Genomic DNA, 138,410 nt, shown 5'->3' with positions numbered 1-138,410 from the left:
AATGCCGAATTACTGTGCCTAGTGTGGCCGCATGAAATCGAAATTATAATATCAGTTTTATAAAACCGATTTTAGCAAATTCGATTTTATCCCGTAGTGTAGACATGGCCTTACTTACACCCACTTGTGACCTCACTGAAAACCAGAAGCTGTACCTGAGTTGAGCTTTCCTGAATAAACATTTTAAAAACAAGCTTTTACTTCATGGTCTTGCCACAGAGACATAAAAATAATGAGCCAGATCTTCAGCAGAGGTAAGGTGTAGTTTGACTGTAGTCAATAGATGAGGCTGTGGCTCCTGAAAGAATCCCAGTAATATCTAGCTCTCAGTAGATCTCAAAGTACTTTACAAACAAGATCAGTATCATTATTTTCATTTTAGAGATAGGGAAACAGGCATAAAGAGGTGAAGTGACTTGCCCAAAGGTCACACGGATCTTCTGAGTCCTAGTCCAGTGTCTTTCGACTAGGACACACTGCCACTCTATAGCATTAACTATTATATTCCCTTTTATATAAGGAACAAAAGCCAGTGAATTATTATTTGTATTAGATATTTGTTGTATGTCTGGTCAGTGATTTCACTGAAGTATATGTGACGAGCGAGCACATACTGAACAGAGGGCAATATCTCCCACGCTTGTGACTGAGGCAGAACAACATTTTTAATAAGTAATCACACATGAACTTGTTCACTGTCTCTTGACGTCCTTTTATATTACCCAACCTCCCCACTTACTTGGAAAGAAAGAATCCAGCTGCAGGCAACTGACAATTAAATGCTTCGGATTTCAACTGCAGCCTGTGTGCACCTGTGCACATCTGCTGTGCAATAAACATTGTTTTAAGTGCAATTGACATATTTTCCATGCTCCCGGACAGAATGTTCATGACATGAATACACAGAAGCCGCGTCTCTGCCTTCCATTAACTCAAAAGTAAAACTACAAAGCATTGTTCTAAATTAAAGGTAAACAGATTAAGGCTCTTCATTACTCAAGGCAACCTGAATTCTAGATTGCAAAAGTTTTACTCTAACATAACTTACCTTATTATAATTTATCTAGCCCCCAAAATGTCATAATGCCAACACCTTCACATTTGGGGGCATGTTTCGGCACAGAAGTAAATGGGTTGAATATGCTGGCTTATATTACAAGATCCCTGCCCTTAAGATTTCACAAGCTAAGGCCCAGATGAATCCCTGTGCCTCTGTGGAGTCCCACTTAAGTCAATGAGGCACTGGACAGAGTCAGCCCACACAGACTCAGTTGCAGGAGCTGGGGAGAGGAGAGAGCAGAGCTGCCTTGACCTGCTGTGATCTTTCTGCTCCCTTCTCTCTACTCCCCACTTGTGAAAACAGGGGAGGAGAGACAGCTTGTGACTGGCTGCTTGCACCCCAGGAGGCAGGGAAAGCTGCTAATGACCAGGGGTTAACCCCCCTAGGCAGGGCTGAAACTTGAGCCCCTCAACAACTCCTCTGGAGCTGTAGAAATGTTATTTGCCAGGTCTCAGACTCATTTCAACCTGGCACACTTTAAGCACTACATATAAGTGGCACCACTCTATAGCTATATCAGTCTAGTTAGATCAAAACAATGATTTCAGTGGAATGTGCACTTTGCAACATGTGTTCACACATGCACATGTAAGCATGGCCCAGTGTTCTCAGGTATCCCAGGATGCCTGCAGGTGCGCTGCCTTATGGGAAATTATCATGGTGTACTGCAGAATACCCACTAGCATCCAAGGGAAGTATGGGTCAAACCTTCATCCCTTCTGCTGTAGCCCAGAAAGCAGCTGTTTTTACAAGGAAGCATCAGAGAAGGAAGGATCTTTCCATTAAATGTCCTAGTCCTCTCTTCCTAATACAATAAACATTCTTCCTTTTAAATAGGAAACATGCTGTTTTTCTCTCAGCTTCACTCACCTGCCCCAACTGTTCACTTGTCAGTTGAAAGAAAATCACTGACTGCTCAATTTCTTGCTTAACTTTACTGGGTCAGAAGGCCTGCTGGCTTATGTGTCTGACTCATAGGAGAGTTTGCTTGTCATCTTCACAGTAAGCATATGAGGGGATCTTTTGACTCCAACCTCCACTAGAAAGCTACAAATAGAGGGTAAAATACTCTGTGGTAAGGGCATTAAACTTTACAAAAGCCTTTAAACATCATCCAATAGACAGTACTCAAACCTTCTACAAGCGAAGCCGCTCAAAGGGTGGCTGAATGGCTAGCAATAACGTCTCATTTGGGACTAAGCAATGGGATTTATCATCATATTACTTGTTTTTTTGTTATTTTATTATCGAAAAAGATTTACACCCAATGAAAAGGGCATTTCTAGAAGCAGCAGATGGGAATCCACCATAAATCCCTGTACATTAATCTTTGTGACAGGATTACTAGATACATTTTCTTTTCTTTTTTGCAATTTCTGGTGACATAAGGAGAAAAGGTGCTATATTGAAAGATAATTTTATTATTTTAAGATTTATGACCAGTCCCAAAGCTAACTGGGGTTACAAATCTGTATTTCAAAAGTTGTAACTTTTTTGGGAACATCTCACATGAAATGTGTTCAAACAGTGGGCTGCTATTTGGATCTTTTTATGATTTAATTATTTTTGTTGGTGAAATTAGTGTTGTTGAAAGGTACCAGATGGACAGTAGTCTACCCTGAAGTCCTATTTATCTCAGGAATGGGTACAGCATCAGAAGTTCCTTGTCCTTCAGCACTGACCTGGAAGGATCATGTCCACTCAGACCTTGTCCCTTTGCTGAGTGTGCCAACAACAGTGCGAAATCTGAGACTTTTAGCTTTGTAAGGGTCGCACTATAGAAGCAGGTGGGGAAAAAAACCAATCCTACTATTTCCACTAGTATTTACTGCTAACTGTAAGAGCACTGAGGAGGAGAGAGGGAGCATTATTGTCCACTCTCAGAGCTTCAGCCTTGGGCCCTAAACAAACAAGCAAGGTTTGTGTCCAGGCCTGAACTGTCCACTGCCTTCCCTAAGACTTTTGTTCCTTCCCCAGAGCTACAGTCTAGCCAACACAGCTTAGAACACATTAAACAGAGAAAATAAGGCTTTTTCCCCCTGAGTGTTCAAATATCCTTTCATAGTCATTGCAGAGGGTATGTCTTAGAGTACAGACATCTTCCCTCTGAGTATTTGTCTGACTCTGTACTAATTCCTCACTGCAAGGTACTTTCATGCACTCTGACTGGGACTGGTTGCGCAAACCCAGCAATTGTCTCCCTCTTCCTGATCTTTATATGTCTTTATATCTAAAGAGCTGTCCCTGAGAAGTGCAGCTGCCTCTCTTAACCCTTTCCTCAAGCACACACACCAGGTACTGAAACCAGTTAGACTGTTCTAATGCTAACTTAAAATGGGAATAATCAGCTCCCACACATCCCTGCCAAATCCTGTGCTTGGGCCCACAGCACTTTCTGTAATGACATCACAAAATGTTGCACTAGAAAATCTCACCCTCTCAGCAGAAACGGATCTTCAAAGACTTATGACTTACATTCACCTCACATTCTACAGTAGCTTCTGCCAGCATAAATCCTAGCTGAGGTCCCTCGGATTGGGAAATCTGCTGGGGGAGACTGAGATTGCAGTGGTAGAAAGTGACTATAGGTGAGATCACCAAGGGAACAGCATAACCCTGAAACAGTATTGTACTGGCTGGGAACAGGATGTCCCAGGAGCTGGGAATCTGCAGATCTGTTACATCCCCAGAATAGCCTCTCTTATCTGGGTCCTCTAAGGTACCTCAGCTGAAACTTAAAACTGCCCACATCCTGAAGGCAGGAAGATGGTGGACACAGCATCTGCCCTTCCTGGGATTGTCTCCTTCCAGGGCAGTGAAACTGTGGAAGCCATAAGAAAGATTCAACATTTACCTTGCAAAGAAGTTACATTTACAGCATTTTTCATTTAAATATAGGGAAATCCTATAATTAGAATACAATATCTATACTTGAGTGATCATAACAAAAAGTTTCCCAAGGCTTAAATTGCTTTTTTTGCTGGTGTTGCTGTTTAAAATTTTACTAGGGGACACCCACACACTTTCTGCTTTTTGCTTACCTTGAACAGTGAAAGCAGACTGGGCAGTTTCACTTTCTGGGTCTCAAGCGCTACTACAATGCTGGTGTGTTTGGGATTTTAATGCAGAATCTTAAAAAAAATAAAACGTTTGTTACATTTTATTCCTTGCATGAAACAATTTTTATTTCTAGCAGAGGTTTTATTACTTGTTACCTTTTTTATTCAAAACCAGAATTTTGGGCCTCAAATGCCTGGTAGTATTCCATTAATTGAAATTAAATCAGAAGTTATTCCTGAGGAGCCAATCCAAGAAAGCATACCTATTCAGGGCAGCAAGGAAGCACACACTCAGGTCACATAAAAGAACAGGAGTACTTGTGGCACCTTAGGCCATGTCTACACTAGGGGATAATATCGAATTAGCTAAAATCGGTCTCATAAAATTGATATTATAAAGTCGAATGTGAGCGTCCACACTAGGCACGTTACTTCGATAGTGTGCGTTTTTTTGTTGAATATTAGCAACTCTAGGTCCTGTAATCGAGTTGATAGGGAGGACTGAAATAGTTTCCCGACTGGTTTTTGATGTTTATGATTCTTGACGTCACGATTTGTTCCATTATTCTTTTACGTAGAACTTTGGTGTTGGCCAATGTACATGGCAGAGAGACATTGCTGGCACACGATGCATATATAACTTGGTAGATGTGCAGGTGGAATAAGCCCGATAGCTGGTCTACACTACGCGTTAAATCATTAAAGAGCGTAAATCGATTTAACGCTCGTACCGTCCACACTAAACGCCCTTATGTCGATATAAAGGCTCTTAAATCGATTTCTATACTCCCCCCGACGAGAGGAGTGCGCTAATCGCTATTAACATATCGGATTACGGTTAGTGTGACGGAAATCGACGTTATTGGCCTCTGGCTGGTATCCACAGTGCACCACTGACTGCTCCTGGACAGCAATCTAAACTCGAATGCGTGGGCAGGTAAGCAGGAAAAGCCACGCGAACTTTTGAATTACATTTCTGTTGCCCAGCGTGGAGCTCTGATCAGCACGGGTGGCGATTGCAGTCTCAAACCCAAAAGAGCTCCAGCATTGGACCGTACGGGAGAACTGGATCTGATGCTTATGGGAGACAAATCTGTGTACAGAGCTCCGTTACAGAACACGAAATGCCAAAGCGTTCGAAAAAAATCTCCAGGCTCACATTGCTGCGTGACAAGCGTAACGGGAAGCCAGAGCTCAAATGGACGCTCATGGAGGGAGGGAGAGGGGTACTGAGGACTCCAGCTATCCCACAGTCCAGCAGTCTCTGAAAAGTATTTATTTGGCTGAGCTCCCAATGTCTGTAGGTTCAAACACAGTGTCTGGCGTGTTCAGGGAATAGCTCCTCAGTTCCCCTCCCCCACCAACAATGTGAAAGAAAAGGGAAGAAATCGTTTCTTGACTTCTTTCAGTGTCACCCTGGTGTACTGAATGCTGCTGGTAGATGCGATGCTCACAGCAGTGAAGAGCACGATCGCTCTCCTCTCCCCCCCGTGGTAGACAGTGCAATAGGACGAGGTAAACCCTCATGACCCCATGCCTGATAATTGCTCAATTCATGAGGGAATGATTCCTGGTACTCCCAGTAGATATGGACAGAACGGCTAATAAGCATCTGTCAATCATAGCACTGGGGCTTCAGTCCCCCTCCTTTCCTAGAAAAGATCTGTACTGCCTGGACTGTCATAGCCCGGGAGGCTGCCTCCCCTCATTTATCTCACTAACAATCTCTGTTTCTATTCTGCTTCTTTAAACTTCATGACAGAAATGGGTGGGGGACCTGCCATGGTAGCCCAGGAAGTTGGGGAGGAGGGAAGCAACGGGTGGGGTTGTTGCAGGGGCACCCCTTGTGAATACTGACACGGAGCGCTGTCCTCTGATACACTGGTCCTCTAATACACTGCCCTTATTCTAGGCAGGACTGACTCTATTTTAGAAACCATAAGGAGATTGATTCAGTCCCAGATGAGTCAATCCCAATTTTGCTTTGCGTTGCGCCCGCGCCGATTTCAACCAGGGGCACTGCATATATGCAAGCGGACAGTACAGAGGGGAAGAGATAACCGTCATCTCATTGCCAGTTTCTCCGGCAGTAGACGTGTACAGAAGACCGGTAACCATCTCTGCTATCATTGCCAAAAGCAAGTGAATGCTGCTGTGTAGCGCTGGAGTATCGCCTCTTCTCTCCGCGCATCCAGTACACATACGGTGCCGGAAAAAAAAGCTGAACGGGCTCCACGGTTGCCGTGCTATGGCGTCTGCCAGGGCAATCCAGGGAAAATGGCGCGAAAGGATTGTCAGCTGATGTTTTCCGAGGAAGGAAGACTGATGACATTTACCAGACCCCCACGACAATAATGATTCAACCCAGAATTCCAGGGGCGGGGGAGACTGCGGAAACTATGCGATATGTACGAAGAGTCTACCTCACAATGCAACGCTTCAGAAATCAACGTTAGCCTTGGACCATGGACGCAAAATGCCGAATTACTTGTCCTAGTGTGGCCTCATGAAATCGAATTTATATCAGTTTTATAAAACCGATTTAGCTAATTCGATATTTATCGTATGTAGACGTGGCCATATGTGGCTGATGTGATTAGGTCTAGGAAGGTGTCCCCATAATAGATATGGACAGAGTTGCAATGGGCTTTGTTTAATGGACATATAAATAGGCTTGAATAAAGACTGGGGTGGTGGGTCATTACGCAAAGTAAAAACTATTTCCCGCATGTTACTTCTACCTCCCACCCCACCTGTTCTTCAACTTCTTGTTAACTAGCTGCAAATGGACCTTTGATTCCACTAAAAGTCTTTTTCCACTGCTGGTAAAGACTCACCTTAACTGATCACTCTCATTAGTGTGCATGGTACATCCATAGTTTCATGTTCTCTGTGTATATACTCCATGTATTTTCCACTGCATGCATCCAGATGGAAAGTGGGCTGATAGCCACGAAAGCTTATGCTCAAATAATTTGTTAGTCTCTAAGGCCTGGTCTACACTACGCGTTAAATCGATTTAAAGAGCGTTAAATCGATTTAACGCTGTACCCATCCACACTACAATGCCCTTTATATCGATATAAATGGCTCTTAAATCGATTTCTGTACCCTCCCTGACAAGAAGAGTAGCACTAAATTGGATATTAACATATCGGATACGGTTAGTGTGGACGGAAATCGACGTTATTGGCCTCGGGAGGTATCCCACAGTGCACCACTGACCGCTCTGGACAGCAATCAGAACTGAGGCACTGGCCAGGTAAACAGAGGAAGCCCGAAGCCCGCGAACTTTTGAATTCCACTGTTCTTGGCCACCGTGGAGCTCAGATCAGCTCACAGGTGACCACGCAGAGCTCATCCGACAGGTAACAATGCAGTCTCCTGGAGACTTGAAAAAGAGCACCAGCCTGGACCAACAAGAAAGTACCGATCTGATCGCAATATGGGGAGAGGGATTCAGTGCTAAGCAGAACTCCGTTCGAAGAAGATGAAATGAAACAATATTGAAAGAATTCAAAGTCTATGACGGGAAAAGGCCACAGGGGACTCCGTGCAGTGCAGAGAAAAGTTAAGGAGTCAGACAGGCATGACAAAACCAGACAAGCAAACGGAAGCTGGTCAGCGGCGAAAAACATACCACTTCTATGCGAGCTGCATGCAATCTTTTGGGGGCTGCGCGAACCAGTACCCCACCTCCTGGCCTTGGATTGCGATGTCGGGGTTTAAATCAACCGTGGCTGAGGATTCTTGGTGGGGGCAAGATGAGGAGGAAGAGAAGACGAGGAAGAGCTTGTGATAGCCACAGGACCCATTAGTCCCAACAGCCAGGAGCTTTTTGTGCACCCAGAATTACCCGTCAGCCCTCCAAGCCACAAGTCAGACAGTGAAGCCATGGAAAGCGACCTCTGGTGAGTGTACCTTGTAAATATGAAACGTGGTTTAAAACAAGCGGTTTTTAATGATTATTTGCATCAGGGCTTGTGATGCATTCGCAGCCAGTAAAGTTAAAAGTTACAGGAAAGTTCGTAACATGTCTGGGGATGGAGCGAAAATCTCCAAAGAAATCTCCATGAATCGATCTTGGAGTACTCAAAAAGCCTTATGAGAAGATTCGGGGCAAGGCGGCCTTATCCGGTCCACCATTGTAGGAAACTTTCACCCATGCATGTAGCAGTAATAGGAATCATTGCTCACAAAGCACGGCTGCGTATGCCGGGGACTGCTGGCATTCCAGAAACATACGTTCTGGCATCCTGCGGTGGTACTCTCAGGAGATGTTATCATATGCTTGTAACCTGGTTGAAATTCAGGAATTTAATTAGGGGCAGACATGGCGATTTTGCTACTGGCAGAGCGCGGGGAGGGGAGAAGGATAGCGCTGAGTTTTCAGCGTTGGCGAGCAGGATCTTCCCAGCTACCAGCCACGTGTGCGGGGCAAGGGGCAAGGAGGGTGATCATTAGCCAGCGATCTTAATATGATAGCAGCCATGCGGTGGGGGAGGGGGAAAGAGGGGGTTTGGCGGGTTTCTGGGTTCCTCTTAAAGGAAAAGGCATCATAAATCACATGTTGTATGCATGAACGCTGTGAGAAGTCAAACTTTTTAAACCTCCATCGTCCGGCATGGAAGTTGGAGTGCCGTGGACCTGCATTGATCTGCAAACACCAAGCCACAGGCACTCAATATTTTAACGATGCAAAATGCACTGTGTAGGTGAAATCACATGTGCTATGTAGGTGGATAGTTGTTATACTGTAGAAGAAGTACTAGCATTTGAAGAATCGTAAATGTATTGGTTTTTGACATATCATCCCTTCCCTGTTTTCCCTTCCCATGCAGCTGCACAGGTTGCCGCTCATTTCCCTACGCGATCCCGAAGGCTAGCTCAGATAAGCGGAAGGAGGATAAGAACACGAGATTGAAATGTTCACGAAATTAGAAGTAACACGCATGACAGAGCTCAATCAGATGAGTGGGAAGGCGTGTGCCTAGCAAACTCAGAAAGATGTCAGTGAAGGATTGAGGATAGAGAGACGCTCGATATAGAGAGGTGTTAGGCAGGGAATGATCAGCCGTGGCGAGATGCAACCGCTGATCTGCTGCTTGCTCAAACTGATGTCCTCCAACGCATGGTGGGATCTCAGGAAGAGCGCGGGGTCACAGAGTGCCGCTGCAAGCCCCCTGGTAACCACCCTCAACGCTCCCACGCCTCCCATATCTCCCTCACCCGACGTGTAAGAAACGTGTGGGGAAGGCTTCTGGCACCCGCCCACTCGCACCCCCTGGACAGTTCAAAGCAAACAGCTTATAATTTACCGTAATGTGCTTAAGGCTTTCCCTTCCCTCTATCTCCTCTCCACAAACCACGCAGGCAGGCTGATACCTTGAAATTCTCTGCTGTTTATTAAGTTACTTTTGTAATAAAGAATGTTAGGTGTGAGTGGTGTTGCTTACGGGAATGGACTTTTAATAAAGAATACAAATTGAATTTGGTTAAAACAATAGTGAATGACTTAGATAAAGAAATGATTTTTAATGATCATGATTTATTCCTTCCGCAAGCTGGTAAGTAAAGGGGAAGGTGGGTTGCTTAACCAGGGAATGAGTCAAATTCAAGTGGGGGGAAGGGTTATATCAAGGGGAACAAACACAGCAGTACACCGTACCCTGGGAATGATGAAACTCGTTTTTTCAGGCTTTCTCTGGATGCGCCACTTGTCCTCCTAGTGTGCTCTTTCCAATCGAACCTGGTCTCTGGTCTGCTCGTACTCAGCGGACCAACAACGGGTTGATTTTGTCCTCGCGCCTCCCACCCCGCCGCATAAAGCGTCTCCTCTTACTCTCACAGTAGATTGTGGAAGCAACGCAAGAGCAATAACAAACGGCGATCTTGGTTTTTGCTGAGGTTCAATGAGCGAGTAAGTAAGTGTTTGCCAGCACCCTTTTAAAATGGGCCAAAGCACATTCTACCCCCATCCTGCACTTGCTCAGCCTGTAGTTTGAACAGTCCTGACCACTGCCCAGGCTGTCCTGGTTGATATGGCTTCGATGAGCCATGGCATCTAAGGGTCGTAGGCTGAGTCACAGGATAACTACAGCATTTCAACATCCCCAACGGTTATTTTCTGGCTCTGGGAAGTAATGTCCCTTGCCTGCAGCCGTTTATAAACAGAGGTTGTGCTTTCTGAAAGACCGGAAGCGTGTCAGTGTTACCCTTCCTGCCATCCCACGTGGATGTTGTGAAACGTCCCTTGATGATCCACCATGCTTGCAGCACCATTGAAAAGTACCGCCTTGCGGTTATATTACTGGGTCCCTGTGCTCTGGCCAAGATAGGGATTTGGGTGTCCATCTATGGCCCCCCACAGGTTAGGAATCCATTGCAGCAAAGTCCAATTCCACTATCACTCTGCACGTTTCCAGAGTCACAACTTTTTAGCAGCAGCTTAACATTGCTTTTGGATACTTGCTCACAGCAGCCCCCACAGTAGATTTGCCACTCAAATTGATTCCGACTGACCGGTAGCTGTCTTGCCGTTGCAAGCTTCCAGAGAGCTATTGCACTCACTTCTCCACTGTGACGGCTGCTCTCATTGTTAGTATTTATGGCGTTTCAGGGCAGGGAAGCATGTCACAAGTTTCAAAGAAAGTGCTCTTACGCATGTGAAAGTTTCGCAGCCACTGCGAATCGGTCCACACCTGCGAAACTGTGCGGTCCCACCACTCTGTGCTTGTTTCCCAGGCCAAAATCGGCGTTCAATGGGGTAGAACCTGCCCCTTTACCAGCATAGCTCCAAAAGCTGGGGCCCGCGGTTAGGGAGATCAGCGTTCCATGTCCTCATTGCTCTCGTCGCCGCGCTCTGCATAGCTGCCTTCTCTCTCCTCTGCCTTTGCAGTTCATGGTTCACCATGGACAGCACGAGATGATGCGCGAGGTGTTGACAACGTTCAGGTAGCGTTTCGATCTCAGGTCCATGATTGCTGTGCTTTGGCGTTTGCTCAGTTAAGTTCACCAGGGAAAAGGCGCGAAACGGTTGTCTGCTGCTTTCACAAAGGGAGGGGTGAGGCTGTACCAGAACACCGTGTCATGATTTCGTGCCCCATCAGGCATGGCCTCTCACCCGGAATTCAGCAGGGGAAGGGGAGACTGGGAACTATGGGATAGCTACGGAACGGCTTACCCACAGTGCACGCTCCAGAAAATCAAACACGTGACCGCATGGACAATGGCTTCAAAAACAGACTCTAACGAGAGACTGCTGAATTGAAATTAATTTGCAAAATGGACACCATTAAATTAGGCTTGAATAAAGACTGGGAGTGGAGGTCATTACACAAAGTAAAACTATTTCCCCATGTTTAATCACACACACACACTGTTCCTCACAACTTCTTGTCAACTGCTGCAAATGGACTATTCTGATTACCACTACAAAAAGTTTCTCTCCCCCCTGCTGCTAATAGCTCACCTTAACTGATCACTCTCGTTAGAGTGTGCATGGTAACACCTATTGTTTCATGTTCTCTATGTAGATATCTTCCTACTGTATTTTCCACTGCATTCATCCGATGAAGTGGGCTGTAGCCCACGAAAGCTTATGCTCAAATAAATCTGTTAGTCTCTAAGGTGCCACAAGTACTCCTGTTCTTCTTGCAGATACAGACTAACACGGCTGCTACTCTGAAATCAGGTCACACAGAAGTCAATAGGACTTAATTGAGTCCAGCACTTAAGCACCTACTGAAGTCTCACTGACTTCAATGGTATTTGAGCATGTGCTTACCTGTTGTCATGAATAGGGGTGGATTTGAGAACAGGCTTAAATGATTTCCTGAACTGAGGCCTTGGTGATGGTATATTCTCCCATTAAAAAGTTTTGTTCACATTCAGCTACAACTCTGCCAGCCTTCTTTTTACAGACACATCTTGAAGGACATTCATTAACACCATATTATTATAATGTTTTAAACATCCTCCTGGATGCAATTGTGAAGCATTTCTATTGAACCTGCTAAAGGAACTTTTAGAAAGCCGAGTATTTTATATAATTAAAAGCATTTGCACACAGCACATAACAATAAGCATGCATGACTGGGCTATATTCTTCCATTCTTATGTTTTAGTACCCTACTGCATGAGTAACCGCTCTGAATTCCAAATGATTGCGTTACAGAGTAAGGTACTAAACATGAGTAAGGGTGGCAGACAATGGCCCAGGTAGTCAGTAAAAGATACAATCCCTATCCTAAAGATTTAAAAATTTAAACATGACAAGAACATTGGGAAAGATATCAGGCAGGTGAGAAGCAGGAGCAGGAGTGGTGGGGAAAAAACGGTTACTTATCTTTCGTAACTGTTGTTCTTCAAGATGTGTTGTTCACGTCCATTACACATTAAGTGTGTGTGTGTGCTGTGTGCATGGAGGTTGGAAACTTTTTCCCTTAGTGGCTCCTGTCAGGTCAGCAGGAGAGCCCCCAGGGTGGCACCTCTACGCTGGTGCATATATACCCCTGCCAACCCAACCCTGCTTCAGTTCCTTCTTGCCAGAGACTCCGACAGAGGGGAAGGAGGGTGGGAAGTGTAATGGACGTGAACAACACATCTCAAAGAACAACAGTTATGAAAGATAGGTAACCATTTTTTCTTCTTTGAGTGCTTGCTCATGTCCATTCCACATTAGGTAACTCACAAGCTTACCATAGGAGGAGAGTAGGAGTCATGGAGCAGTTGATTGAAGAACAGCTCTTCCAACAACCAAGTCATCTCTGGCTTGCTGGTTGACTGCGTAGTGGGCTGTGAATGTGTGCAACAATGACCAGGTGGCTACTTTACAGATCTCCTGGATTGGGACGTGTGCCAGGAAAGCTGCTGAGGATGCTTGTACCCTCGTCGAGTAAGCCGTGATCGCTGGGGCTGGAACCTTAGCAAGCTTGTAGCAAGCGCAAATGCAGTCTGCAATCCACAATGATATACATTGCTTCAAGACCAGAAGCCCTTTCATTCTATCAGCTATGGCAACAAACAACTGTGTTGACTTGAGGAAAGGTTTATTTCACTCCAAATAGAACGCTAGGGCCCTTCAGACATCCAGAGTGTGCAGACTACGGTGACTTGGGTCCGTGTATGGTTTAAGAAAGAACACTGGCAAATAAATGTCCTGTCCCATATGAAATTGTGAAACTATCTAGGGAGGAATTTTGGGTGTGGCCTGAGCTGCACTTTGTCCTTATAAAAAAACTGTATACAGAGGCTCCAAGGTGAGGACCCTCGCAGACATAATAGCCACCAGGAATGCCACCTTCCAGGAGAGGTGAAGGAGAGAGCAAGAGGCCAGGGGCTCGAACGGGGGCCCCAGGAGCTTGGAAAGGACCAGATTAAGGTTCCAGGGAGGGACCAGTGGACGTGAGTAGGGGAACACTCTCTACAGTCCCTTGAGGAACCGCACCACCGTGGAGTTAGAGAACACAGAGCATCTGGATTCCCCTGGGTGGAACGCTGAAATGGCAGCTAGGATGTACTCTGATTGAGGAAGGAGTGAGACCCTGATGCTTGAGGTGCAGGAGGTATTCGAAGATGACTGGAATAGTGGCCTGGAGTGGCTGTATCTGCTTAGGCTCACACCAGCAGGAAAATCTTTTCCACTTAGCTAGGTAGACCACCCTACTGGAAGGCTTCCTGCTGCCAAGGAGAATCTGCTTTACCGGAAGAGAGCACTGACTCTCCATAGCATTTAGCCAGAGAGCTTCTATGCCATAAGATGCAAAGACTGCAGATCCAGATGGATCAGGTGCCCGCGGTGCTGCATGATCAGGTCCCGGTGTAGGGGCAGGGCAATTGAGGTGGCTACTGACAGCTCTAGCAGGGTTGTAAACCAGTGCTGACGAGGCCAAGCTGGGGTGATCAAAATGATCATCACCATGTCCCTGGCGAACTTTGAGGAGGACTCTGTGGATGAGTGGGAGCGTAGGGAAGGTGTACTTCAGACTCCCATTCCAAGGGATCACGAATGCATCTGCAACCAAGCCCGGACTGTGGTTCTGGAATGAGCAAAACCGCAGACATTGGCTGTTGTCCTTGGTGGCAAAGAGCTCCATTTGGGGAAACCCCCACTTCTCGAAGACTGACTGCAAGATGTCCAATCTCATCGATCACTCGTGCATGTGGTACGACCTGCTGAGGCTGTCCGCTAGCTTGTTTTGTTCTCCTGGGAGATACGACACTAAGAGATGGATGGAGCAGGCTATACAGAAGTCCCACAGGAGAAGGGCCTCTCGGCAGAGAAGCAGGCTCCACCCTGCTTGTTTATATATAACATGGCAGTGGTGTTGTCTGTCAGAACTGTCATGCTGTGACCTTCCAAAGTAGCGTGAAAGGTTTGGCAGCTAGACGAACCTCCCTGAGCTCCTTGGGGTTGCTGTGGAGTGACATCTCGGCTTTGGATCGCAAACCCTTAGATCCCCTAAGTGAGCTCCCCAGCCAAGGTCTGACGTGTCTGTCACCAGCGTCAGAACAGGCTGCGGTGTGGCGAATGGGATACCCTCGCATACTACCAGCCAATTGAGCCACCAGTGCAGGGAGTCCAACACCTGAGACGGAACCATCACAACAAGGTTTAGGGGATCTTTGCCCGGGTGATACGACCAGGCAACCCATGCTTGTAAAGTCCTGAGCCATAGTCAAGCGTATTTGATTACATGGGTGCACACTGCCATATGCCCTAGGAGCTGCAGGCAGCATCTGGTCGTGGTAGTGGGGAACCTTAGCATCGAGTCTATGACCCACTGGATGGCCAGGAACCTGGATTCTGGAAGGCTCGCTCGCTCCTGCACCGAGTCCAGCACTGCCCCGATGAACTCTAGCATTTGGATTGGTATCTGGGAAGACTTGGGCACGTTGACAAGACGACCCAGCTTGCGGAATGCGTCTAGGGCCACCATCACATGAGAGCAGACCTCCTCTTCAGACCGACCCGCAAGGAGCCAATCATTGATGTACGGGTATACCCATATTCTCCTCTTTCGCAGGAAGGCTGCCACTACTGACATGCATTTTGTGGGGGCTGCTGCCAGACCGAACAGGAGGACCGTAAACTGGTAATGATGCTGGTTTATGGCGAACTGCAGGAACCTTTGGTGGGTGGGGTGAATAGCGATGTGAAAGTATGCATCTTTCATATCGAAGGCAGCGTATCAATCCCCCGGATCCAGGGACGGGATAATAGTGCCTAGGGAGGCCATGCAGAAGCAGACCTTGACTAAGAACTTGTTGAGCCCGCAAAGGTCTAAAATGGGCTGAAGGCCCCCCTTTGCCTTTGGGATGAGAAAAGAATGGGAGTAAAACCCCTTCCCCCTTAGTTCTTGAGGGACTTCCTCCACCGCCCCTGCCTCTAGGAGCAATTGTACCTCCTGCATAAGGAGTTGCTCGTGAGAAGGGTCCCTGAAGAGGGATGGGGAAGGGGGGTGCGTAGGAGGGAAAGAGAACTACAGCATGTAACCCACTTGTACTGTGTGGTCCAACGTTATACAGGACCACACCTGGTAGAAGTGGGACTAGTGGTCCAAGAAACATGGAGAAGGATCCGGGACTGGATTGATTACCTGTTCTAGAGCACACTTTCAAACCCCTTGCTTGTTGCCAGGCTGGGGCTTGCCCTGGCCCTGGCCTTCATTAGGTGTGTTAGTCCACCTGCGTCTGTTGTCTCTGCCTCTCCTGCAATAAGGCTTCTGCCTAGGGCGAGGCTGGTACTACCGTTGCTGCAATGGTTGTGGCTTGAATGGCTTCCTCTGAGTCGTCGGGGTGTGCATGTCTAACGACTTGAGGGTTGCCCAGGAGTCTTTAAGGCTATGAAGCCTGACATCCATCTGGTCAGAAAAGAGGCCAGACCCTTCGAAGGGGAGCTCCTGGATGGTGTTCTGGACCTCTGGCAGAAAGCCCGAAGCCCGAAGCCATACCGAATGCCTCATCACCACACCTGAGACGATTGTTCTGGCTGCTGTGAGTCCAGAGAGGCCTGTAAAGAGGTCCTGGCAACTGTCTTTCCCTCTTCCACGAGGGCCGTGAACTCAGACTGAGAGCCCTGGGGCAATGAGTCTTTAAATTTGGAAACTGCTGCCCAGGAATGAAAATTGGGCCTGTTTAGGATCGCCTGCTGGTTTGCAATCCATAACTGGAGATCCCCAGAGGAGTAGACTTTCCTTCCGAAGAGGTCCAAACGTTTAGCCTCCTTGGCCTTGGGGGTCAGGACTTGCTGGCCATGATGCTCCTGTTCATTCACAGCTGAGATGACCAGTGAACAGGGGGCCAGATGAGAAAAAAGGAAGTCATATCCCTTCGAAGGGGTGAAGTATTTTCTCTTCACCCCCCTGGCTGTCAGTGCGCTGGAGGCTGAGGTTTGCCAGACTGTGCTGTACTTAGACTGAATGGTCTTTATGAGCAGAAACACAATTCTGGAGGGGCCTTCAGGGCTTATTATGTCCACCATAGGATCCTCCTGCTCCATTGCTTCCCTCCGCCTGTAGGCCCAAGTTCTGGGCGACCCTGTGGAACAGCTTCTGATGTGCCCTGTGGTCAATCAAAAAAGGCCCCGACATTGCAGTGCCCCCCACAGCATCGTGTGGGGATAAGGAGGTGAAGGCCTGCTGTGCTTCCTCTGTCAGCTCTTCCTGCCCCTCATCATAGGCCAGGGCACATCTAAGCCCTCCCTGGTTGATTGTCCCTGGGACAGTCCCTGGCTCAGTGCTGCTTCCGCTCCTCGGTGTTCCAGAGAAGCGTCTGGCGGTCTGGATACCGTAGCCTCCTTGGGCGCGGAGGGGTGCCTGCGTGGGGAAGAGGACCAGTGCACCGAATAGCTAGACCCCGAAGCTCTAGAGGAGGTCCCTTGCTACTGATGATAGGCCCATGGTGTCCAAAAGCACCATTGTCCTGGCGGGCCCTATTGGGGATGCCATGTGGTCTGGGGCTCCCTGCTAGCTGGTACCCAGTGGATGTAGCTGGAGCGACCCGAGTTGACCTCGGATTCTGAGGATGCCGACCTCGAAGACCAAGGTGGTGCCGTGGTACAGTGCCATCGGGAGACTGGAGAGTGGCTTCTCACTGACCAAGACTGGGATCGATGCTGGCTTAGTGACGGAGCCAGTGCTGTGCGCTGGCTCGGTTCCATTGCCATTGAGTCCTGCTGAGTCGAAGCTAGCTGGGAGTCCATGGAGGCTGAGCTCGACCGGGACTGGCACCGGGGCAGTGACCTCGAATGGCACACCATTGCCGACTTGCCCCAGGATGGCACCCTTGGTGATGGCGCCGGAAGCTGCTCCTTGCAAGGGAGGGGGCTTGCTGCCGACAGCTTGATGAGGTCTTTTGTTGCCTCAAAAGGTGTCTGGCATGGAGGGCTGTTCTAGGATGTCCTCCAGTCCTTCTTCTGCACTCAAGCCACTTAGCCCAGGGCTCGACCGGCCCTGCGGCGCTGGAGCCGCCGGTATATGTACTGGGGCCACACTGCCCTTTGAAAGGCACCGTCTTCTTATGTGGGGAGCTCCCTCTATCGCCTTTTGGCTGCCCCTTCGACTATACTGGAGAGGTTGAGTGGTGCTGGGTCTTGTCCTGTTGCCTTGGTGCTGCATGCTTGCGGTGCCCCACCGGTGCCAGATCCCAGACTGATGCCAAGGCATTCCACACTGAGGACGCTGGCACCGAGGCTGGCTAGTCTGAGGCCGCAGGTTGCAGTGTGGCCTCGATGAGCAACTGCTTGAGGCAAAAGTCTCTTTCCTTCTTGGTTCTTGGCTTAAAGGCCTTACAGATCTTGCAGCGCTCAGTCTGGTGCGCTTCCCCCAACAACGGAGACACGAGTCTTGGGGATCACTGATCGACATAAGCTTGCGACACGTGGCACAAGTCTTAAACACTTGGGCCTGCAGCATGCCCTGCAGCCCAAGGCTGGTGCTGGAAACGACTTCCCGACACCTAAACAAAGGAAGCTTAACTATCTACTATTAAGAAGTGCTAATTACTGATAACTATTAACTACAGATAATTGCTAACTACTGATAACTGCTACAACTGTGCTAAGGGATAACTCACAAGCAAGAGAAGAGTTGTTACAATGTGGCCATGGACAGTAAGAAGGGGCTGCTAACAGGGAGTTTCGCAAGGGAGTTCTCCAGGTGAAGGAGGAGCAAATACAGCATCTGTGGGGTAAGTGACTGTCTGCAGTTTGTGTGTTTGTTTGTGTTTGGGGGTTACTTGCTGTGTGCTGAGCTTGTGTTTGTCAGTCTGTTTGTTTGTTGTGGTTGTTTGAAGGACCGTGTGCTGTAGCTGGCAGTTGGAGGCTGAGCTACCAAGAAGGTTTGAAAGCTAGAAGCCTCTGGTAATTGGCTGAGCCTTAATTAGTGGGTGGGGCATTCACTCAGGCCAAGGCTTTATAAAGCTGCACACAAGCGACCAGGGGCTGCTAACAGGGAGTTTCGCAAGGGAGTTTGGGAAGGGAGCGGGGGTCCCTTGTCGGTCCTATCCGTGACCAGTTAGTCCCTTGAAAACCTATAAACCAAACTACATCCAAAACCTCTCTTTTTAAAGCAGAGCGGACAGGGAGCTGCAGACAGGGGAGTTTGAGAGGGAGTTTGACAGAGGGAGGCTTACGATGGTTAGGAAGACCCGCAACACCTATGGCAGCACTGCTTCTGTCTCCTCCACCTGCGCCTGTAGCCAGACAGAGCACCGGAGCATGGATACTTTTACCCAGATTTTGGTGTGGTTTTGCAAAGACTGTAACTTGCAATTTCCACTTACTGGTATCCAGGCTGGGGGTGGCATCCAATGTGAAAGGTGCCTACTGGTGGAATCTCTCAGGCAGCAGGTGGGAGAGCTACAGAAGGAGGTGGCTAGGTTGAGGAACATCCATATCCACGAGCAATTCCTGGACAGTGTCCATGTGGAGACAGCTGACGTAGCTGTCCCAGTTCACAGGACTGCTGACACACCACTGGTATCTTTATCGATTAAGACTGAGGCACAAATATTACAATGTAGATGCTGATAAGGTGGGTGCATAACTCCGCTGGAAACTCGTACTCAGCACAGACGTGGCTTATTTCAACCGGCTCCCATCCTGCTGGAAACAGGGTATAGCAATGGGGTTCCGCAGTGGGTCCTGTTTTGGGAACGCAAGATGTTGCGGGCGTCTGTTCAATATCATTGCATCAATGACTTTAAGATGTTGGCATAGAAAGTAACGCCTTATTAAAGTTTACGGATGAGACCAACTGGAGGAGATTGCAAACTGCTTGGAGACAGGTCAAAATTAATCAAAATAATCTGACAATATTGGGGAATGGTCGAGTAAACAAGGATGAAGTCAATAAAGGGCAAGCCAAAGCCGCTCCACTTTAGGAAGGAAGCAAGTCAGTTTCAGACAGCATACAGACTGAACAGAAACTGTCTAGGAAGGAGTAATGGCAGAAAGAGACTAGGGTCAATAGCGACTCACTAAGCTAAATATGTAGTACAACAGTGTGATACTGTTGCGAAAAAAAGCAAGATGATTTCCTGGTCTGAATGCATTAACAATGTGTGGTGTAAACAAGACACACGAGAAGTCATTCCTTTTTCCGCCCTACTCTGCGCATCGTAGGCCCTCAACTGGATATTGGTCCAGTTCTGGGCACCAACATTCTCAAGAAAGAATTGGAGAAATTGGAGAGGGTCCAAGAAGAGCAACAAGAATGATTAAAGATCTTGGCGAACATGACCTATTAGGAAGGCTGAAAGAATTGGGTTTGTTTAGTTGGAAAAAGTAGACTGAGAGGGGACATGAAGCAGTTTTCAGTATCTAAAAGGTGTCACATAAGGAGGAGGGGAAAACTTGTTCACCTTAGCTCCAATGAATAGAACAAGAGCAATGGGGCTTAAACTGGCAGGCAAGAGATTTAGGTTGGACATTAGGAAAAAGTTCCTAACTGCCAGGTATAAAACAACATGGAATAAATTGCCTAGGGAGTGTGGGATCTCCATCTCTTGGAGGGATAGACAGGGAAAAAGGGAGGGTGTTGCCTTATATATTAAAAATGTACACACTTGGACTGAGGTGGAGATGGACATAGGAGACGGAAGTGTTGAGAGTCTCTGGGTTAGGATAAAAGGGTAAAAAAAAGGGTGATGTCGTGCTAGGAGTCTACTACAGGCCACCTAACCAGGTGGAAGAGGTGGATGAGGCTTTTTTTAAACAACTAACAAAATCATCCAAAGCCCAAGATTTGGTGGTGATGGGGGACTTCAACTATCCAGATATATGTTGGGAAAATAACACCGCGGGGCACAGACTATCCAATAAGTTCCTGGACTGCATTGCAGACAACTTTTTATTTCAGAAGGTTGAAAAAGCTACTGGGGGGAAGCTGTTCTAGACTTGATTTTAACAAATAGGGAGGAACTCGTTGAGAATTTGAAAGTAGAAGGAAGCTTGGGTGAAAGTGATCATGAAATCATAGAGTTTGCAATTCTAAGGAAGGGTAGAAGGGAGTACAGCAAAATAGAGACCATGGATTTCAGGAAGGCGGATTTTGGTAAGCTCAGAGAGCTGATAGGTAAGGTCCCATGGGAATCAAGACTGAGGGAAAAAACAACTGAGGAGAGTTGGCAGTTTTTCAAAGGGACACTATTAAGGGCCAAAAGCAAGCTATTCCGATGGGTAGGAAAGATAGAAAATGTGGCAAAAGACCACCTTGGCTTAACCACGAGATCTTGCATGACCTACAAAATAAAAAGGAGTCATATAAAAAATGGAAACTAGGTCAGATTACAAAGGATGAATATAGGCAAACAACACAGGAATGCAGGGGCAAGATTAGAAAGGCAAAGGCACAAAATGAGCTCAAACTAGCTATGGGAATAAAGGGAAACAAGAAGACTTTTTATCAATACATTAGAAGCAAGAGGAAGACCAAGGACAGGGTAGGCCCACTGCTCAGTGAGGAGGGAGAAACAGTAACAGGAAACTTGGAAATGGCAGAGATGCTTAATGACTTCTTTGTTTCGGTCTTCACTGAGAAGTCTGAAGGAATGTCTAACATAGTGAATGCTTATGGGAAGGGGGTAGGTTTAGAAGATAAAATAAAAAAAGAGCAAGTTAAAAATCACTTAGAAAAGTTAGATGCCTGCAAGTCACCAGGGCCTGATGAAATGCATCCTAGAATACTCAAGGAGTTAATAGAGGAGGTATCTGAGCCTCTAGCTATTATCTTTGGAAAGTCATGGGAGACGGGAGAGATTCCAGAAGACTGGAAAAGGGCAAAATATAGTGCCCATCTATAAAAAGGGAAATAAAAAACAACCCAGGAAACTACAGACCAGTTAGTTTAACTTCTGTGCCAGGGAAGATAATGGAGCAAGTAATTAAAGAAATCATCTGCAAACTTGGAAGGTGGTAAGGTGATAGGGAATAGCCAGCATGGATTTGTAAAGAACAAATCGTGTCAAACCAATCTGATAGCTTTCTTTGATAGGATAACGAGTCTTGTGGATAAGGGAGAAGCGGTGGATGTGGTATACCTAGACTTTAGTAAGGCATTTGATACGGTCTCGCATGATATCCTTATCGATAAACTAGGCAAATACAATTTAGATGGGGCTACTATAAGGTGGGTGCATAACTGGCTGGATAACCGTACTCAGAGAGTAGTTATTAATGGCTCCCAATCCTGCTGGAAAGGTATAACAAGTGGGGTTCCGCAGGGGTCTGTTTTGGGACCGGCTCTGTTCAATATCTTCATCAATGACTTAGATGTTGGCATAGAAAGTACGCTTATTAAGTTTGCGGATGATACCAAACTGGGAGGGATTGCAACTGCTTTGGAGGACAGGGTCAAAATTCAAAATGATCTGGACAAATTGGAGAAATGGTCTGAGGTAAACCGGATGAAGTTCAATAAAGACAAATGCAAAGTGCTCCACTTAGGAAGGAAACAATCAGTTCACACATACAGAATGGGAAGAGACTGTCTAGGAAGGAGTATGGCAGAAAGAGATCTAGGGGTCATAGTGGACCACAAGCTAAATATGAGTCAACAGTGATACTGTTGCAAAAAAAGCAAATGTGATTCTGGGATGCATTAACATATTTAAGAGTAGGTTAGATAAATGTCTATCAGGGATGGTCTAGACAGTATTTGGTCCTGCCATGAGGGCAGGGGACTGGACTCGATGACCTCTTGAGGTCCCTTCCAGTCCTAGAGTCTATGAGTCTATAAGGAATTGAAGGCGGGGGGGTCCGCAGGGGTATATATGCACCAGCGTGGAGGCGCCACTCTGGGGGCTGCCCTGCTGACCCAATAGCTGCTAAGGGAAAAAGTTTCCAACGTCCAATGCACACGGTGCGCACATACCTAATGTGGAATGGACGTGAACAAGCACACGAAGACGACAACTAGAAAAAGGTTAATTAATTGGCTAGCATGGTAATACATTGCCTCAGTTCTGGGAGGCTAATAGTGTTGCCTATTAAGGTTGTGCAACACTTCTCATTATAAAGATCCAGTTTTCCATTGCTTATAACTTTGCCAAACTTTAACTGTTGGAGCTGAAATTCTGCATGCAGAGTATCTGTCTCAGGCTTATTATTTTCGAGAATTTCAGACAGAATGAATCAGCCATTTCAGAGAAAATGGCTAGAAAAAAAATACAGTTTTGCCCAGGTTAAAGAATTCTGTTGACCTTTTCTTAGAACAGTCCAGAGACCCCATGCTTTGGAGAATGGATGAAACTCGCCTGTGGTGTGGCCTCTGTAGCCTTTTGCCATCATTATGAAAAACAGCCTACATTTAGCCAAGTTATAAGCATTTGAACACTTGCAGTGCACACACGTTCAGTAGAGACCTCAATTTTAGCTAAATTTTCCTAAGATTCCATCCTCACTGACCATGCTTGAGTCTCTCACTCCTCCTAAAGCTGACCAGACTGCATATCCACCATCCCCATAGAGTAACTGAGCATGCTCCAGCCAAGGGCTACAGGGACAAAGCTGGACTTTCCCTGATTGCTCCTCTAAGCCGCAGTGGGTCTGGGCACGGAAACCTAGTAGAGAGCCTGTCTCTCCTGAGTTCTCCATAACATCCCTGTGGCACCCAGGCAACCTAGAGGAGGAAGTGGTCTGATTAATATGCAGAAGGGACAAAAGCTGAACTAGGAAAGGGAGAGAAGTTGATTGGAACAAGAAGTCTGGTGAGACATACTGGATAAGTGGCTGGGACAGAAAGATTGGATGGGCAAGGAGACTGCCAACTCTATCAGGCACAGTATTCGCTACAATAAGGATTTTCTCAGTGGAACACTTCAGGACAGTAAGTACTATGTTCTGAGGATATGGTTTTTAAGTGGCATATCTGCAAACATTGATAGTCCTTGTGAAAGCACCCAGGGCCCTTTAAAAGTAATCTGGTAAAAGTATTTGACAGGCTGATTTTTTTTTTCCTCCCTGTTAGCTTCAATTCAGCTCATCTATTATTCATGAATATGGAAAATATTAGAAATGTGACCTTGCTGATTCAGATGAAATTTTCCAAACTCCAATGAAAATCCACCTTTGTTTTTAATACATCAGTTTCACAAGACTCAAGCGAAACACCCATCTCCTTGCTTTTCCAAACCTACACATCAGAATAAATTTATTCAGAATTTAAGCAGAATAATTTATCAATATATATCTTAAAAACAAACAATCCCCAAACTCTGCTTGCCTCAAGCAAGTACCAGGCTAATGTCATTAAGAGATAAAAGTGCATCTTTATGTGACTATAAAAGCCTATGTTATGTTTAGCCATCTTTCCCTTCTGGAATGTTGTTTAAAATACCATTTTCAGGGACCAAACTGTTTATTTTACTTGCAAAGCTGTGTGCATATGGGAGCCATTGGCAGAACAGATCTGTGAATGTTTACTTGAACAATTTATAGCGAACAGTTGAAAGGGACAGACTGTAGGTTCAACTATCTACTGTTTTAAAAGTAAACTCTGGAGAAGGAAAAATCCTATTTGTCACACATTTATAAGAAAAAGAAAGGAAATGTTTGTGGTTGTGTTCATGTCCATGTGTAAGACAATCAAGGTGTAATAGCAGTGGCAGAGCATGAAATGACAAGTTCAGCTTGAAATCCTGGATGAAGCCAATTTCAACCTAACTGGAATCATAAGCTCTGTGGGCAGTCACTGTCTTTTTGTTCTGGCTTTACACTTCCTAGCATAATGAAGTCCTGCACATGACTGAGGCTGCTAGATACTACCACAATACACAATCTCTCACCTCTTGCAGTGAAAAACAGCAAGGAATAAAGTCAGTGCTTGAGATTCTGATATCAGTTATACCAGTACAGAATCCTGAATAACTCCATTGTTTTCAAATGGACTTAGTCCAAATTTATATAATTTTGTAATTGAAAATCAGAATCTCACCGATTATTACTTTGTGTAAAGCAAAATTACATGGGCTTACATAGTGCAATAGGGACAGAGTCTCATCTTGGTTATACCACTAATTCATTTCAGAATCACTATTTACCTGACAACATAAACATTTAAGGAAGTATGGATGTGTTTTTATCTGTCTTTTAATGCAACGTAGTCTATGGAAACTGAGCCTTATATGAACTGCCAGTTCTCAGCAGATCACCTTGCTCCAAGGACAAGTTTGGTAACACAATTTCCATTGGCTCAGGTTCCCAATAGCCATTCTCCCTCATTCCCAGAAAAGTGCTGTTAACCACTCCTTATTCCAAATCTCTACCATCCACCTGAAACTTAGGCCAAGATATTCTAAAGTGCCTAGAAGATTTTGAATGCTTCAGTATTTGGGTGCTCAACATGACACTTTAAAAGGGCCTGCTTTTCAGAGAACAGGGTTTTCAGCACTTTTTAAAAATAGGGGTTCTTTAAAGTGTATTGTGCATGTAAAAATGTCCCCATATCAGTCATCATTGAAAATCCTTGCCTTAGTCAACTACCCAAAGGTTAACAAGCGTAGTAAGCAACCTGCTCTGTTTTCTGCTCCACAGAGTAACAGCAGCTAGGGAATTTGAACACAAAACCAGTTCGGAGTAAGACTAAGGTAGGGTGCGTTACTCATACACTGAAGGACTGAAATTGCAGGCTCTTCTGAGAAAAGATGGGCACTCGTTAATATTTTTTCTCCTGCTGCAATTATAGTGCAGATTGCTAACAGCAAAACCATTACAGTCTCTTCATATAAATTAGTGATGAGATGCATCCCTAATAAGATGTTATGCTCATAAGACTCACCTGTTATTGTATTTGGGTCAGTCATATCTCCCCATAGCACTGCCTGTTGCTACTGCCAAAACCACCCAGTCAATGCAAACCTTGGGCAACATTTTTAACTGTAATAGAAGAAAGATTTTGGACTTAAGGAACTGCTAAGTCAGCAGAAGGGAAATGACACCACGGACTTAGTCACAGATAAGGCCATCCAGGCACTGCAACATTTATTGAATCTTCATTTTTGTTGAATCAGACAACGAATGTTCTTGTATTCTCACAGCACTGGCATATTTTGCCCTAACAGTACTTAGCACATAATATAAATAAGTCTCTGCACAGTTAACATTACCCACTAACCAATTCTCAAAAGACAAGGTAGAAACATTTCAGAGATGGAACCTCAGAGGATACATATGAGCGTTGACATTTAGCACAGAAAATTAAAACTGATGCATTGTGTTACCTGACCCACCCAACAGCAGAGCGAGGGAGCACAGAGGTTTTCCCAAGCTTTATGGTTACTTTTTTCTTTCTCCTAAGGCACAATACTTCTGGAGAGATGTATTCTGCTGTGGACAACACTTCCAAATACAGACCTTGGATTAAACCAAGTTAGCCAATGAACCTTACAGACAATAACAAAGAGAGTATGTGTGTGTACACACAAGCTCTACATCTACACTAAGTTTTAAAACCTGTGGCCACGAGTCTCAGCGCTATAGCGCTCAAAACAGCTTTGTAGAGGTTTGGGTTCGAGCTGGAGTTCCAGCTCTGAAGCCCTGCGGGAAGGGCAGTTTCAGAGTCTGAGCTCCAACCTTTGCAACATCTGCACTGCTGTTTTTAGTGCTGTAGTGCGAGCCTGGGTCAGTAGACCTGGGATCTGAGACTTGCTATCATGGGTTTTAAAATGCAGTATAGACACACCTTCAGTGTTCCTAACCATCAAAAGGAAGAGCAGAAACCATCATCTGTCCCTCTTCTGCTCTTTGCCCCTCCAACTTCCACTATCACCAACAGCAGAATTGCCTCAGGACCCACAAGCCAACTGCTTAACTATTACTCCACTTGCACTAGATTGAGAAGATGTTCAATGTATGATCAACACAGGTTCTGCTGGGCTTCCCAGACTTGAAATCCTGGATAAGTCTGTGGGGTCCAGATATACATTTAGTAAGGTCAGATTTACGAAGAGGCACTTGTCCCAGCTTCTAGTCACTGTAACATCAATTTCATCTTTCACTTTAAAAAAAAAGTTTCTAACTAAAAGTTGAAAGAAGAGCTTGAAAATGTGATCCAAGTGTGACTGATACAGTAATGTCTGCAAGAATCTGCAGGCTGCCTCCAGCAGAGGGAAGAGCAGCAGTCTCTAGAGCCACAGGGGAAGGTGGCCATTGCAACAGACCTGGCCCTTGCAGAGCTAGATGGGGGGCTGTGACTGGTTTGGGGACTTAGATTCCCTGCTGGGCTCTGCAGAAGTTGCTTCTCCTGAGGGCTCAGATGTAATCTGAGGGCTCTACTCCTTCCTTCTGGCTTTTTGGCTTCATAAATCAGATTGCTCCACTCACAACACCAAAATTAAACAGGATTCCGTAGATTGTGCAGATCTGCAATTCTCCTATTTTTATATATACTTAGTTAATAGTGAACTGATTGAAATAGATCATTAAATTAAGTTGAATGGGGCAGTTTGACTGTTTGATAGCCCCCCCGCCTCCTCAAAAACAAGCACCAGGTTGCTGATCCAGTGAGACCTAGACCAATTCAAGTCCTCCATATAGTCCACTATCCTGCGTCTCTGACAAGAGACCAGAACTAGATGCTGCCAAAGATGAAGCAGGAAACACACAAGCGGACTATTTGGGGAAACCTGCCTATGGGGAAGTTTCTTCTAATCCTTTTAGGATACAGCTACACAGCAATGTGCACCTTGGGTTAGTGGGACTCGAGTCAGCTGATCAGCATTAGGGAACCCTGGGCTTGAGCATCTATACTGCATTATAACCTTAGATTAAGGATTTTCTGACCTGTGCTTTGAACTTTGGGCATTGGTGTCCATACTGCAATGCACAAACTCGAGTCAAAGTAACCCTATCCCAAAGTGGCTAGCAGCCTCTCTTTCCAGCCCGTGTCAATGCCCTAGCCCAATTCTATTGATGGGACTCAGGTGCTGATAAGGAGCACGAGTACATAAACTGCAAAATAAGCTCCTTTGGTAGCTCTCTCAGTAGAATGACTGCAGTTGATGTGGTTTTATACACTGAACTACCATCTAATCTGAGAACTGGGCTCTCCACCTCCAGGCTGAGTCACATTGACAGGAAAACACCCATGTGCCTCTGTTCTGAGGACAGTTAGGACAATCAGTCTCCAGGGCTGTCAATCTATTAAAATGAAATGGTGCAATTCTTCATTTTTAAAATGGGATGTTAGATGAAGGTGTTGTGTTTGGTTGGTTTTTTAAATGTATTTGTCTGTTTTGAAGTTTGACATAAAATGTAGGTTTCAGAGGAAACACACACGCCCCCCAGCCTGGCTGCTGCCAGCTGCGGAGTGGTGAAGTGCACGCCCATAGCTTGGAGTGCAGTGTGCTCCAGCCCGCCCCAGGGAACCCTTAATGCTGCCCCAACCACACTCCAAGAAACAGGGATGAGGGATCCTCAGAAGGCTGCGGGGAGGCCTGGGGTTGGCTTCCACTCACCACCCTTACAGTGCCCACTGCGTGGGCTCCCCCGCACACATAGCACTAGGGACAGCAGGGGGGCCCAGGCACAAAGGACAGAGAGCAGAGCAGGACCAAGCAGCTGCCCTGCAGGATGGGGAAGTGGCAGAGTTCCTGGCTCAGCACAGCCGGGGAACAGATGACCCCCAACGTCCTAGCAGCAGCGTGGAGGAACCAGTCACTGCTGAAAGAGGCTGCAGGGAGGTTTTGGGGCTGACTCCCACTTGCCACCCTGACAGCATACACTGCCCGGGCAGCCCTGCACATGTAGCCCCACGAAGGGCTGGGATGTTGGGGAGGGGGTTAATCCTCCAATCAGCCGCTTAGTCCCCATTCTGCTCTCTGGTCCTTGCATCAAAATCTGGCTGTGCTCTGATGAACTGGAAGCAAAAAGTTTCTTCTAATCAGTCTCCATGAAAACCCTGAAGGCTCTCTGATGGTGTGCTTGTAGACAATGGATTAACACTGACCTGAGCTGCTGCCATTTGCCAAGGGAGGTATGGCTTCTCTTTGCAATAAAATGCAATAGACTGCATCAGCCGTTCTTAACCAGGCGGCTGCAATCCCTAAGCCAGTTCCACAGAGTCCGCAAAGCAAGGCTGGCATTAGATTGGCTGGTTCCTCCTGCCCCGCCAGGTGGCAGAAGTCTGAAGCTCTTCCCCCACTTCCCTGCTGGGCCCTGGAGTTTTTATAGCATGTTGGGGGAAGGGGGGTCTCAGAAAGAAAACGGTTGAGAACCCTTGGACTACACCACAGATTGTTGGCATAAAAAGGACTAAGAAATTGCCCCAAGGAACTCTGGGATACACTCAGAAGTCTGCCAGGTCTCAAGTCAAGCTGTGGCAGAATGCACACAGGAAAGCAATAGAGCTCTGACCTTAGGTCCCAGCTTAACCTGGGCTCAGACCCTCCAGCCCTGCAGGGTCCTCGGACCCTAGGTTTGAGCCCTAGGTTAACACATTTGGCATGTGGATGCAATGTAGGTTAGGTCCAGATTTACACTGCTGTGTAGACATACCCTTAATGAGAGGCTGTTTTATGCCCTGAAGCTTAATCATTTCCAAACTTTTTTTAAAAAAACAACACATTAACTGGGGCAGCGAACTGCCTACTTCAACATTTTTTCAGCCATATACACAACAGGACCTCAGTTCTGATGAGGGCCTTTGGGCATTATGGTAAGTATTAAATTGTTTTGAGACATGTAATTGAAATGGTAATTAACCTGGATGGGTGATTTACTTCAGCTCATCATGATTAACCCCATTTTCCTCACCTTCAGCAGTTTGCAAAAAGAAGAAAAAAAAAGCCAAGTTTAAAAAAAGTCTGTTAAGAGCATAAATTTAGTGGTGAAATTTCTGTAGTTTCTATTGATTTAAATAATCTGTAAATAAAGTGCAAAGAAGGGAAAACTAACTACACATTTATTCTGATGTCATTGTGCCACTGCACCCTCATGTTCTTCATAGTGATATTATGGCACAACGCTGATGCATTCTGTACAAGGTAAGTCATGTGAGGTGCCATTGGAAAAGTTATGATTTGCTGAATATGATTATCTGATTTGTATGCATGTATTATTTTTGTATCTGACATTAAAGACACTATGTGTCTATACTTCAAATGTAGTTACACCTGGGTAACGTCCACTAAACAAGATGCTTTCAGTCTAGATAGCTGGTTGAGAAGGGCCAATGAGTCATTAGGGAAAACAATAGGTCCTGAGAGAAGCTTATCGCCTACCTAGTGAGCCTTCCTGTGAATGCTCCAGGCAGCCTGTAAGGTAGGGGTGGCCAAGCTGTGGCTCCAGAGCCACAAGCGGCTCTTCAGTAGTTAATATGTGGCTCCTTGTACAGGTGTCAATTTTCCAATGTGCTGGGGGAGGGTGCTCACTGCTCAACCTTTGGTTTTGCCCCCACTCCACCCCTTCCCCTGAGCCGGCTATGCCCTCGCTCCTCCCCCTCACTGCTTCCTGCAGCCACGAAACAGCTGATAGGGAGGTGCAGGGAGGGATGGGGAGGCACTGATCAGTGGGACTGCCGGTGGGCAGGAGGTTCTGGGAGCAGGGGGGAGCTGCTGACATATTACTTTGACTCTTTGGCAATGTACATTGGTAAATCCTGGCTCCTTCTCAGGCTCAGATTGGCCACCCTGCTGTAAGGGATGGCTATGACAACTAAGGATATGTGACCAGGCTACATGATTCTGGACTCCATCTTGGGATGTCAGTATTTTTCCACAAAACAGTCTGGGAACGAAGTTCTGAAACAAAGGGTTCCCAGTAGCGTTCCCCTTTTTATGTCCATGTGTGGAATGAATTTTGTTATGTGAATCAATATGGAGGTGGTGCGTGACTTCACCTCCATAGTGATTAACATGGGGTGGGACTGAGGGGTTCAGGGTGCAGGAGGGGGCTTGGGCAGAGGTTTGAGGTGTGGGGGCTGCAGGCTCTGGGGTAGAAATCAGGGATTTGGAGTGCAGGCTGCCCCGGGGCTGCAGTGGGGAGAGAGGACTCCCCCAGCCCTCCGTCACTGCAGCAGGTTGGGACCAGAGGAGAGATGCCCCTCTCCGGCAGCGCTGGACTGAGGGAAGGGCTTCTCTTCCCCCAGCCGCAGCAAGTCTGGGGCAGGTCTGTTAGGGCCCAGGGAGGGGAACCGCCCCTCTGGCTGCAGCAGGTCCATGCTGGGGGAGAGACATCTCTCCCCACTGAAGCCCTGAGAAAGGGCCTGGGGCTTAACAAGCACCTGCACAGCTTTGAAGGAATTCAGGTTCCCACTCTATGCTAAATCTATACAAGGCAGGGAGTAACATCATCTGTGGTTCTTTGCTCCCCACAAAAGACCACCCCTGAAAACACCTGAGGAACAAAGACTGATCTGAGGGAAGGACTAGACCCAGGCAAAAGGGATTTCTAGCCTGTGTATGAAACACCTGGGGATTCTAAGCTGTGAAGCAAGTGCAACTTGCCCATTAGGAATCTGCAGCCTGCTTGTATCACGAGATTCTGCTAATTCATATTCAATCTATTTAGTATATTAAGCTTAGTTTGTTTGTTTTTTAATTTGCTATGTAATCTGCTTTCATCTGTTTGCTATCACTTAAAATCTATCTTTTGTAGTTAATCCTATAACAGATCTCTGAACAGAAGAACGTAAAAGTTATATATCAGGGTGATACCAATAAAAAGAGAACAGACTGAATTACTCCAAACTGGAGAATTAATGTTATTCTTCAGAAATACTCTAAGTAACATTCAAAACGTCACTCAGACAGATGCGTGGAACTGCCATTGTGTGTGCCTGGTATACCTCTATCAAAGTTGGTATTTGTTTAGAGCAACAAATCAGTGGCACTTAATTCTTGCATCTGGAGCACAGACAAAAGAATTAGATACATTCAGAACATGGATATGTGTAAGCATAAATCATTCCAGAAACTTTCTTCAAGCTAAAACAAAGCTAAAAAATTCACTTACCTTTTTGTTACCAGTGCAAACTCAGATTTAACTCTGTGTCTGTCCCCCTGCATTTTGGTTTTAAATGGGCTCTTCCCCCATCATGCCCTTCCGCCCACCCCGGGCAACTGCTGTATCACTAGGACATCACAAAATGCTTTGTTCAAACGCAAGAACAATCACTGGTTGATTATTAATGGTTTACAGGTACAGTACAGGATTTATATCCAACAACTCTTGATTAAGTGTGCATTCCATCATTTACAGAGGAACTAAAAAGATATTTAATTTATATCTTCAGCTCTTTTAAAACCTTCATTGAATGGTTACAATTTGGAAGCTAAGGTGGTTATTTGCTCTGTTTTATTAGAAAAAATACTCAGGCAAGGTCTACAATCATCTGTCCATTATAGATGACTTACAAGGAACTCATGAAGCAATAAAATTAAAAAAATACAAATACAAACTATATCTGAAACACTTCTATTTGGCAATTTTATAACAAATTTTAAAAAAGAACCAAAGAGATTGTGGATTACTTTATAGGTACAGAATAAGCAGTAGATGAAGTGCTCAAGCAAAAAAATTAAACAAAACACTGTACTTTTTTAAAAAATAAAGTCAGGTTGCTACAAATCTTATGAATAATACCTTATTTATTAAACAACCAGTCCAGAACATCTTATATTAGTGGTGCTTTTAATCTGCACTTCATTTTGTTTGATAAGATTTTTCATGTATATAAGTAACATATTTAACCCGTTGGAGCCAAGCAAGTCTTGCGTCAGTACCAATGCAGAATGCATTCGTATTATATTAGGAAACACTTAACCCTGCAGCCAAAGGGTTAATTCTAGTTTTATTCTATTTAATAAAATTTTAGTGTAAAAACTGCTGGTTTTTCGTTTCACCGTAGTAACGTGAAAATTCCTCCCCAATAAGGAAGACTAATTCTGCAGTTTGACTGCATATATCCACATATATTTTACATTATTCCTTCCAACAGCAAGGAAATGACTCATTTCACGTTCACTATCAGAAAGGAGTTCTGTTCCTCCCTCTGTTCTGTTCCTCCCTCAAAGATTTCTGGGAAGGATGTTCAATGTATTTTTTTTCTTACAACAGATATTAACAGTAGTATACAGTCCCTTAGGTATGCAAACGACTTTTTTTTGTTGTTAGGAAGGTGCTTTTTTAAACATTTCTTCTGGCAGCGCTAGTGAATTACAATATCCTTCCATATTTTCTAACATAATATATACATTTTAACTTTCATGCCTCTAGAAAAACATCTACAGTACATTTCATAATATAAAAATATATTACAAATCTGCTGAATTATTTACAAGCAATGTCCTATTATCTATATGCAACATTTTTGTCTCCATACAAGACTAACAAGTTACACACATTTCTATTTCTGCAAGTTAAAAAAATCCATGATTTCTTGCTTATTAAGCAAGAAAGTGATTTTATTTTCCTTTTCAGAGCCAACTTTGGTGCATAAAGGTTGAATTTCTAGATGTTTTAAAAAAATATCTTTTTCTTTACATCTAGAAAATATTAGGCCAAATAAAAAACACATATACTGTACAAGTGACAGAGTCTTAAAAGTTCAAAAAATTAAAATCAAACACCAATTTTGCTAACTTAAGTAGAGGTTTTTCAAAAACTGTTCAGTAATAAAGATTACATAAAAGCAGACCTCATTAACATACAGTACTAGTCCTGAAAAAGGGTCAGACATACTGCAACACTCTTAACAACACCTTTCAGTCTTACTTGGATATATGAATTTATAGTTGATTGGGAAAAACAAGCATTCCATTAACATTTGTTTAAACATCATTTAATGTCTCTTAGTTTTTGTGAAAGGATGCACAAGTGTATAAATGATGATTGATCACTATCCACCATACTCAGAAGGTAATAGGATAAAGCCTGGGTAGTTTGTTCATTGTCTGGTGAGTGTTAAACTCTTAGCAGCTTGTTAAGAGTTCTCCTGGGAACTGTGTAAGCTGTGATGGTTAGTTACTTCCTCTTTTCAAACTACTGTATATACTAACAAAAGAAAAGCAGCTTAAAGAAGCAAGCATGCAAAGCCTTTTAGTTGTTCCACTAAGTTGCCAGAAGAGTGTTTGCTCAGTCTCCCACTGTACCATTCCATGACAATGTGGATATACAGTAATATATTAATATATTCCACAGAAGCATCTACTTCATTCACAGAATGTTTATACTAAGCATAAATATTATCTAAGGATTTGGGGGAAAAAAAAGGATGAGGGTGGGTTGGGGGGTTTTGACTAATGTGCAACTTTATTTCTAATTCCATTGTCAGTGACTAAGACTGCAGGTGTCCCCAGTTGCTTTTGTTTTTACCTCTTCAACCTCTTCTGTGGCATTGTTCTGCAAAAGAAGAAGATCCATTTATGGTTCAAGGTCATCTCAACAGCTGATTCAATACAGTTGTATATGGAGTACTTTGGAGTCATGATTATACACAATTTATTTTCATTAAATTTTATTCAAACTGAAATGTCATTTTAGAAAATCCCATACTAGGATCCATTGTAACAGCCTTTGTACCGAGACTAGTATCCCTTCAATAATTCTTCCCCCATGCAAGTTTTAGGCTCCAGTTTCAGTTCTTTGATCACGCAATACTGTGAGGTTTCCAAAAAAGCAGTATTTACCAAATCACAATTCCAAGAGTTAAAATTCTAAAGTACAATTTATATAGTTCATGGGGGTATTTTAGTAGTTTTACTGGGGTATCTCTTAGCCCAAAAGCATTACAGTTTCATTTGAAAAGATCATCATATCCATTTTCATGGAACTTGTAGAAAGTTGGCAAAAAATAAATTAACAAACAAACTGATCTGTAGGACATCAGTTAAATTCCATTTGGGCCATAAAATTACAAGTAACTAATACCTAAGACAGGGAATAAAAACAGTTTTGTATTAAACATTTTAAAACAAGATACAATCTAATTTTGCTCATCACCTTATGAATTATTAGTTCACGTCAGTAATTCATATTCAAGTAAGTATTTTAAATACTTACATTTAGAGAGACAGCACATATAGCAAAATTAATTCTCTCCATACTCAAAATCCATTAATTTGATTAGTGAAGTAAATTGGCTATGAAGGTGAACTGAAAGGCTTAATACACACCCAGGCTTAATATACATCCAGACCTCAGCTGAGTGTCCCGTGTATTGCTTTAAACCTTAGTGATGTCAAGAAACACAGGAACACTGAACTTTGATCATGGCAGGTAAATGAAAACAACCAGATTTTCAATTTTTTAAAGTTTTCATAATTAATCCTACACATGTATCATCCTGTTATTGATTTGGGATCTTAATTTATTTAAAAAGAATTGAAAGCATTTCAGATTACCTTTAAAATTTTTTACACAAGATACAATCGTGGGATAATACAGAGGAATAAAATAAGAAAAATTATTAGAAATGTGATGATTAGAAGCCAATCTGAAGTCCTAAAAAAACCCATACGTGTATGTTCCTTAAAGACATATACTATCCCTCACCCCACCCCAAAGGCTAAAGAGTCTTGTATTAAAAAAATAATAGTATTTGTATACAAGTACAGGTTTCTAAGGCTATGTCTACACTACTGCAGTAAGCTGACCTATGCTACGCAACTCCAATTACATGAATAATGCAGCTGGAGTCAATGTACCTTAGGTCAAGTTACCGAGGGGTCTACTCCGTGGGGGGTCGACAGGAGAAACTCTCCCATCACCTTACCTTACTCTTCTCGTTGGGGGTAGAATACAGGGGTCGACTGGAGAGCGATCTGCTGTCGATTTGGCAGGTCTTCACCAGACCTGCTAAATCGACCACCAGTGGATCGATCTCAGAGCATCGGTCCCAGCTGTAGTGTAGACATAGCCAAAGTAGTACTGCATGTATTACAGCTGAATGTAAAATATGAAAAGATAAATTTGGACTTTAAAAAAATTGGTATACAAACCAGTATGTGATCTTAACAGAAGTGATCTTTCAGGATTCCACTGTATGTACCTCCTTTACTAGAATTTCTGTACACCAAGCACAAAAAAGTAAAATACACTTGGTAAATACATACATTCCCTGTGTCTCAGTTAGCAGAGTTCAGTTCAAGAAGTTAAGCAATTCTGAAAAGCCTTAAAACCTCAGAACTTAACCCCTGTACACTGGCAGGATTGATGTCACCTGCACTGGTGCATCAAGCACTAGCAATCTTGGCTTCTGGCATCAAAAAGTTAAGTGAGGCTTAAGACTTTATTGAAATAAAGTAAGAGGTTTAAAATTAGGAAGTTACCTGTATATGTTTGGGTCCAGAAGCAAGGCAGTATCTTTTGGTAGTTTTGATAAATGAACTACTTTAGTTTTTAATTGATGTCGTTCACTTTCATTTACCCACACATCAGGCAGACTATGAATAAATAAAATAAAAATTTTCAAAAAAGATCAACCCTTCTTCTCACCACAAAAGTATGTGGCAAACTAGCACTTATGAAGTATTTTAATATAATCCGCAAATTTCATGTACTAAAATAGCATCATCACTGGGGTGGTAAAAAGACACCAGAATTTTCACACATTCCTTACCTTTACAGTGCAAAAGAGACGCTAAGAATGGCTGAAGTTATAGTTCCTTAGAAATACTGGATGAAAAAAATAAAACGATGGCCTTGCATTTTGAATATCAGACTTTTGGCATTTTAAATGTAAAACAAAAAAAAAAAGCACACTGACTTCTAACAAAAGAGAATAAATTCAACTTAAAGTCTCAAATCTAAAACAAAAATAGTATGTTTGATTTTTCAAGTATTAGATAATGATAATCTAGAATACTAAATGCCCTGCGCTTCACCCTGGACTAATGAACTTGCTATATCTGCTTAATTTTCATAAAACTAAAGCTTACTTGACATGCTCATCAAAATATGATTTTCCGAGTCAAAATAATGAAGTAAACTGTATTAATTCTCTTTTTTGGATATACAGACAGCTAATTTCAAGCATGTTCGGTATCTAGTATATAAACTGTTCGTAGAGTGAGATACAGTAGAACCTGGTTACTACATAAATTGAGAGATAGGAAAAACACTGGCCCAGTTCCTAGTACTCAACAATGCTCTAAAACAAGACTAATCTACTTAAAACTGGCTTTTTCTTTTGCTGTTTAGGAAGTTATGAGTGCTAAGGATTGTGACATGCATGGTATATGGAAGAATGCTGCATGGCCATATATAAATGCAATTTACAGAGAACATTGATGAAATGTAAAAAGAAGTGTCTATAAAATGTATTTTAGAAATAGGGACTATTAACTGTTCCAAAGGGAGCCTGTGGCACAGAAAATTTTGAAAAGAAATCAATGGATTTATCCAAGTCAGATGTTTGGAATGGAAATTAAATTAAAAACAAGAAATTACCAACTAAAGCTGAAAAGGATACAGAACCAAATAAAAAAAGTTCTTCACACAAAACCTATCTGGAATGTTGAACTATCATAAAAAGACAGTAAAGGGTTAAGAAGGTCACGTAGCCTAGCTGACACCTGAACAGAGGAATCAATTGGAGGAACAAGATGTTTCATGAGGAAGGAGGGAAGTTCTTCCTTTGTTCTGTTTATTAAGTTCTGTGCTGGAGTGAAAATATCCAGGAATCAACCAGGGTAGTGAGGATTAGAGAAGGAATGAATTAGCTTATGTTTATTTCCTTTTGTGATGTCTTTCTGCATTAGAGGCATAATCAAATTGGGTTTTCTTTTGTGTAACTAAGGTTTTTGCCCAGGGGAACATCCTCTGTGTTTTGAATCTGCTGTCTGTAAGAGTAGCTTGCATGCTAATCTCTCAGAGGTATTTCTTTTACCCCCTTTTTCCTTAATTAAAAGTCTTCTTTTTAAGAACCTGATTGATTTTTTCCTTGTTTTAAGATCCAAGGGGTTTGGATTGGTGTTCACCAGGAAAGTGGTGGAGAAGTCTCTCAAGGTTACCCAGGGAAGGGTTACAATACTTGGGAAGGAGACATTTTTTGGGGGGGAAGACAGCGTTTCCCAAATGACTCAAACAACTGTTTAACGGTTTGGGTGGTAGCAGCAACCAGATCTAAGCTGGTAATTAAGCTTAGGCGTTCCCATGCAGGTCCCCACATCTGTACCCTAAAGTTCAGAGTGGGGGTGAAACCTATGACAAGAACAAATTGCCAAAGATAGCAACTTATGAAAATTAGTCCTTTTGTAAGCCTAAGAGGCAATCTGAAACACTTAAGATGGAGAAAATACAGTAGAATAGATTCTTTTTCTGAATCCAAAAAATCAATTGTAGTTTTTATTATTCCCTGTGTTTATTGGGAAGACATGCCATCTGGCGCTCTGTCTTGGCTCTTACCTACACCAGATAGTACAGAATGTTTATAGATTTACAACTAATATATTAAGTTAGCTACAAAGGTGTAGTACAAGATTATTGTGTCAGAACATATAAATTACCTTACTTTTTCAAGAAAGCCAGTCAACAGTTCACTTCTGTTGAAACAGCAGAAGTATGCACATTACAGCATTCCTTTAAGTGGACCAGAACTTCCATTCTTTACATTTACTTTAAATATCGGATTGTCTAACATATCTGAGTAACTTCTCTTCTGCACTGTACAAAAGGTTCTAAAATGTTGTTCATTTCTTTAAACTGAAATATTGAAATTCAGTTAGACTTCTTAAAAGTAAAATATTGCACTCAAAATTTAAATCATACTTCTGTTGATATTAGAACATTTGTAGACCTGAAACTTTCAGGTATTAATTAATTAAGCAAATAAACTTTTATCTCCTACACTGTAATAGGAACAAGTATGTTACAGTACTGTTATAAATACTCAATTAAGAATTCTATTACAAGATATTAAGTTCTATTTTTAATACATAGAGACTCAATCTTGCCCAATGAACGGCAAGAACAGTAATTCTTAGTGGCAGCTGAAATATTTATAATACCCTTCCCATTCCTGGCTGAAAATTACTCAGTCATCCTGCACTTCTGTAGGTGGCAGCAGCACAAAAAAAGAAAAAGAAAAAAAAAAAAAAAAAAAAAGAATGACCCACAGGTAGTTACAACACCAAATCAAAATGCCAAGGACTCCAGGAAAGATAAAAAAATAACTTACCAGTAATCCTTGTTCTCTGAAGACAATAATTATAATAGAGCCACACTGCAGGGTTCATGCTCTTGCACACAACCAGTTGAGACACTGAAAATCTACGGTGTTAAAACCACCTCATCAGAACATGTGTTTGCCCACCTGCTTTTGAAGATCTAAGATATTTAGATTACACCTGCTCATCACAGTGGTATCTGCATCAATCTTCAGTTATTTGATCTCAAGTATCACAAACTAAAAATATTCCCTTGCTCCAAGAGATGTTGGTTGAGTGTTGGCAGAGCTATTATATGCAATTATTCTCTATAAATGGAAATTCACTTATGATAGTGTCATGCTTGAAACCTAAAGTCCATGCCTAATTTCAAATTATATGATTGCTACAAAACTAGAGCTTTTTAGATAGACAGTATCACAGGGATTTTATTTGAAAGTCTCCAAAGAAGGATGCGCACATGCCACCTTTCTGATGCAGCCATTTAACTTTTCTGAATTTTAGCTCTGAAGTATTCCAGATCCCGTTATATGCAAGAGCATGGATTCAAGAATGTGGACCTATTATAAATCTACTTACCTTTAGAAGAAAAAGTAGTAACTTCATTAAAAAAACTTGTGGAAAACCCAGGAATTGCGCAACACTGGCTAAACTACACTCCTAATGGGTTTCCTAATGATATTAGAACAAGGTGGAAATAAAAAGATTATTCCACTTTTCCATATAATTAGGATTATAATATTTGCATACAAAAGAACTTTTCTTATTTGAAAGAGAGAGCTCTCATCATTATTTAAAGTAGAGTATTTTAGAAAAGTAAATCAATGACGTATGAAATATTTGATACTTACAACTTTCTATTTGCCTTAAACCTATTTGAGGGTTGAAACTGTTATTTGAAATCTGGCAGAAGCAGAGACTACTTACCTTGTACAGTAACTCGAGTTTTTTGAGATGTGTCCTCCTCAGGACCTGTGCATGACTGTGCACTCTGGAACAAAGATCTTTCATCAGCAGTGGCCATAGGTCCGTGCATACTTGTTCCCTAGATACCCTCATGCACCAATAAAAGGGCATATAGGAAGGGGTGAACCCGCTGCCACTCTAGTTCCTTCTCAACCACACAAGTCCAACAAGAGACTCTCAAGGCAGAAAGGAAAGAGGGCCTGTAGTGGAGCACCTATAGGTACTCACAACTCAAAGAGCTCCAGTTACTGTACAAGGTAAGTAACCTCTCCTTTTTCAAGTAGTGTCCTTATGAGTGCTCCATGTCACAAAGACTCCTGAGCAGTACCTCTATCATAAAGGAGGGTGCTGAGGAGGTAGATTCATTACAGAATGTTGAACAGCCTCAGCTCTGGAAGCAATCACATGAGCGTAGTGCAGGGAGAACATGTGTATCAAAGACCAGATGTCTGTGATGTATATGTTTCTCAGCATGGCAACTGGCAGAGTCAGCCAGTGGGAAGGGGATGAAACTCTGAGGCTTTAAGATGGATCCTGCAATCCATTTGGGTAGTCTGAAGGGAAGTAACCTGTACTTTCCTGTTTTCTGCAATTGATAAAAAAAAAATACGGGTGAAGCCCTAAAGGGCCTAGTTCTAGCTAGATAAAAGGTAAGATCTCATCTTGCAAACAGTATATGAAGGCTCATTTCTTCTCTTCAAGAGTTAGGCTTGGGATAAAGCAAACAGTAGGCGATTTTCTTGGCTGAGATGGAATTCTGAGGAAACTTTAGGAAAGAAATGAAGGCATGGATACAGTCAACTTGTTGTGATAGAACCCCACATACGGTGGGTCAGCTATCAAGGCCCCAACCTCCGGTGTCCTCCTGACCAAGGTGATGGATATGAGGTTTAACAGACAGATGAAAGAGGAAATAGTTCACCATAGGTTCAAATGGAGGTTTCCTCAGTGCATTGAGGACTAAACTGAGTTCCTATGGTGGAGCTGGTTCTTTAATTGGAGGGAAGAAGTTTAAAGAGGTCTTTGAGAAACCTCACCATGGTTGGGTAGATGAAGACTGAAAACCTCTCAATGAGGGAAGGAAGGCTGTTATAACAACTAGGTGAACTTTAACTGAATTCAGGGGTAATCTTGTGACTTTTAAACTGAATAAGTAATTGAGAATGTGTGTCAGATGAAACTCAAGAGGAAGTATAGATCAGTGGCTGTACCAAGTCTGGAAGTGTATCCTCTTATGTAGGTTTTTTGCTATGTTTAGATGCTTGAGCAGAAGGGGAGTCGGGATTAAACATATAGCAGTATGTGAGGCCAAGGAACTCTTAGGGCATCTCCCACTTGAGTTCCACCTGTATCCTCCCCTCGAGCAGAATCATCTGCACTTCACATTGGATGGAGGGAAAGGGACAGGACCCTACTTGTCCTTGCCAGGGTTGGATGTACCCCCTGCTAAAAGTTTTGCCAAGGTGAACCCTAAATGAAGGAGGCTCAACTGGGAACCCTGAATAGACACTTCTGAATCTAACAAGGAGTCGTCTCCTGTGTCAACTGGAGGGGCAAACAGTGCCAGTTACCAGTGTTTGAGTGAGTACAGAGGCATGGAATGGGTTCTTTAATTGCATCAGTACCAGATGCTGTTAATATTAAGATATCAGATAGTGTCTAGTTGATAGAACTGGAAATGCATCTGTGTATCCACAACGAGTCTATGAGAGACTGAAGACAGTGATGGTACCAGGGGGCAAGACAATATTGAACACGGTAGTGGAGGTGAAGTAGGCTCCAGCGAGCGAGATGGTACCAGTGGGGAGCATCTCACAGTACCCCTCAGCAACAATGGCTCCTTCAAAATCTGAAGGTCCTCAAGGGTCAAAAGACTACAGTACCAGGGCCTCTGGTAGGAAACATCAGGAGTACCAGAGATGCCACTGAAGTACAACTGGTGCCTCCTTCATGTCTGACTACTGGAGGTAGTACTGACAATGATTTCGACTTGACTTGGGAGTCCTTATGTCAGAGTCACACAGTCCAGTGCCAACGTAGGTGCCACTTTAGATAGTTTACCTGATGGTTTCTCAGTACATGGCATGTTTTTTTTAGCCTGTGCTGTGGTCGTGGTGGGAGCCTCAATGGTTCCCATAACTAGTCACAAGGTCCCCTGAGACCCAGATTGAGGGTAACTTTTCTCTTTCTTTTCTCCCATTTGGGGGAAGGAAGCCTTCTCTTCTTCAATGGTTTAGGTCAGCGGTTGTCAAACTGTGGGTCGTGACCCCAAAGTGGCTCATGGCCCTGTTTTAATGGGGTTGCCAGGGCTGGTTTAGACTTTGCTGAGGCCTGAGGCCGAAGCCTGAGCCACACCACCCAGGGCCAAAGCTGAAGCCTGAGGGCTTGAGCAAGCTCAGGTTTTGGTCCCCACTCCTACGGTCGTGTAGTAATATCTGCTGTCAGAAGAGGTCACAGTGCAATGAAGTTTGAGAACCCCCAGTTTAGATGGTTTTGAAGGGCCTGCGGGGTCTTTGCTTACTGCCAGTAGAGACGATCACCAGAGCTCTCTGAGTATCTGATGTACAAAGGGGGTGACTCAAATCCCACAGGTCTCAGGCAGCACTCCACTGACGGGCGTTTGAGCCTGTCCTTCCTCAATTTATTAGATCTGCTCTTAAATCCTGAGCAGATCTTAGATTGGGAGGGGATGTGAGATTTCCTGACGCAATGGAGCAGCTTGAATTGTCTCTGTGGGGGAAAGACCCATGGCAGGTCAGGCAGGCTTTAAAGCCCAGGGTCTTGGGCATAACGTAAACTTGAGGCCATGACCCAAAGACCTGAGAAAAAGCAAAGGCCTGAATTAGGCAAAATAAGGGAAGGGGAAATGCCCCCTTTATAAAAGCACAAACTGTGCTAAACAAAAATGAGAAAAATAAAAAAACTTTAGCAACAGGATAGCAAACCAAGAGGCTAGCTATCAGATGCTGCAACACAGCCACAGGCGAATGAGAAGGAATTGGAGTAGCAGCTGGTCCATCCCTCCTGATATGACCTCATAAAAGAGCATGAGGGTATCTAGCGCATAGTTGCGGATCCAAGGACACTGATGAAAAATTTCATCACATATCCTGATGTGGAGTATGCACAAAAACACTCCTCAAAGAACATTCAAAATCAAAAGAAAAAGCAACCAAACACGTTGAGAAAGCTTCAAGTGCAGTGTAGCAGTTTGTTCTTCGGGTAGGTCTACACAGAAAAGAAAAACCTGCAGCTGACCCATGCCAGCCAACTCAGGCTCGCAAGGCTCAGGCTTTGGGGCTGTTTCATTGCTGTGTAGACTTCTGGGCTCAGCTGGAGCCCGAGCTCCACGACCTTGCAGGGTCAGAAGGTCCCAGAGCTCAGACTCCAGCCCAAGCCTGGAAGTCTACACAGCAATGAAACAGCCCTGCAGCCCACATCAGCTCACACGGGCCAGTTGCAGGTTTTTCTCAGTGTGTCTTCGTTAAACAGGAGAATCCAAAATGGCAGCATTACACAATTTACAATCGAAGCGACAAAATGTAATGTTCCCATGGTAAATTTATTGCGAGATTCCAGCATTTGCTTTATGTATCTTGAAGTCCTGCTGTGTATTACCAATTACAACACTATTATGTGGCCACTTTATGAAGGTCGTTGCTATTTCACTTTCCTAACACCTGCCATACTGAGAATCAGATAAACCATAGTTAGAGAACAATCACCATTTTATTATATATTCCTATACTGCAAAACCATCTGTAATTCTTAGGGTTGTCGATTAGTCGGTTAACTTATGTGATTAACTTAAAAAAATTAATCGCAATGAATCGCACTGTTAAACAATAGAATACCAACTGAAATTTATTAAATAATGTTGGATGTTTTTTTACATTTTCAAATATATAGATTTATATTACAAAACACCACGAAGTGTATAGTGCTCACTTTACATTTTAATTACAAATATTTGCACTGTAAAAATAAAAAAAGTATTTTTCAATTCACCTCATACAAGTACTATAGTGCAATCTCTTTATTGTGAAAGTGCTATGTACAAATGTAGATTTTTTTTTGTTACATAACTGCACTTAAAAAACACAACAACGTAAAACTTTAGAGCCTACAAGTCCACTCAGTCCTACTTCTCATTCAGCCAATCTCTAAGACAAACAAGTTTGTTCACATTTACAGGAGATACTGCTGCCTGGTTCATATTTACAATGTCACCTGAAAGCGAGAACAGGAGTTCGCATGGCACTTTTGTAGCTGGCATTGAAAGATATTTATGTGCCAGATATGCTAACATTTGTATGCCTCTTCATGCTTCAGCCACCATTCCAGAGGATATGCTTTCATGCTGATGATGCTCGTTAAAAAAAATAGTGCGTTAACTAAATCTGTGACTGAATTGTCTGAGGGAGAACTGTATGTCTCCTGTTCTGCTCTACCTGGATTCTGCCATATATTTCATGTTATAGCAGTCTCTGATGACTCAGCACATGTTCATTTTAAGAACATTTTCATAGCAGATTTGATGAAACACAAAGAAGGTACCAATGTGAGATTTCCAAAAATAGCTACAGCACTCAGCCCAAGGTTTAAGAATCTGAAGTGCCATCCAAAATCTGAGCAGGATGGGCTATGGAGAATGCTTTCTGAAGTCTTAACAGGGCAACACTCTGATGAAGAAACTACAGAACCCGAACCATCAAAAAAAAAGAAAATCAATCTTCTGCTGGTGGCATCTGACTCAGATGATGAAAATAAACATACATTGGTCCGCTATGCTTTGGATTGTTATCGCGCAAAACCCATCATCAGCACGTATGTGTCCCCTCTGGAATGGTGGTTGAAGCACAAAGGGACATATGATTCTTTAGCGCATCTGGCACATAATTATCTTGTGACGCTGGTTACAACAGTGCCATGTGAACAGCTCTTCTCACTTTAAACAAGACATGGGCAGCATTATCTCTTGCAAATTGTAACTAAACTTGTTTGTCTGAGCGACTGACTGAAGTCTAAAGTTTTACATTCTTTTATTTTTTAATAGAGTTATTTTTTTTGGTATACAATTCTACATTTGTAAGTTCAACTTTCATGATAAAGAAATTGCATTATAGTACTTATTAGATGAATTGAAAAATACTATTTCTTTTGTTTTTTATTGGGAAAATATTTGTAATAAAAATAAATATAAAGTGAGCACTGTACACTTTGTATTTTGTCTTGTAATTTAAATCAATATATTTGAAAATGTAGAAAACATCCAAAAATATTTAAAGAAATGGTATTCTATTTTTGTTTAATTGCTTGATAGCCCTAGTAATTCTACATTTCAATGATTAACAGCACTGGCTATTAACATTTAACACAGCACGTATACCTACTTATGGAAAAATAAAGTATTTTTTAAAAGGCCTTTACACAGAGATGGTAATAATGGATCATCTCAATGACTTGGCAACTGAAGAAAATCAACTAGACAAAAGAGAAAGTTAATGACTGTTTTGTTCCAAACACCCAGGTTACTTTAAAAAACCCAGTATTTTACACAGAAAATGTACTGTTAAATATTCAAAGAATAATAAAGGAGAGCACACTAACTGGATTGTAAACACCTCCACATGCAAATGGTATAACTGACAATGTATGTACTCACATGTCTTCTGGTGTCCAGTGAAGCAAAAGTTTTATTTTTCCAGATTCCTCTTTTCTTTTAGCTATTACCTGACATTAACAGTTAAAATAAACATTATTTAAAAATCACATTTGCAGAATATTTGCTCACATTTACATTCCCTTGCTAGGTTTTATCCCAATTGAAACAACTACTTAAGAAATAAAAATTGTTTAATCAAAGAGTGATAATTATATGCATAAGAAATCTATGTATAGAACTGCTCGAATAGTTCTTAGTAAGGTTGTAAACCTTCATTTAAATTTCCCATAATATTTTATACCTGACATATCCAACAATCACTGAATGAAAATTCAAATGTATCTTGAAATTTACATTTTTTTTTAAATTAAAGCTTTTTAAAAAAATCAGTCAAGATTTTGCAAAGTTACTTCAAAACTGAAATTACTGAATAAGATCCACAACTTTTACGTACAGTTACAAATATGCATGTGATGCTTTATGAAATACCTAAGGAAACAAAATTTCTGCCTGATGGAGCTTACAATCTCATTCTAACATTACATCCAAAACCTAATGTTCCCTTAATGTATTTAGATTGCAGAATAAATCACTCAAAAAGTTAAGAAATGCTACATTTATGGATGCCTGTGCAATCTTAATTCTCCCCCTTTGTACATACAAACTTACTCCCGGGGGAATTCTGAACCATTGTGTAATTCAGAATTTTGCAGAAAATGTTGTAAGTGCAGAATTTCCTTCCCCCCACAGAAATGGGCTGCAGTGCTGCTAGCCACCACTAGAGGCCACTGGACTCTGCAGAGCCCAGCCTGCACATGGAAGACAATGCTGGGGGAGAGGCAGCTAGAGCAGCTGTTCTCCAGCTTCTGCACTGGTGACCCCTCCTCACAGCAAGCCTCTGAGACCCCCCTGACAAATTAAAAACACTTCTTAATATATTTAACACCATTATAAAATGCTGGAGGCAAAGCAGGGTTTGGGGTGGAGGCTGACAGCTCGTGATCCCCCATGTAATAACTCTGCGATCCCCTGAGGGTCCCAACCACTTGTTTGAGAACCCTGAGCTAGAGGGTTCCTGGCAGCTGCAGTTCCCAGCATGCCCTGAGGGAAGGAGAGGGCAGCACACAGGAAACTCTGTGCAAGCCTGGGACAGAGCATCAGGCTGTTTATCCCTCTGGATCCCTGGGCTCTGAGGAACAGGTGTCTGGGCAAGGGAAGACCCCGCAGCTAGGCTCTGCAGAGGGTGAGGAGGTGTGGGTATCTGGGCTGTGGGGGAGCCATGGTTGGGGGTGAGGAGTAGGGGGTTTGGGTGTATTAGTTGGAGGGCGGTCCAGCCAGGTGAGCTTGGGAGGTGGAGGGATTGTGGGTATCTGACCCCTCCCGGCTGGACTCTGGGGTGGGGGGTAAGGGGCCAGAGAAATAGGAACTGGGTTGTCATAGGAGTTTCTTTCACTGTCTACTCTTGGGGGAATTTGTGTCTGTCTGTCTGTCTTGTTACAGACATACTTACTGACAGCTATTTTGAAATAAATTACCAAAATATTGAAACTAGCGTGATTATGCAGTACTTGACAAATAAAATTTGCAGAATTTTTAAATTTTGGGGCACAGAATGCCTCCAGGAGTAAAGTGTTCTCTGAATGAGGAAGGGGCCCTATAGGAAAAAAACAGTATATGATTCATGTGATTAAAGGATTATATATATTTTGTGTATATGCACTTTTTTGTGTGTGTATGTGTATATACAAACACACACACACACACAAGTGTATATACACAAATTAAGGTTGCACAAGGTGCCAGCTCCCCCCATAGTAACACCCAAGACATTTCAAATGTGGAAGACATGGACACAGGTGGTAATATTAAAACAGAAAACGTTTCTCCCCACAATGGGTTTTTAGGAGAAAATGAAACTGTGTTTTTACAATCCTGACTAACTTACAGTATGACAGCATATCACAAATTCTTGGAAGAAATTCAGTTGACTCACTGTTCTACAGAGGATCATAAAATTAATTATTTGCAAACAAACCATTCTCTATTCTGCTGGTACTGGAGAACACTTGCCAATCTATTCCCACAAAATAAATCCTTATAGTCAAGGACCAGATTTTCAAATATGGGATCCTATGCTTAGGCTTCAAGGTCTTGGCCAAGATTTAAATAAAACAAGGAAATCAAGCATTAAAAAAAAGCTACATTAAATACAAGTTAATACAGTTAGTTGACATATGTAGTGTATTTTCCTTAATATCAATGTGTTAATATTCACATTAAACTTTCCAATAACCTACAATATCCAGGGTGGGCTACTTGCTTTCCCATGTACTGGACTATTCTTTGGCTCTTCAATGCTGGACCTAACACTTATATATTGTGCGCGCACACACTGTCAAACTGCTGTACAAACATTAATCCTAACAACTCCTGAACATCTATGAATGCATGGCAGTCCATCAAATCTGTGATAGAGACTATAAAGCCTGTAACACTGCCAATTCAGAGTATGTCAGAGCCACAGATTACTGCTGAGCTTTTAAAGGTAAGTGCACTTGTTCTGCAAACGATCTTTGCAAAACGTGCAGGACTAAACTCTAATGTCAAGAAGTTATGTAGATGTTTGAGGATGATGTTCATAAACTGTGTGAGAACTGAAGCCACTCCCATGTTACTATATTCAAACTATGCTCCTCAGACTAGCCCTATCCATGACACATTTTCCAGGACTCAATAATAAAATAAGTTTGATGCCTGTAGGCCAAGATATCTGAAAAAATATGACCTGACCAAAACATTTTTTAAAAAAATGGAAACACTATTTTGGAAGGGTCATACTTCACATGACTCGTCAAATGCCCCTGGAATCTAATAAAAAAAGACCTGCCTTTGCTAAAAGACCTCAAATAATCTGAAGGACAAAAGAATTTCTTAAAAAATAATACAGAAGTGAGGAAATCGGGAGAAAAATCAGTTTCAGAACTGAGAGTTGATTGTGACAACTATAGAGAGAATGGCATCTTCGCTTAATGAGAGACTAAATCCTTTGTATTTTTGGATACAAAAATTGTGCAATTAAGCCAGTATTCACCACAGTGGAAGATGTTACTAATCACCCAGACACTGATGCTGAACTTCTTTTAATCACTTTGCAAGACAGGAAGAGTCACACAGAGTAACAAAATGAAACAGATCAAAGAAAAGATTGTTTTCATTGTGGCAGACAGCAGCAGTATATAAAAATGGCTGGTTGCAGATGCAAGCATACATGTCAGAATTCTGCAGCTACAAAATTGCGAAGGGACAACCATCCAGCAAAGGCTATTAAATTCCATTGACGCGATCCAGCTGTCCCAAATAAGCCCTGCTTGTTGAAATCAACTATTGATAGAAATTTGTTTACTTAATTGATACTGTTATGTAACAATTTTGAATGTGTTCAGACACTAAGGAAGGAGCAGGCACAAGAAAGGTTAATTTGCTACTTGAAAAATTCCACTTTCTTTGATACTGAACCTTTCAAATGACAACTATTTTTCACTTCATCCAAATCACCGGCAATACATTTGGAAGCGGAGACCCCGGCACTAGGATTCTGTTACAATCCTGCTGACACTATGAATTCAGAGAACTGACCTACCTTTTCAGTGGTCTATATGCAGCCATTCTAGAAAGTAATAGGATTGACTCATTCATCAATATCATGCCAGCAACAGAACAGGAAAAAAAAATTACAGAGTAATCAAGTCTCCAGATATGCCTATACTCCCAGGCACGTAAAGTCAGGTTCATAACAAAAGGCTGACTTGATTCAGTTTCATATCCCCTTTCCTTTAAGCTGATTTGACAGAAAGCATGCATGCTTTCAGAATAAGCTTCAACTGTTTTCTTCTAGCACACTGAGGCTGATGACATGGTGCTTATCTGTGGATAAGAACACTGACAGTTACCTGTCACTTTAATTGATTTAATTAGATTTCACCTTCACCACAAAACAGGAATTAGTCTTCTTGCCAGGCAAAGGTTTTCATATAATTTTGTTATATAAAGAATGTCTACTCTTTAATTATGCTTGCTTTTAAGTTACCAATGGACATTTAAAAGACAGAAGACAAACGAGGTGATTTAATTTTCCAAAAGAAAAGCCCATCATACAAATCATAGATAAAACTAAATGTAACTATACCAAGGCCTGATCTACATTACAGAACAAGGTCGATGCAAGGCAGCTTATATCAACCTTTGTAAGGTACCTACACCAATGGTTCTCAACCCACAGCCCATTTGTGGCCCAAATCAGCAACAATGGCAGTTCATGTGACATTCTCAGTGCCATAAAGGTAGGATATATATTGTGTGGATGTGGTCCATGTTACACAAACAGAGCTGCATATGCAGTGCACAATGGTAAATAGATTAGTGTAGACCAGTGGTTCTCAAAGTTTTGCTCCACTGACCTAACTGCCCTGCTGTGCTGACTTAATACTGTTGCTTATGTTGACTGTTACAGGCTTTAACAAGCCATCCCACAATGCCCCACACTGACAGTACAATCGGTACAAGCACTCCTGGCACACAGGAGCAAAGTGTAGACTTACACTAGCGATGTAATTCGTGTGGCAGCTGTATGCCAACGTAAGTTAGATTAAGTTAATTTTGTAGCATAGACATGCCCCGAGGTATCAAAATACAGAATTGAAGTCTACTAGAATGTTTGTGTATTTTTCTCTCCTTATTTTTACCTTCAAAAACTCATCTACAGCTGCTTTTAGTATCACACTAACTTCCACATTTTCAAATATGTATAATTGCCTAACATACTGTTAAGCTTTCCAAGCATTCTGCCTCTGAAGTAGTCTTTCCTCACCTGAGATTCCGGCGCTGGCATCTGCTTCACTAGTTTTTTAATTAAAGAGAGATATGAGGATTTTTAAAAAAACATGGGTTTATTATTCAATCAATTTACTTAAAGACAGAAAAACACTGCTGTTAGCTAGAAATCCACAAAAATGAACATGTGCGTTAGACACACGTGATATAAAGTCAAGGATACAGAAAATTATTAACCTCTGAGGACATTTTTAATGCAGTTTTTATTTCCATAGAAATAAAATTAATTAATTACACCATACATTTGGTGTCAGAGCAGTCTGGAGGCTATTCTAAATTATACCAGTGGGAGATTAGCATAGCAGAGCTCTGTCCTTCCTTTCTTCCCTGGCACACCTCCTGTTGGAACAGATACCATCTCTACTGGGTTTATGTCAATGAAGAGTTTCCTTTTTTTCAAATGAATTCTTCACTTGGCATTTACTTCCAGAATCTGTATACCACTTTGTGCCACTCAAGCAACGAAGAAAAGACAGTTATCTTTTTCCGTAACTGGTGTTCTTCGAGACATGTTGTTCATGTTCATTCAACTTAGGTGTGTGTGCACGCCACATGCACTGGTGCCGCAAGTTTTTTTCTTCAGCAGTATCTGTAGGGGACTGGCTCACCCCCTAGAATGGTGAACACATGCCACAGTATATAGGGCACCGCCAGCTCCCGCCACCCTCAGTTCCTTCTCGCCGGAAACTCCAACAGCGGGGAAGGAAGGTGGGTTGTGGAATGGACATGAGCAACACATCTTGAAGAATACTAGTTGCGGAAAAAGGTAACTGTCTTTTCTTCTTCGAGTGCTTGCTCATGTCCATTCAACTTAGGTGATTCCCAAGCAGTACCCTTTGGAGGTGGGCAGGAGTTCACAGATGTGTAGATTGCAAAACAGCTCTGCTGAACCTAGCATCATCCCAGGCCTGCTGAGTGATGGCTCAGGAGGGGGCATGAACATGTGCACCGAGGACCACGTTGCGGCTCACAGATGTCCTGGATCAGGAAGTGTGCCAGGAAGGCTGCCGAAGATGCCAGCGCTCTCGTCGAGTGAGTCTGACAATCGGTGGTGTAGGGACTCCCGCCAACTCATAGCAGGTATGAATGCAAGAGGTGATCCAGTTAGAAATCCTCAGCCCTTCATTCTATCAGTTGTAGAGATGAAAAGCTGAGTCAACTTATGGAAAGGCTTTGTCCCATCTAGATAGAAAGCCAGGGCCCTTCTTAAGTCCAAAGCATGAAGGTGCCTCTCTTCACCAGTCTCATGGGGTTTAAGGCAGAAGACTGGAAAAAAGATGTCCTGGATCATGTGGAAAATAGACACTACCTTGGAAGGAAGACAGGTGGGGTCAGAGCTGAACCTTGTCCTTATAGGAGACCGTGTACAGCAGTTCTGAAGTCAGGGCTCGCAGCTCAGAGACTCGCCTCGCCAATGTCACTGCCACCAGGAAAGCTACCTTCCAAGATAGGTGAGACAGGGAGCACTAGGCCAAAGGCTCGAAGGGCAGACCCGTGAGCCTGGACAGAACCAAACTGAGATCCCAATGAGGGACTGGGGATCGAATGTGTGGAAAAAGTTTCTTAAGACCTCTGAGGAACCTGATCGTCACGTCATGCGAGAACACTGTCTGCCCCTGGATTGGCGGATGAAAGGCTAAAATGGCCAGCAGATGCATCCTGATAGAGGAGTGCGCCAGGCCCTGGTTCCTCAAATGAAGCAGGGAGTCTAAGATCGACTGCACCGAAGAATACGAAGGGGAGATGCCCCATCTGGCCGCCCAGCAGGAGAACCTCATCCACTTTGCCAGGTAAATCTGTCTAGTCGAGGGCTTTCTACTCTCAAGGAGGACCTTCTGGACCACTTCTGAACAGGTCTGTTCCTCAGGGTTCAGCCACGCAACATCCAAGCCATGAGGTGGAGGGACGTGAGGTTGGGGTGCCAGAGGTGGCCGTGATCCTGTGACAGTAGGTCCGGTCAATTCACCAGGGACCACCGAGGGATTGCTGCCAGGCTCGACAGTGTCTCAAACCAGTGCTGGTGAGGCCACACCGGGGTGATATGATTACCTGAGCTTTGTCTCTTGATTTTCACTAGGACCTTGCCGATGAGTGGAATTGGAGGGAACACATATGTCAGGCTTCCTGCCCACGGCAGGAGGAAGTTGGTCCAATAAAAGATATTACCTCATCTACCTTGTCTGAAAAGAAACCACGCTGATTTAAAAATTGTTTGACAGTAGATGCTGTCATAAGATAAAAGTTTTGCTAAACTGTACGGTGGTGTGTAGCGAGGAGGTGTGGTCTCCCTCAGAGAGGGAGCAAGAAGGACCACAACCCACCCTTGGGCTGCAGAGCCAGGAAAACCATGCCTACCCCGCCAGAAGCTGAGAGGCAGGACAGGAAGAGAAAGTACAAAAGGCAGGCCCTGTAGCTCAGTTTGGCTGGAGCTGCCAAGAGAGACAGAGGCTTCTCCCCTGCCTCCGGAGTGGGACGTTGAGGAGGAGCTCCCAGGGCTGCCGCCTGAGGACTGGCCAGAGTTCCCAAGCCTGGCACCTGACAGACAACAAGGAGATGCTGGGGCTACACCGATGACTGGACAGAGCTCCCAGGGCTGCTGGCTGACCGAGGCATCGATGAGTGGCTCGGGCTACTGCTGATGACCAGTCTCAAGGAGATGGAGGACACCTACAGCATGGAGGTACCTATCTCCCCAGCATTTGGAAGTAGCCTGGGAAACTAGACAACAGTCTGGTTGGACCGTGGCGTAATACTAGGTGGGCATGTTGCGGGTGGATCCCCGTTGACCCAAGGGCGGACCACTCAGCCACCGTTAGGGCCCTGGGTTGGGACTGGTGGAGTAGGATGTGGAGGGGTCCCCCTGCAACCCCACTCCTGGGGTGGCAGCCTCCCCGCATTAGGCCAGGAGGCCTATGCTTGGTGCTCACTCTTGCCTGAGCCCCGAGACTGCCTTACCACTCTGTCGTGGTTGCAGGCCAAAGCCCCTAACTACTTGCTCCCCTGCCCCAGGGTTTGGGCTTACAGACTGTGTTACTATGTCCTGATTGCAGATTAGAGCCCCTAATTGTTGGTGCCATGCCCTGCCCGAGGGCCAGGGTTCACAGACTCGCCATTGCCCTGCCCAGATCAAGCAGACTGAGCTCTAAAGACTGCTAATACCCACTAATTAATTGCAGTGCAAAGGGCTTAACAGCTTCAGAGAAAGACCAGGAGGAACAGCCACGCAGGCTTACACAAGGTATGTTAGGGAACAAAGCAAAAAGTACACATGCCACTGGATGCACAGAAACAGAGGCTTTGACTTCTGGATAGAAGCTCCACACGGACAACTCATTCAGAACTTCAGAGGTTGAATTTGAAGGATCAGCAGTTAGCTCCTGGGAAAAGGAAGAAAGTTAGTCAGTCAGCTCCTGTGAGCAGTAGTACTGGTGGGCTTTTATAAGCTTAGGCTGCCCTCAGTGGAGTATGAAATAGAAAGGTTATTGAACGTTGTTATTTTGTTAGTATTATGTTTACTCTTGTTAAATAAGTTTTGTGTTTTGTCAAACCCAGGGATTGTAGGTGTAGTCTAATAACAGTGAGCTTTGAAGAGATCTGCAGGCTCCTCAAAAGAATTAAGAAAAGCAGCCATCAAGGCTCGATATTTACAAGCAAGTTCCTAAGATTACCTTAGACCATCCCATGCTTTGCTGCACACTGGTCTACCCACATTTGCCATCCTTTCCTGTCAACTGCTCTTCTCTCCAAATCGTCCCCAAGAAGATTAGAGGGGCAAAAAGGATGCACTGATGTTGCACAGGTGCTTAATAAAGTGTGCACCGAGGAAAGTGCAAGTCATGACAAAGAGCCTAATTGTTTGTCTATTTTTAAAGTGGAAGGCTTTAAGGAACAACTCTAGTCAGACCTGCATGTGAACAGAGGTGATCAACGCAAGAAACCAGGACCTCAAGAGAGGAAAGAAGTACCCCTCTAGCATTAACAGCAAATTCAACTGAATAGGCTCAAGGTCAAGTTGCTGATTATTTTATAATGGAGAAGTTAATAATGACTAACCGTTATAGGTTAAAGCAGCAGGGAATCCTGTGGCACCTTATAGACTAACAGACGTTTTGGAGCGTGAACGTGAACGCTCCAAAACGTCTGTTAGTCTATAAGGTGCCACAGGATTCTCTGCTGCTTTTACAAATCCAGACTAACACGGCTACCCCTCTGATACGTTATAGGTTAGTACATAGTTATAGCATGCAATTAGATATGTTACGAAAGGTATATTTTATGGTTTTTCCTAGACAGAAATTCTAAATCCAATTCACTCTAATTTTTTTTTCTTGTAACTTGTATCATTAGCTTCTCTACCCTTACAGAAATGGGACTGAAGTCTTAAGCTTAATGCACCCTTCCTATGGGGGATTCAACAGCTGGGCTGAGTCCTGTTCTTAGATATGGAGGGTTAGGCCAAGAATAGCCCTCCTTCCTTCCTAGCAGTTGTATGCCTTAAAATCAGTTAACCTTGCACTGAACCCAATTAAATGCTGGTAGTTCAGCGGACCACAATTCCCTTCCCTCCCAACAGTTTTGTTAAAGTTAATGAATTAGTGGCCTGTTGCTTAAAATTCATCACTATGATTATGTCTTCATTCTCTTGCATATCCACATCACCTGACCTAGGAAGGTAAATTGGGATGCAACACTTTTTGAAATTCCAATTCCCATATTTCATCACTGATGGAACACAATCTCACAATTTTTTTAAATGAACCACGCTGATCTCTGCATCAGTGTATATTAATATCAGTCCTACCCATTTACCTATTCTTAGTAGGAAATCTAAAATACAATACTAAAAATATTACAAGTAAAAGGGACTGAAATTGAGTTTATCAGCTGCTACTTGCCTAGTATTCTGGTGGTATGCTTATGGGAACTGGACAAGAGTGAATTTTGATTAAGATACTTATCTTGGTCATAACTTTTATAATGAAAAAAAGACCTTGATGTAGATCATGGTTGGACGTCCCCATCAGTCCACCAACAGAACCATACAAAAACAAGCATACGTACTTTATAGGACTTTGTTAATCTCTCTTGATAAGTATATTTTCAACTATTCTCATTCTGGTATCCTTTTTTGAATTTTTTTAATAGTAAGCCCTAAAAATTCCACATTTGATACTAAAACTCATACTACAAAGCCAATGAAATGAGTTTTAATTGAGAAGACACCCTGAAATTAAATTGTTCATCACTATGTATCTACTGTTAAGATATTGCCCAAACTTAGGCCACAAAACTGGATCTCAAACCTAGGGCACAAAACTGGGATAACTGGAAATAACTGCCAACATACCTTAAAAATTAAGTTCCTCGATTTCCTTGTTTTTAATATTAAGCAAAAATTCCCTATTAATATTTTTGCACGTGGAATATTATTAACAAGATCTTCACTCAGGTGAGAATTAGAATATCACTGTAGCCATTACACTTTCAGATATACAAATGCAAATATGAAGGAAGAAACAACATAATACTTACAGTACTATGAAATACAACACTATGGCCTTTTCCTAAACTTTCTATATGAGCTGAGAGGTTGAAGCAGATGGCTCGATGTCGTATGGCATCCAGTGTTTGTGCATCAAAGAAGTCATGTGGTCTTGCTGGAAAAAAAAAATCCTGACTGTTAAATTCCAAGACATCGCAAGCATTCAAATACCTGCGAGTACTTTATATTTACACCAAAAGGCTGTGAAGTGTAATTAACAAGTCAGTTATTTATACTGGTAGTTACATCGTATCTTGTCAATATGATCTAAAAATTAAATTTGCCTAAAAAGGGAGGTGGAGGGGAAGAGACCAACTCATAAAACTGGCTATCACCTGCCTGTCTTTCAAGTTTGCTCAGAAACATTTACTTTTAAAACTTTCACTTTCAAGTCCCAGCACAGCACCAATACGTGCACTAAACCACACCGTAAATCCTTTTGCTTTTACACTGTTGGAGTACATACTATTCTTTTTTACCTTCAGTATTAAGAGTAAGGATTTCATAATGGATTTACTGAAGAATGCAGCTTCCCCAGAAGTACTGCACTTTTCTAAAAAAAAAACGTAGTTCTACTGCTCAAACTCAAAACAGACCAACTCCTTTTTAACAACTGGGAATCCAAATGTATGGAAAAAGAAATATTGGAATGCTTCCCAGCACTACAATGAATATATTTGCAAACCTAATTCTCCAAACCACCCTGAAGTGCTATCCAACTAGTTTCACTACTGCTGCTATGACTTAATTCAAAGTAGTATTTAAAAAGGGAACTACTCATACTTATAACATACTAAAATAGCAATGGTAGACAAACTGCATGATACTCCAGCAGACCCAGGGAAATCCAGGAAACAGAATCTCACTAGAGGCCTAACTAAATTACAACTAAAGTTTATCCACTGTTACTCTGATTGTTTCAAAGACAGACTGACTACACTATTCTATATGGAGTGTTTTTCAGTCAATCTTTTTTAGGGCTGCAGAGGAACATACATCAAGTTTAAACAGCACTTCAACTATACTGACAGGATAAGAAAATCAGTAAATAAGAAATTCTGACCCCCAAAGCAGAGGGTTTATCTGTGGATCATTATATCTAAAAGTTGACTGAGGGTATATATTTTTTAAAAATCCACGTATTTATCACATGCTTTTAAATCAAAGCACAAAGGACTAAGGCAAAATTAATATTGGTGTACTGGCTATCAACTAAGTTTCTGGTTTTTTTAAAGCCAGTTTTAAACTCTAGTACTATCCTACCCTCTATGAATACACTGTGCAATACTTCATTTTCTATTGTTTGATAATAAACAAATTGTTGATATTAAAACAAAAATGAACACTTGCCAATTGTGCTCCAACCATTCCATCAGACCTTACGTTTTAACTTACAGTTTTAGGTGAAGTGGTATTAACATCCTTCTGGTACTGTACAGTCATTGGTTGGGTGAGCTGAAGGTTGGTGAACCAACAGAACTGATTTGTTTCACGTGTTGAAGACATTTGTTTGTTTTTTGGCTAAAGGTGGACCTTACTTGCAAACACTTCAAGAACTGTGAGTAAAAGGCTACTGTAGTATATGATTTGGGGGGGAGGGCGGGGGGTTAAAGGACATTTGTCAGATCTAAGCTATTTTTAAGAAAAGCAGAAAATTGCATCTAGTTACAAGGTAATTCCAATTAAAAATACATATTCTCATCTTACTCTGTTAAAAATACTTTAGGTTTTACCTAGCATACATGAATATCATATTAAAGTCCATAATGTTAAGTTTTGCTGTGACTAGTGACAATTTAAAATAATCCTTTAATTTCATGTGACAAAATTTAACAGTTATCCCTGCATTTAATTAATCTCTACTGAAAGATAAAGTAAAGGTTAGCTCATAAGAAAAGCAAATATTATATCATGGGCTATATCACCATAGAAACTGAAAATTATTTAAGTTTTTAAACAACTTTTACTCTTTCCCCCCCCCTCAAAAAAAAAAGATTAGTTATCAAACATTTAAGAATAATTCTCAAAATTCTACTGGAAAAAACTATTTTCTACACTCTTAAGACCAATTACCGCTTAGAAGTTGGTTTTTACATAATGTGCCTTATTCTCTCAGAAATCAACACTGCAAATTAGGCAATCATCTCAGTTGTAAGTGCTCTCCTGCTGAAATCAGATAACCTAAAATTGTAGGCCAGGTCACAAGAGGCTACTGAAGCTACAGTTTTTTTATACTGAGACTTTATTCTATCAAAGTTGTAATGGCTGCAAAATTTACCTTTGTTTTAACACAAAGCCATAGCCTTGTAGCCCAAATAGCCTTAATACTAATTTTCCTTGTTCATAATACAATCATAAAGACATTTTTGTACAAATAAAACATGTACAATTATACTCTAAGGCAAGTGTGGTATTCGTATTAGCACCATGAAGGCCTGATTTGGCATAATACTTGAAGCTTCCACAACTGCAGGGATTCTCAACCTTTTTCCACCCATAACCTCAAACCACCAGCTTCTTTCTTCTCTGATCCAATATATTGGATCCATTACTCAAATGATCCAAATGCAGTCACATATAGTTGTTTAAAGTTCATTGTGCCATATGACACTACTATTCAAATAGATATAAGCAATAATTCCATCACATTGAAAAAAAGTTATACTTCAGTACTTGACAAATCCACTCACCAGTGGTGAGCAAGACTCTCTCTGGCGAATGGGGTGATTTAACAGTCTACAGAATCTAAGCATTCATTCTTAAAATTTTAAATTTTGAGCTTTTGAGTTACAAAGACACCTCTTCCAACTGTGACACAAACATAAACCAATGCAGTCCCCTTCCTGAATCTGGAAGTAGCATGAAACAAGGTTTGTAAGCCACACTTGAAGCCTAAATCCTGGTCCCAGTGTATAGCCTGAGCAACCACGTTCTGTTTTAGGAATTTCCTCCAAGGCCTGTGCAGGACACTCTGGTCCCATAAAGCATCTCTATACCAATGGGACCAGTCCATAGCAACTACAGGATAATACCACTTGGATACAGGGAAAAACAAATTCTAATGATTTATCCAGTGTTTCTGAATCTTTTCTACTTCATATCAAAATGTTTTGTACATCTCTGAGGCTAGGTTTCTCAGGATCAGTTAGCCACTCAGCATCCAGGCCACAAGATGCAGAGATGCCAGGTCTGAATGAAGACTCTTTCAACTGTCCTGAAAAATCACGTTCATAGACATTGGCAATGTTTCTGGAGGATGTCTGGAAAGCTTTAACCAGTCTGTGTATCAGTATTGTCTGGGCCTCGCTGGTGCTAATAAAAACAGTACAGCATAGAGCTGGTGGGGAATATTTTAACAAAGCATTTTTTCCACTGGAAAATGTGGATTTGTCAAAACAAATTATTTGCAGGAAAAGGTTGGTTTCAACTATTTTTTCTACTTTTTTTTTTTTTTTTCAATCTGAAGCTGCCAAAATGTTTTGTTGCGACATTTTAAAATCATTTTCTAAACAAAAAATTCAAATAAGTCATTGTAAGCAGGTTCAAAATTTAAGCTAATTACAAACAAAAAATGGTGAAAAATCAAGAAAACATTTGATTAACCCAAAGCATTTTTCTATTTTATTTATTTTTGGTTCACGAAAACATCTGACATTGACTTTTTGTCCTATTTCAGGATGGGAATTAATTTTTTTAAAATCTCAATTATCATCATGGGAGGGGGAAACTGTTTCCTGCCCAGCACTATTACCAAGACTCTTGTTTGATTCTTCGTCAAAAACCTTGTTTAAAAAAAAAAAAAAAAAAAGAGTGTGCATGTATCACACCCCAGTCCACAGTATGAAAAATGTTTCTGCTTGTAATCCTAAATTCTGAGCCACTCAAATAGTAGGTTTGACGATGTGCTATTTTCTGTAGCGAACAAGTCTATGTATGGCTTATCCCAGCACTGGAATACTCTTTGAATGAGGGAATCCTTTACTGATCATGAGTGTTTGTAAGAAAAATACCTGCTCAGGCCATCTGCCAGCTTATTCTGTAATCCAAGCAGAGAGCAATGATTATAATTTGGTGTTCAGTGTACCAGTTCCACAGCCAAGCAGCTCCTCATTGTTTGTTTACATAAACCAGTGTCACGGTACTGACTATCATGAACTGTCTTGCCTTGAAAAAAAGAAATAAGTATCATGTGTGCCAAGCAGATCTCTCTGAGTTCTAATATGTGGATGTACAAGTGAATCTGTGCACATGACCACAGATCCTGTGATGGAAAAGATGAGCTCCCCATCACAAACTTGAAGCACCTACTATCATCATCTTTGGGGGAAGAAATGGAGAAAATGGAATGCCCTAGCAAACTTGATCTAGGTTCTTCCGCCAATTTAAATATAATAGCATTTCTTGTGGAATCTCAACTGCCACATCTCTGAGATGTCTGCTTGGGTGATAAGTGGACATGAACTAGACTTGCAAACAACAAAGGTGATGTGTGGGATACTGAGTCACAAATGAATACAATGCCATGTGGCCTAACATTCTTAGACCAACCCTTATAGTCATCTGTTCATTTGTCTGTAACTGATTTATGAAGTCTGACAGACATCAAACCTGCTTTGGGTTAAGTATGCTCTCACTGCTGTTGGGTCTAGAAATGCTCCTACAAATTCTGTTTTTTGAGTTGGCACTAACGAGGATTTATCTTTGTTGATCTTGAGCCCAGAGCAGTGAAAAGCTTAAGAACGTGATGTATGGTGTCTGTGACTTGCTGAGGAGAGTTTTCCTGAACTGGATAGTAGTCACGAATAAAGCTATAATATCCTGACTCTTTAAATGTGCTGTTCCTGTGACAGATGAAGACTCTTGAGGCTAATGATAGACAAAGGCAGTTCTCTAGTAGTAGTGTGATGTTGTAACTACAGATCTTAAGTATTTCTTGTAAGCTGGATAGATCAATATATGAAAACGCTGCCTGGAAATCAAGAGCTGCAGTACAATCCTGAGAATCTAACATAGGGATAATGGAAGCCAGATTGGCCACACTGAAGCTGAACCAACAAATGAAGATACTGAGCTCTCTCAAATGCATATATACCACCGCCACCCTACTCTCTTCTTAGGGACTAAATTAATGGGAATAAAAACCCTTCCCTCTAAACAGAAGATGAACTCCTTCTATTGTTCCCAGTATAAGAAGGAGTTTCACCTTCTGATTCAACAATCTCTGGTGAAAAGGGTCCCTGAAAAGGGAGAGGGAAGATTGGTAGGTTTTAGAACTGCTTGAAACTGAGTTGAGTAACCTTTTCCAATTGCAATTTCTAGGACTCACTGGATTGTGGTAACATTGTTCCAAGCTTCTTGAAAATAAAATCAACTGTTTTTGAACTGGAAATAGGGATGTTTTAAGATATATCTACATTCCACTCCTCTTTTGGTGACATGGACAATACATACACCACATGCTTCCTTAACAAGGATATAAATAGCAGTATGGACAGTAAAGCACTGCTTAGGAGAGTAGAGTACAGATATGCCTGAAACCTCTACTCTTTACTCACCTAAACAGTACCTCACCCCGCCCCCATCTACGCTGCTGTTTTCAACAGTGTAATGTCCTGCTGTCAGAGCCCTTCCCCATTGGATGGAGCTGCCAGAGTCTTTCCCCACCACAGTGAAAGTCTTCAGCAGCAGGGAAAGGCTCTGGCAGGGGGGAAGGCAGCAGAGAAAGGTTCTGGCAGATACCCACTGCTGAACCTTTCCCAGCTGCATCCACTCAGTCACCACCTTTCATTGACATATGTAGCTGCATACCGCAGTGTGGATGCAAATCTGCTTTTCTGCGAACTACACATATACCACATGCCGCCACAAGTGACGTGCAGTGTAAACAAAACTTCAGATGAGGTTCCCAACAGCTCTGGATGGAAAACTGTTTTTAAGCTGGCATGTGACTCAGTGAAGCCACAGTAGCAGCAGCAGAGGGTCTTCTATCAAACTTTTATTTCCTTCTGGGCAGTTCAGTGGTATAACTGACAGGAGGAAGCAGGAGCTTGTCTTGATGAGTAAGGTTTGTACCTAACTGCTTCCTCCTGGGCAGAAAGCTGTAAATGCCCAGGATCTGAGCACAGCCCTAAAATCATTTAGTGAAAGTAGACCATTATCAGTTTGGGTGCTGCAATTTAATTTCCATCAAAAAGAAAATCTATTACATTCTGAACTTCTCTGAGAATCCCAGAAGATTATAGCCATGGCATGCCTCATAGGAATAGCTATTGCCACTGACTTAGCTGCAGTATCTGAAGCATTGATTGCTGCTTATAAAGAGATACCCACAATGAACTGTCCTTCTGAAGTAAGATATTTTCATCCTTTTTTTGGAGTCTTGTGGTGATACCTTATCAAGGAAGTCAGACACTTTGTGCCCACTTTCATACTAATTATCAGACTCTCCTTTCTAAGACTAGCACATTAATAACTTTTTCTGCCAAAGAGCTGTGTGTTTCAGCTCTCTCTCTTTCGGTGTAGATTTTGAATGCTGCTGCCATATCTTTTCCTGAGCTGCAGCAACCATCCGTGATCCAGGTGTTGGGTGCATGCAGAAATATTAAAAGTCTGAAAAACTGACTTTGTATATTGCATCGGATTTTTTAGAAGATGGTGGAATAGAGGTCGACATATGATGACCTTCATTCACAGGCACAGCCAAGCTTCAGGCAAAGAGGAGTGCAATATGTCCTGAAACATGTGCCTTTTCTTGCACAACTTCTGTTGGTATTTCCAGCACCTCTGCCACCCTACAAAGAAGATTTAGAAAAAAATCTTATATACAACGGGGCAGAAAGTATAAGATATGTCAGCTTCACTTGGTGATGAAGATATGCCTGCAGGAGCAACTTTAATAGAATAATGCTGCTTTTCTTCATAAACATGTAAATTCTCAAGTTCTATACAGAAGAGCTAGGACGTGGCTGCTGTTGTACCTGGATTTCTGTCAAGAGGGATCTGGATTTGGATTGAAAAGAGGAGCAGGGCTTCCTGATATGACACATGCTCAAGGTGCCCAGTATGGCCAGGAATGAGAACCATATGTAGTAAGTGGGTAGCCAGAGTGAGGGATACCAAGAAGTTGGTCTCCCTACATTCCATTTGCCTACTAGGACTCCTAGCTCTGGAATCCCCATCTGAAAAGTAGGAGCCATAAGACTATTGCCTAGGTGAGCATGAGGTGACTCCCCACCATGATGTTCTAAGAAAGAAGCGGTATGAGTCCTCTACATGTAGCGGAAGAGCAGAGCTAGCAAAAGCCTGTGGGTCTAAGGAAAGGAGATTCTTTACTAGTGCTAAAGACGGCCCTGGTACCATAGCAGCTGGTACTGTGGCAGGTATTTTCACTATGTAAGACAATAAAGGTGACTCTGGCAGTGCTGATACAGTTAAATCCCCCATTACATAAGCTGTGGTACTGACAACAACAAATTAGAAGTTGTCACCACCACAGTGGATGGTGGTACTACAGACTCCATACTGAAGGCAGCTAGAGATGAACTCTTAAATGGTACTAGACAACAGATACTGAGATTTGTGTGTGTGCCCAAGGGACGTTGGTCAGGCCTCAACCAACCCTCATCTGAAAGGAAAGACGAGGAGATTTTCCCCTTTCTTTTGCTAGGTCCCTGGGACCACATCTGTGTTTCTTAGGGGTGTGGTGCTGTGTCCTACCCTTTTCAACTCCTGAGGAAGACGTGGCAGCTGGAACAGCCTAGGAATGCTTCAGTGAAGAAGCAGGAGCCTCGAAACTTCAAGAGCCAGTGCCTACTAAGGCACTTTCAGAAGAGGACTGCTCGGAGCCAGAAGATTCTTGTCTGCCCTTATCCAAGGAAGGTCTCATTTATTTATCTAAACGAATCATGATCAAGCACTCTGATGGTCTGTACCCCTGTATTCACCCCTTCCACACAACTATAATAATCTTGGTACAAAGTATGCTTTGGGAGTTCTTATCTGAAAACCCATAACTCGCTGGTCAATGCTGTCCTGGCAAAATATGTGTTGCTCCATTGAATTAAGTTATGAGATTCCACAGTATGATGTTACTGAAACATTCAAATTCTGGGAGTGGCCAAACTACTTTTTCAGAGACAATGGGCAAACTGACACCTCAGTCAGGTATAAACAAGGTCAAATAGGCCATCACCTGCTTGCATGGCCATTCATTAGCAGGAAAAGGGACATGGATGAAAATCTACATCTTAGCAAAGAAACAGATAGCGTTCCCGACAATGGGGACTGCCTGGCACCCTGCTGCCTGATGGAGAAGCCTCTCAAAGGTGGGAGAGGACCATAAAAGGAAAGATTTCCTCCCTTTTTCTCTGCCCACAGCATTCATGACACTTGAAGAACAAAGAAAACAACACTGGACTGCAGGAGGTATCTTGACTAAAAGAAGTTCAGCCAGTAGGACTGCTGAAACAGTGGTGAGAGACTTTGCATTGAATTTACTCAAGTTAGTCACTTATTTTTTTTTGTAAACAATTCTGACTGTCATGCCTCACTTCTTGTATTCATTTAAAATCTCTGTCTGTAGTTAATAAATTTGTTTTATTGTTTTATCCTTATCAGTGTGCTTGAAATGAAGTGTTTGGGAAACTCCATTTGGGGTAACAGGATTTGTACATATCATTTTCTATTAATAAAATAATGGACTTCATATGAGCCTGTATTGTCCAGGAGAAAGTCTGGGATTGGAAGCATGCTGTTGTCACCCTGCAGTGTGGTTCAAGAGTGGCTGGCTGCAGAACTCATACAATGTGACTGGGAGTGACTTACATGCTGGAGGTTGTGTGAGAGCAGACCGGGAGTGGTAGCTACAGCACAAAGCAGTGTAAAGAGCACCCAAGGTAAGAAGGCTCAGGTGACACAGCTGTTCATCAGCATAGATTGTACCTGGGGTATGTCACACATGCACCCCAGGCGATTAGGGTTCCTCTGGAGAACAACTGAAAAACAGCATGTCTCAGAGATATGCCCCTCACAAAGAAAAAATAATAATGCCAATCACTGAGTAGTATAGCTGTGCGACACAAACAGCAATATTTAAAACCAGGAGATTTTTGGTCAGCTATGAAGTTGACTATCTGGTACTGGTAAACATATAGCTAGAAATAGTTAAACCAAACAAAAATACTATCCTAACTACTAATGTATTGTTAGGGGATTGTCTAATATTAGTGGGATAACGCACTGTAGAGGTGTGATTTCTAAAGTGCATTAATGTGTGGCACATTAGTTGGTCCACGTAGTTCCTGCTGATGAGCATTAAAGATTTATTTGTGTGCTTTAGGACTTGTCTCCACTTGAAACACTACAGTGTAGACACTACCTATGCCAGTGGGAAGGGTTCTCCCATCAGCACAGATAATTAACCTCCCCCAGAGATGGTAGCTAGACTGATTGAATAATTCTTCTGTCAATATAGTGCTGTCTACACCAAAGGTTAGGTCATCTTACTTATGCCACCCAGAGGTATGGATTTTTCATTTCCCTGAGCCACGGGACTGGATAAAAACTAACTTTTTAATGTAGAGCAGGCCTTTACAAATTACTGTTTCAAACAGCACTATATTAAGGCATGCCAGCAGAGACTACACAGAATAATTAATGCACAACATGTTAGTGTGCTTTAGAAATCACACCTTTGTAGAATTCATTACACCACTGTGAAGACAAGACCTAAGATGATAACTATATATAAAAATTCTGGTTTAAGGACCACAAGTGGAAGAGATAGTGAAACTGCTCTCTCTGTCACAGGTGATAAGAAGGAACTGAGGGATGGCTGGCCCGACTTCACCCTTTATGCCTTTGGAAGGGGTGGGGCTCTCCCTGGTATAGGCACTGCTGGCCCAAATATTCCAATTATGTGCATAGAATGTAGGCACACCACGAGCAGAATACATATAGACAAGCAACTGAAGAAGCTTAGATTCTGTAGCAAATATGAAGACACACTTTAGGGTCACCATACAAAGTTGAGAATCACTTTCAATAAGTTTGGATGGATGTCTCCAAATGTATTAGGAACAGAGAATCTATCTGAGGCTACACAGAACAGAATTCAGTAGCAGAGATATTATGACTGTGAGCATGAGTGTCAATTTTGATAGCACTTATAGTAACAAGGTCAGCAAGTCGCCATCTGACTGCTTATGTAATCAGCTAGGAAGGTGTCTACAGCAAGAGAAAAAGAAAAAAATCACAGTCAAAAAATACTAGATTCATCTTCACACAATATCTAATCTTTCATTACCAATTGTTTTTAAACCCATATATGCCTATAACAAGGAACTGAAAAAAATATACACAGTGTTTATGAACAGGAAGACAAAACATAAACTAGTTTAAGACCAGCAAAATATCAACATGTAGAATAAACTGTTCATATTCTAGTAAATTAAGTAAAATCTTGCTTTTGTCACCTAAACATTCATGGTAACCTATTTTGCGTTAATACGCTCCACTGAGAACCTCGAGTTTGAGCAGAGAATCTGATCTCTTTACTTTGACTTCTATAGATGTAAATATGAGGCTATTTTCAGTGTAAACATGTATGAACAATCAATAGCTAGTATTTTCATTACGCACTTAATTCTAAACAACAAAAAATAATTGCCTGAGTTATAAACTGTAACCAGGTGCACAGAATTTCCTCCACAAAGGAGGACGGAAATAAGTACTTTCTTCAGTTAATGAAAAAGGAAGTTGGAAGGTTGATGGGGAGGTGACAAACTTTAGGAATTTATTTTTTCTGAATTATTTTAGCAAATTGTATGTTATGGTATTTCAGAATTTGTTTGATCAATAACTTATTCTAACCTGAGCTGCTCAGTACCTCTGAAAGTCAGGCCACTCGTTCAAGTACTTAAATACAGATCTGGGCTATGTCTACATTATGGGCACTACAGCAATATGACGACACTGCTGCAACTGTGCCACAGTAGCACCATAGTGTAGACACTTTCTCCAGTGATGAAAGGGGTTTTTCCTTTGATGTAGGAAAGGAAGCAGCCATAGCTAGTTCGATGAAGGAATTCTTTCATCCACCTACCGCATCTACACTGGGGGGTTAGATCAACGGACGGAACTCAAGAGGTGTGAAAAATCCAAACCCCGAGTGCGGTAGCTATGTCAACCTAACTTTTAAGTGGGACCAGACCTTAGATCAGCAATACTCAGACTGAGGCTCGGGAGCTGCACGTAGCTCTTTAATGCGTCTGCTGTGGCTCTTTGCAGCCCAGATTAAAACACTGATTTAAGTTCTTAACCAATCAGGATTCTTTTACTATGTTATTAACCAACTGCAGAATACCTGGTCAGTCATTTTGCTGTGACAATAATTATATAATCCACTTGCCTTTCTGTTTCTTCAAATGTAGTGTACCTAAAGTTAGGCATCTACTCAGACCTCAGTGGTTCAGGAGCCAAATTTTACTACATATAAAAATAGTAAATGAAACAATGAATTCACACTACTGTGGCTCTTTTGGGTCATGCTGATCACTAATTTGACTCCTAAACCACTGAGGTCTGAGTATCACTGCCTTAGATGCCTAACTTTAGGCCCACTACTTTTGAAGAAACAAAGACAAACAGAATTACGAGACCATTAAGGAGTCTGATTTCAGAGCCTAACAAAATTTGCAACCCATGGAGAAAGTTTTAAAACAAGCTACCTATACGTAGCATTTTAGGAAAGTGTGATCAGCTTCAGATAAATGTTCTGGTCACATGGCCTTTGGAGAAGTACTTTACAGGAGTCTACCCTCAACTCAGTTAGATGGGAATTTTGCCTTAAGGTAAAGTCATTCAAACAGCTTTGTTGCATGGGGCAAGAAAACTGTAAGTGCTAATGGCAACTGTCAGTTCTCTTTCTATATAGAACTTAATTCTTGAAGTAAAGTGAAGCAAATTACAACATAATGAGAGAGACAGGTATGTAACCAAAGAGTAGGAGCTGTGACTATCATTTGCTTTAAAAGAAAAAATTACTCATGAAGCCACATGTATAGAGATAAAAAGAGCTACAGGATGTCAGCATGCTGAAGAGAACTCCAACAGAACAATACCTTGCGTGAAGTCCTGTAAGGAAGAATTTCTCAAGCAATGTCAAGAGGGGAAAAAATTAGTTGTTCTACACATCTTCTATGAAACATTAGACAAAATGGCATATTAACTTAAATTATCTAAGCAATATATATACACAAGATAAAAGAAGGAAGAGAAAGATTTCGAATCACAGAATCTAGAAAAATTAGAAGAAGACCTATTGGGTCATCGAGTCCCTCTCCCAGCAAGTACTGTTCCTTACTGTCCATTCCTGGTTTCTCCTTCCTGATTAATTTGCATCAGATTCTTTTACTTCAGATTTATTATCTTGCATTTGTCCAAGATAATCTCATTTTATCATCTTCCACTCACATTAACCTCTCTAGGTCACTTTACATGATGTGTTTGTAACTCCTATCACCACCTACAACTTTTTACAGATTTTTCCATTTACTTCCCCATTACATACAGAGTATATATTCTTTACACAAGATCTGTAGAAAAATTCAATATATTCATATTATAGCTATGTAAATCTTGAAGGATGGAGATAACTTGATGCTGGCAAAGAGCTGTGTTACAGCTTTAACTGAGGAAGCCCTGACTTGACTCTTATGACTCAATCACATTCAATCAAATATAAATAAGAAGTGCATACTGCCAATTTCAAATAGTTTTTCTGGACACAAGACTCAATATTTTCTAATTTGGATACTTAAAGTCAGCCACCTAAATCATATTTTGACTTCAAATGAGCTGTCGGGCTCAGCATCTCTGAAAGTGCAGTCATTAATTTTGAGATGCCTAGCTTTAGTCATGCAAGTTTTGGCAAGCTCCAGAAGCTCCTGTTAAGTCTTCACTGGACAGAAGTGCTTCAAATGCAAATCAGACACACTAAATAGCAGAAAGAAAAGATCTGTTTTGATTTGCAGCTGATCAATTCTTTACACCACATTTTCATACTGGACCTTGGAGCCATCAGTATTTTCAGACCAAATGCTGAAAACATTATTATTCGTTTTAGTTTTGCGCTGAACTCGTTCTTCAAACCAGGAATAATGGAGATTCTGTTATTCAAAGTGATCTCCTTTGATTTTTCAGCCTTTATTTTTATGTGTAAAAAGTGATCAGTTGTCATCCCAATAAGTGAACTTAAACTTAGTAAGGTTTTCTAGATCACTTTATAAAAACTGTTCCCCCCCCCGCAATATTTACATATAACACGTTAATTTTTGTATCAGAAAAACCCTTCCCAACAGCAATAAGCATCTTTGTGCAGAGGGGCTGCCTCACTGCCTGGCAAATATATCCTAGGCTTCTCTGAATTTAATTGGAAAGGGATCTCAAATATGCAGCTGGAGGCAGAGAGAGATGGCATGGTGGAAGGAGAAGGGGAAAATAAGATAATACTGTCAATGGAGGTAAAAAAAAATCAGTACAACTCATACACTTACGTAATGAGCGTCGTCTTTTGTTCTTTAATTTCCTTCTTTTGTTCATTCCAGCTTTAGAAGGAGATTCCTCTTTGGCCTTTGGCTGGCTGGCAACTTTTGAAGAGTTCTGTTGGCTGAAGTGCGTGGGCACATGACGAGCCAGCCCTCCCTGAGATGCAAAACTGGCATTGCACCCACCAACCACACACTAAAGGGAAACAAAATGACAAGAGAATATTGGGGCAATCTGTAGCATTCATTCAAGTGGCAGATAGTCTGCAGAGAATTGATTTCTTATACTTTAGGTTTTTTCAGTTTACCTTTTCTTACTTGAATTCCAGCAAATTAGAAGCAATCAATTCAAGTTCTCAAAAGTGCATGAAATTCTATGCAAGAAAAGAAAAACTGTGATACAAATACCCATCCTAACTCCTGTCACGTATTTTTCCAGTGAAACAGATTACTGTACAGCACAAAAAAAAAAGCTCTCAAAGCTCAGAGAAAAACCTTAGACATTGTACCTACAGCTCTTGCTGCAAGAAGCAGATCCATTCACTCATCCTCAATGACATTTCCCCTTTCAATTCAAACTTACCCCTATTTCAAAATCTTCCATTCATGAACTAGCTCTACTCTGCAGTTACTTTACAACTTTATTTACTTATTAAATATAATGTTCTCTTACATCTACCTCGTCTGCCCTTCCTTGTGACAATTCACGGTTTGAGATTGTTCTATAAAAAGTACTTTTTGAGCTTAACGCTTACATGAAGTACTATACTATTAATAATGGTTGCTTATTTTTAAAAGATACTGTAATTCATTTTTTACAAATTTTAAGTACTTCAGTTATTTTGGCTTGGTACGGTAACCTTAGCAAATTTTTTGAGAAAATGTGTAATCAAAAGCTAATGACAGAAAACAAAACAGAAAAACAAGATGAGACCAAGAAATCTCCTGGTCAAACATAAGAAATATGGATATAGTCAGTGTTCTTATATCTGGTTATATGAAACAATTAGACAAATGGTAAATCATAAAACAATGGTTCAACAATGCACATAATTCAGTATTTATCTCAGTTTTAGTTGATAGACAAAATGTTTTAATTTCACTTTGATTAGGAGCTGGGGAGGGAAATCTTCCCTCCAGGGTCTCACACTTGAAAATGGAAGTAGGAGGGAAAAGATTCTGATGCTCATTTTGGGATAAGAATGGATGTGTGTGAATGTAATATTAATTTTTTCAGCTCCCTTTCCAAATAACAGTGATAGTTAACTGTACTAGTAGCTGAAAGGAACTAAATCATCACTGCCCAACAATGTGCTCTTATTTCTCTCTCTCCCTCCTACTATCACTTTGTTGTTTGAGTTTGGCCTGCATCCTCTTATTTCCCTTCTCACTTATGAAAACTCCCTGGATAGTCAGGCACTGCAGCAGCTGGAGGAGTGCGGGAGGCTGTAACTCTGCAGGTAATGACATCCATGAGCAGTCCAAGAAATAAAACCACAAACCTCTTCCTCACATATCCTGAGCTTGCAAATTGGGCTCATTCCCAACTGAGCCATTCTGAGCTCCATAACAGAGAACGTAGGCCATGATTACACAATGGGCAACTCTATCCTGGGAAGCAGTGACTCTGAAAAAGATTTGGGTAATCAGCTGAACATGAGCTCCCAATGTTATGCTATGGTCAAAAGAGCTAACATGAACCGGGGATGGATAAACAAGGGAATTTTGAATAGGAAAGGACATTTTATTTGTCTATTTGGTACTGCTATGACTGCTATTGGAATACTGTGTCCACTTCTGGTGCTCACAATTCAAGAAGGATGTTGGTAATTTGGAGAGGGCTCTCAGAAGAGCCACAAGAATATTTAGAGGATTAAAAACCATGCCTCCCACTGACAGACTCAACAAGCTCAATCTATCTATTTTAACAAAGAGAAGGTTGAGGGATGACTTGATTACAATCTGTAAGTATTTACATCAGGAACTAACACTGGGCTCTTCAAGCTAGCAGAGGTATAACGTGACCCAATAGCTACAAAATGAAGGCAGACAAATTCAGACTGGAAATCAGGCATAGATTTTTAACAGTGAGCAATCAGACACTGGAACAATTTACTAAGGGTCATGGTGGATTACCCATCACTAACAACTTTTAAATCAAGATTGGATATTTTTCTATAAAATATGCTTTAGGAATTATTTAGTGAAAGTTCTATAGACACTTGTTATATACAGGTCAGACTAGACGAGCACAATCATCCCTTTGGCTTTGGAATCTGTCAATCACATATTAGCAACTAATAAGTGCATCTGTGAACAAGTTAAACACAGTGGTCCAGGATCCTAGCATCATTTACACAACTGTATAGCTGGAATAAAACCAATGTGACTTCAACTACCCTGAATTCATAGTGATGTGAAATAAGAATCTGAGCTTAGTCATGTAAAAAAAATTAAAAAAAAAAAATCAAACTTGTGCCAGCAGAAGTAAAGATGAAAACAAATATCTGAAAACATAATTTCCAGCAAAAATTGTTTCTTCTGTAGTTCTGAAATCATTAAAAGCTGGTGATTTCTCCATGAACACAAGATGGTTTCATGAAAGGAAACTGAATGTCACTAAAATAAAACTTGAGGTTCTATACTATTTAGCCTTTATAAAAAAAAATAGGGCTCCCTACTGAAGCTGTATTGCACAGCCTTCTTAACTTTCACTTAGAAATCTTCCTAGCTCCATTAGCTCTGATAAGATTGGAACAAAGCAGAAAACCTGATCCTAAAAGTAGAACCACACTCCTTACAAAATTTAAAGCCATACTCTTAGCAATGTGTGCTAGAGCTCAGAAAATAGTCCCAGAAAAAAATATGGACTATTAAATGAAAGTGAAACAGTAATACATTCTACAAATATACCAGGTAAATGTGTACCAGACATGTTTCTGGAAGCCAGGTTCATAAGACACAGTGGTGTTTCTAGTCTGTTTGGGTGTATTACACAGCTGGTCAAAACTTCATTGTTCTCCAACCACACACAAGATATTCAAGGGATTCACCACAAAAATCAGTACTTGCTCTATCCAAAACTGAGCTTTATTCCAGGTCATTACTGACACAGCGTACTTAAATACACAAGTAGGTGCAGTTTACATCTAAAAAGCACCCAAAAATGGTTAGTTATAGAGTTAAGCAATTGAGTCTGCAATCAAGATACAAAAGTATTTATTTATAAGGACCATTTATTTTATTGTGTCTTCATGTGCAACATAGTTTGACAATAGTTGGTTATATTATTAAAGCTAATTAAAAGAAGTGTAGTATATCACAGATGCTACAGAATACTTTGTAGTCAAGAGGAAATAGAAGAGAAAAATGTCTTACCTGTTCTTTTCTTTTTTTCTCTAAAATAATATATCCAGCAATCCGTTACTAATGGGTTATGTCTCTTCCTCTCCAAAGATATAGGAGCAGTTCAGGCTGTCATTTCAGGATCTCTGGACTTTAAATCCCACCTAATCAGCTTCCCACCAAATACTTATACAGCTTTAGAAGACCTCTGATAAATCAAACTCAACTATTATGCATCACTTTAAACCTCTCTCTTTCAGAAACTCAGATCTAAGGTTTTTTCGGTTTTGTTTGTTAATACCATAGGGTGGGTCCGGATTGGTGGATATGTTACTTCAAGAGAAAATAAGTTAACATGTAAGAAGTTTAATTTCTCCAGTGTACCCATACCCACCATTACTAATGGGCAGTAATGAACATTGAATTTAATTTACAGAATAGGTAGGGAAAAGCACGAAATAGGTAGTAAAGAAGTAAAACAAAAGATCTGCTATAATCCCCTTTTAAATATAAATGCTATTTTGGAATTATAGCTTGTGCTATATAAGAAACTCAGTGCCAACTTACATTCTGAAAAGCTTTAACTAGACACATTACCATAGATTTCTCTTAAGAAATCTGACTCTTTCTGACCATACAGTTGTTCTCACTGATGTGTTAAACAAAGATTCTAACCATAGGTGACACTTGTAAATATTCCAGCACCTGATCCACTAAAATAGCAGCTTTAAAAGCTTTCATTATGATATTTGTTTCTAGTTAAAATATGCATTTTTTTATCCTTTATAATAATGCCAACTTAACAGATAAGATCAAACTTGTGAAGTTATTTTTATCTCAAACATTCAGTTCCGGTTCCTTCTTTCAGAACTTCCGAATTTACTGTGGACTAATGAGATGTGATCCCCTCTAATATCTAGCTGCACGTGGATGGGAGTATAACATTTAGCAGTTAACCATTCTAATTATACTGAAATCTGTAAAATAAACTTTTTAAATATTCCCCTACAGATTCACAGAATAGCCTATGCCAGGAATAAAAAGTTCTCTCTTTGCACACCAGAGCTTTTATTTTAGCCAGACATTACTTTCTATGGTCAGGTTTTAAAGACAAAACTTTTTTTTCTTGAAATTTAAAAATTCAAACTTAATTCAGTCACAGTATTTATTTTGAGAGGACACTGTTAAATCCTAAAACAATTCTAAGTGCCACAATGCCTATGCTGCTTTGGGTGGGGTTTCTAGAAGCATGGCCTAAATTCTGACTCCAAGGGTGCAGTTAGTCTAAAGCTAAGCACTTCTGAAAATCCAACCCTTGGGTATTGACACACTCAATTCAGGAAGATGAAAACATGGAACACTACATCTACAGGTTTTAGCAAGTAAAAAGCTGACATATTGGTTCAACATTTAAATTTGATGGGATTCTAACAAATAAAGAAGAGTCTCCTAATCATGGTCTGAAAAGAAGTTATGTTGCCTTTGTATTTCTATTGGATTCAAAGAAATTATGTCTCTGACAGTAACAAATGTGAAATTTTGCAAATAAATCCAATCTTGATGTTTCAAACAGCTGTCATCTGCATAAATCCTATAGATTTGAACACTATTATTGCTCAATTATCAGTCTGCTTAGGCAATCTGCCTTTTTATACATCCTTCATGTGTAGCGCTCTGATGAAGAGGATACTTTGCCAGAAGAATAACTGGCAGAATTCAAAATAAAGACTGGAATGTCTTGATCCTGTTTGCTGGGCTATACAACCGTCATTCCATTATCAAGCATATCAAAAATGCTCATCCTTTAATGAGTTTTGGAAGTGACTGGTGCTGGCAGGACCACTCAGTTATTTAATGCTCTCTCTTTTACTGCTGACCAGAGTTCTCATACCAGAGCCTCTGACAAGTGTTCATGTTGACATCAGTTACTACTTTAAATACTAACCACCGTAGAAGCAAAGCCTGCAAGAGAGATGTACAAAACACAGAGTACACCCACTGGAATAATTTTATCTGGGAAGAAACAGCTACAATGTCCTCAATATGGAGTTTTGCAGGCAGGGATATTTCTATTCAAGGTTATAATTGCCCAGATTAAGTCTCACTAAATTCTTTCTAGGTCAATAATTAATTGTTGCACGTTGCCTTGAACCTATCACTTCTCCCAAGCATATGAATCCTTTCAGCAAGTGTCAAATTCCTGTTGACTTTGTTGAGGAAACCGTTTTTGAAGAGTGTGTTTAGTACATCTAACAGCTTAATCAGGTCAACTTCCTTTCTCTGTTTGCTTTATCAGGATATGGCATAATAAGGGATACTGCAAGTCAGTCTCATAAGCACTACAATCCACTTTGGGGAACAACCAGGCCGGCTGAAATTATTAAAAGTTCAATATTAATCGTGTCTATGATAAGCAATTAACGAGCCAGTCCAAGGGAGCATAAGGAAGACACTCTCTCTTCTGGAAGAGGTAATCAGTTACGTGCAATTATAGTCCTCTGAAGAGAAGCACTGCAACAAATTACCATCCTTGGCTCCGTGCAAGTGTGGACTACCACAGCTCAAAAGATCTAAGTCACTTGACTCAAGGAAGCATCTCATGCTACTCATGATGTAGCTAGGCCGGCCATAGTCTTCCTTCAGTTCCTTCGTAAAAGGGGCAAAACCACTTTCATAACCATCATCAATTAAAAGAGAAATACCCATAATTTACATAACCCTCAACTCTGTGGGGAAAGTGGTGTACTAATAAGAATTCATTCAAACATACAGTGTATTTTTGGGGAACAACAACATGTAAGCTAGACACCCAATGACATACCAACAGTGCTGAGCAGGACTGTATTCAGGTGACTAGCCCATGCCATCATGGCTACATTGCTATTGTTAATAACTAGCTCCATCAAAGCTGGCTTGAGTATGCCTATTGGCACTAGTCATGCCACTCTATTGCAGTGCAGATAAACCTTCCGGGGTTGGCATGAGGGTTTACATGCTTCTTTAAAATATATATTTTAATCCTATTTAATGTAATGGTGCATGTTCTCATTAACCACATAAATGCTGAAGCCTTTTTTAATCCAACACATCTGAATGCCTCAGTGATATCTACTGCAATAAATTCCAGACTAGTTTTTTAAGAGTTTGATTCATTCACACACACACACTTTTAAGCTTATCTTTCAATTTAATGAACACATCTTTCTCTTGTACTAGAAGAAAAAGGTGCACAAGAGTACCCACTTTACCTTCTTTACACTTGAACAGTTGCCTCTCTAAACGGTCAGTCATTTCATCCTCCACATAAGAAATCTTTCTAATCAGCAGTACCTCTTCTCCCCTCTTTTTTACTCTACTCTTCTGGAAACTGACCGACCAGAGTTGAAGAGTTTTCCAGGTAAATCTGTACCACTGACATATATATTTACACTGTTATAATCCAATTATTTTCTTTCCCATTCTTTAAAATCCTAACACCATGTGTCCCCTACCTCCAACCCCCCCCCCTTTTTTTTTTTGAGCACTGCTTCACAAGAAACAGAGATTTTCATTGAGCTGTCCACAATGGATGTCTACACTACATTGTAAACACAGGTCTGTGGGGCCTAGAACTATAGACTCTGTTCCCAAGTCTGCACACTTTAGTGTGTGCACTGCATTGTAAACCTGAGTTTTCAATTGCTGGACCCAAGTCTCAGTTGTGCAAATGCATCCATACTGCACTACACAGAGCTTCTGACTTGAATCTGCAGCTGGACCTGAGTCTACGCTGCACAGTGACATGGGACATGAACCCAAGACACACTGGGACTTGGCTCTGACCTATCAGAAGCACTAGAAGGATTCTGAGTTCTTGCTTACCCCGAGTCATACCCACGTGTGTGGACAGATGAGGGTGGGGGTGGGCTCAAATCTGAGTCAGAGCCCTATCTTAGCATGCAGTGTACACGTACCCAATACATCCATTTCTTTTTCCTGACAAGTCTATAGCTAATTTAGAACCCAATAATATGTATGATCAGTTCAAACTATTCCTTCCAGTATGCATCATGTTACATTTGTCAACAAGACATATGGCTTAACTCTGATCTGCTCCTCTGAAGTTCCTCAATCTTCCATTTAATCTTTTGCCAATTTGAGATCTGCCCATTTTTTCAGTTTCTTGTTTTCTCCTAGCCAGTTTCTAATCCAAGATAAAATTTTGCCTCTTACTCCATATTAGTTTACAAAGCAACTAAGTTTAAGGATTTTTGAAAATCCAAACAATTGATATCCACCAGTTCTTTTTTAAGTGCTGTTTTATAGACACATTCAATTACTTTTAGTAGACTACAGGCACAATTTTCTTTTATAAAAGTCCTAGTAGTTGGTTCCTATCACACATTCAGATATATGTTTTATAATTCCCTGATTCTTTTCAACCAGTTTTCCTGGACTTGAAGAAAAGCTCCAAGGTCTAACTCCCAGGATCAATCCTATTGCCTTTTATAAAGATAGGCACAACCCTGACTATCCTTCCAGTCCTGCTACAGGAGCCCATGCGATTTTAATTAGACTACATTTTTGTGTGCAACTTAGCCATTACATTCTTGGATGCATACCATTAGGTCTTTTTAAAATGCAGTGTTTTATTTATTCCAGCAAGTCTGCTTGCCATCTCAGTCTGACAGTGCCTCATCTTTATTAGCTAAAAATGTGAAGGTCCTGAGTAAGACTCCTTCCACCCCATACAGTATCTTCTGTAGTGAAGACTGATACAAAAATCAGTTAGCATCTCCACAATGTCCTTAGCCTTATGAGAGGTGCCTTCAGAAAGCTAAAAGGATTTGAACCAGGACTCTCAGAGAGACATCATCTTACTTTCCACCATAATAGTACTTAGCTCTTGAACTGTAAGACCCATGCCAACAAGTAAGAGAGACTTTAAGCTGGGATCTACAGAGGTGCCCAAGTTCTATGTGATAAAATATGGCCAAATTCTCATGCTGATGGGATTAGCCACTACTATCATTAATGGGATTGAGACCCATGTGAAACCAAAGCAATGGGGGGGGGGGGGAGATTCATGGAATTCCTCAATCTCTTGAGTATGATCAGAACCTTTGCTATGACAAATATCTGTGGAAATGCATTTCTTCTCAGTGCCTTCTACAGAATATTGGTAGCTCACTCTTCTGGAGAGTTCCTAATAGAGCTCTCTGGTGTTCCCCACCCAAAAAAGCTCTCATCCACTAAGTATCCTTATCCCTTAATTTTGGTAGGTCCATTACCCATTTACTAAGCATGTCTGCAATCTTGTTTTCCTTTTATGCGAGGTAAATGGCAACTAGCAATATCCTGTGGGGGACAGCCCAATTTCACACGTGAAAGGCTTCCTAATAAAGGAAGTGAGATTTTTTTTTTCTGTTTTAGCATTTATACAAGACAGAGTGGCTCAAATGTCAGTTCTCTGAAAATCCATTGTGTTTTCAAGTAGCCCTCATCTCCATAACATTAATATGAAGCTGCTGCAATACCTGAAGAGACCAAGTACTTGAATTGTGCAGTCTCTGCATGGGTTCACAATCCCACTGGAGTAACTGGAGGTTAGGGGAAGTCCAAGCCTAATTGCAGTCCGACCCTTGATCTGCCACCAAGGCTAGGAAGTTGTCCATTTCCTCAGTGTCATACAAGGCTCTGTGGCCACATGAACAGTCCTGCAGTATACACATTTGTGTTGTGACTAATCCATACATTGTTTTGGCCTCCAGCACCGACATTAGCAGCATAGCTCGTGTTGATGACTACTCTGGCAAATCCTGCTTGCCAAATCCACAGTGTTCTGGATCCCATCATGGGGAAGGAAGGCTTTGAGATCATTCATGTCTGAATCACGTAGGATTTCTATGTACTTTAGTGATCTTTGTGGGGACAAGACAGAATGTTGGGTAATCAATGATGAACACCAGTGACTAGCACCCAGAGATGATATGAAATTTTCCTTAACCCGGTGAAGTCTGGCTTCTCAGGAATTCATGTTAGGATTGTGTTCTTCTGGCTTTCTGGGTATCAGGAAGCCCTCCTTGGGCTGGTCTACACTACGGGGTAAAATCGATTTTAGATACGCAATTTCAGCTACGTGAATAACGTAGCTGAAGTCGAATACCTAAAATCGATTTACTCACCCGTCCTCACCGCGCGGGATCGATGTCCGCGGCTCGCCATGTCGATTCCGGAACTCCGTTGGGGTTGGTGGAGTTCCTGAATTGATATAAGTGCGCTCAGGGATCGATATATCCCGTCTAGATTAGACGCGATATATCGATCCCCGGGCAATCGATTTTAACGCGCCGATACGGCGCGTAGTCTAAACGTGGCCCTCGAAATTACAACCCTTCCCAACTTTTGCCAGATATCTCAGGTTTGATGGGATCAGATTTCCTACAATGTTTCTTGCTGGTATGACTGAACTCAAATGCTTTCTCAAAGGGGATCATTTGGAGGGATTTCTCTGAAGTAGATTTTGTAGCTGGACATTGCTGAGGACCCTGTGTTTGAGTTGACTGGGGTCATCAGGAACAAAAAGTCCCAGTCAAACGGACAAGAAGTTTCTGAGAGGCAGATACTGACGAGGGTTAGCTATGTGCTAACTTGCAGCAAACACTGGGCTTCACTGAAAGTAGGAGTTGCTGCTGAGTGTGTAAATAAGACTCAGAATACTTTGGCTTCTGCTATGACACTGAGCAATTTGACTTTGGGAACTCCTGAATTCGAACCTAGAAGTCGGCCTCTTGAAAAAACTTTTTCCCGCTGTAGATGAAGGATGATGAATGGATAATATACTTGAAACCTGGGGGATGCACATTCTCTTTGGCCTTAATGAGACTAGATACTACCTTTTATCAAAGAAATTTTCGTGTGATATGGTAGATCTTTGAGCCTTTAATGAATACTATATGAAATCTAGACAATCCAAATGAAAGACAAGTGGTTACCAATGTAAGCCATTAGCACTGCGGCCCAGAAAACCTTAATAAAGAGCATCCAGTGCATTAGGTCAGAAGCGGACACCTACACTGTTAGTTCAACTAGTCTTGGCACTGGCCATAGCATATTCTCCATCCATTCAAGTACAGACAGTAAAGACTCTGTCCTCACATACATGTGGGAACAGTCTACTCCCCAATATCTGGAAATCAGGGCACATGGGTGCAGTCTGATTTCTGGTGCTAGATTCTCTGACAGGAACCAAAAAAAAAAAAAAGACAGCAGTAAGCTCCACTGGAGATGCAAACTTCCCACTGAGTCAAAGCTACCACAGGAGGTGTTTAAAAAAAAAAAAAAAAAAAAATCAAATCAGTAGAGTTTAAGGAAAATACACCAGACAAACAAAGAATTAGAGGATAATATGATGAAATGCTGAAATTACTCACAGCCCATGAGCAGCACTATTGACCAATAGTTGTAATCTTTAGAGTTTTTTCATCAACCTTAGCCAGAAAGTACTGAGAACAGATAAGCAATATCAGTACATCTAATATAAGATGCCTTCATCTAGGACAAACTGCTTGGAAGTTTAGATGTACGAGTTCTCACCAGGCCTATATGCAAATGCATTAACCTAAAAGTTGGTGTCCACTGGGGCTGGGATCTTTACAGAAGCTTCTGTCTTTTGCTAGGTAACTAACTATGGCAACTGTAACTCAAAATGAAGTAATTCATCATCCATTTTTGGGTGTACCCCCTAAAAACTCTACATTTTCAAAGGTAAAGGTCTCTAAAATTGGACTCTTTTACCTAATCTTTGATGGGTTAAGCTTCCCTGATTTATAGTGATGCCTTAGTTGAATGCCTATGGCTTTCGATTGCTTGTTTATACCATACTAAAACTTTGACAGGAATAATCTTACCGGTCTAGGCAGATTGATGATAAAAAAAAATACATCTGACATCTCTAACTAGTGCACAAGGACAATTAGGACAGACCTATCTAGTCAGGTTTAGGCCAAATACAAGTTTGCATGCTACCAGAAAGCTACAAGAAGAGATGATCTTTCAGAACAATCACCACCACTTGCCTCTACTTATAAAGCAGAAAATATCCATTTTAAATCTCAAAGTGCAGGGGAATTAAAGGAGAAGTTTCATCTGATCAATAACGTTCAAAATTGTTTCCGGACTAGCAGTTAGCGCTGGATCAGTTACTGGAATAATCATATCTGGAGGTATTAAGGATCTCTGACCCATCTGTTGAGCTTCTGAAAATAAGAGCCATCACCTTCATGCCAATTTAAATTCCCCTGAGCAAGCTTAAGGGCTGGTACTGAATTCCCGTTTGTCATTCATCCTCTCAGTCAGAAATCCTCCGATTATGTTATGTAGTTTGCGATGAAAAATGACATTTTAGTTTGCATACAAGGTTGGAGAGGTGGATTGCATTTTTTCATCTCAGGCTTTGACCATAGCTTCTCTTTTTCTGCCATGATGCAAATATGATCTCTGCAGAGAAATAACATCTGGCAGAGGTCATTAACAAAAAATTCTATCTGAGAAATATAAAAAAAGAAAATGGAATAGAGTAGCAAGGAAAAAAATAGTACTACTTTTTAGAGGGGAAAAAAAATACTACCTAGGTAAGTTATCACAGAGGAAGAAAAGCCCAAATTGATGTTTCATCAAAATGATGAACCCTGCATGGAGGGAGAACTTCAGATGGGAAATAGTGTGGGTGGGACTTACCATCAAGTGATCCAGGATTGACAGCTATGAACTGCCCCACTGTATCCATAAGAGGATGAAGCAACCCATTAATAACGGATAGGTGGATATGGGAATGATAAACATTACTATACCTAGAATCACAGGTACAGATTAGGGGGGGAGAAAGAGAGAGAGAAAGTTAGAAAATGCTATGCAAGAAATATAGTCAGCTATATGGACCTCTATTCCTGACTCACACTTCCTTACTACATTAAGAAGAAATATGTTGATCATAAATATCGCTCACTGGGTTTCAACTACATTTTGTTTGCAAAAATGGCTGTCATTTAGATGCAGGATTCACATGCTTTTTTATTCACCAAGAGTGGAAGTTTAAAACATAAGAGCCATGCTTCCACCTGTTTTCAGCTTAAACAGATAGGTTAAACTGGAAGCTGAGCTTCAGGAAAGACAGTTAAATTGAAGAGACTCCCATACCACTTCAGATAAAGGCACTGGGAATAAATGTACAATCTGTGTGGGGCAGGGACTGTGTCTTCATCTGTGTTTGTACAGTGATGGAACCTTCACGTGCTATAATATAAATGATTAATGAAGTGCAATTGGCCAACGTTTGTCTCTTTCGATACTTTTAGAAAATCCTCCTGTGTTAAAAATGTAGCCCAAACATAAAAAGTAAAATTATCGTTTTCAACATACAAAACATGATTTCTTATAAAAACAGCTTACCTTGAAAGGTTTGTCCCCACTGTGCGTCAGCATATGCCTCTGTAACCAACTTTGACTTGTTGAAGGTGTATTATATACTTTGCAACCTTTCCACAAGCAAACAAATACCTAATAAAGGAAAAATATGTCATTATTTCTTACAGAAGTCTAAAAACATTATTTGATTATGTTATGAATACAAAACATGTTGGTTCAAAGGATATACAAAAAGTGTTTAGACCCTGAATAAATAAATAAGAATTATTTGCTCTCTCATACTAGCTTGCCCAGAATTTTGGGAAAGAAATAAGGCCCACAGGCATTCATAATGGCAGTTCTCGGGAACAAAATTTTGGTGCCCAAGTGCTTACCCCCTATAAATAAGTTCAGGAGCTACACCATGAACCCTAGAGATAGCTTCCAAATCTTGAAATCCTCTAATGATTAATATCTATACAAAAAAATGAAAAGCAAGATCCAAACTGACTAATTACCTTTACAGTCTTCTCATAAGAGAAAAGGACAAAATGGTTTGTTCTCATATAAAAGCAACAGTCCATTTCTTCTATATGAGGGAATCAAGTTAAAACTTTGTTTCAAGATACTAAAAAGTATTTAAACTGTTCAACATTAGTGAATTTTTGGACGCTCCAAACTAAACCACATACTCACATTATTCCCATCACAGCATACATGCAGACATATTTACTGTAGGATGGAAAAGATATCCTTGCCTAGTATGATTTTTAACCCCCCACCTTAGGTAACCGGGTTTTTCTAAGGCATTTATCACCATGGAATCTAACTGCTTCTGGATGAAGGAAAAGGAATTTATTTTTAGATACATATATGGATTAACACTCCTTCTAAGGTGCCAATTATTTCTATGTCCATTCCTTTCCTTCCATAAAACTCAAACTTCTACTTTCCTGAGTTCTCTCTCCACATTCTCCCATGGTTTCAAAATGCTGATGACAAAAACAGCAGCAAAAAAATATCCTCCAACATAAACTTTAACTAGGCTTTTATTATTCGTCATATTCCAAAGATTAACTGACGCCATAAGCAGCTACAGTCAAGTAATTTTAAAAAGCACGTTTTAAATACACTTTCACTTTCAAAAGACAGAGCTGCTGAATTTGAGGTTATTGTCTTTAATCATTATGTACAGAGACTCTAAGTATGGCTTTCAAACATCATGCATATACCATCAACCTGAAATAATTATTTCTGTAATTTTTTGATCACTTCCCTCTGTATACAGTTCTATTTTGCTTAAAAAAAACTAAAATGATCCAAGTTCTCTGGACTTTGGAGCAAAAACCTAAGCAGATGAAAAAGTAGACGTGGTGCACTAAAGGGACACCTTCATATTTTGGCAATTTAAAAAGATTTAAAAGTCATTTTATATATACATCCACCCCCAATCTCCCAGGCCAATTTTTGTGATTTTACATGTTTTGTGCTATCCTATTCTATCCAAACATATTAATTGCAAAACGATGAAGTAAAAAAATATCATACAGAAGTGTCTTTAAATTGATAGCATCTCTTAACTAATTTTCCAAGGTACTTACTAATTTCATGTCTGTGGGTAAAAAGAAAATGATCACTTTGTTGGCAGCTTTGATGGGGCAGGGAGCTCTGACATGGGGGGTGGGGGTGGGGGAGGAGGAGAGATAGATCTCAACCAGGAGCAACTAGGGCTGTATTCCATGTGCTGCTGCTTTCTTCTCTCCTTTTCCTTTATAACTGGGGGAAGGCTGGCTGCTTTCTTTTCCCCTTCACCCTCACCTTGTGCTGGGGCGGGGGGGAAGAGGAAAAAGGGTATTGCATGCTGCATTCTAGCTCCAGAGCCTGTCCCACTCACCACTGCTACCAATGGCTGGTGCGGGTGGCAAAAGGACAGGGTGATTGGTTCCTGCCTGGAGGAGGAAGAAGGCTGCAATGGTTTGCTGCATAGGCAAACAGCCATTTTGGGCTCCCTGTTTCATCCCTACCCTTAAACTAGTATGTTGGATCTCCTCTGATGGCAGGGGCTAGACTGATTGTCATTTGGGGATCTGGAAGGAATTTTTACCCAGTGGCAAAACTGTCAAACTGCCATATGAGTTTTCACTTTTCATCTGGCATGCTGGACATCTGGTTTTGGGTGTTTCAATTACTTTGAAAGGTTCCAGTGTGGCTGGTGGGTTAGAAGTGTTTGACTGAGGTCCATATAACTCAATGGGCTGCATGCGGACTGGTCCTGGACACAGCAGCTCATGATGGGGGAGGGGGGTATGCCTCTGTCCCATGTACCTTGTAGCTTCCCTCACAGAATCATAGAATATCAGGGCTGGAAGGGGCCTCAGGAGGTCATCTAGTCCAACCCACTACTCAAAGCAGGACCAATTCCCAACTAAATCATCCCAGCTAGGGCTTTGTCGAGTCTGACCTTAAAAACCTCTAAGGAAGGAGATTCCACCACCTCCCTAGGTAACCCATTCCAGTGCTTCACCACCCTCCTAGTGAAAAAGTTTCTCAATATCCAACCTAAACCTCTCCCACTGCAACTTGAGACCATTACTCTCTCCTACCTCAGGAAAGGGAGTGGGATGGGATTCTGGCTTCCATCAAGGTCCTTTAACAGGCCTGAGGTATAGCAGTAGGATGGCCTTTACACTCACCCTCAGGTTTATATTACCCCCAGCCACATGTGCCATTTGGTGCCCACACTGGAAAAGTCCTACAGGCAGTTTGGGTATTAGTTCTTTATTTTATTTAACTTTTTTTTATTTTACAAGAGTAGGTATATGGGCACCACCTGCAGGTGAGGTGGTTGAACAGCTCATGGCTTTATTGTGGAGTTGTCAAGCCTATTTATGCACAATGACTGTAGTTTGTAAAGAACAAGAATTATAGGCAAGGGAACAATGAGAGACATTCAACATAGTGTGATTAAATGTACAGGCTGCACATATATATAATGTACAGGCTGCATATTTTTTATTTTATATATATATTATATATATATACACACATACACACACACACACGCAGCCTGTACATTTATTCATACTATCTCTCATTGTTCCCTTGCCTATAATTCTTGTTCTTTACAAGCTACAGTCATTGTGCATAAATAGGCTTGAAAACTCCACAATAAAGCCATGAGCTATTCAACCACCTCACCTGCAGGTGGTGCACATACATCTACTCTTGTAAAACAAACCTGACAGTAACTGTCAGTCTCTTTCTTGCAAAATCAAATAATTTTTAACAAAAATTTCCAGACTACAGCAGGGCACACAAATGGACAAGTGTAGTCAGATTGCAATTCAGACACTCAGAGCTTCAGGCAAACTTCTCGTTTCTGAAAACAAAGCATAGTCTATCACAGAGCACATTTTGTAAACTAAAAACTTCAAGAATATCAAAATACAGAGAAATATGCCAACATTAAAGAACTATGAAAGCTTCAAAAAAACAAATCCAACTCTAAAAAAGCCTGAAAGAGGGGAGTGTGTGAAAGCTGGCAGAATACTGATGCGGACTAGCAGTTTTATTGTTGCAATACACATTCCATGCTTAACGGTTGGTGAACATATGCAGAGATCTTCACATGGCAACTCTGCGTATTTTGCGCATGGTAAAATGTCTGAGACTGGCTAACTGCACTGCAATGTCTGCAGCTGAATATTACCTAACATCTAACAGGAAGATTAAGTCCTGCTAAGGAATAACATTAACAAGATATACTCATACCATCAAGTCTCCCTTAATAATAGGCTGAGTTATTAAATCCAAAACTTGATCATTCTAAATTCTACTCCAGATACGGCATTAGAAATCATTAACTTCTATTTGCAGGGAAGATCCTTGTCAAAACAGGCATGAAGAAACTGAGAAATACTGATCACAGACTAGTTTAAGTAATGATATTACCTGTCCAATGAATTTAGGATGAGTGATTGACACCACTCAATCTGATGCATTTTACATGATATAGAAATTGGATGGGTCTTTAGTATTTATACCTAATCCAAAGCCAGTTTACTCTGAAATGACATCACTGACACCAAGTTAATTCTATGGCTTTCAATTTATTTTTTTAAACTACATCGTAAGAAACTCAGACAGATTTCTATGAGAACAATGAAGACTTCATATGTTGATAAGGGACCAGATTAATGCTCTATAACATAGTGGGCTTCTTAATACTTAGCTCAGGATGTAGCTTCAAATTAACACTGACATAAAGAAGCCGGAAGCTTTCAGAGCATTTCCTCATGCATTAACAAGGCCTAAGACTATGCACAGCCTGAAAATACAAAAGCACATCTTTTGAGGGTGCATCTTATAGACAACTGTCAAACTACAAATACTGTTGTAACTATGAGATCCTGCATTCTCAGGATGAACTGGACCAATGCCAGCCAACACTTACATATTCAATGCCAAGCCAAAGACATTTTACACTCTTAAAATGGTCAAATGTAGCTTTTATCTGAGCTGTATGCAGTAATATGTACTCTAGAAACCATTACAAAACAAGCTCCAACTATGGGTAATTAAGAGCGATACTAACAGCTTCAGCACCCAAATAACCAGCATCGCTATGGACAAATTCTTTCAGGACTTTTCTTGAAGAGCACTATGTAAGCTTGTCTCTTGCACCAACAGAAGTTGGTCCTATAGAAGATACTACTACTGCACCTACCTGGTCTCCAATATCCTAGGACCAACACTGCAAACGACAAATCCTTTCCTCACTTACAAAAAAAATGTATCAAAGGAAGCATAACAACAATCAAGAACTTATGAGGAAGCACAGGGTTCCAAAACTTGACTATTCAGTTTTAAAACCATGTAATTGCAACTCAAATGATAACACTTGGAACCAGAAACGGCACAGGAAAAAAAACCTTATACAAAAGCTTTTAAAGGATTTTTTTTTTAAATTAGTGGCAAGAAAGGGTTGAATGCTAAGGTACCCACAATAATCTAAATCAAAACACAACATACGTACTTTATCTTCCATTGTACCTGTGACGACTGCCGTTATGGCCAAACTGCTGCGGAAAAAAAACCCCATCACATATACAAATCAACTTAAAATATTGGTTTTCCTGAATTTGATTTAAAATTTGCAGCTTAGAACTTCTGAATATCAGGTCAGATTTACAAATGAGTCTAATTTTAGGAATCCATTTTTTTTAAAAAAGTCCTAAGCAGAATGACTAGTATAAATCATCCAGCCCCCATTTCCTTCAGATAACTGCACTTCCTAACATGAGCTATTTTATCTACTCAAAGAAATTTGTGATGACGTATGCCAACCTGCAACAGTTCCAAATAAAGCTGCAATAGCTGGTATCTAATTTTATCATTCAACAAACATACGCAGGTAAAGATAGTTATCTGAAAATGCAAAACTGCTGACATAACTTCATGAAAGTGCTACAAAATATTAACGCATGGAGATAGGACAGCAAAGAATAAAACAAAACCAACCCCTCCTCGCTGACCATCTACATGTATGGAGCGAATGTGATCTGCCAGATCCGGGCTGGAGTTGAAGCAAGCATGGCACTGGTCCCAACAACAGTTATAAGCAATACTTTTTGTTGATGAAGCTGTAACTCCTTGGCCATTCATCATAACTGGAGTCGAACGCCCACTGGAAATTGTGCTGTCTACGTCCATTATAGTGCTGCTTATGCTATAAAGAAAAAAAGAGAATGTTACTCCTGGGTGTATGTTAACATGGCAAACACTTGATAATGAACATCTGACTTTTGGTGTGACTTCTTGTATGTGTAGACTTTATTAGAAATAAAATGTTCTATTGAGTTGTCAAAAAGACGATGTATATTCTACTGAAGCTTGTGAAATATGAACTGTGTGCCAGATACTATTAGCGTAGATCTCTCATTCCTAATATTATCTGTCCTCTATGGTCTACAAGCATCCAGAATGGTACTGTATGAAACTAGATAAGAAAGAGGGAGCAAGGTGTATTAATTTTCTATGTTTTGTAAACCAGTACAATATAAATATAAGTCAAGTTGGGCTAATTTTGGAACAGACACAGATGAAAGATGTAAGCTGTGACTGTGGCAAGCCTGCTCCCCAGAGTTGATAAAGTATAAACTTCTCTATCTGTGTTGATTTGTCTATGTTTAATAAATTGATTGAGCTGAGTTATCTTTCATCTTGTTAATCTATAATCAAAACTGAACCCTAACAAGCTGAAGTGCTGTCATATTACCTCTTTAACAGTCAACTAGTAAAATCCAGTCCCCAATATAATCAATAACACCCCCCCCTTTTTTTTTTTTTTTTTTTTTAAAGAGAGGTTACCGATATACTCTTCAAGAATGCCACTCATATATTCACACTTGAGGAATAAGGTTCCCCTGATGCTCAGCTGCAGAAATGCCTTGAAAATGCCATATCCTTAGGTCAGAAGAGTAATGTCATCACCCTACTCTATATTAGAAGTGTGCACACAAACCCCCACCATTATCCTCAGTTCCTTCTCTGAAACTGCAGGTTTGATATTATACAGAACTGAGGTAGACGGGAAGGTGGGTGGGTAGCATGGACAACAGTCACTGGAAACTAATCTCGCTTCTTCAAGGGCCTTCGTACACTTGCTACCTGTGGGAGATTAGCAAACAACATTCCACCAAGATGATGATGGACAAGTTCTTAGCTAAACCTGAATAGCAGCACTGTTCTGCCAAACTGGGCACTGAAGCACAAAGCCAAGTCCAAAAGTAGCACTCTTAGTGAATGTCTGTACTGAACTGCAAGTTGTTGATTTGCACATCACCACAACAGGAACTTGTCTAAGACACGTCACTGAAGCTGTGGTAACTCTCACGGACTGGGTCTTTAAACCAGGGGATACTGGCTTCCTGGCTAAAATGTGGCAATATTCTATACATCTATCAATCCAGAGCGAAAGTCTGTTTGGCAACAGGTTTTCTTGCCACTCTCCCAACAGGCTACAAATAACCTATTAGACTGTCTAAATGACTTGGTCTTTTGCAAGTAGTGACCTTTTTACACCTAGGGCATGGAGAGGCTGTTCCCTTGGATGGGAGTGAGGATCTGGAAAAGACACAGAGTGGTGAAATGCACTGAAGTAGATGGAAATATGACACCATCTTGGGCACAAAGGTAGAATGCACCCTCATGGTGATTCCCTCATTGTAGACCACAGTGTAATGTGGAATGGTCATCTAAGCACTGAGCTCCCTCACCCTTTCAGCAGATGTGATAGCTACCAGGAAAGCTGTTTTCAGTGATAAATGACAGAGGAAGTAAGAGGCTTGTAAGGAGAACCCATCAGCTTAATCAGGAAAAGGTTTAGATCTCAAAGGCAGGGCTTCCTATTAGGTGGACCATTTATTATGCCCTTAAAAACCCAGAGACTGTAGTGTAAGAAAAGATCAGTGCAAGTCCAGTAGTCAAACACTCGTGTCTTAAGAGTCATGTTCTGTCCTCAAAGTGCCTAATGAGCATATGACACGTAGTGACCTGCATTTTGGCCACTTTCTTCTGTTCCTCTTGCAAGGAGTCCAAGATAGGACTCATGGCATCCCACAGACCTTAACTGCAGGGAGACACAGCAGCCTGATAACTGGCTGTCTGGAGGTCTAGTAAACCAACTTTCAGCCCTCTGTGCCAGAAAGGATAGAATGAGATTTTTGTTGATAACTCTCCTTTCTGCAGACAGAAGGCACTGAATGTGGGCGTCTGGCTCTGGTCTGATCTGCAAACAAGGGGCGCACCCTTCTTTGAAGCCCTTACAGACTCAGGGCCAGACAACTATATAACAAGATTCCAGGATTATCACTATCTGTGTGTCACTCTGATGCCTAGAATGACTGTTGATTCAGTGTGAAGCAAAGGAAACAACTACAAGCATGACTGAGTGCGTGCTTTGATTAGAATATCACTCTGCACACAAACTTTGAGGAACATGTATAAACAGCAACACAGTGCATGGAAACAAGAGCCCCTATTATTGAATTTTTTTTACATACTGTACATGACTATGAATTACACCTGTGCAAGAGCACAGGCTTTCAGTTATTAGAAGCCAAGAGCTCCCAGAATATTACTATAAAATACTCTAAACTATTTACAATAAGGTCTCAAGTTGGACAAAAAGCAAGTCTAGTCCTGAAGGCCAAAAGTAAGTTCCATTTCCTCTCTGTGATGCCAGCAAAGGAACGCAGGCTCTTGGGAGAGTACACTGCCTTAGCAGGACAATGATACCACCCTCAAACGAGAATTCTCACGCACTTCCAAATGGTCTGGCTTTTCAAGGATATATCCACACACGGAAATGCAGAGACCTTCACAGAAGAAGGTTATATTAAGCAAACTTTACCATTTCCAAATATACCTCAGGCCCTTTTTTTGGTTGCTATATAAGAACTCTGACAGGCAACAAGTCATTCCATGCGCAGTACAAAAATCTCTGGAATGGTGAATCTCTTACAGAAATCAGGGAAATTGCTACTGGTCCACCATTAAAAAAAAAATCATCAAGAATGCCTGCCTCTCTGGCTGGAAAGCTCAAATGGCTTTGGACTGTGTGTGTTTGGAGACAAACTCAAAACATAGGCTTTTTGAAGTTGCAGGTGGTTGAGACTATCATCAGATCCCTTCTTCCTACAATCCTAGAGACCTCCAACCTGTACAAAGATGACAACCACTACACCTACATTGATTGTACAGGGCAACCAGCAGGGTGTCAGCCGAGAGCAAAAAGTTAAATTGGAAGTCTTTGTTTGCACTCACTCATCTGGGGTGGAACAAACATGTGGACTGGCTAAGCTGATTACAAAGAATTCTCCCTAGGACACTTACAATTGGCTGTCTTACCAGGGGGTTTCTGGATTTTTTTAAATCTGGCACAGGCACCTGCAAGCATGAAAAAATTGTGTATTTCATTCAGGAGCAGAGGTACAAAATACATCCTTTTCCACTAGTTGTAAAAGTAGCCCACAAAAATAAGAAAATGCATCAATGATTTTTAATGACACCAGAGTGGCTCAGAAGCTATATTTCCCTCACCAGGAAAGAATTTGTCTCAGAACCTTGGACTACTCTAACTATGGACAGGCCCATTCAAAGCACTACTGCACCAGACTCTCTTCAGATACATGACAGCTTAGAACCTGAAACTCTAAGCTTACTGTCATACCATTACTGGCAGTATTTAGCAGAATTCTTGATGAATTCCAAAGATGCCTCTACTTTAAAAAAACATCACTGGACCTGGACAATATGGTTTGGCTTGTGAGAAAAATCAAGATTCATTACCAAGATTCACCAAGAGCTCAAGTTCCCTATCTCAAAGTAAATGTTTTCGTTTTGGGAAGTATTAACTTAAGTTTATTTCAAGTATCCTCTCCCATCCATATAGCACAAGATTGATCAGATACATTATCCAGAGACCTTGTAGATTACATCTAGTGGGTTAAAGGAATTTTATCTTAATATTTCTAGCACTGACTATATCCTTAGCCACTGATAAAGCATCTGCTGTTTTTCCTACAGCAGACATTCCTTATAGCCATCACATCAGATAATCTATCAAGGCACCCAGGTGAAGGGGGGGGGGGGGAGCTTTGCTTCATCCCAAAGAGTTATTTCCTTGAATACTAACACACAAAGAATGGAATGCTGGTCTTTCCCTGTAGATTACACTGTTTGTTTTCTGAAAAGATATAGCTCTCAAGTTATTTATGTGAGCCAGACATCACATAAGTAACTCTTATGGTCAGCAACTGCCACCACTACCATGACTTTGTGAAAGGGCGATAAGAAGGTTGTTACAAAAAAGTGGTAGGTTTAGGCCTATGCAAATTAAGGCCTTATTTCCTTGCTTTGAAGTCCACATAGAATGTACCCCATAAGCCAAACAACCAGGTGTGCGTGGCGGAAGGAGAGAGAAGGTTGCTATAGCCAGACCACAGTGGATTACAGGCAGGCATGGGGGCATCAAAAAACTATCACAAGTACAATAGGTAGAGAAGGTGGGAGCAGGAATGGTTACTTCATCCAGGTTCCATACATATTATTTGTATTACCATAGCACCTAGGAACCCTGGTTATGGATAAGGACCCTACTGTGCTAGGCACTGTACAAAAAGATGGTGTTAAAAGGCAACCCTACTGTCAGACCAAAATAGTAGGACAGCAGTATTGGATATTATAAATAGAGTATACAATTTAGGAATTATTGCTGATTTACGGTTACTGGGATTTATACGTATGCAATCTTCAAGTCTACAGAAGTTGAAAAATCTCTCTAGACAATGGGGAATAGAATGGATATCTACATTTATCTCTTGGAATGTGCACCAGTTTACTTCTTTTGGATACAAAGTCACAAATCTCAGTGACTTTTTGAAGCCTCGGGACTCCGCAAATAGCTTGAACTTCTGTAGACACTGGACTGCTTTCAGAAAATTCTTTCCTCTTCGGAAAAATATGGGAAAGGCTGAAACCAGTAACATTAAGGCTGTGGGAAGATGCTAAGAATCCTTTTGTTATGATGGCCAGGCCTATTAATAAAATGGGAGAACAATAACCCCTAGAATTTGGACTGGTTATAACTGCTGGAAGAAGTGTTTGATAAGGACCTACAGTGTGTTTAAACTGAAGTTCAGCACTCCAGAAATTGGAACCCTGGGAACCCAAGGTAGGTAGTTCATAACTGGACCACCTGTGCTCCACATCTGCTTTAATTTTTTGATGGATAAGAATCAGTCCAGTCTGCAATTGAATAGACACTGCATAAACGCCATTTCATCTGTGAAGTCCCCATTCCATTGCTCAAGCTATAGGACTCCCATCGCTAGTACAACAAGCCTGTGGCAGTTCCTACTCTTTCAACAGAATCCTAGGAAATGTCACTTAATAGCCAACTTGCTCTTGAAATGAGTTTTGGGGATTCCTGGGATATTTTGGATAAAGTGCTTTATCTGCCTGGATTTCTGCAATCCATTTGATATATGCCCTAGAGATAAAGAATACATAAACTGTCATTCCCAGCTGAGCTGTTGCCAGCACATTTTTTCATTTCCGTCCCCATTTTCCTATCTAGCATATCTTTATGTAAGACATTAAAATATTGAGAATACCACTAACTATATCTAGCTCTCATATAGCACTTTTCATCAGTAGATCTCAAAATGATTTACAGGGAGAGGTAAGATGAACATTTCACAAGTAATGTTACATCTTCCTATTCTGGAAATAGCTAAATTTTGCTTATTAGCATGACTGATAATCAGCAGGAGCTACCCAACAGGAGTCCATTACTTTCAGAATAAATAGGTGCATGCCTCTCCTTATTTGTGGGTTAGTCCCCCAAGTAGCCCACTGTCATCTCACTTTTTGTTTCAGTCTCACTGAAACATATTTGATTTGGTAACTTCTCTAGTGATACTACAGAAAGAAATATGTTATTTCAGAGGCACAGGAGATAAGAGAATATACATTTCAGGTAATCAGAGTTCTTGTTGCCCTCAAAGAGGCTGGAGTGATTGTTGATTTTCTTATTCAAGGGCCTCTTTTAGGTCTCAAGGGCTGAGTTTTGTGAATGGACTGTCCAGAAATACAATGGCTCCCTCCAGCCCTGCCCCACCACACGCTGTCCACATGGTCTGCATCTTCTGTCCCTACCCAGACCTGGGGATATCAGTAAGGGACCCTTGTGAAGTGTGTTACAGAGGTGGCAGCAGGAGGAAGGTGCTTGGCTCCAAGGTCCTTTGCCAGTGCTGGAGCATTTAGTAGTGTCTGTGCTGTGTCCAGTACAGTAACTCCTTGCTTAAAGTTGTAGTTATGTTCCTGAAAAATGCGACTAAGTGAAATAATGTTAAGCAAATCCAATTTCCCCATAAGAATTAACGTAAATGGGGGGATTAAGTTTCAGGAAAATTTTTTTCACCAGACAAAAAACTATACATTATATAGATATACACACAGTATACGTTTTAAACAAACAATTTAATATTGTTCACAGCTATGATGATTGTGAAGCTTGATTGAGGTGGTGAAGTCAGAGGGTGGAGGAGGGAGGGATATTTCCCAGGGAATGCCTTGCTGCTAAATGATGAACATTTGGCTGAGCCCTCAAGGGTTAAACATGTTGTTAATGTAGCCTCACACACAAGGCAGCACAAACACGAGGGAGGAGAGACAGCATAGCAGACAGAGAGACACACATCTCGTGTGTGTGGGAGAGAGAGAGAGATGCACACTGCCCCTTTAAGTAAGCTGACCCACTCTTAAGTGCACTGTCTTTTTAAGTGGATCAGGAAGTTGAGACAGCAGCTACTGCCCCAAGCACTCTCTGTCTCCCTCTGTCCATGTCCCCTCCCTGCTCTACATGGAGAAGGAGTAAGCGGGGTGTAGGAGCAGGGGGGAAGGGAACACCCTGACATTAGCCCCCGTTTGCCCTCTGCACAGCAAGCAGGAGTCTCTGGGAGCAGCTCCAAGGCAGAGGGCAGGAGCAGCACATGGCAGTGTGGGGAGGGACAGCTGAACTGCCGGCAATTGATAGCCTTCAACTGCAGCACAGGGAACTTAGGGGAGCGGAGAGCTGATATGGGGACTGCCAGTCCACCTTGGTTACAAGCCCCCATCAGCTAGCCACAATGGGCTGCTCTTCCTGCAAGCAGCGGACAAAGCAGGCAGCTGCCAAACACGTTAGAAGGGAGCATTGTACAACTTTAAACAAGTATGTTCACTAATTGATCAGCAACATAACAACGAAACAACGTTAACCGGGACAACTTTCAGTGGGGAGTTACTGTATTCTCAAATCACATCTCAATTACTGAAGCAGAGATAAGACAAAATTAGTTGTCACCATCAAAAAAATCTTGTTTAGGTGACTTACCCAATAGCAAAGAAGAATTGTGGCAGAGAGATAACTCAGTTCTCTTGAGTTCAAGTCCATTATATTAAGCACATGGACATTCTCTCTCTTCCTGTAGTTTCCTGCCTGTTCATTTGACAGAAACTCCATCATATGCAACTATTTGCTAAGCAAATTTTCCTGTCTCTCTTGAGGGCTTTGTATGCTTAAGGAAGTCCAAATGTATAGACAACAGAGTAAAGCACATCAATCTGGCTAAATTATTCTCAGTTTATAGTACATTGCACTGTGATATTTTTAATCAAAAAATGCTTGTAGATGCGCTTGCTAACCAATTCATGATTCGGGCCTAACCATATTAAGGTCAGGAGGGAGATTTTTTCCTTGCAGTCTTGCACACTGCATGGTGGGATTTCCAAACATACCTCTAAAGCATCCATGTATTGGTAATTTCTGGAAGCATGATACCTGACTCAAAAGACTAATGGTGCAATCAAGTATAGCAATCTGATGTTCAAATTATCTCTGTTCCCCGTATTATCTCCCACTGATATCAACAGTAGATTTAATGAAAGATTGAAGGTAGACAATAGCTTCTATATAGTAAATAAACTTACTGGTAATTATTTGTTCAATATCTTAAGGCTTAGCAAAGGCTTTTACTTTTATAACTGATGGATAATATTGGTTATTTTTAAGCATTTTTAATTACTGATTTAAATTCACAGTTGCGCAGAATTATGAGGTTTAAGCATTTTTTCAATATGTATCTATTTAAATTTTCAACATTGCAGGAAATTAGAGGAGCCGTAGATAATTATTTATGACTGTAGATGCTGAGATTCAAAAAGCTAAAGGTTTGTAACAGTTAAAACACAACTGGTCAACACCACATGTCAAAATACAAAGTAAATACCCTTAAATCAAACTCTAGTAGAAAAATGCTGTTTGAGAACTTTCTCTAGCTGCAAATTTCAGTCACCATCAATAAAAATATTTTCTCATCAGTTTGCGTGTACAATACAAAGTTTTCCAATAGTTACCAATAAAAATCTAATCCTTCCAAACCTAAATACCTTACTATTACACTCAACAGTGGGAAAAAGTTATCACTTTTAAAACCACTGCCATCTTTACCCTTTGTTTCTCTTCCTTCCTTCCTTATCCTCCTGCATTTGCCTCTCTTTGTTTTTGGGCATCTCCTTTCATCCCACTCCATTTCCTTCTCGGTACTATCTCCCAAATCCAAACCTCACAGACTTTATTCTCACCCATTTCATTCACTAAAATGATCACCAATTAAATAGTTAACGCTGACATTTGGAGAGACTTAATGAGGCAAAAAATGAACACAGGCCTAGATAGGGGAGTTCACACTTCAGAGCCATTGTTTCAGGATGACAATGCTCAATTGGTCTATATTTGATTCAGGGTTGGAAAGTTATCTTCACAATCTTTATGAGGGCTAGGAAGTTATTTTTTAAAATTACAGCTTACCCTCTGTAGACGCTGCACGTGCATATGAGCCATATAATCCATCAAGAAGGTTGGATCTGGCCTATGGGGCTCAATTTAATATCGGTCAAAGTGAAAAAAAACATTCATAATATAAAGGCTGAAAAGATCATTCAGTTTTAAATAATTAATTTCAGTTTTAAAATGCAAACGTTTTTCTTCTGGACTGAAGTTCCTCAAGTATCATCTGATCTATAGATTATACTTTTCCTTTTAATTGGACAATTATAGAAAAACTGTAAAATGCTTTTTTTTTTTTGACATTTTAAACTGATTACATACATTCTTAAGACCTAACGGCTGTGCAAGTTTGAAAAATGCATTATAAAATAAAGATAAATATGAATGAAAATATAGTGAACATATATTTTATTTCATTAAAGAAAATGATGTAAGCACACACCACTCTTGACACACAGTTCAGTTCTCCAAGGAGGCTGATTTCATCACTATTGCAAGTAATCCCTTCTGGCCAATTTAATGAAGGCACTGTTATCTCAAAATTCATCTTTGTCAGTCTTTCATAACTGAAGACAGCATAAGGGCTTAGAATGAATATTAAAAAAACAAACAAGAACAGCATAATTCTGTTCTATCTTTCTATAAACACATCATTACTTGCCACAGTCAACTTATATAAAAGCTACTTAAGAGCCAGTCACTGAATAAAAACGTACATACCAAACCCTGTAAAATTTACAATCGTGTTTTCTAGCTCTAACTGTTCTCCCCTCAGGAGCTTAACTGGTGCAATCTTCCACCGGGCAAAATTCAAACCTAACAGATGGGCCTTATGAGAGCTCTTGAAGATCAACAAACTTTAGTTCAGCTTGATCAAAAGGAGAGCATTTCAGAGTTACTGTCCCTCCACTAAGAACACCAGCCTTCAGATGCTCAAATCTAGGGCCTTGTCTACATTACAGAGTTTTGTTGACAAAAATTATGCCGCTTTAATTAAACCACTCTTGCATGTCCACACTATGCTCCTTCTGTTGGCAGAGCACATCTACACTAGCAGCTCTTGCACTGACACAGAGAGCAGTGCACTGCAGGTAGCTATCCCACTGTGCAACTGGCTGCAGGGTGCTCTGGGAAGGGTTTGCAACATCTCACATGAGTCACATGATGCAAGTTTCTCAATCCCACCGTTCCAGGGGCATCCTATTACATTGCCAGCTGCCTTTTAACTGAAGTGCAGAGGGAGGAAATGGAGATTCTTTAACAGGGAATAGGGGGAGAGGGGAGAGTGAGTGAGTGTGTATGTGTTGGGGGAATGTGTGTCGGCATGCTGTCTCTAAGTTCAGACAGCAGCCTAAGCAACCAACCTTGGGGGAAGGGGGACACCCCCCACATCAGCCCCCAACTCTGCAGAGCTCAGCAGTTCCCCCTCCCCACACCCCCACCCACAGCAGCAGCCTGCTCTGCCTGCCTGCCGATTTCTGTAATTCTGTAAGGATTCTGTAATTCTCTGACTTCTCCCATACCTTGAGAATCATTCTCAGCAGCTCTGTGCACTCTCCATGATGAGGAATAATGAAAGCTTCTGGGAGCTTTGAAAGGGGAGGGGTGAATGCCTGCAGGGCAGCCAAGTTCAAAACAGTGAGCAGGGTGGTCACGGCCGGCATTGTGGGTTGCCGGGGGAGGCCAGTTATGTCAAAACAACAAATGGCAGCGTCTACGCCAATGCTTTGTCACTCTAATTTTACAGAAAAAAGCTTTGCCCCTCATGAAGGTGGCTTTGTTTTGCTGCCAAAAAGTAGCTTTGTAGTGTGTACACCTCCACTGGTTTGTCCACAACTTGATGCCAGTACAGATTTCAGGTAACATGACTGCTGCAGTCAACACTGCTAAATAAGCAGGAAGCCTCATTCTATACTAGATATAACTTCTGAGAGATCCTTAAGAATAGCTTCTGAAGGTGACAAATACATGGATAACCGGTGAAAGCAAGTATCTAACCAAACAATACGAAGGCAGCACTACTACTGATCACTGTCTAGAGCAGGGGTTCTCAACCTGGGGGTCAGGATCCCTCAAGGAGTCACGAGGTTATTACATGGGGTTTGCGAGCTGTCAGCCTCTACCCCAAGCTCTGCTTTGCCTCTAGCATTTATAATGGTTTTAAATATATAAAAAGTGTTTTTAATTTATGGGGGGGGGGTCACACAGAGGCTTGCTATATGAAAGGGGTCACAAGTACAAGAGTTTGAGAACCACTGGTCTAGAGACCAAAAGCCTGTGAACAGAGGGGGAAGATACCCCTTCCATCCTCTCTAGAGACTTCCAAAGGCTTACACATCTTGTTTATCTGGTCTGAGCTTTAACCACATCACTCCTATCTAATCTCTCTCTGCCAGACAACAGAAAAAAGAGACTATCATCGAGATCAGACATAAGGGAGACTTAAAACTGCATGTCGTCCACATTTCTTTCACTACCTCCCCCAATGGCCCCTCATATCCATCAAGGCAGTTGAGCAATTGTCCAAAACCAGCAGTGGGGGAATCTAAGAGAATGTTGGGAATCATCAGGAAAGGCACAGATAAAAAGACAGAAAATATCCTCTATGTAAATCCATGGTACACCCACATCTTGAATACTGCATACAGAAGTGGTCACCCCATCTCAAAAAAAGATATACTGGAATTGGAAAAGATACAGAAAAGGGCAAGAAAATTAATAAGGAGTATGGAACAGCTTCCATAAGAGGAGAGATTAGTAAGACTGGAACTTTTCAGCTTGGAAAATACATGAATAAGGTGGGATATGATAGAGATCTATAAAATCATGACTGGTGCGGAGAAAGTAAATAACGAACTGTTATTTACTCCTTCCCATAACACAAGGGCTAGAGGTCACCACATGAAATTAATAGGCATCAGGTTTAAAACAAACAAAAGGAAATATTTCTTCACATAATACACTGTCAACCCGGGGCACTCTGCCAGAGGATGTTGCGAAGGCTAAGACTATAACAGGGTTCAAAAAAGAACTGGATACATTCATGGAAGATAGGTCCATCAATGGCTATTAGCCAGGATGGGCAGGGACGCAAAACATACTCTGAAGCATCCCTAGCCTTTGTTTGCAAGACCTGGGAACGGGCGACACGGGACGAATCATTTGATGATTACCTGTTCTGTTTATTCCTTATGAAGCACCTGGCATTGGTCACTGTCAGAAGACAGGATACTGGGCTAGATGGACCTTTGGTCTGACCCAGTATGGCCGTTCTGATGTTCTTATTCTCCCCTCACCTTCCCCCACCCCCCAAAAAAAAAAAGAGAAAGGAAGGAAGGAACTGAAGAGAAATTCCAACCACTCAGCTCAGGTTGGGAGTTAAAACAAACATAACCCAGTGAATTCTGTGAGAAGGTAATTATCTGGCCACTTCACTAATTTACATCAAAGTGAAAACTAATGCACTTGAAAGGTTAGTTTAAGGTTTTCCTATGCATTACACTCCTTTTCAAGAGGAAAACAGACAGAATGCTAAAAGAATAGGAGTACCTGTGGCACCTTAGAGAGAAACAAATTTATTTCAGCACAAGCTTTCGTGGGCTACAGCTCACTTCTTCAGATGCATACAGTGGAACACACAGACAGAAGATATTTATACATACAGAGAACATGAAAAGGTGGAAGTACCCATACCAATTGTAAGAGTCCAATCAATTGAGATGAGCTATCATCAGCAGGAGAGAAAAAAACCTTTGAAGTGATAATCGAGATGACCCATAAAAGGTCTGAGGAGAACTCATCATGGGGAAATAGATTCAATTAGTGTAATGACCCAACCATTCCCAGTCTCTGTTTAAACTTAAGTTAACTGTATCTAATTTGCATATTAATTCGAGTTCAGCAGTCTCTTTTTGGAGTCTGTTTTTGAAGTTTTTTTGTTGCAAAACTGCCATCTTCAAGTCTGTCACTGAGTGGCCAGAGAGGTTGAAGTGTTCTCCCATTGGTTTTTGTATGTTATGATTCCTGATGTCAGATGTGTGTCCATTTATTCTTTTGAGTAGAGACTGTCCAGTTTGGCTAGAATGCTAGATTCAATTTGAGTCAAAGTTCTCTGTTTTATTTAGACTTTTTTTTTTTTTTTTACTACAAATTAATTAAATAAAATTTTGAAACAAAGTTGTTTTGAACCAGAAAAAAAAGTTTTTCCATTATAAAAACATCAAAAGGAACCAAAAGAATGTCAAGTAAAAAACCTGTCAAAACTGATCCGTACCTGCAAGAAGTTTTTGTTTGACGTATCAGCATTTTCCAACAAAAATACTGCTGAAAAATTCCTGACCATCTCTAATTGGGACTCCGCACAAATATAACAGTTTGTCAGACTAGATACGTACAAAGCCTGAAAATGACACAATCAGATGAACTCTGTGAGCACTTGCTTTTGCAGTAAGCTTTTTCCATCTGAAGGATGTGTTCTGAGTAGCATGTAAGGTTATGATCCTTTCTGCTTTGATGCAGCATTCATTGGTTGTAAACTATGGCTCAGATACCAGAAAACACTCTAAGGGTATGACTATACAGAAAAAAACAACCCAGAGCTGGCCCATGCCAGAACCCAGGCTCCAGCCTGAGCCCAGATGTCTACGAAGCAATGAAACAGCCCCACAAACCGAGCCCCAGTCGGCTGGCACAGACAGGTCAGCTGTGGGTGTCTAGTTGCTATATAGTAATAATGAGAATCTGACTCATTGCTTGCTCTCTCACTTAGGAACAGAAATTGCAAACCAAACTTGTTCTGAACTGAAACATACAGTCATGCTCCTACGAGTGACACACTGTTCCTTCCATTGCCTGGCTCTTTCAAGTTTCAAAGACAGAGGAATTAGACCACAGGATTGCTGCTCAGTTAAATACTTGTAACAGACAAAGACAGAATTGAAGTATATAGTTAAATATGTTACTATAAAAATATTGCATGGTTATCTTGATCATCTGTGAATATGAAGCTCATTTTAATACTGATTTCTTACAATGTTAGTATTTGGTAGTTTTAAGACCAACATTCTGTGTACTGAAGTAGGATAAAATGCACAGTTAATGGCAGCAATTACCACTTGCCCAAGTATAGATTTAATGGAATCTAAATCAATGCTCTTCAAGTACTAGTTATATCAATGTAAAGACAGGGTAATGTAGACCTGTGGAAAGATTAAGTACACATTCTGAAAAATATGAAGCATTAAATAAGATTCCCCAGGAGACAGACACATGGCCAGCAACAGAAGCTGAAAAGATAAAATTTACTTACCTACACATTTTTTCTTCTCTGAAGTGGTCAGCTGGTGCTCTGTGATCCTTTAACTCCATACTGGTGATGCATCTCTACTCTACAAGTTTTCCCAATTATCATGCAATATCCAGTATCAAAAATATTCCTGTTCCAGGAACAAAAGAATTTCCCTTGCTTAATTTTGGATTTTTAACTTGTTCTTTCTTGTTCCAACCTGCAAGTGCCAATATGCCACAGAAGTCCTACTTGTCATGTGAATGGCAACTAACCCAAAGGGAATCTTAAGAGCAGAGAGAAAACAAACTTCTTTCTACTCTGGGAAGTTGTTCTGATGAGCTTCCTGGGACAGCCGTTTGCCCTGAATTACATGGGACCTATCTGAGTTCCTTCAGTAGTGCAGAAAATAATCTGGTACCTGAATGAGGAAATTCCACTGATAATCAGGAAAATGTATAGAGTAGGGAGCTTCACCACCATAGAATAATGGATCATACAACACCCAATGCCCATCAGGGAGAAAAGGGAATAGGCCAGAACGTCAGGATTCAAGGAGTAACACAGAAATCATGGGGAGCAGAGGCAGAAACTCCTATCTAGCAGCAGCAAGAGCAGAAATATCCAAAAAAACGCAACTGCTGACTTATACAGAAGAAGGGTCTTCCAAAAAGGAAAGAAAAATTATAAAAATGGAAAGGGAGGTACAGAGAGAAACCTGGGATGATAAATCAGTATGTGAAAGTGATGGAAAGGATAAAAGAGTGAGTAAATATCCTATATTTAGGTTATAGGAGTTAAAAATAGGTAAATGATTAAATTAAGAATCAATACAAACTGACTTTCACTACAACCTTTTCCCACTCTTGTGTGCGTTGCCTACTTACATTTAAAGTTCTTTAGAGGACAGAACCCTTACACATCTGAAGAGCCCAGGACATTTTTAGGTGCTCAACAATGACCACCCTACTAAGTATTGCCATTTAGGTATAAAGTCCTAAATGATGATAAAACTTTACCATAAACAATACAGGGTGTGACTTTCAAATCATCTAAATGACTTAGGTGCACAAGTCTAACTGAAAGTGTTTGTGGTCCTAGATCACGCAGGCATTTTTGAAAATCACAGCTAAACCATACCCAGATTAAGCCATGATAACTAAAACCATGTGAAATAAACAAGAAAGGCTTTACAATTACAAACTATCAAAAATAAATACAAGAACCAACTATTTTTATAATGTAATTTGAACGCTGAGAAATCAACAGTGGAAAATGGAAAAATCAATGAGAGATAATTTTAAAAGTGAGTTGCTATGCCAGCACTTAATCTTGCTTTAAAAAATACTTTTTAGAAGTAGATAATTGTGAAGCTGTATCTAGATGGGGTATGCCACACATTTTTTAATCCCTAGAAATGGAGGGAAACATTACTAAAGTTTGTTGACATTACATTGGAAGGATTTACAAAAACCAGTGAGAACAAGAGAAATAATATAAAGGGACCTAGAGAGATCAGAAACATGGACAGAAAACAAAATAAGATATTCTGAATCACCATGTCTCTGTGCCTTTATGCTTTGTCTACCCTAACAGTGTACATAGTAAGATCTTCAATGCAAGAACTCTTATTATGAGTTTGTAGAGCAGATAACACAATGGGACCCTGATCTTGGTTGAGGTCCCTAGATGTTACTGTAATGCAAATAATAAATTAACAGGAAAGAGAAACCAGGAAAGCAGTTATAGCGAAACAGATACAGCAGCAAGAATGCAGAGCAAGTTAGACAAGCATGCAATGTGACACGACCCCCAAAGGGAGGAGGGGGAGAAGAGAGAGAGATAATGGAGTCAGAGTGGCTCGATTTAAATCACCAATTTTAATCATGATTTAAATTAGCAAGTAGGAAACCTTGACTTAGATCATCTATTTTTATTGTGTTTTGCATTAAACTTTTTAGACACTTCCCTTTAAAAAAAGGTTGATCCACTTTTATTATTAAAACACACTGAAAACTAAAAACAGCTTTCACACTAAATTTGGTGCTTCTTTTTCTTTATTAGACTATGCTTCAACACATTTAATCAGTTATATAGCTTAACTTACATTTATTCAGATTTTTACTTATTTTATGTTAGAAAATGGTGAATGATGCATTTCTTATTTACTAGATGATAAATCACAAGTAAAAATTTAAGTAAGTCAAGCTCATTTGCATGGAAATTCAATTAAAAAAGACAAAGCATTTTAATATTTTTATTGAATAAAACTACTTAAATGTGTTAGATGCATAAGAAAAAAGTTTATCAAAGCATGTTTCGCATTTAAAACTTACTGATTTATTAAACAAAGGAAGTAAGGGGGGGAGGGATAGCTCAGTGGTTTGAGCATTGGCGTGCTAAAACCAGGGTTGTGAGTTCAATCCTTGACAGAGCCATTTAGGAAACTGGGGTAAAAATCTTGGGATTGGCTCTGCTTTGAGCAGGGGGTTGGACTAGACCTCCTGAGGTCCCTTCCAACCCTGATAGTCTATGATTCTATTACCTGTAGTTATGAAGAGAACTAATTTTTTCTGGACACAATGTCCTACAAGATTTTAGAACCAGTAGATCTAATTCTCTCATACATAAATTTTATTTATAAATTGGAAGAGGAAAACAAGCTTTCCTGCCTTCTCAACCTCAAACTTGTTTCTTATGCACCAGTCATTGAGCTTAACTAGTTGAATACTAATATGGAGAAAACATTCTCCCTGCACCTGCACAAGAAATTACTGCTGTCAAAACTGATTTAGCACCTCAGCAGACTTAGGTTCCAGGTGTTCAGGCAGTAACTTCGACCAGTTATGTGGGAGGATATTCTTTAAACTTAGCAGAAAATATACACTACTTAATGTTTTTTGTAATTGGTTTAAATGATTTCAGTATATTATAATAAATTTAGGCCTTAACAAAGACTGTGGGTTTCAATTTAATTTTAAATAGTTTTCTTTCCTAAATAAACCTGTATTCACTTTAAATATAACACCCAATTTAAATAAAAAAATCCTTTATATATATTTTTTTCAAATAATCAATTTTTACCATTCTGACCACGGTTTTGGCCAACATATGCAAAATTATCACATGGAGCAAGAAAAGCGTCCTGTAGATGGCTCTGGAGCAAAGCACCATGAATTTGAGGTTTACTTCCAGGGACCACATTACCTTCAACTTGTCTATTTTCCTGGGAGTTCAGGAAACAGAAACAAATGGTCGGGGGGGTTGGAGGAGATTGAATTTATGAGGAAAGATTAAATGTGCATAGCTTTATTAAGACAATTAACATGTTGTGGAAAAAACAAATTATTCTAAATTTGAACAGTATTTCTAGAACACCAATCAAATATTTAAGAAACCATTATTTGTATTTAAAGGGACACCATCAACATGAAGAACAGTCAATACAAGAAAAATTTAAAATAGTTTCAGGTACTATACCTACTTAAGTATTCCTGCCAATTTCTGTGGTTTCACAATCCCATTTTTTGTATTCTTCGAAAATATTTTTCCCTGTTGCTGTATGTAAGACCCACAAAACTGAGGAAACACACTAAAGAGGAAAAGCCATTAAACTGACTATACACAAAGTACTGCCAAATGCACAAAGAAAAACAATATTCTCTCTAACCTTTCAGCTATAGTCATCTTAAGTGTCATTTAAAAGTAGGTTAAAAAAAAAAAACCAAGGACAGGAGTTGATGGTACAGCAGAAACTCAAAGTTACGAACACCAGAGTTTACAAACTGACCAGTTTACTACACGCTTCCCGTGGAAACGGAAGTACATAATCAGGGAGCGAGACAGTGAAATGCGGGGGGAGCAAATACAGTACCATACTGTGTTAAACGTAAACTACTAAAAATATAAAGCTGTACTAACTCAATGTTCAGTTACAAACGTTTGAAAAAATGACCACATTTTGTTCAGAATTACGAACATATCAGGGTTATGAACAACCTCCATTCCTGAAAAAAGAACAAGAGTACTTGTGGCACCTTAGAGACTAACAAATTTATTTCAGCATGAGCTTTAGTGAGCTACAGCTCACTTCTTCAGATGAGGTATCTGTAGCTCTGAGGTTCTACTGTATCCTTTTAATAGGAAACTACTGTTTGTGCCTATTCCAATGGAAGGTATGTAATTGCTATTCCTAAAGTACCAATCTGATTTAAAAAAAGGAAACTACTGATAAACTTTAAACTATTGCACTGTGTGGATTATTAATTATTTGTAATACAGTGCCATCAAGGGGCCACAATTGAAGTCAGATCCCCATTGCACTAGCACTGCACACAGTTAAGTACAATTCTTCGAGGTGGATAAAAGGCGATTTTATTTTTTAAATTTTGATTTAAATTGGTTTTTCCCTCAAAAAGCATTTTATCAAAAAAATCCTATCTAAAGATAGTTTTAATTAAGACACAGTATAGGTCAAAGATATCTCATCATGGAATAGGGATTATAAATTCTACTTCTACAGTATGAGACAATATATTCATGTACTGTTTAAGAAAAGTTTTGTAAGTGAGTTCCAAGCGTTCATGGATTCAAGACCCAATCTTATGAGGTTCCAGGGACTTCTGTATAGATTTAGGTTAATCTTTCTATTTACCCAATAGTGCTCAGTCTAGACCAGGGACTGGCAACCTTTGGCATGCAGTCAGTCAGGGAAATCCGCTGGCAGGCCGGGACAATTTGTTTACCTGCGGCGTCCGCAGGTTTGGCCGATCGCAGCTCCCACTGGCTGCGGTTCGCCACTCCAGGCCAATGGGGGCTGCAGGAAGCGGCGTGGGACGAGGGATGTGCTGGCCACCGCTTGCCACAACCCCCATTGGCCAGTGGGAGCTCCGATTGGGCAAACCTGCAGACACTGCAGGTAAACAAATTGTCCGAGCCCACCAATGGATTCCCCTGATGAGCCACGGGTCAAAGGTTGCTGATCCCTGGTTTAGAAGATACCATCAGACAGGCTTAGTTTTGCAGTTCTCAACTGTGGATTTGTGTCTCCAGGGATAACATACTTGTTAACATCAAAAATGTTTTAAAATAAATAAATAAATATCTAGAAGTGAGAAATAACAGATCTCAACCTTGTTGTCCCTCCGCAAATTTTTGTACACAGAGTCAATCCCTTACCTCTCTCTAAAAGTATAACGTTTCAGTGAATAGACTATTGTTGGGGAGGAATAGATCTGGACAAGGACAAGTAGTCTGGTGGTAAATGTGAGACAAGAGGGACAGGCAGTAGAAACAGAAGTGAAACTGTTTGAGCAGCACATTCCACAAGTCTTGAGGTCTTTCTCAGTGTAGCCTTCATTGATTTGAGATCTCCCATACCATTCTCTCACTAGAAGGGAAAACCTATAATGGCAGCACGTCGTAAGAGAGACCCAGTTTGGGAATAAGAACCATTCAAGAAATATATGTTTGCTGATGATGTTTTCAAGAAAGTCACACCAGTGAACCAGTGGTAAGCACTTAAGCACTTGGATTCAGAGACTGTTGAAGTGATAATTTCACTTTTAACAGCAGTAGCTTCTTCTGCCAGCGTAGAAAGAATATTTTCTTCCTTTGGACTAATTCATTCCAATTAAGAAATAGTCTGGGACCTGAAAAAGCAGGAAAGCTTGGTTTTCTTTTCCAGATTACAAACAAACAGGAAAATGAAGGTGAAGACAACTGAGTTACCTGCAGAAGCCAGTATTTTAAGTTTCTCATGTTGACCTGGCTGACACAGTCCATTTAATTTTTTTTTTAATATTTCATTTAACTATTTTAGTTAAAAAACAAACAAAAACAAACCTGATTTTAAAACACTTGAATGTTTAAATTCAAAAATTCATATGCTTGTTTTTTTAAAATATTCTGTGTGTGCTGTTGAACAAAAAAAAATCCAGAATATATGACATTGTCGTTTTAGTTAAATGAAACAATTTAAATGTCTGTCTGGAGATGTCCTCCTCCTAATACAGCATGGCAAGAAAATCCTCCAAATATTAATGATTAACATGTTGAATTAGAGATAGTTCACCTCCCAATGACTTCATAAATATCTGCTTCAATTACCTTTGGTAAATGAAATAATCAATCATTCATTTTCTGATATAGCTGTAAAACTAATCTGAAAAGTTTTCAAAATTAATCACTTTAAAAATGTATAGTGTGTACCTTCTAAAAATGAAACCTACATCTATCTCTGAGTTGTGAAAAATATGTATGAAGGTTATAACCAACAAGAATGCACTTTTATGTAGAAATCCATGATTAAATTGAGTCTTCCTGACTAGTGATTGAAGTCATTAAATCAAATCCACCCTGCAACTCTTTACACAAATCTTTCAGGCCATAACTTGACATACAAAGTAACAAAGAAATATGCTAATACTTTACAAAAGTAAGTAATTTCAACAGAAAAATGGTTATCTTTGTGCACTATGAGAGCAGAAAAGTTAAGCAAAGTTTTAAGTTTTTCAGGCCTTAAGCTACTAGATTTTTTTGAATTTACAGTTCTTGAATACCAATCACTAATAGTTAAAGAATAATTATTGCTCAGTACCTATTTTTATACATGAGAGTGTATCTAGATTTCAATTTTAATTTTCTGAAAATTTCTTACTCTGCATTTCTGACAAATAATTATCTGATCAATTTCTAGAACCAAGAGACTGACTAGATTACTATATCTAAATTAATCTGAAAGTCAGAAAATCTTCAAATGTTTATTACAAGTGTCCACTCCAGCCCAATTACCATATCACACTTTTTTGTGTACAATTGCTCATAGATTTTGATACTTTCTTTCCTTGTTACCTTTTAAAAGAGTCAAAAATTGTATAAAACAATAGGCACATCTTAAAGAAAATCAAGAAAATTAATTAATGAATTAAATATATTCTGTGGGCTGTGTGAAGCACAGAATAACTAGTGTCTAGTGCACTTTGATCCCACCTCTTCTTTTCTCTTGGAATGCTCCCTCCTTTCAACACACACAGGGCACTGGCCTCTGTGTCCAGGTGACCAGTGCAGATACAGTCCAGCAACTCCACAATGGAGAGAAAATCCACTTCAATGGTCCCTATGACAATTTACACCAGCTAAGGATCTCCCCACTGTGTTTAAGTCCCCTTTACACCACAGGAGCAGACTTAAAAGAGCAACAGATAACCAAGCTCTCTGTCTTTTGCATCCTGTAAAATGCTGAGCAGTGTTGGGACTGTAACATTAATCACAGATCCATTACCTCATGTCCTTATTTGGCTAAATATATCCACATTATAAAGGAAATTCATGGTAACTGCCCATAATTCAGATTTTTAAAAATGGCTAATAACCAAACAAACTTCCTAAATTGTCTTGGTCTCCTTTATATCAACCACAGTATTTAGACAGCCAAGTGTTGGACAACATTTAATAGGTTAACAACACGCTTGGCAGCCAAACTCAGTCAGCATGGATTCAATTTCATTACCAATACATAGGGTATTTTTACATATGCCTTTCAGAATTTACAGTTGGAGAAGCTGCCCAGTGAAACTAAGCAAATGATAACATTTAGAAAAAGATTTAGGGTACGGCTACATGTGCCATGGGATAAATGACCCATGACACAGCTGCAGACAGCCTATGTTAGCTGAATCTGGCTCGCAGGGCTCAGGCTCATGAGGCTAAAAATCACTGTGTAGATGTTCAGGCTCGGGTTGGACCCTATGCTTTGGGACCTTCCACCCTCCCAGGGTCCCAGAGTTTAGGCTCCAGCCCAAGCCCAAAGGTCTACACCTTGACTTATTAGCCCTGGAGCCTGAGCCCCGCAAGCCCACATACCCAGCCAGTCACAGGTGTTTTATCCCTGCGGAAACGTACCCGTAGGATCTTAGATGTTAGCACAAAGAAAGTCCTACATAAAAAATTAAAATTTGAAATCACAAGTCTCAGGATACATCTTTTTGCATCCTACTGGCATGAAAGAAAAGCTAAGCAAGAACTGGCCGTCGAAGTCTTGCGTAGTCTTGAGTAGGAAATGGCAAGATGCTTTATACCAATTTCATGAAATAGGATGTATTTCCCAGTTTTGTAAAGTCCTAACTTGCTGCTGAGACTTTAGAATACTACATCTCTGTGCATCGTAAACTAATATGTGAAATACAGAATGTTTTTATAATATTCTTTCAAAACAATTTCTTTGAACATGCTGCTTACACGCTAGGTATACACAACAAAACACTTGACAACAACTAAGCCCACTGAAAGTTCAAAAGGAAGCAGTCTGAGGTATCTGAAAACTCAAAAATATCATTTAAAAATCCTCAACCCCCCAGAGTAGCTAACAAATTTACATATGCTCCCCGGGTTACGCAAACTCAATTTACACAAATCTGCAATTATGGAAAAAGTTCCATAAGTCTGAGGGGGTTTTGACACGCGTGTAATTGTTGGGTATATGCTCCTGACTTATGCAAACTTCGACTTACGCAAGTCGGGGAGCATCTGTAGTTTGTAGATGTGTGATTAAAATCTGGAAATAAAGGTCAGTATTTTTATCATGAATCTCAACTATGTTTGTGTGAATTATAGAACTTACGTAAAATTAATGATATCACTGATTTGCTTCATTGTACTAAGAGTACTAAGCTTGGATTCTAGATAATTTTTAGACATCACCGCAATATTCCCATATTAACCTTCAGTACAGGTGATCAAGTTCTTTCAACTAGTCCACAAAAAGCCTTTACGTTATCCATGCTTAATTAAAACTAGCAGCAGATTTTATAGCGAGAGATGTTACTACCCTTCCTATAAAACATCTGGGCAGTTTGGTCTTCCAACAAACTTTTTTTTTTTTTTTTTTACCAGTGCTATAAAGACTTGAACATAATGTTACGGGAACAAGAATTATTTTTCCCGTTCCGTGTATTACTTCTGAATCTGAAAGCAATTGCAAACAGGTGTCAGGAACACCTTTTAAAGAACCACTGATAAAGTTATTTTCAGCAGAATCCCTGAACTATAAATAACAGCCTGTATAGCCATTTGTCAACCAAGGTTTGTCAGTATTATATAAGAACTAGAACAAATTATATTAAATTCCATCTGCTTAAGCACCCTGTTGTAGGTACAAAATGGATGATCTTCACTTCCTGGCTAGGATGTGCAGCCTTCACAAATGAGAATGCATACCTAAAAGAGGCCTGAAGCATTTTGCAATTTGGTCACATGAACACATCACAGAAATGAAGCATCTGCAATAGCACCTCTTGCCTTTTTATTGTCTTTTAGATTGCTGTTCTGCTTTCATAAATGTCACTCTTATCATTCATAATACAGTCACAAATGTCACTCCAAAGTGGTCAATTTAGAAGACAACTAAGCTTTACAACTCTCAGTTTAAAAAAAGTAGTCAAATATGGGCAACCCTGACACTAAGCCTTTAGGAGATCTAATAAGCTAACCAAAAAAAGCAGCACACACAACAATTAAGAAGACCCCCATTTCAAATCACACAAAAAAAGGAAATCAGAATTTTCATTCCCAGTGCTGCCACAGTCTCATTTTGAGAGTAAAAATTTAGGAAGGAACAATTTAATCGAAGGTTTAAAAGTAAACCCTCGAAAAATAATTTCTGAAATGAATTCACCTAAAAATGTCCTTCACTAATACTTTACAATATTCTGAGGGTATGTCTTTGCCCCAGAGTTAACCTGGGTAATCAGCACTCCAGTGTAAGCACCTGGGTATGAGTAGCCACACTCCACAATCATATCCAAGTTACTGGGAACACACTGGTGCTGTCCTCACCCATGAGTGTCTCTTGTACTTCTGCAGGCACATCCCATGGTTCTTTGTACTGCAGTAAGGTGAGCCACTTTGAATCTTTTGAAGTGAATTGTGGGAGAACTTGTCTGTCCGCCTGTGTACACAGGGAAATTGTGGGAGGCATTGGAGGACAATCAGCTCCTGAATGGTTTGTCCTGTATCTTCACTGAAATGAAATATCAGTCTAACTGAAAGCAGCATCAGGCTTTAGCCTATGGCCCCAGACAAGCCAACTAGCCCAAGCTGACAGAACCAAACTAAAGGTCAGAAGTTTGTGTGTGGGGATGGGAGGAAGGTTAGGGACAACACCTAGTAAAAGCCCAACTTAACTCTGCAGTGAAGACATATCCAGGATGACGCATTTACTAGCTGTCTGTATCTATTTCATCCTTTGAGGAGAATCAGCTTAAGATGTTTTTTCAAGATTGATATCAGCAAGTTAGTCCTGTACAACTTCTCAAATGTTAGTGGCACTGAAAGTAAACCACTAGAAATACTTTAAAGCTGAAAAAAGTTCTCATACATGGCAATTTATTAACTAGATGCATAGGTGCATATGAGTTGCTTTCAGGATGTTATTTCAAACTTGGGAGTAAATGGGTAAAATCCTATGAGTCAAATTCAGCCTCAATGTCACGTGTCTATCTTCCACACAGTACTTCTAAAATTTAAAATTTCCTGGCTTCTGCTGCAGGAAATACTTTTTGACTCTCAGTGTTTTATCAAGATCCACTCAAAATCAGTAACAATAGATTAATAATCTTTATTTGTGATGACCTGCAGCTTTGCTGCTCCAGTTTATGGTAAGCATGAGCCAGGGCAGGCTAGAGTGTGTGTTTTATGCTGGGAGATTTTGTGCTGATTTGTGCAGGTGGCAAATGAGGGATGCTTGTTGTGGTAAGGGTCTGCATTTGGGCTTACCGTGAGTTACTGTACCAGGAGAGTTGTGCAGGAGGCACTGTGTGTGTTTGGAGTATTTTGTGCTCCATGGATGGGGCAGTTGGGCCAAATAATCCACCATGCAATTGCTCTCATACAGCCAATGAAATTGCTGCATGCAAATTAGCTCTAGAATGAGGGTGGTGATTGGCTGAGTTACCACAGCTATCACAACAGTTTTGGGCTCAGAGATGCATGCTTTGCTGTCGCACAGGTGTAATTCATAAAGTCAAAAGAGCTGAAAACTTAGAAACTGGATGGTAACATACAGTGAGTCCCAGTGGTAACTGAATGTGGTGATATTCTTTTTTTTTTTTTTTTTCTTCCAGAGTCCCAAACCAGGCATGTAGGTGTTTCCATTGCTTCACACTGCCTCAGATATTCCAGGCTTCAGCATGATATACAGACAGGTGACAATCCTGGAATCATATCCTATAAATAAACTATGTACCTGCTGCTTCTTAGAAGGAGAAAGATTTCAATTAAATACGAAAATCTTACATAAGACCATCCATATATTAGAGATTATTTTAGAATACTTTCAAACTAGCACATACAATTATTCTCTGTCAAAAGGTATGCAAATTAACTATTTTGGCATTTTTCTATTATTGTAGACAACAGTAATAAAATCCAAACACACTGAACTAATCAGAATGTGAACACTCACCTGAAATTCTGACCCTCTCACAACTCCCTCCCACCCACTCAAACCTTCAGAGAAAAAGTTTGGAAAAACAAGCCTTGAATGGTAATCTTAATGTTATCAGACCTAGGCTGTGGCAGATCTTAGCAAAGGATCCCTCACCAACAATGCCCTTCCACTAAACCCTTCCTCCTTTAAACAAGAGAGCTATTAATTCAAGCCTCTTCAGAGCATCTTAGGTGAAAACCAGCAGCTTAGCCTTCACTCAGAAATCAACAGATAGTCAGATCACAAAGCACGGGGGTAACATTCTCTACGCGATACACCAGTCAATAAGCAGGATGCTATCGTTGCACTTTCCAAATGATTTTAAGGTGTATCCCCATGTAGACATAACTAAGACTACAATCTAGAGGCAAACACTGTAACAAGGCATGGATCCAAAAAAAAAAAAAAAAAGAAAAAGTTGTCAAACTTGCTTGCGAAGCATGAACACACCTAAAGGAAGGGTAGAGAAAAATTATGAATTCTATTGTACAGTAAATAAATCACAAGAGAGAAACACCACCACTTCTTTCCACTGCTCCCCTAACTCAGCTACTTATCTGGGTTGAGTCTCACTCTCAATGTGCTAGCTAGCTCTCACATGTGTTCCAGTATCTATAAGGCCCTGAGACAGTCACTCAAACACATGCAGTGGTTTATATTAGAATAAAATATGAAAAAAAAAAATCAGTATTGCCAAGCCTCTCAATTTTACTGCAATATCTAGCAATATTTGGTGTTCTTTTTAAAGCTCCAACTCCCAGATTTCATGTCATTTCATGAGAATTCCAACTTTCATTTCAAACAAATTTCTAGCACTCAACAGTGGAGAAAGGTATGAAAACATGATCCCAGTGCATGCTAAAGGCACATGACACAGATGGCAAATATAAAGCACTCAGAATGTATAGTTTTTTAAATCATCATGATTTTCAAGTCAATTCTGTGATTTGAAGTGAGGGGGAAGGGTGACTGATTCAGAGTTTTTGAACACTTGGGGTTGTCAATACTCAAACACATGGACATCAATCTCATCTGCTACATTTCTGCAATATTTGAATAGACTATTTTAAAACTTTTTGTCCATCTAGACTTTAACAAAAAAAATTTCTTCCCACACTATCATGTACTGTTAGGAGTGATAAAAACACCCCCCACTGTATTTGAAAAATACCATTTGGAAATGTAAATAAGTAATTTTTCAAAAGCTACTAAGAACCTGGCTGTTTTGGCATTTGTTCCTCTACATGAACAAATACATTAACTAGATTTCTGCGTTTATGGAAGTAAAACTAGAAACACATATTTATGTAAAAATCATAATGGGCCATGATCTATTAGATTTGTCAAGGACACAAAGCATCATTTATGATCAAAGTTACAGAATTTCTTAAGCCATTTTAAGATTCAATATTAACTAGATCTAGAATAGAGCTGAACTAGTAAAGTGACAAGTAAATAATTTAATAATTTCTTATTCTATTTATTTGTCCTATTATTTAGTTTGATTGTTAATTAAATGCTAACACACAAAAACAAGTCACTCAGTACATCACATGTTTTTGAACAGCTTAAATCACAGCAAAAACAATACTTTATAAGTATATTCAAGTACTGCACATGAAGTTCACTGCTCATTTACAAGAAGGAAATAACTAAAAACTTAGTGCAAAAGTTAAATATATTATATATAGAAATCATATGTTTATCTTTTATTGGATTCAATTACATAAATATTCCATTCAGTTTTAATCCTTAAAAAAATCCTAAAGATGAAAACTACACCAACAGAAGTTGGCCCAATAAACAATATTACCTCACCTACCTTGTCTGTCAACCACACTGATTCATAGAATCATAGAATATCAGGGATGGAAGGGACCTCAGAAGGTCATCTAGTCCAACTCCCTGCTCAAAGCAAGACCAATCCCCAGACAGATTTTTGCCCCAGATCCCTACATGATCCCTTCAAGGATTGAACTCACAACCCTGGGTTTAGCATGCCAATCCTCAAACCACTGAGCTATCCCTCCCCTGCCCCAAATTATTAATCTGTGTTTGTTTTAAACAAAGAAAACTGTTTTATGGCCAGGGAAAAGGCTGGTACATGACCAGGCCTTTCCACATACCAGACAGTAACCTATGCTGATCAAGTAAACTTAAATTCCCCCCTATAGTTACAGACAGGTTGTTTCTCTGTGTAATACACAAACACCTGCACTGGTATAGGTAGAATACACCAACCAACACCTCTGACACTTCATCTCTGAACTTTAGATATGCTGATTGCATTTTAACACAAAATACAACTACAAAGGCACTTGACACTGTTTTATAAAAGAGGCATTGGCATCCCAAGAAAACAGTCGTTAAACTTTACTATTTAAACAGGGACTATCTGCACATCAAACAAGAAGGAACCAAACCGAGTGGCTATCAAAACAGCCAGTTAATGATTTCTATACTTCAAGAACTCCACTCTCACCTGACATTTTTTTAGGAAAAAAAAACGGTCAGGAAGAAAATGAAGACCTAAGGACAAAGTACATTTCTGAAAGTACAGAAGTCGGCGATTTTTCTTTTATCATTAAGCCTGGTAAGAGTAGAATCATTCTAGGAGAGAGCACTAACCCATGCAAAAGCTCAATATGCAAATAAAAATATCGAGGCCTCTCTTCCTTCTGCTGGGTAAGTACAAGAGGAAAACACAACCCACCTGGTGGCTCCTAGCCCTTGTTCTCGGTTCTAGGAACGACAATCCCCGCACATCCCTTCTTCCTGCACTGGCTGCCCTCTGCCCCTGGCTGGGAGATGGCCGGGGGCAGGAGGAGTGTTGGTGGCGGTGGTTGGGGCTGCTCCGTGTGCGGGCTGTGTGCGCCTCTGTTCTGGGGGGGAGTTGATTCCCAGGGGCCGCTGTGCGCAGGAGGCCCAGGAGATGGCGTCTCAGGCCCCCATCTCGTGAGAGATTTCAAGGCTAAACCAGCCCCCGCCTCCCTGGCGGCCTCTCCCGGCTGAGGGAAGAGCTGCAGGGCCGACGTCCCGTCCCCCTCCTCCCCCATCCCCGACCGGGGCAGCGACCGCAAGGCTGCGGCCGGCTCCAGCCTGCCGAGGCGCGGGGGCTGCACTGACCTGTCCTCCGAGTCCATCCGGCTCAGCGGCTCCCCGTCCGAGGACATTTCCAGGCTGCCCCGCCGGCCCCCCGACGTGGCGCTACAGCAGCTGCTGCTGCCACTACTGCCGCCCCCTCCGCCGGTGCCGTAGCCTTCGTCTCCGCCGCTGGACACGCTGCTGCTGCTGCCGCCGCGGCCCAGCCCGTCCTCCTGGCTGCCCCGGGGCCCCTTGGGCTCCTCCTTAGCGTCCGCCTCGCTGCTGCCGCCGGGGCTGAGCGAGCGGGTCTCGTCGCTGCAGCAGCCGCTGCTGGTGCTGCTGCTCCCCACCAGGCTGCTCTCCTCGCCGCCCTCCTCTTCCTCCTCCTCGTCCTCCCCGTCCCCGGCCTGGCTGGCGCTCTCCGGGCTCGGCTCCGACATGCTCTCGGCCTCGCCGCTCAGCAGCAGCAGCGCCTCGGACTCCGCCGCCGCCGCCGCCGCCCCGGCCTCTTCCTCCTCCTCGGCCGCCACCGCCGCCGCCTCGCCGGGAAGCAGCCCCTCCGGCTCCGCCATGTCGCTGAAAGCGGCCGCCATGGCGCCGCCGAGATGCTGCCTCCTGTGTCTGTAGCTCCCTCCGCCGCCGCCGCCTCTCGCCCGCACAATCGCGCCGCAGAGGGGAGGGGCGGCTGCACGCGCTACGGAACGCGCCCGGGGACAAAACACCGAGCTGGGAGAGTAGCGCCCGCGGCGCCGGGAGGGGAAAGGAATCGAGGACACGAGGCTGCTTGGGAGCGGGCAGAACTAAGTGCGGGCGGGGGGGAGACAATGGGCAGAACCAAGTGCGGCGGGGCGGGTCTGAGACGGGGAGGGAAGGCAGAGGGAAGTGCCAGCTGTGAGGGGGATGCGTGGTTGGGCGGCTCTAAGTGGTTGGGGCAGGAGTCAGGGCTCCAGGCTTCGCACTGTTGAGTCCCCCAGTCAGGCCTCTTCAGAGAAAAGGGGGACCCTCATTGCCTTTGCCCCTGCCCCCCTCCAGGCACTGGCAGGGAGGTGGCATTGGGGGTGGGTCGTGCCACGGAGAGGGGTAATGAATCGTCCCAAACTCCGGCTCAGAGAAGTAACTTTTCTTAGTTCTTTGAGTGCTTGTGCAAATCCATCTCACTCTTAGCACTGCACTCACTGTGCCCCACCGTGTGCATGGGGGGGTGCCCCACGGTGTCAGAAAGATGGCAGCACAGCTCCACCAAAAGATGTATCGGCTGAAGAACTCCAAGTGGGTGTGAGCCCTATTCTGAGCCAGAGGGGTTTAAACTAGCTAACGCATAACAGACCCAAATGCATCCCGACACCCACTTGGGAGAACATACTGCTTGACCTTCCTCTCTGTCAGCAAACGGTACAAATCATCTTGCAGAAACTCTGAAAGGTTAGGCTCTTAGTGTATAAAAGAATGAGGCCCTGTGAACTTGAAATGTACACCCTAGCTCCCTTGATTAGTGTTTTGGGGAAAACACCAATAAGAGAGTCATTGGGTTCAAATGGAAACCCATAGAAACTCAGAGTTGGATCTGAGTGATGCCTCACCCATATGAAATATTGTACGGGAAGGGCCAGCCATGAGAACTTGCATTTCTCCAAATCTTCTGGCTGATGTAATTGCCACTTCTAAGGATGTTTTTTGTAGATAAATGCAATGGGGAGCAGTTTGCTAGGTGCTTAAATGGATGGAGTGGATGTGGCTTACCTGCCAGCACAACATTAAAGTCCAACAGAGAAGGAGTTTCCCTTACTAGTGGGAAAAAAACATCTATAAGGCCTTTAAGAAATTTAATCATAGAAGGTGGAAAAAACACTGTAGCGTTGAAAGGGGGGAGAAATAGCGGGGATGTGGCAATATGGCTGCCAGGAACACTCTAAGGGCTTGTCTCCACTACCGCATGGGTTCCATCTAAGATACACAATTTCAGCTATGTGAATAGCATAGCTAAAGTCAATGTACTTAGATCTACTTACCGTGGTGTCTTCAATGCAGTAAGTCAATAGCTGACGCTCTCCTGTCGACTCCGCTTGCGCTCCTCATTCTGTTGGAGTAGATGGGAGAGCGCTCAGCAGTCGATTTATCGCGTCTATACAAGGCACAATAAATTGACCCCAACTGGATCGATCGCTACCCACTGATCCAGCAGGTAGCGTAGACAAGTCCAGAGAGTGCAAGCAGTTCAAGAATTAGGGATCTGGGAATCAACAGGTTCTTACTGACGTTGTTCACATTAAATCCTGAATATTTTCCACTTAAAAGCCTATGTTAGTCAGGAATCTTTTCTACTTTGGAATCTGGATCAAAGTGTTCCAGACATTCAGTAAGTAGCCAAGCTGTGAGATGAAGGGAGACTGGATTTAGAAGTAAGATGTTCCCATTGTTTTACATATTACATCTGGTAGAATTAATAAGGTTTTCAGGGGACGAAATGATAACAGCATCAGCTCCATATACTAAAACTACCTCAGCCAGGCAGCTGCTATCATAATGACTGTGGCAGCATCTTGTCTGATCTTTTTGAGCATCGTGGGAATCAGAGGGATGTGAGAGTAAGCATACATCATCCCTGGCAACCACTGAGTGAGGAATGTATCAGACAGGAATTCTAGGCTTATACCACCTTTGGAGCAGAAATTGATACATTTAATGTTCTTGGACAGTTGCAAATAGGTCTACAGAAGGATGACCCCACACGTGGAAAATGTGATGGATAACAGAATCCTTGATCATCCACACATGGCTTGACATAAATATCTTCTAGAGCATTCTGCAGATCTAGGATATGTATTGTTATGAGAGATTACTTAGTACTGAAACGTCAGTTCCATAGTTAACCTCCTTACAGACATCAAAGGGTCCCTCCCTGCCTGTTCATGTAAAATGTGGTTGTCGTGTTGTCAGTCATAACTTGAACTGTCAGTCCATGGATAATTGGTAGGAATGCAACACAGGTTCTACGAACCACTTTAGGCCCTAATACATTTATGTGTAGTCAAGTATCCTCATGGGTCTATAGGCCTGAAGCCTGATGATGGTCCAGATATGCTCCCCATTTCGGAAGGGACATGTCCTGCCATGAGTGCCGGGGACTGGACTATGATTCTATGTCTATCACTAAGGTCTTGGGTGGGAGAAGTGGATAAAAAGGGGTGTGGGGGGGAAATCTTTCATCATCAACTGCACCTCCCATTGGATGCCAGAACCAGGGTGTCCTCCTCTTAATGATAGACAGTGTCATTGAATGAGAGGCTGTATTCAGAGGCATCCATTGCTGCCTGGAGGGACATCCTGGCTATTAGCTGTTCAGGACTGGTCCTGTTTTGAGCAGCGAGTTGGACTAGTTGACCTTCTGAGGTCCCTTCCAACCCTAATCGTCTATGATTCTATGATCAGCAGTCAAAGATTGAAACTCTGTTCTCCAGGGGGACATTGTTTGTAAAATCTGAAAAAGTAATGTAATTTAAAAAGTCATCACCAGTAAAATCTGATAATTAGCAATCCAGAATTGCTGGCGGGCAGATGAATAACTCTTACATCTGAATAAATCTCTGGAAGTTATCTTTGTCTGGTGCTGTGTGCTTTTTTCATTAGCTACCATAACCACTAAGGTATAGGTGAGTATAGATACTTAGACCTGATGGATGGTACCTGTACCACTTACCTGCCTTTTTAAAGGTTAGAGGTTCTGAAGCAGTTGTTTGCCAGATGTGCTGCTGGGCTTTGTTGATGAGCAACCGAGTATGGAAGAACAAAGAATGTCCAAGAACTTATGTGAGCTTTCTTGTGCTGTCTCCACCAGTATCGCAAAAGAATCAGTGATATGTCTGAGCAGATCCTGAAAGCTCTTGTAGTTGTCTGGGTGAGACAATACAGATGGGACCACTGCCTTATCAAAGGATGAAGTTAATACAGCAGCTGGCTTTGACTCATTTTCTGTCTGGGGGTGTTCCTTTGCAGATCATTCCTCAAGGGGCTCAGATTCATGGACTGCAAGCTGAGACATCCTAGCTCCCTCGGAAGGAGAAGGAGAAGAGGTTCTTAGCCTGGAAGATGGTGCAGAAACATAGTACCTTGTTTGTGAAGACCGCAGAGTAAGGCCATGATGAAATGTTATATACAACAGCGCCTGAAGCTCAGGGAGAAAAGTACCACAAGCAGGACGCATGTCTATTTTTATATCCCTGTACAATCTAGGAAGTATGACGCTTTTGACTGTTTGAGACACATAAGGATGAAATGAGGGGACCATTACTGAATAAATAGGGGATCCTTCCCTACTTTTTTGGGCATCTGATGAAGAAAGATAGCACTCTCCATCTAAGAGGTATGGCCTGCTAATGGAAAATTGAAACTATGCATGTTATATGTTTGTGGAAGATACAATGTATTCTTTATACCAAACAGAGACATAGATTCCTGCTGTAAGTGAGAAACTGAACCTGTTCTTAATTATGGAGCTGCTACTGACACCTCCATTAGTTCTCCTTGCAGGCCTGTCAGGAGAGTTATAAAATAAAAAGAGTAGACCATCCAGCAGATGAGGCAATTTTGCACATGCAAACTAGCCAGTAAATCTCCATAGTTTAAGAAATTATACTTCAAATTTAACTGCCTATGAGGGAGTCTTCCTCTGCCTTTACTAGATTTAAAGGATTACCTTTTCAAAGACAAAGAGAAAACTAATCAAGATGTCGCATGCTGCAAAACCAGCATGAAAACATTAAAGTTCATCTGAAATAAACAATGATACTAATGAAATGATACACAGCTCTGGAAGAGCACAGCTGTACTATAGATATTGTGCACAGTTGTAGAATCACTTTAAAACACCCTTCAGAGAACTTACTGTGTGCTTCATGGTAGTCCAGATTGTGAAGTTTTTGTTTGAAAAGACCTACTATTTTTTTTTGAAAATTATGTGTACATTTTGTAAAACCAAAATGCTGATGACAGTACAAAACTTTGTTCAAGTGTGTGTATTTTTTATTTTTTTTAATTACTTCTTTCTCTCTCTCCACACTATGACCCTTTTCCTCTATTGCCCAAGTAATTTAGGATAGACTTCTTGTATCTCTCCCACATCTAAATTCTCATTTGAAAATTTCCCTTTCCTTTGACACACTTTCTATGTAAGGTACATATGTGGCCTCCATTTTGTAGTGTCTGAGCACCGCACAGTATTTTATTTATTTATTCATTCTCAGAACCCACCTGTGATGTAGGGAGGTGCTATTATCCCCATTGTAGAGATGAGGAACTGAGGCAGAAAGTCACTAAGATACATGCCCAAGGTCACACAGAAAGTCTGTGGCAGAACAGGAACTTAAATCAAAGTCTCCCAAGTCTTCAACTAGAGCCCTAACTCCTGGACAATTTTTTCTTTCTTCTTTTTCTGTCCCACTATTTTGTGATTGCAATGTTTCATTCTGTGATTATTTGTAACAACCAATTTTGTAACTTAAATCTATATAGCATTTTCTGATCTAATGGGCTGAGAGAAACCATAGAAAGTTTATGTTTCTATAATCTCTCAATAATAATAGGTTATGGGTATAGAAACATAATATCAATAGACTAAGTAAGTGTCTAGACTAAGTCAATAGACTAAGTGCATAAAGTTGCAGAATCAAGACCCAAGTGCACAATTTTCACTCCCAAATGGAGAAAAAAAATTAAGGTCAGTTGAAAATCTAGTTTGAGAGACAATTTTATTTAAAAGGCACTATTATAGACTTATAGAAAGAGACCTTCTAAAAACATTAACAAGTATTACTGGCACGCAAAAGCTTAAATTAGAGTGAATAAATGAAGATACTTCTGAAAGGTTGCCGACCCCAGGTATATACATTTTAAATAATACTTAGTGATGGGCTTGAACATGACCTCCAGAGCCAACTGATATCAGTCTTTGTGATTAATGGTATGTCTTCACTGCAATTAAAAACCTGTGTCTGGCCCATGCCAGCTGATTCAGGCTTGCCGGGCACAGGCTAAGAGGCTGTTTAATAGAGGTGTAGATGTTCAGGGCTTGCGCTGGAGCCCTGGCTCTATGACCCTGCAAGGTGGGAGGGTCCCAGAGCTCAGACTGCATCCCTAGGCCTAACATCTACACTACAATTGAACTGTCTCTTAGCCTGAGTCCTGTGAGCCCAAGTCAATTGGCACAGGCCCAACCGCAGGTTTTTAACTGCAGTGTAGACATCCTAAGACCTGAATTTCATGGTGCAGAATGTGAGAGCCAAACACTCTTGAACTTCAAAGAAGTTCAGATCTTCATTGAAGCCTCTCTTTATTATGATATCTGCTTTCTATACAATTACTGTCTTTTATCTACTTGTATAAATAGGTCATATTTCAAGTAAGTCAAATGAATTTCCTAGTAAGAACACAAACAGCAGACAATCTCACTCTCATGTGCCATTAAAACACAATACAGGAGATTATAGATCATACATTTATCTTAACCTATAGACCAGTGGTTCCCAAACTGGAGTTCGTAAACCCCTGGGGGTTCACAAAATGTTACAGGGGATTCTCGGGAAAAAATTCCCCAATGGCAGAGAGAGCCATTCATCAGGAGCACAGGGCCAGCAGCCTGGAGCCTTGGGGCCTTCCAAGACCTAAGCAGCTCAAAGCAAGCATATCTATCACACTGAGGAGATTTTTAACTTCAAGACTCTTTATATGAAATAGAAAGGGAGGTGGATATTTTTTACTGTTTTTAAAATTAAATAGGCTGCTAGTATTGTTTTTAAATTATTATGAAGAACAAGTTTAAGCTTTGTTGTAATGTGCGTTGTTTGCCTGGACTGCTCAAGACCTGAATGCTTGTGTAGAGGAACTCTTTGAGTTGGCTTCTTAAATACCTTCATGCTGTTTTACATCTGATACTCCTTGATGAAACATAGGAGCCAGAGGCACCAGTGGGAGGGGGGAAGAAGGAGCGACGAGTTCCTCCCCTTTTTTTCTGGCAGCCCCCACAGCCCCCTCCCCTTTTCTGGTGTGCCCTCTGGACCCGGGGTACACAGGGGCTTTGCCCTCGCACCACTTTTTTCTGTTGACACCTCTGATAGGAACCGTGTCTTATAGCAGGCTTAATCAAAAGTGATACATGTTACAAAAGTGAGATCTTGGAATAATGTTGCTGTTTTCATAATGTAATAAAAATACTGTAATGATAAATAGTGTATAATAAGCATGGCATAAAAACAAAATTTATATTTTGAAGTTCACTGCTTTTATAATTTATGCTGAGGTAAGGGAGAAAATCCTTGGAAATATTCATTTTTAGGAAGGGGTTCATGAGACTCGACATTTTAGTGAAAAGTGTTCATGGGTTGTTAATGTTTGGGAACCACTTCTATAGACCATGTTGTTTCCAGTCTGTAACTTACCACCTTTCCTCTGCTCAAGGATCTATCACGTATATTGAAACTAAATGAATCTGATAGATTCTGCTTAGCTTCAGACATATACAGTACTGCTCACTATTTCATTCAATCAAATCTCAGAGAAGAGAGAGATTGATGAGAACAACCTACTTTTCTCTGCGTGGCATTCACTGAATGTGAAAAGGACTTCAACAGGATTGAGAAAGTGACTGTTGTCATGACAGCACTGGGAAGCCAGGGGAGTGAAAAGCTCTTCATCAGCTCACTGCAGCAATTCTATGCCAATGGAATCACACCGCCAGTCTGCATTCTGAAAACTGCAGGGAAATGCCAACTCCTCAAGCCTCTCCAATTTCATTCTTCAAACTTTCCTGTAGCCCAAACCTGGGATTTGGTAATTTTGCAAAAATGCTGCCTTTTTCATGCATCTATTTTTTTGCTTTTTAACAAGGAAAAAATGCCTTATTCTGCTTCTTCACTGCTTGTTACCTTCCTCTTCTGGCAAAATCGCATTACACCAAAAAGCAGCTCAAGGCTATTGAAAACCTTATTAAAAATACTACAATGGTCTGCAATCTGAGTCACATTTGCACATTTTACAATCTTGACAATTTTTTTCCTGTTATTGGTGACTACTGTAGTATTGCAATGGGAATTAAAAATGAGACTTTTGTGGGAGCATCACTTGCTTGGGATGATGTTCTGACAAGCCTTAGATCCTATCTGGTTAATTCTGGCCATTCCTTGGGTAGATACAATTATTTTCTTTTAGCCTGCAGTTGGGCAGCCTGCCCCCATGTCAACTGGCATGGTGTGATCACTGCAAGTCACATCACTTCTGGGGACATATGAGACTGTTACTGTTTCAATGAAGCTTTTGTTTTACAGAAGTGACAGAATGATATGGTGCATGGCTGGGAATTTTGTATTGTAGAAAAAAAGGTTTTGCTATATGCAGATTGGCTGAATTTCAATACTTGTTTATTTAATGTGGTGAGAAATATAAACTTGAAACTTTTAATCCATATTAGTGTAATTGTTGTGACTATACAAATTTTCAATCTAGCAGAACAAGAGATTGGTAATAAAGGGTCCTAGGATGAGAGTCTCACCTGCACTCTGGCACCTTTGTGTCCAGTAGAAGAGCAGGAATAATGCAGAGGGGTGAAGCTCCCGTTGACTTCAGTGGGGTAGGATTTCTCACCCAGATTGGGTTCTCAGAAGATTGCCCTAGGGCAGGAATTGAGGAGGACAACCTCAGGTTTTCCCTCAGAGGACTCCTAGCAAGCCTTGGTGTAGGAGGTGCCTGTGCTGGGGATGGCTAAGGGCTGGTCGGTCAGATCAGAGGGGAGACCACAGCAGGTAGCACTGTGAAGAATCTGGGCTATAGCGGCCGGCATAAGTTAAACAGCCCCCACCCCCCATTATACTGGTGACTATAGAGCTTCCCAGAAGTGTGAGGATGCACAAGTGGCTTAAAGCTACCATGATGCCCCTCACACCACACCACTAAATGCTACGCTGTGCCTCTGAGAGGCACAACATAGAATCTCAGCCCTGAAATCTATTATCAGCTCCAGGGTCGGATTTAGGGGCAGGCAACTGCCTGGAGTGCTGGACTTGGGGGTGCTGTTTTTGTTGTTAGCAACAAAAGGGAAATAGAACGTTCGACGTAAAATGTTTCGGGTGGGTTCATTTCTTCCACTAACTTTCATAGAACCTCCCAGACCTTTTGAGAACTAAGTTTTCCTTGAACCTCCTAGGTATATACCTTGTGGGTATATAAGGGGCGGCGTATCACCAGTCAGTCAGTGAGATATAAGAACAAAGTGAAGTGAGAGCCCAGCTACAATATTGTGAACCTTGTTTTAATTGTGAAATGTACTTGTGTTTTAAGACTTGAAGTTGTGGAATAGGCTACAAATGCAATAAAAAAGAAGGTATTCAAAAGTTTAACAAATGGAGTTTGGTCTGGTGCTTTGAAACCATTCAGTGAAAGTTATTATCATATATACACAACACAAAGTATTCTCACTAAAGCTGGGCATATTTTTATTTACAAACACATTTTGTACTGTTCATCCTTTTCTAATTGCTTGTTTCAGCAAAAAAAGAAAAGAAAATTAGCAGATGATAAACTTCAATAGTTTTCACCTGTTGAAATATTTAAATATGTATCCTATTTCCCTCCAACACTTCTTTTCCTAAACCGTTCAGTGCCTAAAAATAGCTTTCAGTGCGTGTTTAAATACAGAATGAAAATCTGGTGTGATAAATTATTACTAGGTAGCTGTGAAATTGTTTCTGAGTTTGGAACATTGTGTGTGTTAATCCTGAAATGTCTTGAGCTAGTCATTTGTTACGGCGATGATCTTCATTTCTGGATTTCTAGTCAGACTATCCAGTATAATGTTAATTCAGTCATTTAAATTTCAGTCTAGATAATAAGGGGCATTTTTACTGTAATGTGCTCTAGAGTTAGGTGCAAAAGGTCTATTTTTAGATACACTGTATCATACTGTAACCCACTTCATGCTACCAAACTAGTCTAGTTTGCAGAAAAAGAACATTTTGATTTACACTGTGCTGGTCTGTGAGGAAACACAAAGAACAGGTACTGTACAGTAAGACTAGGCCATTCATTGAAAATTCATCATTTTAAGTCAGAAAGATTTGCCTAAGGAACCCTAACTTACGTCTATACTGTTCTTTCATAGGTAGACTCTTCGGGCCTCATCTAGGTTGAGGTTATTTGGTCCTCACTGCTACCTTGAGCCTTTCACAAACTTCAGTGGCTTTTCTGACTTCCCAGAGTATGTCTACACTGCAAGGTAAACCCAAGGTTAGTCAGATTCAAGTCAGCAGTCCTCAGTTTGGGAACCCAGGGCTTGAGCATCTATAGCGATTTCCAAAAATAGGTTAAGTATTTTTAAACCTGGCCCAAACCCAGGGTCTGTCATCCACACTGCAGTACACAGACCTGAGTCAAACCATCTGTGTCCTTCATAATGCCTCCCATAGTGCTGCTCTAGCATTTTGTTCATGTTACCGTGTGGGAAAACTCATCTGTCCACCCCACATGTTATAGCAGGGGTCAGCAACCTTTCAGAAGTGGTGTGCTGAGTCTTCATTTATTCACTCTAATTTAAGGTTTCACATGCCATAATACATTTTAACGTTTTTAGAAGGTCTTTTTCTATGTCATAATATATAACTAAACTATTGTTTTATGTAAAGTAAATAAGGTTGTAAAAATGTTTAAGAAGCTTCATTTAAAATTAAATTAAAATGCAGAGCTGCCGCCCCCAGACCCGTGGCCAGGACCCGGGCGGCATGAGTGCCACTGAAAATCAGCTTGTGTGCCGCCTGTCGGAGAAAAGCTCAGTTCTGGCTTTTTGTTTGGGTGCAGCAAAATCAAATACTTTATTATTTCTCCAGCAATTGCAATAGAGGGAGGGAGTGCCCTAGGACACAGGGTCGCCCCAGTCCCGGACAGGTCTCTCAACAGGTAAACAATTACAGCAAGCATTTATACCTTTGTTACAGACAATAACAAGCAAAAATACAGACAATAATAAGCAACAGCTGCATTTTGTTTATACATAGGCTATCCTGCTATCTTGTTTTCCTCACTTCTAGAAATCGCCAGTCTACATATTTGGTTATCAGTGCAAGGTCGTGACAACTTCTCACACAGTTCTTTCCCACTCACCTCACGCCATCCTCGCTTCTACAAGTCTCGCATCATTAGGGTTACAGCTGGCCTAACTCTTGTTAACTGCTAGCCTGACTCTTGCTAACAGACTGACATGCATTAAGATCCCCTACAAATCCTTGTCAATTCTTTCCCTACTTCCACACGCCTTTGGCAAGTGCGGCACAGGCTGCCTACCCCTGCGTTATAGGAAGTTCAAATGGGTTGCCAATACATCCTGCTGAGCTGTCTTTTTGGTCTGCAGGTTCCCAGCAATTGGAGCTAGCAAGATAGAACTTCTCTTTTTTGCACTTTCATTCCTGTTTCAGGAAATGAGTGAAGATGCTGGTGGACGTTTCACCTGCATTTTCTGACCGACTGAAGACACCTGACAGAGCTAGTGATGGAACAGGAGGACATGGACATGGCAGACTTGAACTGGCTGATGTTGCTCATGACACTTGGTATTGCTACTGAGGCCAGTGCTTCTGGAGCAGGACCACAAGCACAGAGTGCTGGGATGTCATTCAGACTTAGGGTGACCAGTAGTGGGACCAGAACTTTCATATGAAGAAAGCTACATGTCTGGAGCTTTGTGAGCAGTTTGCCCCGACTGTCCAGTATAAAGACACTAGCATGAGAAAAACGGGTTGTTGTAACTGTGTGTAAGCTGGCTACCCCAGATGGTTACAAGTCTGTTCCCAATCCAGGGGCAGCTCTAGGGATTTTGCCACCCCAAACACGGCAGGCAGGCTGCCTTTGGCGGCTTGCCTGTGGAGGGGTCTGTTGGTCCCAGGCTTCGGCAGACCTCCCACAGCTGTGCCTGTGGGATGTCCGAAGCCACGGGACCAGTTGACCCTCCACAGGCAAGCCGCTGAAGGCAACCTGCCTGCTGCCCTCACGGTGACCGGCAGAACACCCCCATGTGGCTTCCCACCCCAAGCACGCGCTTGGCGTGTTGGGGCCTGGAGCCGCCCCTGTCCCAATCAATTTGGTGTTGGAAAGTTACCTGTGGGTAAAATGTGCATAAGGGTATTAACTCTGTTATGCAGTCACTTGTGGACCACAGAGGTCAATTGTGAACATCAGTGTTGGCTACACTGGAAAAGTTCATGATGCCAGGGTTTTCTGACAATCATGGGTCTGCGTTCCTGGACAGGTTGGGACACTATTCACACAATATGACATTGTCATATGTAAGCAGAGTCAGGATGAGCGCTACCCTGACATCTGATGGTGAATTGTAGGGGGTGTGGAAAGATTTACATTGGCATCCACCCTCCCACTTAGCATAAGCCCACAGCAGCTTGGGATGGTGCTTTTAACAGCTCAGGGATCCCCAATTTCTTTGTTATTGGGGCAGGAGGAAAAAAAGTTTGTCACCCTGATTGTGTGAATGGGGAGCTGTGGGACTGCTTTGTGACAGAAATGACTCAACCTCAGTTGGGTGGTACTTGCTAGACAAGGGACATGGGTTCCAAAACCCAGTGAATTGAGAAAGCTAGGGATGGGTATCTGTACCTGGTGGTGCAGTCTCCTTATGGAGCCAGAAGCATCAGTTCTACTCTCTCCAGTATGGAATATCAGAGTTGAATTTTTTTTTTTTTATTTCCTTAAGAATCTAGATACAGGTTACTGAGTTGAACTCACTTTGGGCTAATGGTGCACTAGCACTGGGGCTCCCCTACTATGTGCTGAGATCACTAAGAGCTGAAGTCACAAAAGAGCTGAAATTACTGAGCTGGGAGCACTGAGTACTGTGCTAACTAGTGGGGGAGCCTGAAGCTATACTGTGGAACAGAGCAGCTGGTGGAGTGGAGCAGTTTATGGGGATGGCTGGAGCGGACCACAGGACAGCTGGTGGAGTGGAGCGGCTGGCAGAGCGGAGTAGCTGTGGGGCGTGTGGAGCAGCCCACAGAGCGAGCGGAGCCGAGCAGTTTGCTGGGACAACTGGAGCAGCTCACGAGGCAGCTGGTGAAGCGGAGCAGTTTGTGAGGACGGCCGGAGGAGCAGAGTGGAGCGGCTGGTAAGGCGGAGCAGTTCGTGGAGAAGGCGGAAGCAGAACCCACGGAGAGGCAGGGCAGTTGGCCCTGGACCACGTAAGGTGCCCCTTTCACCCAGGCTGGGGGGAGGGACCTCTACAGATAGACTCTTGAATTCTGGGGTGGCATTGACCAGAGACTTTTGGGTTGTTGGACTTTGGAGTGATTGGACTTAAGACCCTAAGGGGAAAAGGACATTGCCAAATGTACTTGGGGGGGTGGTTATGGTTTGTGTTATAACTCTGTTTGTGGTGTTTCTCCAATGGGATGCCGCACTGATTCCTTCCTTTATTAAAAAGATTTCGCTACACTCAGACTCCGTGCTTGCGCGAGGGGAAGTATTGCCTCCTAGAGGCGGCCAGGGGGGTGTGGTATGTAAGTGTCCCAGGTCACTGGGTGGGGGCTCGAGCCGGTTATGCATGGTGTTATTGAAACGGAACCCCTGGATACTGAGCCTGGCCCTTGTTGCTGCCAACTCAGAGGGGCAGAAGGGTTACACATAAATGGAGTTAATGTCCCCATTGTTATTCTCTGGGGCCCAACAAACCTCCTTTTCGGCTTGACTTATGAAACCAGACCCTGATGTCACAGGTCCTGGCAAAAGAAGGTACAATTAAACTCTCAGCAGGTGTAGAATGGTAGTTGAATGTGCAGTTGACCAGTTGAGATCCTGCTGGCAATGTTTACAGACCCATTTGGATTCTAGCATCATCAATGATGTCCGCATTACTGCAGCTTGCTGTGCTCGTCTCAAACTTCATAAAGACGAAGAGGCAGGGCCAGTGCAACCTATTAGGTGACCTAGGGTGCCAGGATTTGGGGGCGGCCAGATCTTTAGGCTTTTAGGAGGGAGCTGGGGCAGGGGAGCGTAGGGAGGGACGTCTGCAGCAAGTAAAGGGAGGCAGGCAGCATGCAGGGAAACTCTCTGCGCCAGCTCACTCCTGCTCCGCCTTCTCCCTGAGCATGCCATGGCTGCTTCACTTCTCCCACCTCCCAGGCTTGTGGCCTCTATGCTAATTGGCGCCATGAGCCTGGGAGGTGGGAGAAGTGAAGCAGCCACAGCCTGCTCGGGGAGGAGGCGGAGCAGGAGTGAGCTGGGGCAGGCAGCTGCCTCACAGCTCTCCGGGCCGGGGGGTGCCTCAGGGTGGAGGGGGAGCTGCTGAGGAGGTGGGTGCTCAGGGCGGGGAGGGGGAGCAGGGAGCCACTGCAGGGGTTCGGGAATGGCGCAAGGTGGAAGTTTCGCCTAGGGCACGAAACATCCTTACACCAGCCCTGCAAAGAGAAGCTATTTCCCCCTGAATGGACCTATGACAGCGAGGAGCTGCTGAACTGGTACACTCAGCCAGAAAGTGCACCTACCACAGTGGGAGCTGCATGCACCCAGGCAACAAAAATCAGAGATGCTTTGAGCTCCCACAACGTGGATTTGTGCAGGCCAGTGGAAGTGGGAGAATAGTACCTTTCTGAACGTGCTTTTTGGAGATGGGGGTGGTTGTTATGCATTATACTTTTGAATGACATGACTGATTATGAAATGGGGTGGGAGGTGGGACACTATGGATTATGTAGCCTTTAGGATGGTTTAGGTAAGAAATAAGTATAAATTAGGTTCTGGGCCTAAGGTAGTCTAAGTGTAGAGGAGTATGGGAAATTGAAATAGCTAAAGAGAGAAAAGTTAAAGATAAGCTGGAGACAAAGTGTTACGGAAAAGCAAGAGTTAGCAAGGACATAACCCAGGGTTATGTTACCATTATGTTTTGATTACAACTGGTTTGAGCAAGGTTTTTACGGATTGTGAATGTTTTATTAAAATGCTATCTATACCAATAGTATGGGAAAGACATTAGTGCAGATGTTACTTTAAATAATATGTAAAGAGCCAATGAGAAGGTGGCAGAAATAACAATTATAGTAAAGAGTAGTTTAATGTCAATTAATATTATAATGGTGGGGGAGTGCCAATTAACATCAAGAGTATCATTAGGTTCCAGGATTTTAAGACTGTACTTCAGTCTGTTGTCTGTGAACTGATCACCCATTGATACACCATTTCACCTTTGAGTATGAGTGTAACAGTAGTAATTACATGCCTGTTTGCTTAATTAATCATTTTCTTTTCTTGGTGTCATTCAAAGTGTCGCCTAGAGGTCTTCTACTAAATACATGTTCTGTAACTGATCTAGAGGCTCAAACCTGAAAACTAACTTGGGTTTTATTGCACCCTTATCTTTAACAACTTAATATCCATTGGGAACATTTCAACATGAGGATTACAAAAGGTTACAATTGATGTAAATAACCGATGTATGCACTGAAGTATGTAGCTGTAGTGAGACATGGGTTTTGTATAAAATCTCCCAGTTGTCCGTGATCATGAGTTTATTTTTATTATTTGAAATACATATTTCATGATGTATTGCAGTGATGGCAGTAAAAGTTAGTTATAAAATAAAAACCTTTATGGGAGAAGTACAATAATAAATTATTGCCCATCTGGCCAGCTGCCATTAGCACACCAAACCACTAGCAATACCGAAAGCTTTAGAAGTAACCAAGAGCAAAGTGTATAAACAAATACAAACAGTTAAACTATGCACAAGGAACCGCCACCCCCCTCCCACACACACACTGTGTCCCGTCCCCCATAGTCTTTCCCCTGCTTTCCACGTTTGCTGCACACTTGGTGACTGGGCAGGGGGGTGGAGGCATCCACAGGGGAAGGGGTTCAGCACTGAGGACTGCATAAGGCACATTTGCCCAGTCCAGATGCTCAGTAGGACCAGACTGAATAGGCCACCTAGCCATGGAGTTGTCATAGCTCTTCTTGGAATGCAGGCCAGGATAATGCAGAGGGGACACAGCCTCTGGTGCGGGTGCAGCAGAACCTTGCACTCTTGCAGCCATTACAGACAACAGCTGCTCAAACAGTTCTGTCTGTGGCACACCATCTTCCTCCCTTCGCTATTCCAGGAATTGCAAAGCGAATGCTACTTTCATGCCGTTATCCTGTCCTCAAATCTTGAAACCAGCTTGAGCCTTTCCGCTTGCCTCTCAGCATGTTTTTCCTGTAGCTGCACGTTCCTTTGTTACTTGACATAGTTGTTGATCCTGTTCAAAACTTCAAACAAAGTTCATCATGGAAACACTTCCTTGCGCAACAGTCCACGAAGGTAAGTGAGACAGGCTTCTGTAGTGCGTGTGAGCTGTGGAGGTATTGCAGCCTGTAGAGGTTGAGCAACCTGCAATGGAACAAGACACAGAGGATTATTGTGTCAAATTTCTGAGTGCAGAACAGAAAAATCATTTTGGAATGTCAAAGACAGAAACTTTTTGACACTGAACATTTGTGGATACATGCTGCTATCTGGGGCATGTTTTGCATTGGTTCATAGAGTGGAAATCCCTCCCATTCCTATATTCAGAAGCAATGGCGGGTTATGAGCCCCCTCAGATTTCTGCAGGTGCTAAGATGCCCTTGGAGGGCTTGTTCTGCTCAGACTCTCAGTGGGGGAGAGGGGATCTATACTTCTCTTGCTGCCCCTCCTCCTGGCACATTTCTGGCTCGCTTGGCCCTTCTTCCTGGCAGCCGGATCCAGGCAGGGCATGGAAGGGGCAGGATGGAGCTGCTTCTCATGCCAGGTGCTGGAGGCCATTCAGGGTCGCTGCCTCTGTGCAGCATGGTGGCTGGCTGTGGTGCTGAGAGTCTCCCTGTGTCCAGAGGGCTGGAAAGTTTCTCCCAGAGGCAACACATGGGACAGTCCCGTCCCGTCCCCATCCCCCCATTTACACTGTGCCTCCCTCCTCAGTATCAGCAGGTATGAGTCATCTCTGCCTATATTAATAAACACAAAAATGGAGCTAGAAACTTACCAGGTGCTGGGGCAGCTTCTCAATTTTCCATTTCTGCTATTGGTTCTGTGGTGGGAGGAGTCATCAAAAAGCTCCAAGTATGGCCTTAGGATGTGCTGCAACTGCTTCAGAGGCAAAGCTTCCTCTAGAACCAGTTTCATTAGCAGAGTCACTTCATTTTAGCCTTGGGGGATAGCTCAGTAGTTTGAGCACTGGCCTGCTAAACCTGGGGTTGAGAGTTCAATCCTTGAGGGGGCCATTTAGGAAATGGGGGTAAAAATCTGCCTGGGGATTGGTCCTGCTTTGAGCAAGGGGTTGGACTAAATGACCTCCTGAGGTCCCTTCCAACTCTGATATTCTATGATTTTGTTTATTCGGTGCCTGCTTCTGGCTCCCATCAAATTCCCATGCTGGTTTCTGGGGCTAGCACAGTGTGATTCCAGCTTACCAGGTCATTGTGCACAGCTGGTCACTCAGTGCTTGGCACAGTCCCCAGCATCAGGTCAAACTCATCATAAAAGGGTTACAACATCGGCGAGTTGCCAGAAGTGGAGTTGTGGTCCCTGTTTTTCTGATATTCAGTCTTGAGTCATTTATTCCATTCTCTGGCCTGGTCACCTGTCCAGTAAATTTCCAAAGCCATCAATTTCATCTGTTTGTGCGGTTTTTCCTGGTTAGCTCACTAAAAATTGCTTGTTTCGCTGACCTTGCACCACAAATTAAACGAAATTTGGCTGTGCTCCCACAATGCATTAAGCTCTGTAAAGGACGTCTTCTGGTCACTATCCATTGCAAATGCCAGTGGCTCTCCTAAGATATGTTCAGCTCAGCAATCAAAATAAAATGGAAGAGAAACACCAAGCTGCTTCACTGGAACAAAGTGGAGTGCTTCGGCTTCCTTGGAGTCAATAGGCAATTCTTTGGAAGTCAGCCCATAGCATTGTGGGATACTATTGGTACATTATAAGGACCCCTGTCTGGGATGGGGGGCGGGGTCTGTGTGTGCTTTGTCTACATATCAAAATGATAGGTCTCAAACACTGGGTCCTGATTTGACTTGGACTCAGACCCTCCACCCTTGCAGGGTCCTAGGATCCTGGGTCTGATCCTGAGTTTGGGAGATTTGTGTGTAAACAGAAGGGGGGTTTGGGCTTGAATTTGAGTCTGAGCCTGGGTTTACCTTGTAGTGTAGAAATATTCACGCAAACTTTCCTCAACTTTGTCATTCCCCCCGTCTTTCTTTCATCATCTTCTGCTGACCAAGGGGTTGATAAATGGCCAGAGTAACGTGGAGCTAAGTATGGTAATTCCATGTTGTTCCTGTTTTACTTTCAAGTTAATTTAGTGCTGTTGGAAGGTGCTAAAGTGGAAGCTGTGGAGTTAACCATTTATTATTATTTGATTACGAATTTATAAAGGGTCTAGCTTTTGAATGGCGGCTATTCAGATCTGTAGGCCTCATCCTTTTGTATCACGTGATCCAAACCCCTTCTTAATTTTCCTCTTTGCACTGTGTTATACTGATTTACTTGTTACATGCAAACTATACTTACCACTTCAAGTATGATTTTAGTAGCATCTTATCCTTTATATTAAAAACGAACAACATGAGTTTAAAATGTAATGGTCACTGTCTCTCTATATGGCTAGCTGTATTTCTGACTCCTCGCTGGTCTCTCTGAGTGCACCCTCTCAGGTTCGAGCCCTCCTGCCTTCACCTCTCTCAGGGTGAAATCCCACGATCCTTAGACCAGGGCCTGGGCTATAGTACTCTGTATCTGCTGTGCTTACCCAACAGATCTGACTGAGTTTGACACCTGCAGTTCTTCCCTTAAGGAAGCAAATACAGTGCCAAATGCACTACTAAAGTATTGTTTAATCTTAACAACAGGAACCCTGAAAGCGTAAGAGAAAAGGATTTTAAAATAATGAAACAGTTTATATGCATGTCTCTCTTACCTGAAGCTTACCCCCTTAAAGCTTAGGAAGTCCTAACATTTTCATAGGCCTAAGTAGGTGTATGTCAGTCTGTTCCCTACAGACCACTCACTGATAACTGCCCTCCACCTCTGGACACAGCAAGTTTTTAAATGTTTATAGTCCTTTTGATTGCTCCAAGAGTTGACAAAAGAGCTGTCTAACTTTGGCTGGAGCCTAGAAATAGCATCTTCACAGCTAGTAGGTCAGATATTGTCTCAACCTTCTGACCAGTTTACGAGGTATTGTTTTATCCAAAACCATTGTCTGGCCTTCCTGGCTGTTTTCAACAGTCTGCTATTAAACTTAACCTACATATACATACAGTAAATTAACCCAATATTGCCACGCAGTAAATATTCTGATAACACAGTCACATACAATATTCATAAATTAATACAGACTGGCCCCACATCTGTCACAGTTGTCATCCCAAATCAATATTAACAGAACACATGCATAATTTTAAATCGACATCCATTAAAACAAAGCATTTGAAAATCTGTTCCCTCATTATTTAGCTAAGTACAGCACTGTGCTGTATTTCAGATGAAATGGGCAAGGACTTCAGCACATGGCTAGCATTGAATCATGCGAGTTGCCCCATTGAAGTCATTGTGCTGAAGTCCCTCGCAGAACTGGGGTGCGCATTAGAGGAACATTAACCTTGTTGTCATTGTCAAATTTGACTTCTGATAAATGCATTACTCCTACTTCAATTCACCCTATAATTCCAGTTTGATATAATAATTCTTCACTTCATGTCCTAAACTGCTGTGTACTGTTGCTGTGTACTATAAAAATAGCTACAGCATTTCAAAAGCTATTTTAGTGTTGGGTCTAGTAATCCCAGTATTTATATCATATGAGGCCTGTGAAATTTATTACAGTTTTGGCTACAATTCTATGTGGAAGCTTATTTCAGTCTGGGATTTCTCTTGCCAGTAAGGTTGCAGGATTGAGCCCTTAATATTTGAAAATACATAATAAAAGTAAAACATTGGACCATTTTGGTAAAGAGATTAATAAAATAGAATCTTACACTAACTAAAATGGAGCTATTTTTTCCTTACAGGTAATTAGTTTACACAATTGAATAATCTTTCTTATCCTGAAACCTTATATGTAAAACAGCTCAGATAGCATCATTTACATACAGGCTGCTGCACATGCACTCTAATGTCTTCCAATGAAAAGTTCAGACAAGTTTGTAAGTTTGCAGATTTCTTGCCTGTGTTCAGCACCCAGATACAAGGAAAACCAGAACAGCTGGATATTTTGTAAAGAACCTTTAAAATGACATGTCTGTTATGGCTCATTGTGCCTTTGGATGGATTAAATCCTAGACAATTATTCCAGGCCTCAAGATTTTGACAGCCCCTTATGTATTTTTTAAATTGAGCTTTGAGTCAATATTAAACCTTTTTATGCATGTTGAGATTGTATAACAACAGTTTCTTTTGTCTGTCACTTATACTCATGCCTGACAATCATTTTAACCCTGTTGTGTTATCGCCACTTGTTTTTTCTGGCTTACTATATTGCTCACCACTGGAATCAGTCTACATTCCCATGAAAGGTACTATCATGTCACCCATCAGCAATTATTTGCTTTCATTCCTTAAAACCGCTATACAATAGTAGCCCTGCCAGGAGGACAAAAGCACAGGGAGAGAGGCAAAAGGAGGAAAACTGCAGTGGGAAAGCAGCAGCAGCAGCAGCAGCTGCTGAGCTTAGTTCTTTAGGGGTCCTTCCGGTAGAATACTTGACCTTGAACTGAGAATGTGCATGTCCTTCATCTTCTGCTTCGACTTGTAACACAACTAGTCTCCCTAGTGCAGAAACTGGAAATTAGTTTGGATTAATTGCTTGTGCATCAGCAGAGCCAAGAAGTAATAACTTTGGTTTTATGACATAACCCAGTGATTCTGTGCCTGTTGAAAGCAGCAAGTGGCAGGAGAAGGGAGGACATGGGAGAAAACTTCCTGGAGCAGTAATTTTGATTGCCATCAGGAGTTTCCAGCACAGATCCAGCTCTTTGGGGCCCCTTTCAATGAATGTAAATGAACACCAGATTCTCCTAGTGGTTTTAGAAGGGACCCTTTGTATATCAGAGCAAAAGTCCAGAGTTTGTATCTCTGTCTGAATGCAGCAGAGACAGCACCTTCGTGTTAATTAAGGAATTTATCCGAAATGCTGAGTCTGTTCTTTCATATAGTCATCCTCCTTTTGTGAAGGATTTTGTTTTGTCAAGAGATCACAGCTATATCAGATTTTTAGATTGCTTGGATTTACTGATTGAATATTGATCCAGCTACTAGATGGCTTCTGTCCTTAAGCCTGGTTACGGTGCCCAACGAGCAGCTCTGCTAGGACATGTTTAGTAGATCATGACAATGTGACATGTGAAGAGGGCCTCACTTCCATATTCCTCTTGAATGACTCAGGTAGAGCAGTTGTCAGTGAATTCAATGAGATCAGAGTAATTTTCTCCCTCAAAGAAGCCCCCCCAGGGCTTTAAATTATGTAAGCAGCTATGTTTTTCCCCAGTGCTCTAAGTTGTCTCCACAGATTCTCCTTCACTGACACACTTTGCTAAATGGGGCTCAGAGGCTGATCCCTACAACCACCTGTGGGCAACAACCGTTGTTCTTTGAGGAGTGTCCTTGTGGGCGCTCCACTTTAGGTGTTCAGGCACCTCTGTGCTTGTAAATCGGAGATTTGCAGTAGCAATACCCGCCTGGGCCGAGCAGGCGCTGCCCTCGCCTCGAACTGCCCAAGGAGGTTATATAGCACTGGGTGGCCAACCACCCATCAGTTCCTTCTCTTCCACTTTTGGCTTGAATCGGACCACTTAGCGGTGCCTCTGTATCTAACCTACTTAGTATAGTTTTTGCTGTTAATAGTTAGCATTAATTTAGACTATAGCCTCTCTTCCCGGTTTATTTTATTTAGATTAAGCTTCAGTTGTTAGTGACCCCTTAGAATAGAGTTTTATTACCTCAAGGGAGAAAACCGCTCTCTGAGGAGCATGACCAGCTCCCCAAGTTTCAAACACTGCCCGACATGCAGATTATTTATTCCTGTCTTGGACGAGCATTCGCAGTTTGTTC

General features: G+C 41.6%; 1 protein-coding gene across 2 annotated transcripts; it reads right to left on the bottom strand.

The window, feature by feature from the left end:
* Nucleotides 1–31,890: 31,890 nt before the first annotated feature.
* Nucleotides 31,891–117,050, bottom strand: AEBP2 (AE binding protein 2). 2 transcript variants are annotated; one of them, XM_032796045.2, is made up of 9 exons: nucleotides 116,351–117,050; nucleotides 87,581–87,788; nucleotides 82,106–82,213; nucleotides 69,341–69,527; nucleotides 55,778–55,902; nucleotides 45,356–45,423; nucleotides 35,887–36,000; nucleotides 35,557–35,623; nucleotides 31,891–33,958 (listed from the first exon to the last, which is right to left on the bottom strand). In XM_032796045.2, exons 1-8 carry the CDS (start codon nucleotides 116,899–116,901, stop codon nucleotides 35,569–35,571), a joined length of 1,416 nt encoding a protein of 471 aa, XP_032651936.1. In that variant the 5' UTR covers nucleotides 116,902–117,050; the 3' UTR covers nucleotides 31,891–33,958; nucleotides 35,557–35,568. The 2 variants fall into 2 exon arrangements, with proteins under 2 accessions (XP_032651936.1, XP_032651937.1); XM_032796046.2 differs by lacking the exon at nucleotides 35,557–35,623 and having other exon boundaries at nucleotides 116,351–117,042.
* Nucleotides 117,051–138,410: the final 21,360 nt, after the last annotated feature.

The sequence above is a fragment of the Chelonoidis abingdonii genome, chromosome 1 (genome assembly GCF_003597395.2).
Source record: "Chelonoidis abingdonii isolate Lonesome George chromosome 1, CheloAbing_2.0, whole genome shotgun sequence".
NCBI classification, from domain to species: domain Eukaryota; kingdom Metazoa; phylum Chordata; order Testudines; family Testudinidae; genus Chelonoidis; species Chelonoidis abingdonii.
Note: the sequence above shows the minus strand (reverse complement) of the source record. Positions and strands in the feature narration are given on the sequence as shown.

Bases quoted from the DNA above. Each gene is read 5' to 3' on its own strand.
- AEBP2 (XM_032796045.2), bottom strand. From the start codon at position 116,901: ATGGCGGCCGCTTTCAGCGACATGGCGGAGCCGGAGGGGCTGCTTCCC. The intron at 55,903-69,340 runs GTAAGTGTATGA...TTTTTTTTCCAG, and splicing joins CAAAAGACGACGCTCATTAC to CAAGACCACATGACTTCTTT. The intron at 35,624-35,886 runs GTAACTTCCTAA...CTTGGTGTACAG, and splicing joins CTGGACCCAAACATATACAG to AAATTCTAGTAAAGGAGGTA.